General features: G+C 49.0%; 7 protein-coding genes and 1 long non-coding RNA gene across 22 annotated transcripts; 4 read left to right on the plus strand and 4 right to left on the minus strand.

Annotated features, from left to right (window-relative positions):
- Positions 1 to 5,707: 5,707 nt before the first annotated feature.
- THNSL2 (threonine synthase like 2) lies at positions 5,708 to 15,083 on the minus strand. 5 transcript variants are annotated; one of them, XM_084517788.1, is made up of 10 exons: positions 14,895 to 15,083; positions 14,326 to 14,412; positions 12,483 to 12,710; positions 11,611 to 11,805; positions 11,192 to 11,344; positions 10,429 to 10,659; positions 9,403 to 9,551; positions 7,134 to 7,259; positions 6,344 to 6,495; positions 5,708 to 6,210 (listed from the first exon to the last, which is right to left on the minus strand). In XM_084517788.1, exons 3-10 carry the CDS (start codon positions 12,703 to 12,705, stop codon positions 5,943 to 5,945), a joined length of 1,497 nt encoding a protein of 498 aa, XP_084373914.1. In that variant the 5' UTR covers positions 12,706 to 12,710; positions 14,326 to 14,412; positions 14,895 to 15,083; the 3' UTR covers positions 5,708 to 5,942. The 5 variants fall into 5 exon arrangements, with proteins under 5 accessions (XP_084373914.1, XP_084373916.1, XP_084373915.1 ...); XM_084517790.1 differs by lacking the exon at positions 14,895 to 15,083 and having other exon boundaries at positions 10,429 to 10,507; positions 10,631 to 10,659; positions 14,326 to 14,439; XM_084517789.1 differs by lacking the exons at positions 14,326 to 14,412; positions 14,895 to 15,083 and adding an exon at positions 13,356 to 13,496 and having other exon boundaries at positions 10,429 to 10,507; positions 10,631 to 10,659.
- A 6,837-nt stretch (positions 15,084 to 21,920) lies between these two features.
- Positions 21,921 to 25,307, plus strand: FABP1 (fatty acid binding protein 1). Its single transcript, XM_084519024.1, has 4 exons — positions 21,921 to 22,072; positions 22,852 to 23,024; positions 24,626 to 24,718; positions 25,173 to 25,307. The coding sequence occupies exons 1-4, from the start codon at positions 22,006 to 22,008 to the stop codon at positions 25,221 to 25,223; spliced, it is 384 nt and encodes a 127-aa protein (XP_084375150.1). The 5' UTR covers positions 21,921 to 22,005; the 3' UTR covers positions 25,224 to 25,307.
- Positions 25,308 to 26,106: 799 nt separating this feature from the next.
- SMYD1 (SET and MYND domain containing 1) lies at positions 26,107 to 48,515 on the minus strand. Of its 2 annotated transcripts, XM_084517617.1 has the most exons (10): positions 48,111 to 48,515; positions 39,483 to 39,659; positions 38,276 to 38,489; positions 36,634 to 36,764; positions 34,961 to 34,999; positions 32,028 to 32,220; positions 29,393 to 29,485; positions 28,751 to 28,914; positions 27,760 to 27,928; positions 26,107 to 26,547 (listed from the first exon to the last, which is right to left on the minus strand). In XM_084517617.1, the coding sequence occupies exons 1-10, from the start codon at positions 48,245 to 48,247 to the stop codon at positions 26,389 to 26,391; spliced, it is 1,476 nt and encodes a 491-aa protein (XP_084373743.1). In that variant the 5' UTR covers positions 48,248 to 48,515; the 3' UTR covers positions 26,107 to 26,388. The 2 variants fall into 2 exon arrangements, with proteins under 2 accessions (XP_084373743.1, XP_084373744.1); XM_084517618.1 differs by lacking the exon at positions 34,961 to 34,999.
- Positions 48,516 to 51,350: 2,835 nt separating this feature from the next.
- On the plus strand, positions 51,351 to 65,363 carry KRCC1 (lysine rich coiled-coil 1). Of its 10 annotated transcripts, none has more exons than XM_084517793.1 (9): positions 51,351 to 51,540; positions 53,503 to 53,559; positions 58,773 to 58,879; positions 60,444 to 60,551; positions 60,639 to 60,813; positions 61,505 to 61,747; positions 62,920 to 63,034; positions 64,018 to 64,791; positions 65,130 to 65,363. In XM_084517793.1, the coding sequence occupies exons 1-8, from the start codon at positions 51,474 to 51,476 to the stop codon at positions 64,766 to 64,768; spliced, it is 1,623 nt and encodes a 540-aa protein (XP_084373919.1). In that variant the 5' UTR covers positions 51,351 to 51,473; the 3' UTR covers positions 64,769 to 64,791; positions 65,130 to 65,363. The 10 variants fall into 10 exon arrangements, with proteins under 10 accessions (XP_084373919.1, XP_084373920.1, XP_084373917.1 ...); XM_084517794.1 differs by having other exon boundaries at positions 65,138 to 65,363; XM_084517792.1 differs by lacking the exon at positions 53,503 to 53,559 and adding an exon at positions 59,711 to 59,810 and having other exon boundaries at positions 51,471 to 51,540; positions 65,138 to 65,363.
- A 7,589-nt stretch (positions 65,364 to 72,952) lies between these two features.
- On the minus strand, positions 72,953 to 82,309 carry LOC311436069 (uncharacterized protein). The gene is made up of 2 exons (XM_084517765.1): positions 82,099 to 82,309; positions 72,953 to 76,427 (listed from the first exon to the last, which is right to left on the minus strand). The coding sequence occupies exon 2, from the start codon at positions 76,415 to 76,417 to the stop codon at positions 73,805 to 73,807; it is 2,613 nt and encodes an 870-aa protein (XP_084373891.1). The 5' UTR covers positions 76,418 to 76,427; positions 82,099 to 82,309; the 3' UTR covers positions 72,953 to 73,804.
- Positions 82,310 to 85,823: 3,514 nt separating this feature from the next.
- On the plus strand, positions 85,824 to 91,679 carry CD8B (CD8 subunit beta). The gene is made up of 5 exons (XM_084516815.1): positions 85,824 to 86,442; positions 88,323 to 88,670; positions 90,163 to 90,258; positions 90,576 to 90,665; positions 90,779 to 91,679. The coding sequence occupies exons 1-5, from the start codon at positions 86,397 to 86,399 to the stop codon at positions 90,817 to 90,819; spliced, it is 621 nt and encodes a 206-aa protein (XP_084372941.1). The 5' UTR covers positions 85,824 to 86,396; the 3' UTR covers positions 90,820 to 91,679.
- Positions 91,680 to 92,712: 1,033 nt separating this feature from the next.
- Positions 92,713 to 94,918, minus strand: LOC311435837. Its single transcript, XR_014692434.1, has 2 exons — positions 93,781 to 94,918; positions 92,713 to 93,142 (listed from the first exon to the last, which is right to left on the minus strand). It is a non-coding gene; the product is annotated as an uncharacterized lncRNA (long non-coding RNA).
- A 6,381-nt stretch (positions 94,919 to 101,299) lies between these two features.
- LOC311436079 (T-cell surface glycoprotein CD8 alpha chain-like) lies at positions 101,300 to 108,973 on the plus strand. The gene is made up of 6 exons (XM_084517805.1): positions 101,300 to 101,609; positions 102,216 to 102,581; positions 103,261 to 103,356; positions 103,956 to 104,072; positions 105,661 to 105,691; positions 108,118 to 108,973. Exons 1-6 carry the CDS (start codon positions 101,438 to 101,440, stop codon positions 108,170 to 108,172), a joined length of 837 nt encoding a protein of 278 aa, XP_084373931.1. The 5' UTR covers positions 101,300 to 101,437; the 3' UTR covers positions 108,173 to 108,973.
- The last annotated feature ends 3,283 nt before the right edge of the window (positions 108,974 to 112,256 follow it).

Below are 112,256 nucleotides of genomic sequence, written 5' to 3' on the forward strand. Positions count from 1 at the left end.
GCTGCCTCCAGCCTGTAATTATCTTAAAGGCAACAATTACAACTCCTGGACGCACGTGATGGGCCGAGGGAGCACAGCGCGGCTAATCCCCGCGAGCAGCCCGGAGGCTGGGATGGCTGCACCCCGCGGGGAGCTGGGGACGGAGCCCGAGCGGTGCCACGGGCAGCAGGAGGGATCCCCGCTGCAGCAAAGGGCCCCGTCCCCATCCCCGCTTTTGCTTAAAGCTCTGCTTTAAACATTGGTGGAGAAAATGCCATTTTTCCACGTCGAGATGAGGTTTGGCATGGTTAGGTCCTGCTCACGATAGTGCTGCGTTCACACACACGTCCTTCTGCCTCTCCTGTCCCATCCCTGAGCACAGCACCCCACTGATGCTTCGTGTTCATGTGCAAACACCTGGACATTGTTTGCCCCAGGAGCTGCAAAGCAAAAGCAAGGAGATGGAGAGTACAGAATCACATGAAATACCCTTGTCTTCCTGTGCTCACCGCTCCTGATCTATTTTTTTTTTTTTTTAATAGGTATCATTATTTCTTCATTTTCTTTCTGAAAGCATCACCTTCCCGCAGCCAGGTGATCGCAATTCTCTGTTCCACCTCCTCCCTTCACCAGCCCCCACATTTCACCCTTGATTTCCAGCAAGGCCCCACATTTCACCCCCATCACCTTTTCCCCCAGTCAGGTATTGCGGACTTGAGGAAGTAAAAAAAAAAAATCATTCAAGATGAGGTGCTGCTTTTGCTGGATGCAGTGTTTTAAAGGTTTCTAAGATTTCCAAAATTTCTAAACAACCTGCTTTGCTTCCTTTCCCAAAGATTAAACATAATTTTAGCCCTTTTGACTAAAAATGAGTAATTAGGGCTTTAAAATAGATTGTAAGGGGGAGGGAGGAAGGGAAAGCTCAGATTATTTTTTTTATTTTCTGATCAAAACCAGCTTATTTTTGGTGGAAAAAAAAAGTATTTTATCAGAACCCAAACAAATACAAATACATTTTCAATTAAATATGTAATTTCTAAATGCAAGCTAGCTTTTTTTTTTCTCCTTTCATTTTTTTTTTCCCTCTCTCCTTCCTTCCTAAAATGCAAATAATCAGGAAAAGTCCTCTCCTGAGCCCTGTCTGTGTCCCCAGATCCTGTCCTGTGCCCTGTAAATGCCCGTCTGATGGCATGAAAACCTCGGGGAAGACAAAGTTATGGGGCTGGGGACACAGAAAAGGACATGGCAAATTCAGCTTCATCCAGCTGCAAAAGTGAGTCTTGGCACCCAAAAGGGCTGTGGTGGTTTTCTGGGAAGGATGGGAGCTGTCACCATCCCAAACTGGGGACATTTTTGCAGGGAGGCAGTGTGGCTGTCAGAGATGACCTGCAGATTTGTCATATGGGCACTGCAGACCTCAGGTTATAAATGACAGAAATGCAACCTCCTGTTGCATTTCCATACAAATACACACATGCAGCTGCCATCTTCCACACTGTCAATGCTGCATTGAATTCTCTTCAGCATCCCTATTGATCCCCACAAAGCCTATTTGCCTCTAGGGGCAGCACAAACATCAGGTGGAGGTGCTGTTGAGCATCGTGGATGGCTTGAGAGCTTTATTTGGGGGTTGCCTTCTCTCCTGTGAGCATCTGACTTTTTAATTTGCTTTGCCAGAGAGTGTGTGTGCCGAGTTTCTCGCTGAGGCCAGGGAGGTGAGAGGGTGAGAGGGTTTCCCCAGCACCCCGAGCTGCCAGATCAATATTGACCACAGGAGCAGTGCCAGGATGGGGACTTACAGCACTGCTTTCACAGCAAGGGTGAAAAAAAGCTCCCGAGCGAGGAGGAGGGATGGACTCTTATCTCCAGATCTTCACATCAAGACGTTCACAAGCCAACAAGTTGCTGGGCTCGATGAACACGGCAGCGTGGTATTCAGCAGCCTGCCTCGCTCCGGAGATCAAGCAAAGCCATCTCCTCCGCCTTTAAAATGTATGAAGCTGGAAAATCTTAAGGGCATATAAACTTACTTTGATTGCAGGGCTGGTATCTTGCAAGTCGCATTCCTTTAATTTCCTTTAGCTGGTTGCTTTCCCCGTGAAGGACAAGCACAGGGTGGTGAGTTTTCAGTGGAAACTGGTTTTGCCTCATTTTCCACTTCTCTCCTGCTACAAGGAAAGAAGTGCAGAGCTCCGGAGGCCTGCCTGCCTCTTTCTATGCAGACAGAAAGGGCTGGGTGTCTGTGTTTAATTACAGCCTGAAAGAACTGCATTTAAAAGACAACAGCAAACTATTTAATTAATACTTATCATTAGCACACATAGGAATGCCTAGCAGCAAATTGCAACAACAAAGCAACCCTCTTTTTTTTTTTTTTTTTTTTCTTGCACTTGGGATAAATTAATTTAAGGGAAAAAAAAAAAAAAAAAAAAAAAAAAAGAGTAAACAAACCATTTGCACCAGATTCGAGATGACTTTTCACGGAGTGGGAGTACTGGTGTAGTAGCTATTATCCTAGGACAGCCGAGATCTATAGGAGCAGGCCTTTCAATCTCCAGCTCTCCTGGCCAAGCAGCTTATCTCCATTTATCCATCTATCTATCTTTCTATCTCGGCATTTACACCGGGCTCATCCCCATGTCTGAGCGCCTACTTGTCTTCATACCTGTCCATAAATTACACAGCGCCCCCAGGGTATTATAAATAATAATTCAAACTCCCAAACCTTCAGAATGCTGGTTTAAAGAATTGGCTTCTCGTTCACCGCGCTGCGGGCTCCTCCCTCCAGCCCATAAAGGGAACGCTGGAGGAGGACGTGACGCCCCGTTCAGCTGAGGAAATGCCCCAAAATCAGCCCCGTGTGCGGGAGGAACAGGGCAGGTGCCCATGAGCTGGTGGATGGCGATGGACAGAGGCTGGATTGCTGTTTGTGGGAAATATTATCCCCATCCTCAGCCCTTTGTGGATTTGTATATCCTCACTTGTTTTAGCGCGGCCAGCCCTGCACACAGCCTTTTGTCCCATGTCCCTGTTTAATTAATAGCACTTTTAATGGCACTATTGATGATTGGAGAGACAAAACAACTCCATCCCAACACCCTACATCTCCATCCCAACACGCTACCTTTCCCCACGAGGTACTCAGGGTTTAGGAGCAGTTGTCCCAGCCATCTCCCTTGTGCATCCCAGATTCTGGAGATCATCCCTGGTGAGACTCTTGTCCCCCCTGGAGGATGATCGCGTACCTGTGGGCATCATCACCTCCTCGGACACGTAGGTCAGCTCTGCTCGAGATGCAGGACCTGAAACCGGTGTTTTTGCTGGAGATAAGGGTGAGGGGCTGAGGTACGAGTTGAATTATTTCACAGGTCTGGCCTGGATTTGTGCACGGCTCTGGATGGCACAGAAATGATGTCTTGCCATGCCCAGAAGCACATTGAGGAGCTCTCAGCACCTCTCAAGGATGGTGAGGAGGCACCACCAAGCCAGCACCATCCATTTTTCTGCATGGTTATTCCCCGCCACTCAGCCAGAGACCGAGGAGAAGCAAAACGAGCTCCGAGCACTCATTTTGGGGCTGAAACAGGAGCAAAAGCCCCAGTATGGGAGCACCAAGTTCCCCAAGCAGCCCGTGGGACCTGCTGGGAGCTGTCCCCAGCCTGTCCCCACAGCAGGACCGCGCTGAGCGGCAGCGCATTGCCCTCTGCAGGGGTGCAGCATCCCTGCACGCTGTGCCTTCCCCCTCTGTCCTCAAGAGGAACAGGCTTTCCCAGCCTCCAGAGCCCTAAGAGAGGTTTCACAGTGTCCTGCCCTCAAAACAGCTGGAACTGTACCCCTACCTTAAAGGACATTTAGGAATTAAGCCCCCTTCCACCTCCTGCCCAGGACCAGGTCCCTAGCTGGATGTTTCAGGGGTGGGAGAGGAGCGAGGGGACACGCTCGCCTCTCGCTGTTCCGTTTCTGCTCCATTTTTGCTCCATTTCTGCTCGCCAACACACCAGATTTCGGTGGGATGCAAGCCTGGCCCCCCTCATCCCGTCCTCCCTGCCACTCCTGGCCGGCCGGATTTGCAACCTTTCGCTTGGATGCGGAGCTGCCTGCAATTTCGGGCCTCTCCCCCCTCACGGGGCGTCTAAAGCTATGATTAAGAGCTAAATTACAGCCGGGCAGCCGGCCCTGTCCGAGAACCGCAAGATTTGGGGGAGGCGACTACTCAAGGCGGTGGAGTCCGACTAGAATAACGTGCAGCAGAAGGCAAGGAGCGGCTGACCGCAGGGCTCGGGTGGGATGAGGGGGTTCTCACCTTCACCACTGTCATTTATAGGGACTTGATGGCTTGGCCTGGAGGCTGTGCAGCGTTAGGAGCAAGGCTGATGCTGTGCTGTTGCTTAAACAAGAGGCATTCTGCTGTCCTTCTTGTATTACCTTTAAATAAACTGGTTCCTGCAGCAAAAAGAAAGGACCTCGTTTTTGGGATGGGGGCAGCCTCGGTAGAAGTATGGTTCCCTTCCTTCCAGCAGGGTGTCACGGGGAAGGGAGCATCGGGCTGCACCGAGGGGCAGAGGAAAAGGCAGCCCGGGTGCCAGCACAGCAGCTCGCAGCCCAGGCAAGGCTCCCCGCACATTCTGCAAAAGCCCACACTGATTCACTTCACAGCATTCACTTTTACCCTGCTAAATGCCACTAAACCTTCAAATTAACCCTCCCATTATGGGACCTCCTTTGATGTCAAAGGGGAATTTTTTTTCTTTTTTTTTTTTTTTTTTTTTTTGATGGCAAAAGGGGATTTTTCCCCCCCGGTGTAATTATTCCCATCTTATTTTTTTTTTTTTTTCCTTTTTAGGCACACGAGATTCCTGCCAGACGCATGACTTGTGGAGGCAGCTCCCACACGAGGTATTTATATATTTATATGTGTACGATGGGAACGTGGTATTGAAAGCCCAGAAGTTTCAGTCTGAAGATAAGGGGAATTTCCCATTTCCTAGTTGTTTCAGTGGAAGTTGCCCAGGGAAGAACCTGCAGCAGGACTCGGACCCAAAGCTGTGAGATACAGCACTAAAAAGCAGCGCTGGTGGCTGACACCCCCAAAATAACCACGCCCAGGGACAACACCCACTACTTACTGCTATTATATGAAGTTTCCATGGTCAGGGATGACCCCTGAGAGCAGATCCACTCCAGCCCTGGATTCATCTTATTCAAAGATTCAAACATCTTATTCCCAAGGCCAGCACAGGGCTGCAGCTTCAAAACCTTTAAGTTTTTAAGTCTTTAAAAGACGTTTAGATGTAGAGCTTAGGGATATGGTTTAGTGGGGACTGTTAGTGTTAGGTCAGAGGTTGGACTCGATGATCTTGAGGTCTCTTCCAACCTAGAAATTCTGTGATTCTGTAACCCCATGTTTTGTAGGGCCGATGGTCCCCAGAGTGCCCAGGAGGCTCCCATGGGACATCTCTCCTTGGAGTTTGAGGTAATTAATTGATGTAATGCCCACAGCTCACCTCCAGTTTTTACTGGAACAGAAAACATGTTTGTTACTTCCACCAAGTGGCTGCTCAGGATAAAACCACGATGGCTCAGCAGTGACACCTGGCAGTACTTCTTCAGGTGGGTCTCGAACAAGATGTTCAGGGCCAGAGCCACCGAATAATGTTCAGGAAGGTGATGATCGTGGATAATTTTAAGGGAGCTTCCTGTGATGGCCGGTAATGATGGAACAAATAGGTTTCTTCGGCGTTTCAATCAGCTTTCACGAATTTATAGGAAAAAGAGGGTATAATTACAGAGCTATTTTCTGAAAATTTTGTGAAATAGTCCACATAATTCAGTGGCAAAGTATGTTCTGTGAATAATTCATTGTACAGAGAGTGTAGGCTCCTCAGCCAGTGTAACACAGGAGCAAGAATTCCTGGGAATGGAGAACGAGCCCTGGGAGGCACCACCAGCCACATCCCCAGAGCTCAGCCCTGCGTGACGACCTGCCCAGCACCTCCCTGCAGTCCTGGGGTAACAGACCCACCCCGCCGTGCCTCCCAGCACTGCACCACGGCTGCGACGCGCTCCCGGAGCACTCGTGCCCAGTCCTCCCCCCGCTGCAGGGCAGTGGAGCGGGTCTCCATCGCCGTCAGGGCGGTGATTTCGGGAGGGAGCTGGGGAACCAGGCCCGCTCGCAGCACGGCGTCCTGAAATTTGGCAGCGGAGGCTGACGCTAAGCAACACCGGGGCGTGCTGAAAAGGAAAGAGAAGCGAGAAAAGCTTTTGAAGCAAAACAGCCCCGAGCTGGAGGTACAGGAGAACACGTGGGGAAGATGCTCTCATCCCTAACACACCAGACCGTGGCTGTCCTCGTGCAAGTTCCTACCTGCTGGCACAGCTGTCCAGCTGCGAGTAGTGGTAGTGAGCAGCCACGGCTGTGTGGGGGCACAGCAGGCACTGGTTCTCCTCCCAGCAGCGCCTCATGGCTCGCACGATGTCCTCGTCAGATGCCGAGCTTGAGCGCAGAGTCTCGGAGAGCTGCAGGAAGGGAAACAAAGGTTTGCACCAGGCATCATCACTGCACGCACTTCCCTCGAGGGAGCCGATACCACGGGCACCCAGCAATGCAGGATTAGGGAGGCTGCAATTGGGGTGGGGGTTCCCTCGGGGAATAAAGAAAAGGGGCGGCTGCTGAAGGTGAGAGAGGGGCATTTTCCAGCACCGCCTTCTACCAATTTTTTTAATAATGTATTTTTACGCTATTTTGCATATAAATGTAATTGTGGACCCAGCAGACCCATTCCCCAACACCACGCTCAGTTTCTGCCAGCACCCACTGCCCAGTCCACCACGGCCTGCCTCAATGCACAGCCAACGCTGGCACTGGAGTGGCCAAAAGGAAGGGATGGTGGCTTCATATCCTACCTAAAAGGTTGCAGGTGTTTTTAATTAATTTTAAAAAGAAAATGTTTCTTTTAAAAAGAAAAAAATAAATAAAAACCACCTTTTTATTAACATCTCCATGTACGTGCACTGAAATAAAGCTCTTCCATCTTAACACTTCCACTTTAGCTTGAAAACTCTCCAACATGCCTCTTATAATTCTGAAAATGAGTCGAGAACGACTGATAACAGTAACTCCCCTTACACGCAGAGGCACGGGCACGGGGACCGACCTTCCTGTGCAGATCCTCCGGCAGCTTCAGGCTTTTCGACGCGGTGAATTGTTCCATCAACGTTTTCACCAGGTGGCCGTCACAGCCTGACAGCAGCCAAAGGATCCTCTCCACATTGCAAGGCTCCTGGGATGACAAAGGAAATACGTGAGCATGGAAACGTGTCTGTCTGTCTCAGGGAGAGGAGCTGCGTGGGTTCTCTGATGTCTGATTAGGGTTGAGGTCCTATTGCTACCTTTTTCTTGGAGAAGGCTTGCGTCTTCTCCCTGGCCTTTGCATCCTCTCCCTGCACAGCTACATCCCCAAGCCTTGTCTTTGGGAACTCGATATCCTTCAGACCTCTGACCTGTCAGAGCAGTCTGGCAGTGACCATCAGATTAAAAAAAAATAATAATAATGAGTGGACAACTAATAAACTAATGACAAGACCACATCTGTATGATCACCTTGAGGAAAGGAAGCTAATAACACACCATGCGTTCAAGAACCAGAAATATCCAGCTGTTCACTTCGTGTTGCAGATGCTGCTGTGAATCACGCAGCTCCTATGCGACTTAATGAGACACTCAGCTCCCTGCAGGGCTGCCCGATAACCTTTATGAACATGTAAGGCACATATAGGGCCTGACAGGTCTGTATGGCTATGTAGCAACCGGTGTTGCGACACGGCAGCAAGACTCAGTGCAAGGCCATTCAGGAGGGTCCCGAACAAATTTCACTGCTCCCTGTCTCATTCCCACATGCTCAACAAGCACCAAGAAACATTCATCCAAGTGGTTTTGCTGAAACATTTTGTAGGGACAGACACAAGGGACACCAGACCAAGTGCTCATCACGTTTCTGGGGTTGTTCCTACGTTGCAGCCAAGTGCTGGTTTTGGCTGAGTTCTTTACCCCTTTTAAGAGCTGACAGCACCTGTGACCTTCTGTCTCTCCATCCTGTCCTACCTTGCGAGTGATTAGGACTTACTCAGCCTTCGTGTCCTTATCTGGGTGGCTTAGGGCTCCATTCCTGTTCTTCATCTTCCCACCATTATCTCCCAGTGCCTTCAGCCTGTAATCTGCACTGCAGCCTGGGCGTAGCCTGCCCTTTGCTTTAGGCTGTCCCCTGCTTCCTGAGCTGGGTGTCCTGAGCAGGATGTGTCAGCACGCTAGGACTTTGATGACCTGCACCAGGGGTGCCTCCAGCATCTTTCTCCTGCTGTCCCTTCTTCCCTCCTTCCTTCTGCTGCTCCCACATCCAGCATGAACTACCCCTTGATGTGCTGAGCTATGGAAAGGTTTGCATGGATGCTTCAGACATGAGCTAACAATGACATCCCATGCAGCTTTGGAGAAGGGCAGGCAGAGGGATAGAGCTGTTCAGCTTTTTGGGGACCTCTGGACATCACCTCACCCAGCCACCTCCCCTTCCCACCCCAACATATGCCAAGAGAGGAGCCCAGCCACCCTTTGAGAGCTGAGGAGCCTCACAAATTCATGCCTCAGGATGAAATTCAAGCTGTAGGCCACAATAGTCCAGTGACTGGAGCACAACAACTTATTCTCTGCAAAGCATGGCAGTTCCTCCAGGCTCCCAGGTCCTCCCAGTGCATTTGAACAGCTTTTGGAAAATCCAAGTAGCTTAAGGCCACGGTGCTAAAACACCAATTATTTCAGACCTTGGTCACTTGTTTGGAAGCAGATCCAATCCCCCGGGATCACAGGGTAGGTATGAAAGAGTATTTGCTGTTATTATTTGCTGGTATTTGCTTCCAGGCATTTGCTTTCTGTCCTTCCATGACTTCTCATTTCTGATGCCTTTGCCTGCTGGGACTTGTTCTGCTCTGCACAAATTGCAGACAGCTACAGAGGAGGCATTTCTTCTGGGCTACTCTACCTTCCTTCCTTCTTCTCCTGCTCTTGGTGGAGCCTTTCAGAAGCACCAACAGAACCCTTAGAAAAGTATAAATCCTGTCACGTCCCAAGTGTCACGGAGGTTTTGAGAAGATTTCCCTCTTCCTAAGCTTACACAACAAACCCCCAGAAGCCCAGCACTGAATGAGGAAGATTACAAAGTCAAGCCCTGAAAAGTAAGGTGGTGTATCTCAGCTCTGCAGTCTGCAGCATAAAGGCTCAGCCTGAGTCACAGCTCTCAATGCATCACTGAGAGGCATTGCCAGTGGCAGAATTATAAACCATTATAAACCATGTGTAACAAAGTACAAGGAAAAAATTATGAAAATATGTAATGTTCAGTATTTTCCCATTTGTACCAATTCATGATGTACCTGAATATCCATGGCTGGTGCTAACGTAGCCTTCACGTGCTCTGACGCTGAGAAATCTCCGTGCTGAACAGCCCTGTGAATGATGTCGTTGCTGTTAACCACAGCAACCAGTTGAATTGGAAGACCCATCTTCTGGGCAATACAGCCAGCTTTAAAAGAAAAAAAAAAATAAAGTGAAAAAATGCATGCATACTTGAAAAATAAACATTCAAAGGAGATTTAGCAAAGAAGTCACTTTATAAATAGATTGGGCATCTGGTTTAGAAGTAGCCACAAACAACAAACCCTCATAAACTCCCAGACACCTATCTTAAATGTTTTGGTAGAACCCCAGAATATAAAATCCTGGGACACAAAGCTCCTAACAAACCAGTCCAGGAAAATCTCCAGATTTGAAGATGGATGAGCAGAGGACTAAGTGGTCAGGCGACTGCCATTCAAGCAAGAGAGATGAAGTTGTGGGGTTCTTGCAGCTTATTAATGCTGCCTCAGAGGGGTGGCCTGGAAATACAGTGAATGCAGTTGAATGCATCAAATCCTGCACTGCTTTCCTAATACTGTGGTGCACCTATTTCAGAGTTGAGGCAATCAAGAACTCAAATTTAGAAGGCCAGATTATGCAATTAGGAGTGGTTCTCTTGACTGTGCGCTACCATCTAAACCAGAGTAGGATCAGGTATGACTCCACACCTTTGTTAAAGTCTTACTCAAGGAATAGGACCCACAGTATTTTCCCTCTTTTCTGGACCAAACACATTCTGCTCTCTTCTAACGTGCGCATCCTCAAGATAGCTATGTCACCATCAAGGGGTGGTTTGGGATTTTCTGCACCTTGCAAATCATCAGTGACACCTGAATGAGTAATAACCATACATGAGTAATAAATGTAAGGGCTTCTGAAGAAATCCTACCAGCGAGTGGGTGTTTTAATAAACAGCAATACCCAGCATTTGCAAAACGCTTTTAGTCCATAGGTCACAGAACACTCTCTCTCTTCCCTATCTAACCCATCTTTTTTCCCTTCACCTGTGATATTTCCTCCTCCTCCTGTTGGCACAACAATTTCCACCACTGGCAGCGGGGTGGTATCCAGGGACGGGGCACACTGAAAGTAAGCGTAGAAGTGGTGAGCAATCTGCACCATAATCCTTGACCAATTGACCGAATTCAAGCTCATCAGATTGTATTTTCTGGAAAAATCGACATCAGCGAACAGCTCCTTGATCACCTCATCGATTTGATCGGAGTTCCCATGAGCTGTCAGAAAGAGAAAGGAAAGATTAGATCTACTGACATCAGCGCACCAGGCACAAAGTATTTCTGCTCAGAAATAAGACCAGAAGGCAAATTAGGAAGGCAAATGCTTGCATCTCCTGTGAGATGTCAAGGTGAGACGTGGCTGAATGAAAAAGATCATGGCGCAGCTCAAACACTCCGTGGTGATACACAGGGAGGACACCGTTCAGGGTGTGAATCACCCATGAAGGTGAAGGAAGGGGTCACCTTTGATCCCTTTAGTTCTAAGAAGTGGTGTTGAATCCAGTGCAGCTGAACACCAACTGACTGCATGGAGACAGCTCTAGTCTAAGGCTGGGAGAAAAGGAAGCCTTGAACCACTTGACCATCAAATTGGGAACATGTGCTAAGAGTTAGCCAGACATCTGGGCACAGTGACCACCACAGAAATGACCTGGCTGGCTGCAGCTACAAAAACAGCAGCCCCCAGAGACTGTCAGGGTCATGGTTTCAATACAGCAGGGCCACAACACAGTCCAACAGCAATACCAACCAGCAAAGACATGGACGTTGTCTTCAATGACAGTGGTCATCTGAAGTTCCTGTATCTGCGTGCAGAGCCCTTTGGGCAGCAGAACAAAGATATCCATGTTCTGCTGGCCTCTCACACTCTCGATGGCCGAGCTTCCTGTGTCCCCTGAAGTCCCTGTTTCAAAGCAGCAGAGAACCAAGAAAAGCAAACACTGACACATCCGTCAAACCTGCATCACCACACTTTAAGAAAAAGATGTAAAGATGCTCCATGAGATGGTTTTGGTTAGAGAAGCTTCCCTGGCATTGGCTGGAGATCGCTCACCAGCCACCCACGAGGCAGTACCACCCTGGGGCATCTATGTGGTGGGCCGTGGGATGATGGCTCTCAAGGTAAAGACCTGCCCAGAAGTTCTACCCCCCACAAAGAGGAATACTCACCCACCAGAATAGTGATGTGCTTCTGTTTTTTCTCCAAGAAGTACTGCAAAAACTGTCCAGTGCAGGACAAGGACAGATCCTTAAAAGCATAAGTAACCCCATGCCAGAGCTCCAGAACATTCAGCCCATCTTTCAGCCTGGACATATGGACAACATCCTTGTGTCTGAATCTGCTGAAGGCCCTGTCAATCAGATCTAGAAGGAAAAGGATTAAAGAGGATGTCAGGCTAGGCAGAGAACTACTTTTTTTGATCAGTGGCTTCCTGCGTCTGTGTTCTTTATGCTCCTGGGAAGCTTTCTGCGAAGCCCAAGACTCTCAGTTGCTGGAGAGGTGACAGATATCCAACAAGTTACTCTTAGCTGTTAGGAGGAATATTGACGTGTGCTGTTGCATTCAGTAGCTCTACAGTGAGTACCCCCAGGGGAAACCTGACACCATCAAAGCAAACTGTGTTAAAACATAAAATAAGGAAACCCAAATTTTATTGCAGTGCACTGTTCAGACAGAGGTTGTAGCTGCCCTCTGGTGGAAGGGATGGCTTAAAAACATTACAAAGCATGGAGCAGCAGAAAACCCTGATGGGATATCAAGTCTGGAGCCAGCACAGCAGTTTCCCAGCAGTCAGCCATGCCACAGCTACTGCAATCACCACAGTCCCCATCTGCACATAGAGAACACCTTGTACAGAAGGTAACAAGCCCCAGCAAGGCGATGGAAAAGAGGGCAGAAAACAGATCAGGCAATGGTGCAGCTGGCTCCATCCTCTGGGGGCTGCAAGAGGATGGGGCTAATGCAGGTGGCAGCATCCAAACACCCCCAAATCCTCACACATATCCCTGCAAACAGCTCCCACCACACAGTTGAGGCTCACCGTTGAGCGTGCTCCGCGGGACCAGCTCGGGGGCGATGAAGAGGGAGCACAGCTCCTTCACCAGCTCTGGGTAGGAGAGGCGGCTCCAGCGCCGCAGGGTGGTCCCATCCAGCACGGGGATGCTCCGGGGCATGAAGAGGCCACCATCAGGAGCATATCCAGAGAAGAGGGCTCCCTCGAAGTCGACAGCCCTTGAGCCTCCCCTCGTGCTGACGTACTCCATGGGTGCTGTTGGGGGACACCACAGCCACTCTCAGGACCCCAGAGCAGCCACCCCAACTAGGAACACACAAGCAGACCCCCCAGATACCTCCCCTGGGGACACATTCAGCTATAGGGCAGTGTTGTGGGGTATTTTGTGCGTGGTGGAAGCGCTGAGTGGGGTTTGCACCCAGGTTGCTGCAAGAAGCCCTCTTGTCCAGCTCCCTAAGCCCCAGCCACGTCCCCGCTGCTGCAGCAGGCACTGTGCCCGCACCTGACGTCCCCTACAGGCTATGTGCACAAGCTGGAGCTTTAAAATAAAAATAAGCAAATACGTATCTCTTTAAAAAAATAGTAAAGGAGGAAACAGGGAAGGGAGTACGAGGGAGAGAGAAAGCAGAGGAAAGGGGGGATGGATTATGCATCTAGTGCAGCCTGGTTTTATTCAAGGGGGTTAAAGCAAGGACAGGATTTAAGTCGATGCATGACAAGCACAGCAAACTTCCAGGATCCCTTTTTTTCTTTTTCATAAAGGTATCGGCAAGGTTTGGGGCTTGCAGCCTGCAGGGCTTTGTGCCCCAGCACCTTGTGCAGAACCATTTCGTTCCTTCCACATTTCCCCTCCTTGCCAAAACAAACCGTCCCCCGACACACACACACATACACAATTACCCTTCAGAGCTGCCCCGCAGGAGCGGGTAGAGGGGAAAAAATAATAAAAAATAAAAAAGCTTCCAGAGCTGGTAAACAACCAGCCTTTAACCCGGATCAGCTCGGCCACGGCTCCCTGGCCGTGAGGGGGCGGAGGCGGGAGCAGGGCCGGGAAATGGCGGCCCGGCACCGGGGGCGGAGGGGGGGTAGCATGTTTGCGGGGAAAAGCTTGGATTTCAGCAGGACAAACTCTGAGTTGGGTTTAAATTTAAGGTTAAATCTCTTGGAAGAAGGGTCAGAAAGCTCCACGAGTGGCTTCCCACTATGCAGTTCGCCCTGGGAGGCTGTGACTTGGAGCAGCCCCGTCCCTCCCTGGGGAAACTGAGGCGGGGAAGGGCTGTGCGTCCCTTTTCTTGATTTTTAATTTATTCCTTTGCCCAGTTCTCCTCGGTTAGTGCCTGTGTGGGGCCGTGCAGCATGCACAGCTGGAGCAGTCCCTTGGGACTCGAGCCCAGTGAGGCAAGGTGCAGAGGGTGCCTGGTAACTGTGAGTCAGAAAGCTCCCAGGAGAGCAAGGGACACGCTGCCTCCAAAACGCCAGAAACTGACCCAAAACACATCACCTCCCCAACCAGCCTGGCAAGTAAAGCTACTCAGTGGGACAGAGCGATGCTGGTAGCCTCCAAATTCACCACATCTCGGAAACCAGCCAGCAACAAATCCCTGAATTTATTATATAAATTATCACCCAACCTGCCCACACATCCTCCACACAAGGGTTTCATGCTATGGGCTCCCAACCCCTTGGTCAGGGTCTGTCCCCATCCTGGGGCTGGAATAAACCTTTGGCAGGGCAGGATCTTGCTCTTCAGGGACAGCTCAGGCTTTAGCCAGTTGTGAAACCTCCCCAGGGCCATCCCTGGTGCTTCCCGGAGTCACCAAAAGCCCTGGGGTCACCCAAGGACCCTGTTTTTGGGACATGGGCCACTTACCTCAAGCTGGCCCTGACATGCAGGGCAAATCCCTCAGTGCCACAACGGTGTCAGTAGATGTTCTCAGTCCCATAAGTTTTTAATGCCCTGTGTATTTTCAGAAGGTAAGCGATCTATTAATACATGCTCCAGTTAGTTATTAATCCCTTGTTTACCAGCTCTGGAAGGGTTTTTTTTTCCTCCGTTATGTTTCAGCAGCAGCTCACACACACACATGAAATAAATAAATAATGAATAACTTCTCTGGACAGGACAGCAAAATAATAGAAATGAAGAAAACACTGAGCTGCAGGATATGTGGTTTGCCTCCTCTGCCCTGACCTCTCCCTTCTGCCACGACAGCATGCTGAATCTGGGGTTCGTGCAGAGGCAGAGCACAGCTTGAGCAGAACAAGGAAAGGATCAAATCCCTAGGAAAACCCACACAAGCTGATATTTTTTATTACTAACATAATTTAATATTATCAACGTGTATATGATCATCTTCACAAGTGGCATGGCCCTACAGGGTCACCTCACCTCTCCCACCACTGGTGCCTCCAGGCATTTACCCCATATATATCTAAGACTTCTCATGTATGAATTAGCTGCATAAGATTATTTCACTGCTTCACCTAAAAGTATTTTTTTTTCAAGTGAAAAGCTTGCAATGTAGCACATACAGGACCCCTGAAAAAAAAAATATATATATATATATATATAAATAATAATAATAATAAAAGAAACAGGATAGCTGCTGCTCTGTGCTTGCAAACAAATAGCCTCAAGGCTGCTGATGCAGCTTTATCTATGCCCTGTGCCTGTCAGTGGTGATAGCTCTCACTAACGAGGTCATGGGTTAATGCCATGGTGGATGTCAGCATTTGCTACTGCTGCAGCTGGGGACGAGTTACCTGCTGCTTATGTGGCGGCCAGAGGTGAGCACGAGGAGCACCTGGGCAGTGACATTTCTTGGGAGAGCTTTTCCCATGCTCTGCCCTGCAATCTCTGTGCTTTCATTTTTGAAATTATCATTTCCTTGTCAGCTGCAGTAGCAGACCCAAGATCTGAAGATGTAACAGCCTTTGATTAACCTTTGATTAAAGGCCCAGTGCCTCCGTGTTTCTGCTTGGATGTGCACTTCCACTTTGGACCTTGTGTATTCCTGAGGGGTTCATGGGTGCTCAGTTGCTCTTTGGACTTGTCTATCAGAAATCAGCTGTGTTTGCAAACATGAGCTAGAGCTACTGTGTCACTTTTCCAGCTTTTTTTAACGTTGCATCAGTTTCCATCCCTCTAGATCGGACTTCCTCAGCCTCTCTGCCCACGAAAGGCATCCTGAAGTGTAGCAAGGAGCAAGAAAACAGAAAGGCACAGTGAGCAGTGAGAAGCTGGGTTTGGGCGCTCTTTCTATACCTCCATCAAAGCATCCCCAGGCCCGGGAGAGCTGCAGACCCCAGGTTCGGAGAGAGCCACCGATGAATCCTGTATCACTAGATGGCGGCAGCGCCTTGCATCCAGGGAGGAGATGCACAAACGCAGCCTTGCCCTGGTTGCACCCTCTCTCACACAACCTCACACAGGCTATTTCGCCTTCACTGCATTCAGGCTATGTGTGCTCAGCCCTAATTTCAGACAGCAGCAAGAAACACGACTCCAAAGAGCCCTATTTTGTAGAGCTGAGGAAGAGGAGGCACTGGAGATGTCCTGCTGGGTGGCCTGAGCGAATGCAACTCATCGCAGTTTTTAGTTGGATTTGATGATCTTAGAGGTCTTTTCTGTCCTAAATGATTCTATGGTGGGAAAGATGTTCTTCATCTTCACCCCATCTTCTCTCTGGGGATCCTGGGGGGTTACCACTTTGTCAAATACGATTCTATGCTCACCCTTCTTCCAGCACAGTCTCTCCTCCAGGTGTCTCTGCAGCCTACAGCCTGGCAGAAACTCAGAAAGGGGCACATAGACAGACCCCAGCTCACAACCAGGATTAGAAGGTGCCACATTTAATCATAAAACACAAAGACAGCCTCAATGGCACAAAAATCCCTTTCTCTCCTAGTCCTGTCTCTGCCCGTGAGCTGGCTGATGTCTGCAAACTGTACACACACAAAAAAAAAAAAAAAGCTTTCAGATCTATAAACAGCCCAAGCAATGCAGGGCAGATCCAGCAAATGGCTGATAAGGATGTTTGAGGTTTTGCAATGCCATTTCCTACCGGAGCACATCCCTGTAAGGAAAAAATGTATAAGCCTGTCACTGGAGGTAGGTGAAGAAGCCGTGCATCCCCTCCCCTCTCAGGCACAGAAGTTTGAATTTTCACAGACGAAACATGGAATTTTGGGGTAGAACATGTAAGGTTTGGGCCAGAAATCAAAATATTTAATTTTTGCTTTTCTCAGAGGTGGCGGGCCTGAACCTCACATATTGGTGAGCTTTGGGATCCATCTTCCCTCTTTCCAAATCCAATATAAATTGTAGGCATCTCATCTGACATGGGGTAGGACTTCCACGTGGGCCACCCGTCCCTGCACACAACCTTGCACACACACACGCAGTTTTCCACCCCTACCCATGGAGATTTTGCAGTGCAAAGAGCAGCCAGCACGTCGGCCCTTTCTCCACGGTGAGGTGTGACTCTTTCCTGCTGCGAGGTGTTTCACAACGGGCCCAAGGGCATCTGTGTTGTGGTTTGGGTCTTAAGAGACCAAAGTGCAGGACCCACTGGTAACAACGGAGCAGAAAGGGAGCGTGAGGATGGGATTGTGCAATGCTCACTCCTGGTGAGACACGGAAGACACTCTTGCCTTTCTCCAGGAGGTTGTGCAATCCGGTCCTGCTCTGCCAAAGGTTGCATTAAACAATAGGGCCAAATTTTATCTCCAGATCTGGAGTCACACAGGATGTGGGTTCTGTCACTGCCAACCAGGCAGGAAGATGAACAAGGAAGAGGATGAAGAAGATGCTGCAGTAGCCGCACAGTTACAGCAGGTTTTCTTTATCAGCTTTCCTTTGGGAAAGCCACTCAGCCTCTGGGTACTTCGTCATGCACAAAGCAGGGAAACCTGTGCTTATGGAGGGTCTTTGAGTATTGTAAATGGGGCTGAAGCACCAAGAAGGACGTGCATGGTGGTGATTCTGGACTTTGTCCACAGCCCTGGGCTCGCTGGCACCGTGGTCATTTCCCATGGAGTGCCTCCCTGGCCGTGAACCTGCTGCACACTTGGATGCTCTCAGACCACGCTCAGCCTCTCGCTCTGCCCTCCTCACAGCAGCGTGGTGCCTGTATGGGCCTGAGAAGCTCTCCTTGATTAATTGCTGCCATCCACTGTGTCATCCGCTTATCCCCGCTGTGTCTCAGGGGCTCTTTGTGCACCCAGACCATGCGGAGATACCTGCACTGCAGGTGTGTGATGGGCTGAGATGAAATGCATTTGCATGGGTTGAATATTCACTGCTCTGAGGGGCTCTTCCAGACCATCCTCACTCAGACCCATAATGGTGAATGGTTCCATCTCTCTCCCAACATTTTCTTTCCCTGCCCTCGCACAAACTATCTCCATGAGCAATGACACCATTTTCAGACCCCGTTCTTCGTCTCTCTAAACTGGGTGGTGGGATGAAGGACAGCCTCGTCCCACCATGGGTACCAACAACAGCAACAGCCAGCTCTTCTGGGAGCCCTAATACCCAGGGGATCATTGGCAGTGACAGGTTTCGTGTTATCATGAAGATCTCCGCCTTGTCCCTGGAGAAGCAATGCTGGGACTTTGCTCCCTTTGGGACCTTTGTCCTAAAGTGACACTGCTGATGACAAGGGCTGCCCTTCACTGAATTTCGGCATTAAGGGGAAGTGTTATCAAGCGGCAGCGCTCTGTACAAGCTGCTGCTTTCAGCAGTCTTATCGAGGCTCTGATACTGCCATATCTAATCTAAAGCAATTCGAACTGGCGCTTGCATGTCTACGCTTTGGAAGCTTGGAGCCGGCCAGCCTGATGTTGATTCCAGGAGCCCATCAAGACCATTAAAAAGGAAAAAAAGTAAAATAAAGAAAAAGCTGGGAAAGGTGCCATATTTCATCTTAGTGCCGTCTTGGGAATGCAGCCCAATGAAAACCTGGCGAAGACCAAGAAGGACGGGGAGTTTATTGCAGCAGAAGCATCTTTCCCCATCCTGTCCAGCCTTTTGAAGCAACGCAGCCATGTGGACAGCTTGAAGAAACCTTTGTTCCTCAAGGTTAGAGATAACCAAACCTAAGATGTGAAAAGCGGGCAGCAGGCCAAGTTGCCAGGTACAAGCACAGCAGAAATAGAGATGACCGAAGGAATAATATGGCTTAAGATAGAAGGAAACCCGCATAGGAGTGGGTGATTGTGACAAGCTTGTGACCAAACTCTTCAAAAAATGGTTTTGGGGTACCCTACTGGGCTTGCATTAAAGGAATCCATGACTGAATTGGCAACAGCCGGCTTGCAGCCTGACACATTTTGGCTAAGAAAATCCTAGCGTAGTGCCCAGCCCCAGCTTCCCAAAGCACTGAGGAGAAAGAAAAGGCTTCAGAAAGTCTGGGAGTCACTGGTGGGGCAGACAAGAAGAGGAGCTGGAGGTGCATGAATACTGTCCAAGACTCCCTCAAGGCTGCCAAGTGCCCCATCCTGGACTGGATCAAAGCACCTGTGTTCACACAGCACTCTGTGAAGTCCTTTTTGGAGTTCAAAGCTTCAATTAGAGCTATGGCTCAAACCAGGGGAGGCAGAGAAGGATTTTTCCTTACCACAATGTCCAAGTCACCAAGAAGCAGTGCATGGAAGAGGGTGGTTTCCCACTGCCCTGGCAGACAAGAAGTGTTTAAATCATGGGAGCCGAGACCAAAAATCCCAGGAAAGGTTTGAGGGAAGGTGATAGGAGCCCACCACTGCTCCAAGGGCAGCTACAGAGACAACGGGACCAAACTCGTCTTGGTTATGGCAGATGAAATGAGAGGCACTGGCCACAAATTGCTCATTGGGAAGTTGGGGCTGAGCACCTCTTCTTTGAGAGACAGCTGGTGCAGGTCCAGGGTGGGTAACCAGAGAGGCAGAGAACATTTTTGAGACGTGGCCAAAACCATGGCTGACCTTCGCTGGTGTTGGTGATGTTACTGCTCCAAGCAAGAGGTCAAACCAGAGACCTTCATTGTTCCCTCCCAGCCAGCATTTCTGTGATTCATCACCTCGGGACACAGAGAATTCGGATACCTCCGTGGCTAGGAAGGAGCTGAGACGTTTTGCATACCCATATCTTTGGTTCAGGTGCAAAAAGGAGAAATGAGACACTTGTCTTCTTTTTTTCAGACAAGCTCCTAAGCATTATTTTCAAGGCAACTTAAACAGCTAAGTACCTGCTGGCCTTCCACAAGACAGCCTCCTCAATAATTCTTTGAAAATAATCCTCGTCTTTTCTCTTTTACAAACCATGTCCAAGTTTTAGGCTGTGGATTTAGATTTAATTACATGGCCAATTGACTTGGCCTTCTGCTAGCGCAAACCAGGTGCATTTTCATGGCCCTGGAAAGTTAAAGTGACTCTCACGTTTTAAAAGATCCTGTATTCTGGTGGAGGGGTTTACAGGCATTCTGAACTTTGCTATTGAGATTAAGTTTATCTCACCTACCGTTTGCTCAGCCAGCTTGGCTAGATAATAATTACCCTGGCCAAATTTCATTCACTAAGGGTTTCTTCCTTTTTTTTCTTCTTCTTCTTTTTAATAGGAACTTTACCATTTCTTTATTAGAGGAAACAAAAGTAGACAAGCCCAACAGAATCCTTGCAGACAAAACAAGCTTTAGTTTTGGTCATTTATATTCCTGCCCCCTACCAGGAGTGTCCTGAACACTTATGTTCTCCTTTTGCCATCTGGTGGGGGACATCCAGGCTGTATGACAGTTCCCAGAGGTTGACTAATTAATTCAGCTACCCTAATTAGGCACAACGGCCATTTATAGGTCTGTGGGACAAAACCTGGTGGGCTTTTCTGGATCCTTTCTCAGGCTCAGGCCCCATTAGCTGTTTTAGGCGTGGTGGTTGAGCTTCATTTCCAGCTGGAAAGAGGCTCCTAGGGTCAGCATGGCCCTGGGGTGTCCGAACTGGAAATGGGTGAGGACTGGGAATCTGCCCTGGTGGCAGGATGTGGCCAGACATGGCTAGTCCGAGAGCAATCCCACTGAAAAATGAATGAACAACTCCAGGATGCTCCAGTCAGTGAGACTGGGTGGAAAAATGAACCGTGCAGGGCTGGAGCCCAAATTCTCTGTGTGTTGGGGGTGCTGGGCTCCAAAATGAGTTGGATAGAAGAATATTGCAGTGTTTTTTTCAAGTCTGAACATCTCTCCCCGTTATGTAAGTGTGGGGATGTGGACGATTTGGAGGAGCAGCTGGAGGTTTAGGGCATGGATGCCCTAAATCAACCCCCCATGAGTGCTCTCCGGTCCTAGAGGGGATGGGTGCTCTCCCTGCTCTTTGCAAAGCTTTCTTGGGCTTATTTTGAGAGGGAGAAGAAGGAGAAAGTTGGGGTTTGTGTTTTTGTTTTATGGTAGCATCTCTGAATTAGAGGGAAACTTTTTTTTTTTCCATTCTTATCCGTGATTCCACTAAAATGAGGCCAAAGATGCTGAGAGAAGGCAGAACAAAAGAATCACAAAGAGGAGAAAGCACGGGAGTGAAAAGGGGGAAAACCTGACAACTTTGGGACAGAGGAGGAACCCATCAGGGACAGAGGAAGAGATGGGAGGAAGAAGCCCAGACCCAGAGGATGGGTGCTGGGGACGATGCCAGGAGAGGAGCCCAAGCCCCCAGTCCTGCCCTGGAGGGAAGAATTGGGCTCAGCATTGAGGCTACCACCATCCCTGCTTCTTATGCAGGATTTGGGAGAAATGCAGCTCAAAAGGCCAGGATGCTTCTTCAGGACACATGGGACTGTGGCTCCTCTGGGGAAAGTAGAGGAAAGGTGGTTTTTTTTTGCAGTGGCTCCTGGCAATAGCCTTGATTGATCACTACTGGCACCCGCGTGAGGACGAGGTCACAGTGGTGCAGGCTGAGTTTCAGGCTGGGCTGCACGAAACCCAGGATTTCAATTTGAGGCATGTTCTGGTTCCTTCAGGGACAATGATTTTGTGCCTAGTGCTGCACCTGGATGACACCAAAACCCCACGAGGCATCTGCAGGAGGGAGCTGGCTGCTCCCTGCCAGCACACAGCCTCTGCTCCTCCTGCCCATGCCGAAGACCTGGGACACACACCAGAAACCCCATTGCTGTCAGCCCCAGGGGACACCATCATCCATCATCTCTCCTCGCCTTCTCCTCTTCCAGACGTGCACTTCCAGTCTGTGAGCTAATTAGGTGATTTGGCTCGTTACCCTGATAATTACTCTTTTTGCACAATATTTTTTTTTTATTTCGTTTGTTTATAGATGCCACGTTGCCACCTCCATAAAACCCATTTATGGGACTTTCTCTGCCCCCACGCTGTAAATCGAGGTCCGTAGGATGTTGAGAAGTTTATCACTGACCATTGCCCGCTTTTATGTTAATGTTTGAACATGGCAATAAAAGAATTACGTCATCTTACCTCTGACCAACTTTAGGGCAAAAGGTCCTTATAAAACCAAGCTCTGCTCACCAGCAAGGCATCTTCTCTTGCTTTGGGAGCACAGAGAGCCTTTCACCATGAGCTTCACTGGAAAGTACGAGCTCCAGTCCCAGGAAAACTTTGAGCCTTTCATGAAAGCCCTTGGTAAGTGCCTGCACGCATCGGGTGCTGCTTTGCTTCCTCACTTTGCGCTGATATTTGGGATACCCCATCCGTGATGATGCTCTGGCAATGTGCATTGAAAATTTTCTTATATTTCTCGTCTTGGAATTGTTGGTTTTTAAATGTGTGCATGGAGGTGTGACCCCAAAATAGAAGGGGAAGCATCTCTCTTGCTGATGAGATCAAGAGACACAGGGTGAAATTACACAGCTGGCACGAAAATGGTGCTGGCAGCTCAGGGCAGCTGTAGGCAGCCCACTGTGATGCTGCAAAGCTCAGGGTCCGCTGTTCATCAGAAAAAATAGTCAGGCTGTTTAAATATTTCATGATGAATGTGGCTGGGGATGTCTCCATCGGGGATGTGCTCCTGCAGAGACTAAGGAGAGGTTGCACTACTTCTGCATCACCACGTGCAGGAGGGGCTCTACCTCCCAGGTCAGCTCCAGGGCTTGGGAAAAGACTTTGATGAGGAAGGTTTTTGGGAAAAAAAAAAAAAAAAAAAAAAAAAAACAAAAAAAAAACACTTGGTTCCCTCCTTCTGCTTTGATTTATTCTGTTTTCTCTGCTTGCTTCTCTGCAAGGGAAGGAGAATTGGCCCTGAGCAGACTCAGGGCCATGTTGCCCTTGGGGAACTGTCATCCTTGTGGGACTTCTCAACACGGGATCCTCCCTGCTGTGGAGATCCCAAATCCCACCGGGTTTGTTAGGCAGCAGCAACCTGCCCACCCGTGGCTCCTCCTAACGTCCCTGTTCCCGTGCAGGGCTTCCCGATGACCAGATCCAGAAGGGCAAGGACATGAAGAGCATTTCGGAAATCGTGCAGGACGGGAATAAGTTCAAGGTTACCGTCACCACTGGCTCCAAAGTGCTGAGCAATGAGTTCACCATCGGGGAGGAGTGCGAGATGGAGCTGCTGACAGGAGAGAAAGCCAAGGTGAGTGACCAGCTCCTCCTCTCCAGGGCTACAGGAGCTCAGAGCATTGCATTTCCATGTAAACCATCCCTCCTGTGCCTGGGATAAAGGGAACGACCATATCGTGGGTATTAAATTTGACACTGGGCAAAGACCTGGGTAAATTCGTCAGCCTGGTCCCCTCTCAGGCAGTTTGATTGTGGGATTTAAGGTAACGGGAAGGGGCTGATTGCTGAAACCACACCTTGCGGGTCCTCAGCAAGTCCCCTAGGGACACATTTCAGAAAATGACAGTGTGTTTCTGTCCGATCTTCCTGAGAATCCCAGAGCCTGAGACTCTGAGGTTTCGCCTCCCCTCTGCTTTTACAAGACACCGTACAAGCTCCCCTCTCAGCACCTCTGCGGATGAAGCTTTGCATTTCTAAAGCAATCTTATTGGAAAACACTGGAAGTCAGTGTTTTAATAGCCGGGTTGTAAAAGGGGAATAGAGAGGCTTCGGTAAATCCTTCTGACAACAAAAGATCTGAAAGACTTAAGGTGGAAAAGGGCTGACTTTTTGTCACGCTCCAATGCGAGACATACCCCCCCCTCTCCATTTTGTTGACTCAAAGGTAGCACAGGAAAGCCAGCCAATGAATCATAAACCAATAAAACTGTCCTTTTAAGTCCCAGAGGCTCTTAGCTTGTCTGCTAGCCTTTTCCACTGCTTCTGTTTACGCTGGGTGAGATGATTTGGCAAGGTGAGGATTTATCGCTTTTAAAATTGGGTCAGCTCCAGTTCCTGGGCGATAGTTTGCAATGGTTCATAAAATGTCAGGGTGGCACTGCTGGCAAACATTGCCTCTCACCTCTACCTTGGGAGAAGATGATATTGCAGGGACTTTGGGGCCCAGGAGGAATGATCACCAAGGAAATGCCCCACTCTGAGACTGGTACTTGCCCTAGCATCACCGAGGTGCCTTGCTCAGAAACGAGGGGCTATTTGATGAGTTCTGCCTTGCCTAAATCAGCAGCTTGAGGGCAGAGGGAGATGACTCGGATCTGGACAGACAGATGAACAGAAACGGGTTTTGCTGTCTGAGTAATTTCAATGATCAATGACAGCTGCCCTGGGGTGCCCGTGCTGTCTGAAGCCCTTTTAGATGTACAGCTCCAGGGGGCAGAGACTCAACAGACATGCCCCTGAGACCCTCCCAGTCATGCCTGTGTTTCCAGAAGCTCTTGAAGTTGTTTCCCAGCTTGACTGAGACCCACCCCAGCCCCATACCTGAGCTCCCCAGCTCTCCACCCCAAAAGGAGGGTCCTGCAGCGCTGTGGACCCAGTTTGGATGGGGGGTGTGGTAGGTGCAGCAGCAAAATGGCACCTCTGTCAAGGAGGCCTGCAGAGCCCCAAGTAAACAGCCATCCCCTTGAGGTGTTGTAGCCATCACCAGCACAACTCTTCCTCCTCCTCCTCCTGGGAAAGCCAAAATCGCTGGGGGAGCAGCTTGGTCAAAGCTTACACAAAGGATGATGGCAACTTGGTACAAAAGGGGGAGGACAAAATGTGGGGGGTGATGCGGTGGGTGCGCAGTGCCAACGTGAGCTCTCATCCCTTCTCTGTCTCACCCCTTCTCGACAGACTGTTGTTCACATGGAGGGCAACAACAAGCTGGTTGCGACCCTGAAGGGGCTGAAATCCGTCACCGAGCTCAACGGAGACACCATCACCCACGTGAGTGCAGTGGCAGCGCGCACCGCTGCCGGCAGGGCTCCCGCTGGGGCCAGGCCCTACAAAGCCTCCAGTGGTGCTGGGGGCCAAAGCTGATCGGTCAGCCAGGCAATTAAGGCATTTTTGGGGTGCAGTGTGATGCACAAAGTACCCTTCGAGACCCGGGTAGGCATTGCTGATCAAATTTATGTGTAATGAGGGCATGTTGTAAGCCAGAGGCATGGGTTTATGGCAGGGCCTGGTGTTTTTAAAGAAGAGGGGTGTAACAGAGTGATCCCAGCCAATATCAGATTATCCCTATCTGCTTTGGAGTAGTCATGTCTATATCCAAAGCTTTAGTAATTTGATTTATGGGTGATGGACTGGGGGCCAGTCCTTTTTGGCAAGACCAGAGCCTTTCTAAATAGAGTTTGGAGCCAAGTGCCATGCGAAGTTAACCATTTCCATTATTTTTCAGACAATGACCATGGGAGACCTCACCATGAAGAGAATCAGCAAGAGAATCTAGAGACCCTCTGCACGCCTATCATTTTACTGTGTAAAATGTGTCCATTAAAGTAAAATTTATATTAAAACCTCTCCGTTATTATCATCAACCTCGTCACTGTTGTTTTAAAGAGGTGCAAGCCTCCAAAACTCACACAAACCCTGGTAGAAACTGGGCAACGGGCTGAGCTGAGGCCGTGATGATGGTGGTGAATTGAGCAGGGCCAGACTCAGAGCCAGCATGAGACCCTCTGTGTTGTTCCCTCGTTGTCACAGATGTCCTCCACCCCAACAAGTGCTCTGCCAGCCCCTTTCTGGCACCAGCATCCTTCCTGGGGCATCCTGGCAGGTTGTACCCACAGAGCTGGGTGGATGGAGTAGCACCGGGGCCATCAAAAGGGTTATCTCCCCTTTTTCTTAAAGATTTGGCCAAAGTGACCACAAGGTGATTGGTAGGGCCAAAAGATGGGGTGGTGGAGGGTGGCAGATGCCTGGGGACAAGGAAATGTGGGTGATCCTGCCTGGAAAACCGCCCTGGGATAGGGACTGGCACTGGGGGAGTTCAGGAATCCCAACTATCCTCTTCCCCCAAGAACTCCCAGCCCTACCGGCTCTGGCCACCCCATTACCACCCACCCCATCCCTTCCCACCAGCAGGAGGGCCTCAGATGGTAAATTGGGTTACTGGCACTGAACTCCTTCTTCTGGGCTTAAATTTGGGGTTTTCTCTGCTGGCGGGAGAGGAAATGGTTGCCCAAGACTCTTCTTGGAACCAGCTTCCTACTTCTACCATCCCTTGGTCAACCACCCATAGGCATCAGTGGGAAGAAGTGATGTCATCACAGGGAAGTGATGGAAAAAATATTTCAAAATAAACAATTTTAAAAATAACCAAGGACTTCAGGTTCAGAGCGAAACAGGCTTTCAATAAGAATGTAAATAATTTTAAAACAGGTTTCTTGCTTGGATTTGTAATGCTAGTGGTAGAAAAAGGATGTTGCTTCTGCCAAGAGCTCCTCTGCTTTGAGCCCTCAAAAGATTTTTCAGGCCTCTCCCCCAGCAGGTCCATGCTCTCAGACTGGTGCCACTGGAAACAATCCTTATGGATGTGTCTAGTTCATAGATCACGTTCCCCAGGTGCCACAGGCGACGACGCCCCACAGGCATGATTGTTTCAAGCTCAGGGTCTATTCCTTCTTGTGGAAGAGGCTGGGGGCAGTCTCGTTGCTGGGTTCAGGCATGACTTGAATCTTTTGGTTTTTGAGGGCAGCTTCCCTCATCTTGTAGTACATGAACTCGTTCTGCTTGAACATGCGCAGCTCCATCTCCGTCTGGACACGCATGACCTGAGGGACACAACAGGTTCAAGACCTGTGACATGGGGGATCTCAAATCAAGTGAAAAACCCTTTCAAGTGACAAACCCTTTCCTAAAAGTGGGGACCAGCCATCAGGTGTGTCCTAGAGCATTTAATGATTGCTGCACCCTGCTCCAGGTGTCCCAAAAGCAGGACCAAGGCTGGCTGGGCACAGACAGAATTTACTTTCTCAGTCCTGGTTGCCTGTGAGCCATGAAGGTGAAGAAGGCACCAGCTGGGAAACCTCACTCTCCCGAAAGTCCCTGGATTCACCATGAACAGTCATTCATGGTGCTGCATTGTGGCATAGGTTCAGAAGGGACTTTAGGAAATGTTTTTACACCTGTCTGTGAGTTTCTTCAACCTTCTTTAGGAGCACAGAAGTAAGCATGTGTCATATATTCACTATTTTCATCCTGAAGAAACTGGAAAGGGAAATGGAGGTGCTGGAGCCTCACGCCCTGATATATAGGCAAACAGCCAGCAGATCGTTTGGCTTCAGGCCTAAGATAATTATTTTCCTGATGACATAAAATTAAGATTATAGCACTAAGATTATAGCTCTGCTGTAATGGGGACTAAGACATCAGTGAAAGATTTCATTTGGTGTTGTGTAATTTTTTTTGGCTAATAAAGGAGAATTCTGTAAAGCCAGCAGGTCACACTGGGTGAGTTAAAGGTTAAAGAAACGATCAATCCCCAGATGCAATTGTAAGGAGTTCATCACAGCTGAGCAGATACAATTCCCCTGGGATCTGCACATCTTGGCCCTAAGCTAAGGTATAGATCTATTGGTCATTTGAGAATAAAAATGCATTGCAGCCCAGAAGGACTGGGGAGGGGTAAATAAAGAAGAATGGTCACCAATATAAGATGGAGAATATTGGTTGGTAAGCTGGGAACAGGCCCCCATACGTAATCTGATATAGTCAAACTGTAACGCCATCCATCTGGGAGCAATGCAATCAGGCTGTTTGAAGAATGGGAGCCTCTGTCCTTGGGCACAGCAGTTTCAAAAAAAGATTCAGGGGCTCACTGGCTATTTTTAATGCATGTCCTGGTGCTGGGTAAAAGCTGTTTTTCAGGGATGAAAATTTCCGCTAGGAAGGAACGTGCATTTTCCAGCAGACTGTAACATGATTATGAATGGAACTGTACCGGGGCAGATAGCAGAGACAAGAAGGGAGATCCTGACACCTACCTCCAGGTCTTTGGTAATGGGGTGGGAAGGTCCGTGGGTTATCAGGAGGATGGCATAGGCTTTACAGATCATGCCATGCCCGGCTTCGATGAGGCCAGCGTGCCAGTGGGTCACTCCTGCCCGCATCACAGCCATGCCCAGCTGCGCGTTGTTGGGATGGTATATTTTCCTGGAAAAGCATTGAGTAATTTTAGTTCAGGAGAGATCTGAGTTCCTAAATGTTTGCCAACGATGTGACACGTTTTCCAAAGAGCAGGCTGTGTATTCAGGTGAAGACCCTATTGAATTTGGTGCCAGTGAAACGTGCAGCCCCGCTTAAAAAGGGTCAGGAGGACATGAGTTACACAGGGACATGAGATGTTGTGAAAGAGGGTGAACAACCTGCAGACAGTGTGAGCTGGACATCTAGACTGGAGAATAGCAAGGTTTATCACTCCACAGGATTTTGGCACAGACAAAACCCAGACCTGACCCTACAGCCCAGATGGCACAAAACATAAAATCAGAGATTTAATGAAGGCCTAAATTAAGAATGCAATAGTCATCAGATTTTCATTAGCCAAGGCCCAAATCCACATATTCAAGGGGCGTCTTGAGTGACACTCATTTGACACAGTTTCTCTTTTCTCTATGACTTCTCCTTCTTGCAGGTTGCAGGGAAACAGACCGTGCCCTGAAGCAATGGTCTCTTTATCCTGCACCCAGGCTCTGTGCTTTGCTACCAGGGCAGCCCTGAGATGCTTCTGAACACATCAAAAAGGCTAATGGAAGATGACCCAAACCACCTGGCAGATACAATTCAGTAAACTGAGGTATTTGGGAGCTTTCGTGCATTTAGGAAGGGGCTCTCTATCTGCTGATATAATCAGGACCAAATCCAAATGTCACTGCTGCTGCCCTGGTGGGAGCAGACTAAGAAAATAATTTCTGTAACACGCTGCCTAACATTGCACAACCACAGAGAGCTGCTGAAAGCAGGGCAATGCCATACATGTAGCCGTCCACCATCCTCTTGGCGTAGTCAGCTGCTTCCTCAAACATCTGGAGGTAGGAGAGCACCTCGGAGGCGATGCTGAGGATCCTCAGGAGGTAGAGGTTTGTGTCCCCCAGCACAGGCTCCTGTTTCTTCAGGCAGTCACGGCACAATTTCACAACCTACATCCAGGGGAAGCAGGGAAATAAAGCCAGAGCACCACCAGCCTGAATCTGACCCCCAGAGCCCTGTGTGTTGTGTGGTCCACACCAGCCCTAGAGGCCAAGTCAGGCTCTGTGAAGGCTGGGGAAGATAGGATATGCTTTTATCTGTCCAGAAACATCAGTCTAACAAAATGATTGGGGCTCAGATCATGCCCTCGTGAGGAAGATGTGATTATACCTCTCATGCCATCCACCCAACCTCCTACCACGCTTGATGCAAGGAATGCTCCCGATCGCCCCATGGGGCTGCAGACACGCACTGCCCCATGTCCATCTCTCCTCTGTGTTGTGATTCCAACTACCAAGAGGGCAAGAGGCAGCTGGGGGTGTTCAGATTACAGAAATGGGGCTTTGTTTCCCCCCATAAATCATTGACTCAAAGAGGGACGAGATCTGCTGTCCCTAGCACCACGCGTACAAAAGCACGGGGACTCACCTCGTGGTAAACTCCCTCCAGGCGGGCCTTGTTGATCTTCTCCAGCGTGTCCTTGGAGAACTGGATAACCTCCTTCACCGTCTCTGCAGAGGGCTGGGGACAAAATTAGGAAAGCCAGTGAGGAAAACCCACCATTCCTGCTGCTGGCTGGATTTGCTGGGTGCCTCCTCAGGTCTGGCCTGGCCTGAAACTACCCCATAACCAAACTCAGAGGTGAAGATCCTACTGGCTTCAGCAAGAGCACAGCTGGGCCACCAATCAGGGCAGAAGCCATAGATATCTGGCATGGATCCTCAATTCTTTCCTCTGCTTCTCTCCTCTGGAGAAAGGACAGAACCAGCCCTGCTACCAGGAGGCCTCACGAGACACCAGAGAGGCTGTGAAAATGGGAGAAGGTGAACAGCCACCGGTCAGTGTGTACCAGGCACTCCTAATGCCTGGAATAAATGAGATGGAACGAGGTGGAATAAGGATAGGAAAGCTTATATTACTAATTTTTACCTATTCTGCTCTCTTTAGATCTAAATGCCCCAAGACAGTTTACCTCGGATTTCAGTCACATCCAGGGGGTGAAATGTGTTTCCCCATATACCTCAGAGACGTTTGGATTTCACCGTGGATTGGAAGACATCCAGGCCTGATGCACATCCAGGCATGCCAGACCAAACACTAACCAGCCCCTAATTAGCTGCCCTCCATTTCATGCTGAAATATAAAATACCTTTATCCAGCACCATCAGGTATCCTCTGCTTTTCTGAGCTGTTCAAAGCTGCATTTTCAAACTTCTGAAAATTTAGTGCAGAAGAAAACCAGTAACTTTTCAGAGCTATAGGCCCCATATGTTCATGGACGTGTATGTATGTGTTATGATTTATTATTCTATATTACTAGACAGGAACTATCACGGCTAATCAGATCATAGCAGCTGTTTGAGCAGTACACGGGGTGTCCTAGTGGCAAGAGCACTTTCAAAGGCAATGTTAATGTCAGTGCAGATCTGCTGTGCTGTCTGAGCACAGACTCCCAGAATAGGCACTTTAACAGCACTTCCACAGCAACTTTATCTATTAAAACCCCTCTCCTGCATTTCCTAGCCCCCTAATCCTGTTGCCATCATAAACAATGCTGCTCTTTGGAAGGGGTGACGGACCGGAGGCCGGAGCGGCTGCTGAGGATGCGAGGTGTCAATCCTGCAGACATTCAGGGAGCTTTTTCCACACAGCTGTGAGCGCTGCCGCTGTCAGGAGAGAGAGCCTGGGTTCGGGGAATGCGATACAGCCGGCGTGCTCTGCGGGTGAGCTCAGTCTGGATACTTATTGTTCAGGAGGGTATTTTTAATAGCTGAAATCACGCACCTGGCATAGTTACAAGTTGTTTTGTTTTGTTTTGTTTTGTTTTTATGCCAGCTTTAGATGGTGGAGCACACGTATCAGAAAGTGCGTGTGTTCCTGCTGCACTGCAGGGCACCTGGAAGGATCACGAAAAGGGGACTCTGCCTCTCAGTGCTCCACAGGAGATGTTGAGATCTTCCTGAGAGCAGGGCTGGGATTCTTTTATGCAACCCATCGCAGGAGCTGTTTGAAAATACTTCTAGGGGAAGTCAGATGAAAGGGCTTCTACCTCTGCGACAGCTTTACATTAGATGTGGGGAGTTTCAGTAGCCAGAATTAGCTCTGAAATGAAGCTTGATAATTTGGAAAAGGGATTATATATCGATGTCTTTTGCAATAGCTTGCTTTTTGTAAAGCTTCCAGGAGTAGAAATCCCCTAAACTAAAACTGTCACAGATTAAAAATAATAATAATAATGATAATAATAATGCACTTATATCCTTGGGCAGAGGAGCCAAAAAGGAGATCTTACAGCTACCAGCATGCTCAGAAACTGGAGCTGCTGGCCAAGCAACATATCCTAATGCTGACAGCAAGACACAGCCCTCCCACTCAGTGACTTGCCAGGCCTCCAGAGAAAACACAGGTGACTGGAAAATGAATGGGCCAACACACTAATTCTTCCCAGTAAGTCTGCCCAAAGCAGCCATGCACAGAGGAATGCCAGGGGAAAGATCAAATTCGCTGTGACCGGCTGGTGCGATGAGGGCTGGAGGGTCAGATTCCCACCTTCCCAGAGCCAGCTTGATGGTACATCTTTTACAAATACCACAGCTTCAGCAGGGCCAGTTAGTCCTGTCATCATGAATTATAGATATACATATAATACATATATATATCAGAATAATATGTTATCCCCTGTTCTGCTGTTCAAAACTTCAATTCCATTCAGCTCCTCACAAAAAGCCCAATCTAAATGTCAGCATTTTTCTCCACTCTAGACCTCATTTTCCAAGATTTTAGCATGCTGCCTGTTGCTGGACTGTTAGGTTAGAGTTAAAGGCAACTTTTGTGGGCTTTTTAAAACTGAAAAGCTGCAGGCACGTTGCACAGTAGGGACTAAACCAACCTTGCACGGTGTGTTTGAGTTGGCATTGCGCTCAATAATGTTTCAGTTCTGACCTCATTTTTCACATTAGCACTCTTCGGGCTTCTGCCAAAACCTGCCTCTGCTGCTCCTGGGTGTCCCCAGGCTGTGGAGGAGACGGAACCACCTCTGGGTTTGGGCACCGCAGGGCCATACCTTGTTGTCCCCCTCCTTCACCGCCAGCATCAGGTCGTCCTTGATCTGTTTCTTGCAGTGCTCGCAGGTGCAGTCGAAGTAATACTGCTTCTTCAGCTGCCTCCGCCGCTCCTCGCTCACGTTGAGGAAATCCACGTAGGACACGGTCAGCTCGTCCCCGGGGGAGATCTTGCTCAGTGCCCGCAGCTCGATCCTGGGTGTGAAGAAGGCAAGAAAAGGACTTGGAGAAGTGAATGCAGCCATTGAGGCACCAGGGACAAATCCTGCTAACAACCCTTGCCCTAAGGTACTGCTTTAGCAATGCAGGGATGTGCAGCAGTCTGTTAACTGAATAGGGAGTGAAAACACAGCCACACCAGTTTCTCCTGCCCCTCTGTCAGTCCCTGTCTGGGATACACTGGAAAGCAGAAAGTGCTCCACTCAGGGTGAATGTAGGGGTAAATTTAGGCATAAAATCATATTATGATTCAAGGGATCTTGCCAGAAGTGAACCTTAAGATCAGAAGTACACGACGAGCCTTGCAAAATGCTGAGTTTGGACTTTGGGGCTTTTTTGAGCGCCGCTTGTGTTCTGCTCGCACATCCCTGGCCAGACTCCCAGATCCCGAGCCGGGCTGCTTTCGGTATCATTTTCACTCGGAAAAGCTCAGAGATGTTCCCGCTGGGCGCTGGAAAAGCCCTAACCCTTTTCGTGCATCTCTACATAGACCCTTAGGAACAGTTCACTGGGAATGGTTTATTTTCTATTATAGCCCATTTGATCCGATGCCTAGTGCCAATATCAAACACAAGGAAATCACCGGTCTGTTACCAAACCAAAATCCACAGCAAACCCTTGCAAATTGACAGGACTTTGGAAGGTCAGATCTTTGCATCTGCCTTTATTTCAACTCTTTTCCTGTAAAACATCTCAAGTGCCCTTGCTGTTCATCTCCAGAAAGAGATATGTCTCAGTTACTCTGGGCCACCTCTCCACCTCGGGGTCTGGATAAGCACGGAGAGCTGAAGAATTAACCTAGAAGCACCCCCTGTGAGTGGTGTTTCTGTATCCATCTGCTTCCTCATCTTCTAGTGCCTCGCTCTAGGGCTCATCCAGAAGCCAGGACGTTTGTATCAGCTCAGTTCCCTGTTTTAGGAGAAGGCTCTAGGGGATGCCCAGCTGCCTAACCAGGACGAGGAGCTGCTTGGACTGAGCACCACGGCAAGGCTGGTGGCTAAAAGCAGGGCAGTGGCACATCAGAGTTTGAGGACAGTGAGGCCACCAGGATGGGAGTCACCCAGGGGTCTCCCACCATTGGTGGCCTGATCCTGCTGCACCCTGTGGTATGTTTTATGCAACCAAGGGGGTTTGCTGGCTCCCACCTGAACACAAGGTCCTTTAGGACCAGTGTAGGTCCAAAGTGAAGGTCCAAAGACATACCCAGGTGCATCTTCTGGGATGGATGGGGGGAACTTCTCCTGCATGATCATATTTCTGTAAAGGCACTGTCATTCCCATTAGGAAACCCTCAAGGGGCATACCTCTAAGTCTGTCTGCTGTGCTAAACTGCTGTGAAAACTACTCTTTGAGGATGGTCTTGACCTTCTCTGGGCGTTAGGTCACATCAACAGCATATTCTGTACTGTAAATTTATCACCAAACATGCCATCATCACGACAGGCAGCTATCAGTTCTGCCCTAACCACGGGAAAATGCCCCCGGGAGAAAGGTGCGACCCACTTCTCCTGGAGAAAGTGCACAAATCAGAGCAATTTCCATCCGAAAGTTACATGCAGAAACGTTCCCCTTCACACTTAATGGGATCCTCGTTAACGTGAGTCATGCAACCAGAGAAGCAGAAGCAAGCCTTGACTTTTATGATGCCCCTGGTAGCCTAAGCACCGTAGGTGTATTTTAAGCTGTGATCCCTTGGGTCGAGGGGATTGATAGCGTTTCGGACAAGCCTGGACACAGATGGTATATTTTAAATGCTACAGTTAAAGAGACACTGTCGGCCGAGATAGCTCCTCAAACCTTGAAAGGTGTGGGCACGGGCACCGCGAGCTCAGGGAACTCAAAGCTCAGGAATAGGAACATTAATCAGAAGTAAAACTCATCTGCCCATTTTTATGGTCCTCTTTGTAATGCTCTGAGTCAATGGTGAGGAAAGGCACTGCAAAAGTGTTTCGCCTCTGATTTGAGGAAATTGCCTGCTTGTTTGAAATTGAAGTTTAAAGACAACAGTGTCCCTTTAACTGGACTGACTATAACATACCAGGTGAAGGGAGATAAGCAGAAAATTTGTGGGTTTTTTTGTTTGTTTGTTTGTTTGCACATGTTTTAGTGAATTCTTCATGAAAAGAGAAATGCTCGGATCAGGTAACAGTGGCATCATTAAAGGTAAAACATTAATCAGGCATTATCATAAAAAAAGAGGGATGAAGCCTACACCTCATGGTATTGCTATTGTAGTCAGTGCATTCAAAGGGCACTGTCTGTTGCACAAGAAACGTGGGCTGTTTAGTATGTCAGTAATGCAGCTGTTTCCCATCTCGTAGTACGCAAGGTTTTATTTTGGGCCGTGTAAGATTAGCGAGACCTTGCTCTGACTTTCATGCTCTCGCTGCGGTCGCTGGGGGGTGAAATGAGAAGTGGAGGGGAAATACTGAAAGGGAGGGAGCCACGGAAAAGGTTGGAAGGGAAGGGAGGGAATTTGCAGTGGGGGAGGCATTACTGCTGTTGTTTTAATTTACCACAAAATGCAGAGTTAAGTGAGGTTTGGGTTTAGTGGGGCTTTACACAGGGGAGGAATAGAAGTTTGGAAAAAGGAGAAGGTGAAATTGTCCGCAAACAGAGGGCTTTTGGAGCCGTTCGGTGCTGTTTGCAGCTTCATTAACACAGGGCATGAGGGTACGGGGCGAGGGGAAGGACGATGCTCTCAGGAGTGACCCACCTCATCTGTGTGTGGAACATTGATCTTACAGCCTCATGACTGAAAGACAAAACAGACATCTGAAGTTTACACGGGTGCAAGTACAATGAAAGGAACTGGGCGAACTGGGATCGTCTGGGCTGGGGGTGATGGGGCTCCCGGCGCTTGGCTCGTGTCTTGCTGCATGAGGGCACAAAGAGCTCTGCTCTTTCTGTACAGCTGTTGTAACCCTATCACAGCAGATTCGGGGGACAGCTGTCCTGCACTGTGATTTTAGGAGTGCTGTCAGCCAGAGGATGAGCAAAACCCGCTCCTGACATTTGCTATTTGGGGCTAGTTCTCCTGCACAGACCAGAAACGTCACCACCACCATCAGTACTCATGCTCTACAAAGCATAGTGTGAAATGGAAATTAGACTGGGATATCAGCAACGAGGGCTGTGCAGTGTGATGAGTTTAGTGGCTCCCCAAACCTGGGGCTGTGCCCTGAGCGCTGATCGAGAGCTCAGTTCCTGCAGCAGTAGCTGCTCTTATCACCAGGTTTCAACAGAAGGGCAAGAAACCTGGCCAGTTGCACAACCCAACCAGAGCGCTGAGGTTTATTCAAGTCAGCAACAGGCCACATGTGGGAGCTTAGAGGGTTTTTTGGCCATGAGAACTGGAGTGCACAAGCAATACGCTAATTAAAGAAGAGGAGGCTGCGGAGTCACCTTTTAGGCTCAGCATTGAAGCTTGCTGAACACGGAAATTTATAAAATCTTAAGACAGAGCAGAAAATGTTGATGAAATGCTGTGGCTGTGGAGTTTTTGGCAATCAGCTAATGTCTCGCACACGATGCACTTGCTGGATCAGCAATGGTTTATGCCCATTCTGGCCTGGGAGGAGGCTGCAGAGGGCAGAGCATCCCTCCCATCCCTGCCCTGAGCCCTGAGAGCAGCAGCCTCTGCTCCCAGCTCTGCCAGGGCTTCCCTGCATTCCCCACCGTGCTCTCACCCTCTTCCCATCTCACACGTCTTGCAGATGTTTCCTTACAGGGTTTGGGTGGCAATGGGGAATGCACGGCGCCTTGGGGTATCCTGCACTCGCACGTGACTCAGTTTGCAGATAACAGTCACATTTTCCATTAAGAACCCGTTGCTAAATAGTTAATCAGTAATTAATAGAGATTGTACGCTCTCACAAGGATGAGGACTTGTGTTAGAAATGGCTATAAGCACATCAGTAACAGTGATATAGCTGACTGCTAGCTTCGGTTATGAAAAACTCTTGGACTGTGGACTCAATATAATCTTTAATAATTCATTAACCAAAACTGTTCCTGAACTGTTTATAAATAAAACTTCCATTAAAGTGATCTAGTCAGCTACTTACCAGTTTATCTGTCTATTTTGAGTCTGATTTCAAGACACACGGGGAAAATTATTTGCTGGTTTGCTGGATTTGAGGTCAAGCCCTGCTGATAAGTTGTGTGCATTTGCTTGGTGCATCAATTTTTTAAATAACAAGGAGAGAAGAGAACAGCTCCTCTTTAGAAAGAAAATCCTGTGGGTTTTTTGGTTCTGGACTACAAAAGGAAATGAGAATGAATAGATTTTCTGGGGCAGGGATCTGGTGCTCTGGGGTTAGCAGTCTGTTATGTGAGTTGCCTGTTAGGATGCATCCCCGCTGCGCCCAAGGGAAGAAACCCACTCACTTGCCGTTGTTGAAGATGACGGTACAGTTGGGCCAGCAGTCGTGGTTGGCTTGGCAGAGGTTGGGGAAGATTCCTACACCAACAGCTTGAAGTCCTCTTTGGTCGCTGAGGGTGAAGGCGTTGCAGTTGATCTAGTCCCAAAACACAGGCAGGAAGAAGCATTAAAGGAGAAAAAGTTGAGCTCAGCTACACTCAGGATGTCTCAGCTCCTGCTGATGGTTAGGAGAGGTACATCTCCAGCATCCCCAAACTTTAGGGAGAAAGAAGTATTGCCTACAAGATTGCTGTAGGAGGTAACTGCAGAAATGACATCTTTACTTGGGATAAAGCATCAGAAGAAGAGATGCGAGGCAGGACTCCAGCAGATGGACCAGCTCAGAGCAGGGCTGAGTAATGCTGCAGAATATTGCCTGTTAATATTCATTCAGGATGCTTAAGATATATTTTGTCTGACCATGCTTTGCTTTCCTTATATTGGCTTTCTGCAGATAATTCAGGAAAAGGCCATAGGAGAATGAATTTGAGGCAGAGCATTCGCAGAAAGCAAAGTTCACGCTTAAAAACCAGGAGTCAGTGTCGGAAATTAACTTTGCATTCAGCCTGGGCACACATCTGCTGGGTGGCCCCCAGAGCTGACAAAAACCAATTGCAGCAGTTTGGTATGAGTCCCAGGCAATGAATTTTCAAAATGATTACTTTGGGGTGACATATATACCAAGAATGAGTGATTCTGACTTTCTGTACCATACATTATCACATACCAACTGTTTAGGGAAGAGTTTTGAGCCACAAACATAAACAAGCAAAGAATTTGCAAAAAGCAAGTACAATAGGATATACCAAAGGAAATCATTAACTCCGCTGCTAATTGCTTTAATCCCTTAATAGTTTTATTTCCTTTCTTATCTAAAGCTGTGCTTCATCCAAACTGCCTTACTGCTACGTGGGCAAGCTGTGCCTGTCGCTAGCACGTGGCTCTCCCTGTGCCCAGTGGGCTCGATTTGCTCTTTGGGGTGGGTACCAGAGGATGCTCTGTGTCCCCCCCAGGGGAAAACGATGTCCCATGGGGTTAGCAAAGCCCGGGATGTGCCAGCCTGTGCCAGGGCTGCAGGCAGAGCTGCTCAGCCTGAACTGGCCTCGGGGAATTTCCCTCTCTGCTACATTTAAGACGAAAATGTGTAGTTAACATGTTAGGAAAGGACATTATGAAGTATATTTTGTATATTTTATCTACTTATATATATAGATATGCAAAAATGTAATGTATACGATATATAATAGACTAATGCATATACTAAAATGGATCTGCTATATACTAATTAAGTATACATATTCAAAATATATATTTAAATAGATTTTCTTAGTTCTTAGGTGCAGAGAGGTGCTTAGTGGGACTTGTGATGCTGGTGCAGCACCTGCAGCTGAGATAGCCACTTGCCTGGATGTTTAGACAGATGAAAAATCCAGACCTTGAACTTGCTGTGCTTCAGTTTCCCCACGTGAGTGCAAATGGGGAGTGTGGCAGTATTCATTAATTAAGTCAGATATCATCAAGGGTTGGTATGAGACTTCCTCTGAGCACCTGGCACAGCCCATGGCACTAAAAGCAGCCCCCCTTTGCCCTCCCAGCCCTCGGACATACCACTCCAAATATGTGGGAGATGTACTGCATGCCGAACTGCTGGCTCTGGGGCGGCCAGAACTCCAGGAAGCTCTCCACGTCAACACGGAGGTCCTTTTTCTCCTCCTCGCCGAAGTTTTCCACGTGGTTCTGCAGGTCATCAATGGAGACCAGGCAGCCCTCCGACAGCCCGCTGCCTTCCCTCTCCATCTTCCACATGATGCGAGCTGCCAACCTGGCCAGGAGAGAGCCCCGAGCACCGTGCACCAGCAGAGCCAGCTACGTGCTCCTCCAGAACAAGGACAGGGATGGAGGGACACCGAAATTTATTTTAGGGGTGGGAACAGGACAGGTCCAGCATCAGCTGGCTGGTGGCTGGCCTCATCTGGGAGTTTTAAAGGAAAGGAAGGTGTGGGGTTTTTCAGTGGTGTCTCTGTTCTCATCTGGAGAGGTGTTACAGGCCCCATTTCCCTGGGGATTCCTGTTATTTTCCTACCAGTATGTGAATCTAAATCAGTGTATCCTGGAGGCAAGCTGGGGACCAGCCCAGCTCCTCTCAGCCTCTCCTGGATTTTCCCCACTTCCTAAACTGCCCAAGGTGGCTTCGCCTCATCACATTCAGCTGCAGTAGAGTTTTTGGGGCCCAGCACCAAAAAAAAAAAAAAAGTCACAACCCTGTCACACCACAGATCATCCTCCAGATCCCCAGCCTGTGAGCTCAGGGACACTTCTGGCCTTCCCCAAAGCAGCTCCTGCCTCCAGCCTACCCAAGGCAGGACACCCAGCTCTTCCTTGCCACCTTTCTTATCAATATTTAGAAATACCTGAAGTGTGGGAGACCGAGGGATTTGGCCAACCTCTTTTTGGTGGTTTGTGGGGACAGGACAAGGGGCAATGGCCACAAAATGGAGCCCAGGCAGTTCCGCACCAACACGCGAAAGAACTTCTTCACGGTGAGGGTGACGGAGCGCTGGGACAGGCTGCCCAGGGAGGCTGTGGGGTCTCCTTCTCTGGAGATATTCAAGGCCCGTCTGGACGCCTACCTGGGCAGCCTGCTCTAGGGAACCTGCTTTGGCAGGGGGGTTGGACCTGATGGTCTCTTGGGGTCCCTTCCAACCCCTACAATCCTGCGACTCTGTGGTTCTGTGATTCTCCCAAGGGACGCCCCATCCTCTCCCACCACCCCCAAGGCCTGTTGGTGAGCCCCAGCCCTGGGTCCAGCTCCCACCTGATGTTTTCAGTGGGTGCCTTGCCGTGCCTCTTGATGGCGGAGCACTCATTCTTGTGGTTCAGCCAGGCGGCCCTCTGGCAGGTGCGGTCGCAGTAGTAGGCGAACTTGCACTGGCCGCAGCGGTGGAGCCTCTCCTGGCGTTTGAAGCAGGTGTGGCAGACGACGTGTGTCAGGCTGGAAGGACAGAAGGACACAGGGGATCATTTCTTGGAGATATGTGCAGCTCCACAAACAAGGGTTCTGCCCATGGGGACCTCCCACCCCCCCAGGATGGACCCCCAGCCATTTTGGGAGGACACAGAAACACCCCATGTCATTTAATCCTTGTCCACTTGCACACTGAGGTTGCTTTGCTGCTTGGCTATGCCAAAGAGGCAAACATTTTGTTTAAAGGAGGAACGCAATAAAGCTCTCAGCCCTTCTGTCTGCAGCTCGTCTGCTCCTTCTCAGCACCGCCGCTGTGAGGAGGGTTCTCGGCCTGCTTTTCTTTTCTGTCTGGCCCGTGCTGAAGCCTCAGCCACCCATGTGCTGGGCAGAAAGCAGATGCCTAATGAATCTCTTGCTCAGGCGAACGTGAAGAACAATGTGAAGGCAGCGAGCCAGCCTGAGAGCTTCATCTGTCTGCAGAGCCTCCAGATTTGGCTGAGCTGGAACCCATCCCAGGCCCTGCATCCCACATCCTGCAGGGGCCAGGGCTCAAAACAGAGCAGCGACCATACAAATACACATCCAAAACAGCAGGACACAGCAGCACACAGCTCCAGGATGGGTGGGTTTGGGGCTCTCCTGGCCCCGGTGACTCCAGAAAGATGCTTAGCATGGGTCTGCAGATCCCAGGCAGGCTCCTGGAGGTTCAGTAGCCCCCAAGCACGACTCCTAAGGGTCGAGTGGATTTTTAGCTGCCCCAGGATGGACAAGCAGCACCAAACAGCTGAATACAGAGGAAAGATGAATTCTCAATAGCTCACGGGAGCACTGGCTGGGGTAGGACCTGGGGCGGACTGAAATACTGAGTTTAAGGAGCCATACTTGCATTTATGGCCGCCATAAGATTTTATTAATACATCCAAAGGATCTTTCAGCTTCACAAGGCTAGTGCTGAGCTGAGAACATCAGTGATTTAGTGCTGGTTGGTGGCCCAGCATACACCACCCATAAACAGCAAGGTGACAAGTACAGAGCCTGTGAGGATGTGCTCTGCTCTCAGGGCATGAAGTACACCTCCCTGATTAGTCTGGCATTAGCTTTAGCACTGTGCTCTTCAGGCCACTTCAAGCTGTCCTGCAGATGGGCTGGTGAAGCACATTTCTCCTTCAAATCCCAAAGCTTGATGTGTCTTTCTCTGGCCAGCAGCAAGTGCTGCTCTCTGGCTACTCCAGCTCCTGTGGTTTATTGTGAGTTAGATGGCCATGGAGCAGCCGGAAAACAGCTTTCAAAACGAGCAGGTTTCTTCTTTGGGGGTGTCAAAACAGGATTTCCAAGAAGCATCCTACAATTGTATGTATGTAACTATAACCAAGGGGGAGGAATATATCAGAGGGCACAGATGAAAGCTTACCCAACATCCTCCCTCCAAGACTGCCCAGGGTACTGGATCAAGGGGAAACTTTCCCTGTGTGCTCCATTTCACATGCCCAGATGCTTTATCTTGGCACTTGCTTTTTTGGGAAGGAGGAGGAGACCCTTTGGGACTTTCCCCCTGCTGCTACAGCAGGCTTTTCCCTTCCTGATCCACTGCCCCCTCAAAATTAGCTTCTCCAGCAACTGCACGCTTCATTTCTGCCTCCAGCCAGGCTCAACAGTAGGGGAGAATTCAAATTCCTATTGCTTAGACACTGCCAGCCCCAGAAGGAAAGCTCTCCTCATTGCAGAAAGACCACTGAACACTGGGACTTCATTGCCAGGGGAACATTATTGCCCACCACAGGGAAACTGAGGCACGAGGAAACAAAAACTGTGTTGGGATTCACACGAGAACACTTTGTCACAGGGGGGAATCAGCCCCAGAGCCCCAGAGTCCCAGTCACAAGACCGTCCTGCCTCTCCACTCTATATACATATATATAAACATATGTATGCATGTTTATATCTATCCCAGCACGCTTAAAATGCATTTTCATTCCTCTGGCACTATTGCACGAGCTGCTGACACAACCCACCCCGTGTGCTGGCTCTTGCAAGACGAAGAGGGCCATTGATTTAAAGCAGGATGACCTGCAGCAGGCAGCACCACGTGTAAAAATGAGGTTTGGGAAATGATAGGAGACGTGCTGGTGCACGGAGAGAGACCGATGCAAGGCAAGCAGTCGGCATGGGGCAGGGGGGTGTGCGTGTCCAGGGAGGGGGATGCAGCCTGCTCCGTTAAGTCAAATGGAAGAGCTGGGAGGTGGTGAAAAATGCAAGGCTGGGCTCTGTCAGCTGTCAAGTCAGGGGGGCAGAGAGGTGCAAGAGAGATTACGCTCCTTGTAAGGCAAAGGAGAGGCAGGGAGCTGATAAAACCCGCAGGGTTGAGCTGTGCCGGGAAGCACGGGGAGATATGTCCTGCGGGGAGCGGGGCTCCCTCCTGCCACTCACATGTTTTGGGGACAGTCAGCAAGTGAGCAGGCAGCTAAAGGATTCTCCCTGCAGGAGGAGAATATGGTGCAGCAGAACCCCTGACCACAAACAGGGGCTTATCTCCCCCTGGTCCCCTCTCTCAAAATGAAAAAATGCCAAAATATTGGCTCTGCATTTTGCTATTTATTGTATAAGGTGTCCAGCGTTTCCAAAGCTTTCCTAACTGGGGGAGCTTATTGCCAGCCCTGGAAAGCTCTCGTTTCTGAAGAGATGAAGAAATGCACCCCCCAAAAAAAATGTTATACAAGATTTCCTGAGGAAGCAAAAGAACTGCTCTTACGGCAGTGACACTGCAGATACGATTATTCATAGTAATCTGCGTAGGCTGGCAGGTATAAAAAATACCCCATTTCTCACAAAACTCTCATGAGATCCTCAGCTTTCAGGAATGGTTTAAAAAAAAGAATGGATGTATTGGTGATGTGCCAGGCCTCCAGGGGCCTGGCTTAGTGCTGAAATAAAGAAATAAATCGGGAGACACAAGTACTGGAGCCCCCTTGCCTAAATCTTCAACAAACGTTGCTCAGTCACTGCCTGACCCTGTAAGCACCTAAATCACCCAGGTGGAGTCCTGCAAGCCCCTGCCGTGCCAGAGGTGCTCAGAGACAATGCCCTGAAGGCAGATGGCAAAATGGGACTCTCCTTTGGTCCCAGGGCTTGACCTTATGACAGGTTCTGATGCCATCTGTCCTGGAGGCAGACAACACCAAAGGCTTGCAGTGGTCCACATCTTCCTCTGGCATCCCCTCTGCAATAGTTAAGGTACCCCAAGGGCGTGGGGAACCTTAACTGAGGTTAAATCCAATCTCTCCTTGGTCTATAAAAGCTTTTCTGGCTGGCTTAGGAAGTGTTTAATACAACCAAACACTGGGGTTATAGCAGCCTTTATGTGTCCAAAGAGGGCCATTCCTTCATGGCCAGGATGCTGCACAGCCAGGCAGCTCTGAAGGTTCCTGAAGGGATGTGTGGCACCTGCCCAGGAGCTCTGGAGGTCTGAACCTTTAAAGACCGAGTGTTCTGCTCCTTTGCTTTAACACAGGTACAATCAGACTGCTTTTTGCTGTGCCAGTGTACGTCGTGGCCTGTAGGGTGACCGCTGGCCATTCATTCACTGCCTCACTGCGCTCATGTACTGCAGATGGTGAGAACATCTTTATTTTATCCTGGCCAAAAGCAGGATCTTCCTTAGCACCGTGATTTCTCCAGCCCATCCTGGCCTTGCCAGGTCAGGGATTTAGGATGGACTTGGAGGGCAGATGCCACTGGCTGACTCACCAAATGACTTTCTGGGGAGCCTCAGATTTCCTTGGCCTCTCGTCCCAGTGTCAGCAGAGCTGAGCTCTGCAGGGCTCGTGAGCTCTGGTGTTACACAGATGAGACACACAGCTACTCCTGTCACAAAAGCAGCAATTCAATAAGCAAGCCAACTAATGCAAGAGGTGACAGAGCACTGCTAGCTACACCACGGCTCCCCCAGGCACGGTTCTCAGAGCAGAAGCAGCAACCAGCTCCAGCGACTGCCTGGATTGGATTCAGATGCATTCAGATCCCTCGGACCTGCCAGGTCAAAGGGCTGAGCACGGCCGGCCGTAGGAAATATATTCACCTCGCCTTTGAAACATGCCCGAGGCAGCTATCTGCCAGCCGTTTCACACCCAGCCCCCAGGGCACCTCATCTGCTGGTGTGGAAAGGCACAGTGAGATGGCTGCAGTGCAAAGGGACAGAGGAGGAGCTCGCAGAATAGCTGCTGGCCATGCTGAGGAGCTCACAAACTATTCAAAGTGAGTTTGTTCTATTCTGTACACAATAGATGACACACACAGATGACATAAATTACACCTAAGTCCACCTGCTTTGTATTTATTATTGGCTGGCTAAGCATCCCTCTCCTCAACAGCTTGAAGAGGACAGCAGAAAAATTGCCAAAGGTGTAGGCAAAGTCCACTTAGCTTTCAAGGCAAGGTCTTAACACATTAAACCCAGCAGTCTAAGGAAATCCACCTACCCCTTCAGCAGGGAAAGAAGAAGGGAGCTATTCAATAATCAGCTTCTCCTGGAGATACTTGAAATGGTGAATTATCAGTGCAAGAAGAGTTTTGCTCCTTTAAAAGTTGGGGGTTGGAGCTCAGTACTTTTATCTTCAAAATGCCACGGATGACACATCATAGTTTATCTGATTTGAGTGAATGATTTGTTTTAGAGCTGTTTTAGACTTTCTTATTTTTAGCCTTTCATTGCAAGCTTTCTCAGCCTCACTTTAAAGAGGTGTGGCTGTGGTTTTCTTTCAAAAAGCTGAGTTTTCTCCCCAGTTTTACTTAAGCTTTTGAACCTTCAGAGTCATATTATTATGGAAAATTTCGCATTCCTTATATCCCTAGGTCATCCCAGCTACATTAACAGAGCTCCCCACATTTCCCTTGGAAAATGTCTGCTTCATACATCACTCATCAAGCAGATCTCCGAGTGATCTTGGCTTTTTACCACGTGACACTGTTTACCTTGACTACTCTCTCTCAAATCCCACTGGGTAAAAAGCAAACCCCTCACGAGAAGGTTGACAGAAATATATCGGGCCTCCCCCTGCCTGTGGGAAATGTAAACTCTTACAGGTTTGAGAGCCAACGTGCATGCTAGAGGAGAAGGTCACATACTGTACATTGAGGCCAGGCAATGGGAATGTCACCGTCCTGAGGGGAGCTGTGAGGAAAGGAGACCTTTCAAAGAGAGAGGGAAGAGGGAGGGAAGGATTAAAGCTCAGCACATAAGCAGAGCACGAGAACAAGCTTCAGTTGGAGGTAATGGCCAACCAGGGAACCATGGTGTTAAGCAAAATGTTAGCCTTGAGATGAGCTGGCAGATGTCTGTAGGAACCTTCTTTACCTTCACTGTGAGCTTGCTGTACTTTTGGACCAGAAGTCTCAGGCACTGACGCTCAGATGACTACAACTGGGTTGAAAAGGACACGTCCCCATAAGCCTCAATGGCTGAGGTCCCTGGGACCTTCAGGGGTTTCCATGGTGGGATGCAGTTTGCATGTTTAGACACCACATCTGTGCCCTAGCTAAGCAGAGATCCGGTCAAAACACTCAGTGGGGTCTGGAGAGCCATTTGGCTCAGCAAGGTAGGTGAGCCTGTCTTCGTAGGAGAGCTGCTCCAGCCCTTTGACCACCTTAGTGGAATCATTTTCCATAGTATGGCCACACCAAGAAAACAATGCTGTACCTCTGAAGAGCTGCTCCCACTAATCCAGAAAAGATGCCTTCACTTCGCTTGCTGCGTTGCCACACTGCATGCAGTCACACAGAAGATTGCAGTGTGGTCATTATAGGATTACGGCCATCAACAAAAATAACAGTCAGAACTTGCTTTTCACCAGCATAAACCGGGGCTCACCATCCACCCTGTGACCAGACTTCCCATAGAACTGAGCTCCAAAAATAGCTGCAAAGTACAGACCAAATTTTCAAAGCGCTCGGCACTCTTGTGCTTCCCTTACATGCAAGAGAAAGCTGAGCTCTGTGGAAAATCGAGTCTCCTATTTGGTAGGACCTCAGCCAAAAAACTGAACCTACCAGCCACTCATATTTGAATTCCCTTTCCATAACTCACAAACACGCCGCTTTCAGCAAGAGACTGAGATGCTGATGGTAATTAGGATGACAGACTGACTTTGGGTGTCCCAGTGCAGGTTGAGCACCTTTTTAACAGTGTAGGCTCGATACCAATTTAGGACCTGGAAAAAACACGTGGAAAAACACATGCCTCTTCATTGGACTCTTCACCAATGCAAGGGTGACAGCAGTTCTCTCAGGGCAAAACCACCATGGCTAGCGGGAATTTATTCTTGCTGGTGCCAGAAGGATCCAGGCTGCCCTTCTATTTATTATTTCCAATTCAATTGGAGTTATACGCAATTGAACACCCTGGGGCAGTGGTGTAAGGTACCTTCAAAACCAAAGCCCTGTGTGCGTGTGAAAAAACATCAGAATAGTTTTCTTGAGAAAAAATGAACGCTCCCTTTATATCTCAGGCCCAGGATATCCCCTGCTGAGTGCTAACTGAGAAGTATTCAGCTGGCAATGCCCGCTTCAGAGATTTGGGGAATGGATTTCACCACTGACACATACAAAGTGCCCTGGGATGAAACGTGCCACAGGAGGGTGAGAGCCCGCTGCTATTGCAGGGCAGCATGAAGAAGCAGCAGAGAGAAGAATGACTGAAACCATCCCCATCCTCTGCAGTCGCAGAGAAGAGATGTGTTCACCTCCTTGCTGCTCTGGTAGTTAAAAAAACACAGCCTGGCTAAGGAGGGAAGCACATCTCTCCCCTTCTGATGTTTTCTGTTGGAAATCTAAGCCTGGGCTGCTCTGTGTGCGTCATGCTCACAACATTTCAGGTAGAAGAACAGAAATTGTCAACCAGCAATCAAAAGGCAAAATGTTTTCATTGATTTAATTAGTATTTTTAATAAGGAATATGAGAGAAATCATCATTCATAGGAGCTTCTGAAACAATATCACAGCAAGATCCCAGCTAGTGACACAATGAAAGTATGAGAGCTAGAAGGACATCTCAAGGAGAGATGCTTTTGTCAGTAACTACTGTAATTGAACTCAGGGTTAAGAATTTAAGAACTTAATATTAAAAAAAAAAAAAAAAAAAAAAAAAAAAAGCATTTTAATTGTGAGCTCTTGTAAAGACATTAAAATAAAAATTGAAAACAGTGTAATTGTTGCTGTGGTATAGATTCACAAATATGTTCATCCACTGACAGTATAAGGGCAAGGAAAAAGTGAATGAAAGACAGAAAAAAATCAATTATTTCCTCCTATTTGATCCCTAATTCTCTGCTATTGCCAGATCACACAGTAGCACATACCAGCTGTAGCTGCAGCACTTCACTTAAACGCTCCAAGATGACCAGCGTTAAAACAAAAGTATGAGCTCTGCTTGAATTGCAGACTCCATTAGCAGAACTGATTCAGCCAGGGAAAGCCCAGCTGGGCAGGATCATCTACTGCCCTAGTTAGTGTGCAGAACATTTGCTAAAGGCACTGGCAATTTGGGAAAAAAAAAATAAAAAAAAAAATGGGACAAATTCTGTTCTTGGTTACTGCATTATAAGGCTGAACAAATTCCATTCATGTCGGAGGCTCTAAACTAAATTTATTTAGGAGATTAACATAGAAATTGTCTCTTCGTGTCGTTTAGCTTTCAGGCTAATTAAGTGAATTTTCCATTGATTTGAACGGCAGAAGTGGGCACCTACCAGCCACTGCCACTCCAGCAGTGCGGGTTGGCTGAATGCTGCTCATCCTTAAAATGAGCAGCAGAGAAGAAAAATGCACCTGCACCAAAATTTAGCTTCAGGCTATATCAACATGTACGAAAGGTTAAAACTAGTCTCATGCAAGAGTGAACATAGAAACCCGCCTCCAGTTAACTTAGCAAGTCAGAAATATAAAATTACTTGAAGAGAAGCAACACCACTTGCAGATCCCCAGGAGCCTCTAGTTTGAAGATAGCTGGCTATGAATTTGTACGTAGGGATGGGGGGGATAACACACGTGAGCACAGCACAGTGTAACTCACTCTTATCACACATTTTACATTGGAGGCTTCAGCAAAGCCTGTCTGAGGCTGCTGGAACTGAATTACACGCGCTCCTGGCAGCTCACTGCGGTGTAACGTGGGTCCAGTTTCGTGAGGCACCAAGCACATGCAGCTTGCACTGCCTTTGGTAAAAGCTGACAGCACTGAGCACCTTGCAAGGTCACATCCTGGAAGAAAATTGTGTTTTATTTAAATTTAAAAAAGCAGGTCTGAGCCCCAGGAAGGATATTCACTGCAAGCTATGGATGTGACTTTACAGAAGTGCTTCTGACTTCCCTTCACGCCCCTCTCTGATGCTATCCAGACACTTTCAAGCTTCCACCCGCCCAGCCAGATGACATTTTGCATCAAGACAACTTTCGATCTCAGTTTTTACGAGTACTTTTCCCTCTTACCTATCAAAAACCACGGCAGCGTAGGCTGGCTCCGCAAAGATGACATCCCCAGGCAGGAATTCCTTCTGTGCTTTCAAGCCCCTGCCTTTGCCTTCAGACGTGAACACTTCGACTGACTCCATTCCCCCTTTAGTCATCCCCGGGACCCCCAGGGTATCTCAGGGCGAGCCAAATCTCCCGTCACTCCTGTCAACTTCGTCTGGCCGCAGGACCACGCTTATAAAAGGGCTGGCCTACCCCCACCCCCGGCCGCACCGTTTCCCATAGGAGGGCGAAGGGGTGGGAGCAGGAAAAGCAGGAGGAGAAGATCTCCCATGCGATATTGGCAGCCTAGGCAGGGAAGAAGGTGCAGGGCTGGGTCTTCTGCTGCATTAGGAAACCCCTCTCCAAAACCCACGTTTGGAATTGTTGCTCCCAGCCACGAGCGGTTGTGTATGTTAGGACTCGGGTTAATTTATCCGCTCCCATTGGGGAGGGAATGTATTCTCTTTGCAGGGTGTATTTTTAGCAACCACATGTTTCTGTCTCTCAGGAAGCAACAGCTGAGACAGTGGGACGGGGAGGGCTGGTATGCATATTTCTGACCCCTTCCACTGTCGTCTGGCTTTTTCCAGAAATTAAACAATGCTGCTTTATTTTTACCCTCCAGGAGATGGACGGCGTATTTAGAGGCAGGGAGAGCAGAGGAACTTGCGCCCTGAAATTCTCTGCCTCCTCCATCACCACTGGAGCCTGGAAAAAAGGACATCGCTTCCCAAATGCCGGCGGTGAGCACGCAAAGCAGCGAGGAAGGAGCTGGAAGGGCAGCAGCGGTTTGGCACGGGCTGCAGAAGCAAGCAGAACATCTTAGATATTTGCACAATTTTGGATGCATTAATCTCAGAAATGGCAGCACATTTGAGGGCTGTCCTCACCTCCAGTACTCAACCTTGAGAAGAGAAGGAGGAATTTGACCCACCATAGGGTAAAGGAGGGTGAAGAGACAACCAGAGAGATCAAGCCCATGAGAACCCAGTCCCCTATTTGCCCCCTGTCTCCAGCAGCTAGAGCGTGTTCAAGGTGATGCAAAGGAAGGCCTCCATGTATAACAGTGAGCCTTGCTATAGAAACTCAACTCAGCCTAGGTTGTCATTCAGCATTTATTTTATCCTTTAACAGCATTTTGTGTGGCTGGTTCTCTACCATCTCAGCCTCCCACTGCTAGGAAACCTGATTCTGTTTCCTCGTGGATCTCTAAGCACCATACAGACATCACTGTTTGCAAACCTCTTCCCACACCTCCTTGCTGCACAGAAAAACCTATCTGATTAATAGATATGGAAAACAAGGTGCAGAGATGTAAGGAGGATAATTCCTGTGCATCCCTAGACTTGTTTTGTCAGAGGACTTGCTTTACCTAACCAAGGCGGAGGGAAGTATTGTCCTCTTCAAGACAGTCTCAGAACTGCTCAGCATCTTCTGCTGAAAGCTTCTGGCAATTTTCCTTTCCTGCAGATGAAGTATGGTATCGCGCTGCAGCTCAAATACCCTCTGTTATAGTTTGCCCGAGTGTGCCAAGCACAAACGATATCAATCCAGAGCTCCATAAAGTCAGGGTGATCTGGGTGCTCATGTGGTTATTAGCACTGTTCCCCAAACAACCAGCCTGTTCCACTCCTACTGAGGATGGCCAGAGCTGTCGCAGAGCTGTCAGCACAAACCTCTTAGCATTTATGCTGTACAGAAAAGTCACTAGTGGCAATCAGCCACTAAAAGCAATTAGAATTTTAATTGCAATCATTTTCTGTTGTAACACATTGTGTGATGTCAGGATGCGCTGGCCTCACCTGTAACGCATGTTGAATTCTCCTGAGCATTCAGTGCCTTTTAGATACATATATTCATCAGTAGTGCTTTTGCACCTCAAAATTAGGTGCAAAATTGATTAGGAATGTGGCTGTGCTGAAGCCAGTCATTAAGCATAGTAAACACACACTGTTTCTGAATCTCAGAAAACAATATATATATATATAATTATATCTTTACACAGTAGTAAACTAAAACCAGGAGACCAAATTCTTCCTAGGACAGACTTACAATAGAGCAGGTCTCTGCATGGACAGCCACCATTGCATTCAGTACAATGTACCCTCACTCCTTCACACTGCCAAAAAACATGTAATTGAGCAAAAATCTCATTTCTCTCCTTGCAGCCTGGTGAATGCCATGGTGGTGTGCCCTCAGCTGGGTCACAGGGGAGATCAGACATCCAACTGCACATCACATCTGCCTGGGATGAGCATCGAAATACCACTAGGCCACAGTTTCATGCACAGCTGTGTGCTAAATAGAGTGGTAAAACCATCCATACAAAGAAAAATCACTGGGAAAGATGGAGAGGGCCAAGAGAAGTTGTGAAATGGGGTGTCCCATTTAAACACCTCTTTGGAGCGGTAGCTCTACTTTCAGCCCCTGGGAAACACGACATTTCAAAACCAGCTGGAAAGCCAGGCCGATTTTGGAGTACTGAGAAACACAGATCCTTAAACTGTGAATTATTCTCTGTTTTGGATATATCCCTGGCTGGTGCAGGTGGAGGGATGAGCACCCTGTCCTACCAGGAGAACAAACAGCACCATCTACTGCCCTCTGAGCATTTATCCAAATCAAACCGTTATCAAATTTAGTCCCTGCTGAACCCTCTGCCTTGCAGCCTCCGCTCAGTGCAGAGCTGAACACAGCCCTCAGACAAGTTGTGAATTCGAAGGAAAAAGAGAAATAATAATAATAAAAAAGAAGAAATAAAAATACTGTCCTAGGCTGGTTGTGCTTGCACTCATCCTGCCAGCTAATTGCTGGGCTGCAATTATAATTCTGCTTTAACATTGATGCCCTGCAGGGTGAGGGTGGCCTCACAGTACCCACACTGTTGTCCCCATGAAACAACCCCTTTTTGGGGCAAAAGCAGGGAATATTTGGAGGGAAATGTGGTTGTCATTTCCTCTTGGGACACACACCAACATGGCAGGCTTGCTAAACGGAGGGGATTTAAACCCTGAAGAGGAGGGATCGGTGTTTTGGGGGGTGATTGAAGACAAAGAGAGGGCTGGCTGCGTTTGGGGATGTTTTTGGGAGGTTTTTTGGGGGGTGTTTTGGGTACAGGTGTGGGATGGAGACCCCGGGACGAAGCCTGCAGTCGCCGTTCAGGCTGATGGCCCTGAGGGGAGGCGGAGGCCGGGGCAGGCTGGGCCGGGCCCCGCGGGGGATGAGGATGAAGCCGGGCTGGGTCAAAGGAGGAGCCCGCTGAGGTGTCCCGGCCCTCGGGGCTCGGTCAAGGCGGCCCTGGCGGTGGTGCCGTGGCCGTGAAGGGGGCTCTGAGGGGAGATGGCGGCTGAGGGGGGCCGGGAGCGGCAGCAGGAGGCGGCCCCGCAGCCCCAGCACGACCGCGGAGGTGAGTGGCCCCTGGGAGAGGGAGGAGGGTTTATAATAAGTTTGAATTTAAATAATTGGATGGTTTTAGTACATTTACACTGTTATTATGGTGGAGGTGGCTGGGACACTGTTGTGCTGTCCTCTCCTTCCCAGATATAAGCCATCCTGTGGAATTACATCCTGCTAAAAAGCTAGCAAATGGCTAAAAACAGCGGTGAACTTCCAGGAATGCCAAACCATGCATAATGGGTGTACAATATTCACGCGTTGGAAGGCTTTGGTTCATGTTTTTATAGTCATTGACTGGGCTGGTTTATGGATTTTTGTTCAGTTGGTATTTTTTGGTTGGTTTTGTTTATGTATTGTATTTTTTTTAAGCTAGCCACAAACTTAGCAATGCATAAACATGGTCTTTTGTTAAATATGTAAAACATCTACTAAGAGCGGATTTCCCCATTGTCGGTTAAATTTAGTAGTGCTCTGGTAAACAGAAATAACTCCAGAGGAATTAATCACCCTTGGCTGTTTGGCTGTGAGAGAAACTGGCAGCTATTGCAAGCAGGCACCTTGCTGGGGGAGAAAAAAGCGGCAGAATGAGGTACACTCCTCAAAAGAATATACCTGGGGCAAGTTATGAATACACCCGTGTTTTGTTTAGGCTTGAATTCCATTTTCGAGGAATTTCAAGGGATTTTAAGGGTCCTGAGGGTAGTGTTTCTGAGCTCCTCGCTGGGTAGAGGCAGCTCGCTCCCTGACTTTTAGTGCTCAAAAGGTATGAGGCTGGTGGTTAGCCACACTGCAGGGATTGCTGGGCACACAGTTGGTTCATGTCTGGGCTAAGCAGGGCTATATAAGTGGACATCACTGACAATTTCTGTTTTTAAAGCTTGGTAAGGGAGAGAGGGCAGGTATCCTTGTCTTAAGTACAAGCTTAGCAATAAGTTTTGGCCTTGGAAACTTTCTGTGGCAACAGTTCTTGCTGATTTCTTCACAAATCTACACATTTTTAAATATGTAGTTTTGGTTTGGTGGTTTGTTTATCTTCAGGGGTTTCTTTGGGTTCAGTAGCAACAAGATAATAACACTTGGTACCTGCAAGAGTGTGGTTAATCTGTAGGTTACAAACACATTTCCTTTTTCAAGACTCAGTATGCAGCACGTGCTTGCGTTCTACATTACTAATTTTCCCATCTCCATCCTCCACCTACCAGAGAAGAAATAAAACGAATTGGGTACCAATTCACAGCTCGTGTTTCTCACCCAGCATTCCACAATTCCTCTTACATAACACTGAGACTAGGCTGAGAAATAGCACTGCACGAACTGCTACGTGTTGTACAATCTTATGGGAGCACTTATCTGTCAGGAGAGAACCTGGCTGAAGGGTAGGTAACTTGTCTTAACCCACCTCAGAGCATTTACGAAGTGGGGAGTCAGGGCTGTGTTTCTTATGTGTTCTTAAGACCCAAGGAGTGGATAGGGAAACAGTTCTGTTATCCTAAGGAAATAAGTTAATGACTGGCAAGGGAACTAGCAACTTATCCTGCAGTATTTAACAAATCTAATGCATTAGGTCTGTTTTTAAAAGGAACCAGCCTCCCACTATAGACTTTAATAAGCTTTCTGTTGCACCCTATTAATGTTTTGACTGTCTCAAAAAAGTGCACCTGGATTTAAATATGTCCATAGAGACTTAAAAATAGCATATCTTTGATTTATTTTTCCTGAAATCCTGAGCAACTTACTGTAGTAAAAGTCAGTTGATACTTAACACTAGAAAGTTACCTTTTTATAAAAATAAAGGCAGAATAGCTGATTTCAATGTGTTTCAAGCTGTGGGATGCTGATCTGCCTCCCCTGGGTCTGATAGGAGACAGGGAGCAGGGGTCAGAGACAGGGTGGTGGATGGAAGTGGGCCAAGAGGGAGAAAAATTCATGTATTTCCACCTTAATGCTTTAAAACATTTTCCGTTTCCTTCAGAGAGCTGCCGAAGAGAGCTGACAAAGTGTCTTGTTACCATTTACCCTGGGCAAAAGGGTGAGCGTTGTGTTTCCCATCAGTTGTAAGCTCCTTCTGTTGTGTGTCAGGGCAGATCATGGATCCATCTGGCCGTAAAAGGCTTTAGAACTGTTTTGATTTAGTTTCAGAAAGTTTGGGCAATGCTGACTTTAACCCCTGGTTTGGTGGTGGTGTTGTATGCTCCAAAGGCCTGTGCTTATGTACAGGCTTAGGGATGTGTCAAGCAAATCTGTGATAGCATGTAGATATGAAATATAGAAATCTGCAATAACATATTTGAAGATGTGTGTAAATGTTTGGAGGTTGTCTTGTTATGGTATTCTGTGGAAATAAAAAGTCAGTCTTGCATTTTGGGTGATGAATCCAGTTTATGAAATGTGCTGGAAGTTCAGTTTTACAGCTCTCATTTTCAAACAGCAGAATCCAGTCTGGTATTTGTTAGTTTTACAATCACCTGAGCTTTGAAAGGGGACACAAGTCATACAAAACAATATTCAGGGACTAAACTCACTAGAGAAAATTAACATCTATTCCTACAGTATTGCTTCCTTGGAGAAATGCCTTTACCTAGCTGCAGAAATAGAAATCAGTTTGGTTCAGCCTCCCCTTCTCATCCAGGAATCCAGTTCTGTAATACCACACCTGAGTGTGTTTGATAAGGGTTTTAAAGTCTGTTATCTTCGCCTGCCCTTTCTGAGTTGGGTGTCTGTGGATGTCTGTTCCGGGTAATTTCTAAGATTGCTTTCTGATCCCCACCGTACAGTGGCCACGTCTGCCTGCTGTACCGTGACCAAAAGCGGCTGGATGTCAGTGATGCTGTCTGCCTGCAGGTTTGGACAGCTGCTGCTCCCAGTAGTCAAGCTTTTGTTCACCTTTCATCCTGTTACTTAGGAGGAATACGATCACCTAATAACAAGCAGCAGAGTTTGCACATCACATGAAGATGCTGCCAGCACGGAGCATACCCTGGAGCCAGCCCTGTGAAAGGGTTTGTAAAACAAGAAAACAACGCCCGTCAATATTTCCTCTCTTGAGGGCATGCTACTGTTGGACTTGATTCGTGTATATCTGCTTATTTCTCATAAAGATGCTATGTTTGCTGCTGGCATTTGAGGGCAGAACTCGGCTGTGTCATTTTCCAGGCTGAATACCTTGAAATTGAAACTTGGTGCCTTTGCCTTTAGGGATTTGTCTAGCTTGTACTTTTTCCTTCCTACATTATTCTTCCTGCTGTCTTCTCTACCCTCAAGAACTGAGGAAGAAAAATTAATGTTAGTCTGAGGCTGAGTTGTGTTTCCTTTTTAATCAAGTGGTAGAAAATCTTAGGTTGAACAGTCTATCTTTTAAATTACCTGGCTTCTGATATTTTAATTAGTTTTAGTATTACCAACTTCATATTGCCCAGAGGGATGGCATTATTTCCCCTGCCTTTCCTACATGGCATACCACAAAAACTCTAAAATTTACCTAGCAAGAGCAAGAAAACAGCAAAGGTTTAAAGTTGGAAAAAGACAAACATCTTGGAACTTCTTCCAAGTAGTACAAATAGACAAGTACAATCGTGTTAAAACTGTTCCCGAGCCTTCTCACATCGGTGTTTTAATACATTTCTTCAATAGCACAGCAATTCAATAAAAATAAAAACTAAAAAAAAAAATGCTGAATGTGCTTCTAAGCTGGTAAATGGGAATTGAGAAGCAGTAAGCAAATATTGGGCTTTCAGTTCAGACAGTGGCTCAGTCTGATTCCTTATTATTAGCCACTTCTATTTATTTATTTGAATTGATACTGAGTACCTGCTCTCCCGTTGCCTTCTCAGTACTGATATTTCAGTGTTTTGAATACTGAGACAGTCATGTTGAGCGTGTTTTAGGAACATGTTCCTCATTGCCTACTGATTTAGGCTGGGTTTATTCCCTACATTTAAAAAACAGCATGAAATAGATCTCTGGAGGTTTCTGGATGCCAATTAACAGCTCAGTCCTCCCTTCTGTAGATAACCAGATTTGATGTTTGCTTTCTTGATCTCATCCTCAGGTCTCAAATGAGCTGTTTGTGCTGCAGCCATGCAGCGTGGTTTCAGACAGTCATCCAGAAGTATCAATACCTGTAAGCATTTTTAAATCCGTGCTATTAAGAAAGCGATTTGGGTGGATGGGGAAATAGCAGTGGGATAAGAAGCAGCCTTAGAATTCGTTTGGTGCATGGTGGTGTTTAGGTCAGAGCTGCAGGCATTTGGGAGCCCAGGAAGGGAATGGTTTGGATATTTTGTGGAGGTTCCACCTACCTGAGGTAACCTTCAGGGTGCCTGGAAAAGAATCTAGACCTGAAACAGGCTGGAATTCCTGCTGTGGTGGTAAAATTATTAACGTTTATGATTTGAGAGGTCTGGCTAAGAAGGTTATGCTAACTAAAAGAACATTCCTTCTGACTTACAGCTGGAAATGGCTGTGATTTCTTCCAGCTCCCACTTCTGGGCTAAGATAATGCTGGGTGCACCACTCCTCCAGGCTCTACCAGGAGCCATCTCTCCGTGTCCTCAGCTGTGGCAGCTAACAAGCTGCTGAAGGAGCCCATCCCCAGAGATGGGTACCTGATTTTGTTAACATTAGAATGATTTTTTTTTTCTTTTCTCACTTTTCTTTGCTCTGAAACAGGGTGTAAGTCAGGTCCCAGCCATCAGGTGGGAGAAATCCTCATCTGAATGTTTTCTTGCTATGGTAGTAGTTAATAAAGCTTCTGTGTGACCCATGTTAAATTGTACTCATGTTATTGTGTGCTTGGTGTCCCTATTTTCTGTGAAAATACGCACTAAAAAGGGGTCTAATCCTGCCTAGACACCTGCAAACCAAGAACTGCACGCTGGTTTCCAGCCCTGTGGAGTGCTCCACGCTTTGCAGGAGCACTGCATTACATCTGTGGGGGTTTGGGGGGATCTTTGTGCTGGCATTACCGGGAGCTGGCAAGCATATGAGGTTATTTGGTAGTGTTAAAGTCACTTGCAAGGCTCTTCTTGGTGTTTCGGTGGGATCAGATTTATCCCCTGATTGCCAGAAACTCCTGTACATGAATCCTCATGTTGTGCATCCTCTTAGCTACACCAGCTGCTGTTCACGTTTGCTGTTGCTGTAGCATGTTGTCTCTGAGATGCCAGTGAACTTCACAAAACATGAAGTCTGTGGCAGGAGTGTGTGCCACAGGTCTCATCACAGAGCTGAGAAAAATGGGGCAAGGACAGGCCGTGAGACCCACAGAGAACGACATGAACCAATAATGCCATTAAAATGAAAATAAGAGGGGAAAAAATACCCTAGAAATTACATTATTACTGCTGGTTGTCTCTATCATGTGGCATGACAGTCTATAGCTTGCATTTTAAAAAACGTCATCTATTTCTAAAACCTTTTTCCATATCCCTTTATTAAGGAGCTGTCCCTTTGTGACAAACAGCAGTTGGTCTGCTTGGCAGCAGAGCCATCTTTTTTTAATAGCCAGAAGCTTGTTCAAAGAATTACTCTGAATTCAGGATACCAGTAAACGTTTCAGGGGCACCAAAATGAGGAGGTCAAACAGCAGCCCTGCAAGGCTGCTGCTTTTGATTAAATCTCTGAAAAGTTTCTGATAGTGTGGTTGCAAGCTGTAAGGTAAGCCGTGTTGGTTGTTTTTTTTTTTTTTAAGTTTCTCTTCATTGCCAGGAAAGACGTCTTCTGAATCCGAAGGCTGAAGACCTCAAGTTTGTGAGAAAGATCTCAAACAATTTTCTTCAGACAGGATCTTCTGTGAAGCTGTTTTATTCGTGATTGCAACAGCAGGCGTCCTGCCAATTAGGAGTGCATTGTATTAAACAAATCCTAACCTTTTATTCCCTATTTCCCGACACCTGATCACCTCCCCTGTTTCCTCATGGCTGAGTACTACAGGTTCACAAGCTACTCATTGCTCCTCTATACCATATATGTGCAATTTTTCTTTTTTTGCAACCCTTTAATTTCTCCCTTTTCCCTTTTTTTTTTTTTTTTTTTTTTTGCCTTTTCTTATGTTTTGAGAACCTGTGATCTTTGTTTTACTGTTCTCACACTGCCCATCCTGTTTTTCTCAAGCTCCTACCTTATTTTTGGAACAGTGAGGCCTCCAACTGTCCCCTTATCTACTTGAGAGGGCTGCTGATGTGTGAGATCCCTGCTGGGAAGGGGACTGCAGCTGCCCAGGTCAGACTGAAGACCTTTTTCGTCTCCCAGCCTGCTTGGGGTTTCAGTGGGAGCGATGCTGATTTATTCCTGAATTAATTTGCCTCCGTGCCGTTTGTTACAAGACAGTTAGGACGTGGTGGTACTTTCCACAATATTTCCCCTTTGTATTGGCAAGGGTTTGGGGGTTAGGGGTGGCCTCTGTGAGCAGCTGCCCCTGTGTCAGAGCAGAGCCAGCTCCAGCTGCTCCAAAAGTGTTTTAATGCTCTTGATTGATGTGATCCCTGCTTTTAAGTGCTGATGAGGGTGTCCCCCCAGATCAAATGTGCCTTCACATAATATTATTCAGAATTACCTCGAAGTCTGGGCCAATCTCAGTAAGAATTGAAGTGTGTCCATGCCATGAGTTAAGGGGGAACAGGGCAAGAAAATCGAAACAAACCGTTGGAGCAGTTTTTCTCCATTTAACTTTAAAAAAATAAAATAAAATAAAATAAAATAAAATAAAATAAAATAAAATAAAATAAAATGGTTTCTCTGACAACCTTTGGAAGCTTCTGAAGCTACCTCTTGGCCTTTCTCATCTACTGAGCTACTCCCAGACTTTCTTTATATCTTTTTTTTTAAACGGTATCCCTGTATTTAACTAACTGTGTGACCCAGTCCAGCTAAAAACCTTTTCTTAAGCCATTAATCTAGTATTTCCAACATTTCCCTATTTGAAGTGAGCTGAAAACCCTATGAAGAGGCTCTATCTTCCTTCTTTTTCAAGTCCAGGTACACTTACAGTAATACTTAAGGCCGTGAGAGCAATACCTCTGTAAGGAGGAAGGTTTGGGTGGCTCTGCAGCATTGCCTTGAAGCCACAACAGGGCATGGTGTGATTGAGGGGATGAAAATTGGTTCCCTCGTCTTCTGCTGCACGTGAATATTCAAGTGTCTTCTGCTGCAAGTGAATATTCATATTTTGAGTAAGCAAAGACATACAAATATACTTTGTCCTGTCTACTGACCGACGTTTTTTGTTTTTTTCTCTGTGTTTAGAAGACATTTTAGATGAGGCAACGAGGAAGGACCTGTTCACCGACGCTTTCTGTAAGGTTTGCACTGCAGTGCTGCAGTCTGAGTCCCAAAGGATGTCCCACTACGAGGTAGGCTGGAAGGGAGGACTTCTCCTAGCATGCACTGGGGTTTGGGTTTTGTTTGGGGTTTCTGTGTGGTGTTATAAAAAGCTCCTCAAGGCTTTTCATAGTCTTTCTTAAAGCTTAGCCATTAAACCAGGTTTAAATGTTGTGATATTGAAGGGCGATCACCTACGTGTTGCAGGGCAATTATAGAAGGAATTGAGCAGGTTCAGGCAATGCTGTGTATGGGATTGAAGCAGATCTACCCAGAACATACGGACAGCATGGAGCAATGCAAACTACAGAGGAGTTCATTTCTCTTCACCCAGAGACACACACGTGCTGCTCTGTCTGCAGGTGTCTGCGTGAGGCAGGTTGTATGAATTGTGCTGAAGGAGTTTCCTGGAACAAGTGTGTGCCTTGGGATATTGCTGTCAACACAGGAAACTGAGCTTTATTTTGAAACTTGATATTGATGGTTTGCATGCACAGACATTTCTATCTTCTTGCCAGAGTTACTTCACAATGCCAGTTGCTCTCTGGTGTCTTTCTTGTTATTCACGTTATTAATTAAGATTCAGGTCTTGCAAGCTGTCCTATTTCCTTACTTTGATTTATGTTCAGCAGCACTTGTCCTGTCAAACTGAGAGTCCAGACTCTCAATTTGATTTTCTCTTTCTTGGATCCAAATCCAGCTGAGGATAAAAGATGCAATTGCAAAGTTATCTGACTTCACCATTGCAAAATGAATTGAGATGGAAGTAACTGACTCTTTCTTCTCAGTTCTCTTTGTGTTGTCTAGCCAGGTGTGATAGGACCTCTTTGTCTTTGGTAATAGCGATATGATATCCTCTGTAGCTCCTCAGAATCCTTAACAGCCACTTGGAAAGCATCGGATTAGAAAAGACAAGCCACTTGTTTGACTTTCTGTGTTACCAGTGTATAGTGTGGCATGTGGGTAAGTATGTTAGAAGTGCAGGTGTGATGCACTGAGAAAGCATCTAAGAATTAATAAATAATCACAGATGAGGAAAGTATACATAATATGGGATTTGAGGTCACTGGACTAATGAATGCACAGTAGAAATCTCCACAGACTTGCTCAAAGCTGGAGATTGTCACCTTCTCCAGGGAGACCAGGCTTCTTTAAGAAGGTAAATCAGGTCGTGCTGCCTGTCAGTCCTCTGTGCCACCACTCAGGGTGGCCTTGGTGTCAAACCCACCAGGTTTAGCATTAAAGGAGCTCAGTGGACCTGCTCTGTGGCATGGACACGTTCCCTTCCATACCTGCTTTAGTGTCTGTGTTTGTAGGAGGGTGTGTAAGGATTTTTGGTTCCCCAGGGTGTTGAGAGTAGGTGACTCTTAGGGCTGCCTGAGGCAAAATGTTAGGAGTAGTGCTAAATACTGTATTACTGATTAAAGAATGGTGTTGTCACATGAGCTGGCCTTTGTCTGGTTGTGGCTCTGCCTTATACAAATGCAGTTTGGCATGTGTAGAAGGCAATTTTGGATGAATGAAGTCCCAGTCGCTGGTTATACCACTGCTTGGTCCCGTGTTAATGAAACAGGAATAATTCCAATCTCTTCTCAGAGCAAAAAGCATACTCGGAAAGTTTGCCTTTACACCCAAATGCACGCTGAGAAAGAAGAGAGGCAGGAGCATGGCAAAAAGAAGAAGACAAACTATATTAATTTTCAGGTGACTATTCGTCTTTGTCGCTAACTAAACTGTTTTCTTGTCTTTCAGTAAGTGCTTATGACTGAGCTTGCTCTTGCCTGTTTTCAGGTACATGGGAGTGGTGAAGCAGATAAAAACAAATACTGCAGTCTCTGCAACATGTTTTTTTCCTGCCCAATTACTGCATTGTCTCACTACCTGGGAAAGATCCACGCTAAAAACCTGAAACAAGCATCAAGAGACAAAGTCCTGATGGCAGTACAGAGCACACAGCCTGTTCCTGGTAAGAACTGAATAATCTGCATTGCATGTGCTTTCCTGTTACTCTCTGAAACAAATACAGAGGTGTCTTCCTACACCTGCATGTCTCTCGGCCTTCTGTTCTGCCGAAGTTATGGAGCTGTGGCATGGTAACTCCTTGGGTGGATAAACAAAGATACAAAATACCCAGTGAAACTCTGAAGCTGGGGAGCCTTTCTTTCAAACTCTCTATCTTTCTAGCTAAAGGCAAATATTTCTGATTTTTTTATTGATGAAAGATGCTTACAGTTGCTCAAAATATTCACTGCAGTCCTACAAGATGTTACTCTGATAAATTGTTAAATTAAAAAATAAAAAGTCTTCAAGCAACACTGAACTGGTGTTAGTTCAGTACAAGTTGCTGAACTCTCCCTCTGCAGGGTAAGTCTCTTCTTGGACTGTTTAAAGCCCTTAGAGTGAGCAGCCATCAAACAGAGTTGATTGATATGGTTTCTAATGGTGGGGTTTCTGAATATTCCATGTGTTCCTTATCACATCGTGCTCTTGTATCTTTGTAAGGACTAAGGGACTTGATAGGCTCAGTTCAGCCCCCAGCAGGCTGTTCTCCCTTCCAGCTCCATCGTTCCGTAATTACCTATTTTGCCCATGGAATTGGTTTAGCCCTTCCTTTGCTGTGCCATCAGCAGGTTTATCCTCTGCTTCCATCTCTCCAGCTTTACAGAAGCCGTCAGCTGAGAAGCCCTTGCTGCCTTTGAAAGCTGAGGAGTTTGCAACCTCCAGCACGAGTTTGGAGTTTAACGATACAAAGTACTGCCGGCTCTGCTGTGCTCCCTTCGATAATCTGTTCTCCGCCCAGCAGCATTATGTTGGGAAGAAACACAGAAGAAACATAGCACGGAAAAAAATAATGGAGGAGCTGGGAGACGAAGCTCTGCTTGCAGAAGTCAGAATAAATGGTAAGCAGAACGTGAGCAAGTGGGGACAGCTTGAGTAGTTAGCTCTGATTTGGGCAAGGAAATGAGAGACTTCTCCTTTGCTGCAGAACAAGTTCATTTCTTCCTTTCTGTTCAGTCAGTGAAATGCTGGAGTTCTATGTCTCTGACAACTTTTAATTCTTATAATGTCTTCCATTAATCTTTTGTTCACCACACTGATTGCTGTAATTCCTTCAGTCTTCCCACATAAGGAAATTTGTTTCCTAAATGGTCATCATTCTCCAGCCTCCCATCAGGACAGTCTCCAGCTCTAGCACTGTGTCCAAGGCCCTGGTGTTGTACCAGTGCAACTTGCATTTATTTTAGTGGGTCTTCTGTAACAGAACTGTTGATCATCTGGGCTTGTGCAACAGAAGAGGTGATCCTCCCTTTAGTAAAGAATTCAAAATTCTACTTGATACTCAGAAGTTGTTGTTTCAAGTCATTGTTATTCAATAAGTTATGCTATGATTTAAAGAAAATTGTGCATTTTGATGCAAAGCAGCAGCCCATTGGAATTAACACTGCGCTTTGCTCTTGGGTTTGCATGGGGAAAACAATGACTTGGTGTTTTTTTTTTTAATTATTTTATATACTTATGTCTATGAGTAACACAGCTTGTAAGAGAAGAGAGCGTGACAACCTCGAAAATACAAGGACCTTAACTTGTATTTGGCTGTCTCTGCATCCTGTATTCGTAATGTAGTGTTTGACAGTTCTCTCAACATCTTCTTGTCAGAGTTGAGCCAATGTTTTGTGAATGTTTGAGCACTTAACGTTTAAATTCAGACAAGATCAGTGTGAATCTGGACTGACTGGTGTCTGTTGGTGCCTGCTTTGTGTCAGGTGCTTACAGTACTATTTAATTTTTCAGTACAGTTCTTTCTTATCAGCACATGGTAACAGTTCACTAGAATTACCTTAAATCATTGCCGTCATCAGAAGTACGCTTTGTTAATACTTGAAAATGGTTAAACTGCAGCTGTACAGCTCTCTTCATGAATACTGTTCTAGTGTAAAATTGAGATGTTGCAGCAGGGACGTTGTATATGTCTGTAGGAGCTGATTATGGGAACATCATGTTAGGACTCTTGCATGGAGGGGGAGGATTGTGATGAGTTTTGCATTTCATTTGCAGTCTTTCTAACCTACAGATTCCTTATTCTCTGTGGCTTGGCGTGGTCCTTACACGTGCCGTGTTTGTGATGTCATGTTTTCATCTATAGAAATGTACCAGTCCCACGTGCAAGGGAAAAAACACCAGATGAGGTAAGTCACTAAGTCTTTTGTTACTCTTCCTCTGTAGCTTCTACTTTCAAGTTTCTACTAAAGACTTTGCTTTCTTCGGTAGCCCAGCTGTCTGTTGTTAAGGGACTTTGACCAGTTATTGTGGTTTTTTGGTTTTGTTGTTCTTGTGGGATTTTTTTTTTACTGTTTTTGTTTTAATTTGGTTTTGTTTTGGTTTATTGCCTTTAAGGGTCACTGTCTGTTTTAAGCATCATACTTATGACTGATGTTCACTCTTGGAGTTCCTACAGCTGCAGCTTCGATGGCAGCCCACAAAAAAGGTCCTGAACCTTGTGGTTTTCCCACTTCTTTTACTATCCCCAAATATTTGCTTCTCTGGGGACAGCAGCATTTTGGCACTCAGTGCGTAGTCAGCCTAGAAGGAAATGGTCTGAAATCTAAGATTCCTGTTGACAGAGCAAATAGACCTTAATCCTGAAAAGTGCCAGGTCTCCACTGACTGTTCAGTGAACTTAAAGGTTCATCAGCATGCATCTTACCTTTGGCATAAGATGATTTGTGGGATAGATGATAGTTCTTACTTTCCCTTTAACCCAGAACAGGCACCGTAGCCTGTGTTAATTGCAGAATGGATATTGTGGTGATTTAAGATCTATCTTTTTTGAGATTGCTGTGCAAGTAGGCCAAATATCAAAATTGCTTTCATGTTAGACATATTGATAAGACATTTTAAGTGAAGGTGCAATAATAATATAACCACACTAGTGGGACTGCATCTGTTCCCTGTCATTTCAGCTGATTTGGAAATATGATCATGTATAAGAGGTTTCATGTAGGTACAGAGAGCAACACACTTGGAATATGTTCTTTTTGTAACTCTGGAAATATAAATAATTTTATTATGCATGTCTTTCTGCCCTCCTGACTTTTTTTTTTTAACTCAACAAATCCTAAGCAAATTGATCAATATTAATAACTGTGATTTTTCTATCCAATTTATGCAGAGCAACAAAGGTTGTCGAAATTACAGAGAATTCAAGGAAAACTAATGAATTAACAGATTGCATTCAAGTTCCGAAAGCTACAGGTCTAGAGCAGAGAACATATTTGAGAACAGCAGAAGAGGAAGAGTTTCAAGATAAAGATGCCAAAGGAGGAATTGACCTTGGTGGGGTTGCATCTTCTACCTTTAAGTGTGAACAAGGCTGGCACTCCAGCGTTTTCTCAGAAACCCAGTCACCTCGAAATACTGGGGAAAAGAGATCACCCAGTTGGCCATCAGCTTGTGAGCATGCACTGGAAAAGACACCTAATTGTAACGTGGGACTCTGTGCAGGAGAGCAAGCATCTGAGGTGGCCACCATCAGAGATAAAGGCTTTAGCCAGTCAGTTGCAGAATCTAAAGACTACTGCAAACTTGAGGTTGATGAAACTTTTACCAGCTGCTACAGTGAACGGAAACTTCAGATAAAACATAGCGAGGAGGAAAAATACATTAGTGAAGAGCTGAAGTGTAAGAAAGAAGCCACAACACCAAAAAGGAAGGAAAGTAGTGAATATGCAGATTTTGGAAAAGAAAACGAGAGGCAAAAGCGAATTAAATTTGACATAGACTTAGTAAATGAGAAGAAATCAAAGCCTTATAAAGGCGAAAGACTTGAACAAAACCCTGCTGAGAAAGAGAGCACTAAGCACGGAAACGATGAGAAGCCACAGACAGATGGCAAAACAGAAGAAGAGCTACTTTGGGATTAATTCATCTTTGGATACTGGTACAGGTTTTGTTTAGCTTTAAGAAGCTGATTCTGGTTGTAGTTTCTCTAAAGCACTCTGTAAAGTGCAGTGGCTGTTTTGCTGTTGTTGTCTGCTAAAAAAAAAAAAAGGTTTTGTTCCAATCTGGAAGTAAGGAGAAGCCAGTCTTATGACAGGCTTTTGGATAGTAGGTATGAATCAATTGTTCGTTGTTACATGTACACCAGCCATTGCAGTGATGTGACCTTGAAAGTCTGTAATCTCTTCTGGAATATTCCTCAGATAAGGGACAGTAGCTTACAGAATATTCATGGAAATTCATGTATAGCTTTTTTGTCCTAATACTAATAGAGATTTCTTTTAGTTTTGCAGGAAAGTACATGAGGTTGGCATGATAAGTAAGGGCATCACGGTGTTCCTGGCTACATCTGTAACGTTTCACAGACAACTCTTAAAGAAGACCATGAAAGACTTTTGATTCCAGATCTTATTTGCTACTGTTATTTTATTCCACATGTTTCTGAGAGTTAAAAAGGTTTATTAAATATGCAACTGGTTGTCAGATTTACATCTAATAAATTAATTTTTCTGATTGTAATCCTGATTCTTAGTTTAATTTTGAAAACCCAGAAAAGGTGCAATACGCAAAAGTAATAGCTAACATGAGGCTCTTTTCTGCTTCACTCACTCAAAGTAATTTACAGGAGGGACGTTAGAATGAAGCTAGATCTGTGACCCAAATAATACTCTGAAGAATCAGTAACACCTTTTATTTGTTTTAAATAGTGTCATCAGACCTTCATTCATAATACGGTGCCCTTATAATATGTGCCTTTATTGTGGCACATGAACTGATGTCCTGCGTTTGTCTTATGTATTTAAAAGCAATGTTGTGACACCATTTCATTTCTCGCAGTGCCTTCAGGCTGCAAGAAAGCTTTTTCTTAGCCTTGATGTGGGATCTGAAAGCCCCACGTTGTCAAGTTGCACCATTGGGTAGTCTGTTTGTAGGGGCACCTGTGCTGAGCTGCTGCTTTCGGTGTATCTGCCCAACTGAATCTTCTTGTTGTGGGTGGTTGTGGGGTGGGGTGGCGTAGAGACCAGGGCCCTCAAGCCTTGAATTCTGGCTGGTTTGTTTTGGTTTTGCAGGAAGAAGTAGGTTGAAAAGCCTTGTGAATAAAGTACTGTGTTTTTCTTAAGTATCTGTGTAGTTGTAGGTTGCAGTCCTGGGTTTAGGGTTGCTGTTTGCTAATGTAATAAATCTGAGCAGTTGGCATCTGAGCTGTCAGGTAACGTGGTCCATCCTCTAGCAGTCAAGCTTAACTAGAGTCATGCACAGCCATACAAAGTTGAGCAGGAACACGAAGGTGCCAGTAACAATTCACTGCTCAGAAGTTTGTCCTAGCAGTCTCAGGAACCTGGTGACAGAGGTCCATGAGGTTTCAGCTTTAAGGTGGATGTAGAGTCCTTGCTCTGGTCCCCGTTTCTAACCTTCTTTGAGGCTGATAATGCCTTTTCTTTCCCCGGTAGCTATTTTTCGTCACTCGGTAATTGCGTGCCTTTCTGTGTCTTTCAAAGGATTCCTTCTTGGCTTTCCTTAACCCCTGCTCTTCTGATGAGGGAGCCTCAGGTCACACGATAATAACTGCTTTCCTCATTATTTATTTGGGAAGAGAGCAGGGTCAATCATAAGTTACGTTAACTGTTGGCAATAGCTGTGAGCAGTTGAAAACTGCAAATTGCAGGCTGCTTGCAGTGGCCTGCAGTGCATCTGAGGACATTTTTAAGCACTCTGTCTTTATAGGCTCTGAGAATAACATGGCTCTGGGAGTAACCTGAGCAGTGCTGTAGCTTGCTTCCCATGTAAGACAAATAATGACTTGTTCTCCCAGGACACCCATTTCAGCTTTGGGGCACTGCAAGATCTTTGATATTTCTGCTACTCTGACAGATGGGACTGTACAAATATGGCCTGTGTCTTAGTAGGAAACACTTTTTCTGTATGGTCATGCACTCTTCCTTTCCTTAGGAAGTCAGTCTAAGGAAACAATTGGACCTCCAGCAGGTGGTAAGGCCGTGATGGGGTACTCTGCATGTACACGAGGAGCAGATTTGTTGAAGGGATGTAAGTGCCAGAGAGCTAGAGATCAACAGCTCTGAAAATACAGGAAAAGCATGATTTGGGACTTTCTTCTGTTCTTTCAGGGATCGTTCCCAAATTTGTATTTGGGCTCTGTACCTTCCTGCCCCACCCACTGGAAAGTAGTTCCACAAGCAAGGTACAATAGCACTAAACAAAGCTTCTTAGCATCAAACATGAGAGATAAGATCCTGAAAGAAGTGCTCTTGCCATATTTTAATGAAACAAAGATCAATCTATGATGTAAATGCTGCAAATGAGACATAGCAGGTTGTCTCATCTAGCACAAGTGACATACAGCTCTGTATTAGATAACGTATGTCCAATCTTCTAAAGTCATGAATAATTATTGTTCGTGTGTTTCTTGGTTGCCTTGTTCCTAGCCTGTCACACTTGTGCCATCATCTATCTACATGCTAGGCATTTTAAAACACTAGGCAAAGACTGATGGCTTTATTTACCCTTTATTGTAAATAAGTCTTTTTTTTTACTTCTTGGTAGCAAATGAATACAATTCTGCATAGTGAAAGCTAATTCTGTTCATTTTGTTCTCATTAAAGCTGTCAAAGCATTTCAGTTCAATGATCTTTGTGGGTCCCCTCCGACAACTACCTCAAACAAGCAAACTTCAGCTTGAACCCCAGTAAGGGCAGCGAGCATCAGGGGGAGGCCAGGCAGCCTTCTGCATGAGCAGGGGTAACAAGAAACGCCTCAAGCCGTTGGAGTCTTGTTCAATGAAACGTGTGGAGCCTCAGTGCTCACCTCTGAAAGCAGCTGTCAGCTTCAGTGTCCTGTGCAGAGCGGTATGAATGTGCTCTTCTGCAAGATGCTGTCACTTTTTAATTGTTTGGTTTCCCTTTTATGACTTTTTTTTTTTTTTTTACAGTTTTTTTCCTCTTTATGACTGGCAGCAGCACGTGAAAACATTCATAGTGAGATCCTAGTGCTAGGTACATTTGAGAAAGACCACAACTGAAACAGGACATCTCCTTCTGCGTCCCGTAAAGTGAGCAAGAAGTTGGTTTTACCGGGGAAGGATCTTGTTTCAGGTCTTGAGATAAAAGGGAGAACCACCGCAGTCACCCTGCACACCCTGAACTCTGGCTGTGGTTTCAGCTAGGCACGCTGAGAGCGCTGCCGCCTCCCGAGCTAACCCTACCCCTGGGGCATCCCCCAGCTGCGAGCTGGTCCGAGGGCATTTTTCTAAAGCCTGAGAGCGTTTCAGCTGAAAACCAGGTGCAGCACTCGAGTGCGGTGCCTGTAGCCACATCTCCAATTCAGCACTTTTCTCTGCAATCAGATTGCAGCGTGCAACCAGCGTTTGAGCTCGCTGGAGGTACTATTAGCAGTTTAACTGAATTAAGGTGTGTTTTTCAGAGCAGAGCTGCTGGCCAGAAGCTGACAGCATGCTTAATGGCTCTGCTCACCGGCCAGAGCACAGAGATTAAAGCACCAGGCTGGGGACTGAGGGATTTGGGTTTTCTCTTCCACGAGCTTCTGGTGGGACTAACGACTCGCTGAGCGCTTGGTGCCAGATGAGCTCGTCCAGCTGCAGCTTTTTGAGCCTTAGCATCTTAAATCTTCTCATCCACCAGCGGGAACAGCCCGAGGGAGGAGGCTTCAGCCCTGCCAGCTGTGCTCGTGTCCTTCCAGCCATACCCATTCCCTATCCCGCTGGTGTTTTGAGGTGAGGAGCAGCTAGGATCAGGGTCCTTTTTAACCCAGACGACTATACAGCTGAACTGGTGCAGCATGCAGGTAGCACAAAAACGAGTCACAAAAGAAAAAAAATATATAAATATATAAGAAAACAAAAGTAAGTACAGTGCCATAAATCTTTCAGCAGGAAAGCTATAAAAGAAAAAAAAAAAAAAAAAAAAAAGAAAAAGCAACACTATTCTGTATTTTATTTCAGAGAGATCAATTTCCAGCTGAAAGCAATGAAGTGCTATTCCAGCAGTTATTTCTCATGAAGATTTAGGCATTAACTCCTATTGAATAGTTTTCTCGGAGCTACAGCAAAATGCCTGCCCAGGATTGCTGCTGTGTGTGTGTTGAAATCCCTGCTGTTTGGGTAGAAGTCTCAATTTCCACAAGTGAATGACGTTTTGGGTTCTAAGCCCTAAACACCTGCAGGAGCCTACTTTGCTCTGCTTAAGACATGAAAGCTTGAAATAAAATTAAAATATCGAGGGCAGAAAGGGGGAAGAAGTGGTGCGTTGTGTTTTTTTTTCCTCCAAGATCTGTGGGGAAGACTGAAAGTCCGGGCGTGGGCAGGAGGGGTGATTCAAAGGAGAACTTTAAAAGGAAATAGGATTTCTTAGAATTTAGAATGATGCTGGTTAAAGGTGTGTTCTGGGCACTGCTGGTGCTGCTGCACTTCTGGCACTTAGCAAACAGTTTAAATAAAGTTGTTCTCCCCAAAGCTTAGTGCTAGGCACCTCCAAACCACCCGCACTATAAACTCTAGCTCCACAGGGTGAAGAACATTTACTGTTAGTAGGGTGCTGTATGAGAAATAGTATCTTAAATGTGGTACTTGTTCAGAACTAAGCTTTTTCCCTTGAAATATTTCTTCTCTCGTTGCATTACACCAGCCTCTTGATGCTCTTGCTGAGCTGCAGTGGCAACACCTTCCCTTTGTGTACAAGTTGGCAGAAATCATGATTTCTATTTGTGTTCACTCCCTTGTGTTGGTAACGTCGGCAGGAAATAACACACCGAAGGACCACAGCACATATACACACTTTCCTCAGTGCTAATCAATTCTGTGAAGTCTGTATCCTTATATTTGTTCGGCTTCAGGTGCAAACTAAATTATATTTGGTACATTCTCATAAAGTCGGCTTTGGATAAGCAAATAGCTTGTGCAAACAGAGCAGCTTTTCCCTGCATTGGTGAAAAGGAGAGGAGGGAAAGAGGACACAAATGCAGCGTGCTTGTCCTGCTCCCAAGTGATGCTGAACTGTAGCGTTTGTCTGTGGGGCTGTCTGGGGGCCTGGAAGTCCCAGCCTCGAGTCTTTTGCTTTGTGCAGCTTCAAGTCTCTCACTTTGTGCTTTGTGCTGCCCCACCTTCTGCAGGGCAGGAGGCCGGAGCCGCCTGGGCAAGGCATTGGGTGACCATTGAGATGTCAAACTGCTCAGCTCCCTGGAAGATCTGGCTCTTTTACCTCGTAGAAGTCAGCAGAGGTGTTGTTGCTGCAGCTGTGTGCAAGTCCAGGTCAAGGGACCGTGCAGGATGCCCTCAATGCACGTGGGTTTTGTCTTGGACAACGCCTTGGCTGCAACATCTGCACGCACCCTGAAGTTCCTGGGCCAGATAACTCATGTTGGTGCTTGTGATCCGTGACTCTCAGGATGAGTGTCCCTTCCCTGCCCTTCCGTGTCTCTCTGTGAGTCTCTCTGCCCTCGCAGCCCAGAGCAAGCTTCCTTAGAGTCCCCCTCACAATTACAGGATTGTGCAGAGAGGGCTTTGCTCTAAGAAAAACACCTCTCACACCTGCCACAGGAGGTCATGCCAGATGCTTGGCTGCCTGCCTCCTGCTTTGTTTACAGCTTTTTCTTCTTCTTTTTTTCTAGCTTGGCAAAAGAAGACCTCAGACCACACTCATCTAAGAGAGTGCCACCCGTGCACGATGCCTGCAGCAGAGCTGAGCATCGCCGGCTGCCTGCAGCACATCTGAGAGCAGGGGGCTCGCCGGGCACAGCCTTTCATCTTCCCTCTGTGCTCAACACAACGAGAAGCACCACTTAGCAGAGAAAAGAAGGCTGAGACCATACCCAAGAGCTGGTGGCCACCCCAGCCTCCACGGTGCAGGCTCACCCACCTCCAGGCTCACCTTGTTTGTTTGTTTATTTTTTTCCATTTATTTTTCTGCTTTAATAATATCTGTAGGGTGCTCTGGCGCTGTTTGGGTAGGCAAACACAAGCAATCAGGTGTAGCATTATCACAACATTTGCTAGCAGGGTGAGGCTAAAGCACTGGGAGCCCCCCAGCGTGATGGATTTGTTGCATTTATGCTTCAGAAATAACATGGATAAGACAAGAGCCTTCAGAGGGGATCAGCAAATGTAAGCCTAGGCCAGCACCATCCAAACAGCCTTGAAATTGCTAATAAATAAGCACCCGTATCCCCATTAGGCACCTCTGGCTACAGGCACTAAAAATCACAGGCAGGCGAATGAGTTGTCTAAAAGGAGGTTTGGGTGCCTCGTGTTAGGCATCCAGGTTTGAAACTCCTGGCCTTTAATCAATGTAAGGGTGGCTGTGGAAACATGGCAGTCATTAAACAACCTGATGGCGTGTTCTGTTTGTTTATGTCCTCGGGAAATCTGCAAAGGTTGAGCTGCTGAGAGTGGCTGTGGGACAAGGACATTTTGATTGCCCCACGCTGTAGAAGGCCTACACCTTAATTACACAGCCCTGTGTTAATTTTGCCGTACTCAAGTTGTGCCCATGACAGCTCTCTCTCAAAACTGGAAATCGTTTCCATCGTGTTTTATTTTTCAAGTGCAAACCCCCATGAATTGCCTTCATTCCCCTCCGCAAGGTATAACCTCAGTCCTTGCACCGCTCCTACGAGTAAACGAACTCCCCACGGGGTTATTTATGGTCCCTTCTCGGGCAGGCTGATATATAGCCCATCACTTCCCGAGGCTGCTGTGGGACATAAATCCAGCATCTTCCTTCATGCTGAGTGCCAGCACATCACAGCATTTCTCTGGGACTCTGCAAAGCAGGAAAAAATCGCACGACCCAGAACCTGCCCCACATTCCAGTGTTTTGGCTCTCCAACAGCTCTCCTCACCGGGTCTCTGAATCCTGATGTCCTTTATTCCACCTCCTAAAATTAATTTATTCCATCAGGTCCCCCCAAAAAACCAATACAGACAGTACCTAATAAATGGTGACCAGCCATTCATTGCAGCACGCTGCAGTACATCACTGCCTGGTTGTGTCTGTCCCTGGGGCTTTCTCCTCCCTTCTTACTGCTCCGTTACGCTGGGTCACCTCTGCAGTAAATTTACAGGTTGGAAATACGAGGGGCCAGTGTCTGGCAGGCATTAGGGAAGGTGGAAAGCACACGGTGAAGGAAAAGGGTGAAATTTACAGGTGGAAAAGATGGGCGAGAGAAAGGGAAAGGGTGGGAGGAGAGCCATGGCTAAGCCATGAGTCCGAGAGGCAAAGCTGGTGCAGGAGGGCGACGCTGGTGGGCTTGGGAGAGCAGCTCTGGCAGACGGACAGAAATCGGCCAGCTTCTGCCTGGCCCTGCCTGAGGAGGTATAAAATGAGCTTCAGCAGCCCTGACAGTCCTCGGGGCTTCAGCAGGGAGAATAAAATTAATAATAATAATTCCAAGATCTATCAAATGGTTTCGTTTGGTGGGTTGGTTTTGTTCGGTTGGTTCTCACGGGTCAGGCTCAGGGGCTGAAAAGTCTCCGATGATCTTCAGAAGCTGTGTGATCTGCATGGATCCCCCTCTGCTCCAGATGACGGGGGCAAAACCAGCAGGGGATGTACATGACTGTCTCTAGCCCAGTAGTTGCCTGTTGGCTTACAGGGCAGTGTTTTAATCTTGTGCTTTCCATCTGGATTGCAAAGGGCTTTTTGTCCGCTCAGTGCACTGCAGCAGCACCTCTGATGGATTATTTTATTTTTATTTTTTGAATTGCTGGTGTTTTAAAGTAACCTGAGCCCCCTCCCCCCTGTATATTTGAAGGCTTTTTCTAATTCAGAGGCAGGGGTTGCAGGACAGGAGAGGCAGAACGAAGGGGGCACTGTGTTTGTGTGGATGTGAGCTGTAAGCCAGCTCAGGGCCCTTCAAGGCAGAAATCCTTGTGTTTCAGTGAATATGCTGCAGGCAAAAAGCAAAGGAGTCATTTTGGCCTGGTAATGGAAAAAAAAAAAAAAAAAAAAAAAAAAAAAAAAAAAAAAAAAAAAAAAAAAAAAAAAGCACATCACATCCTTTGTTTTTAACCAGAATTTCTCTTTACCAGTGTAGCTAAAGTTACAAACCTGGGAAGTGAACACGCAGAGACTGAACAGTTGTTCCTCTACCAGACAATTTTATTGGGTACATGCACTACTAAGCAAAGCAAAACTAAGCAAAGCAAAGCGGTGAAGTCCAGGCTCCAAACCCAAAATCTCACCAATCCGTTGGCCAGACGTCCTGGGAGTCTTGGGAGCCCAGAGAGGGTCGCTGCAAAGGTCCATGTGGATTCTGCTCCTTTGAGTCCAAAGTGATTACAGGGTCTTTGGTTCTGCTCAGTTCTTATCGTCAGCTTTCCAAGTCTCTGAGGCTGGTAACACTTCTGCCATCTTCAGTGGCTGCTTTTCTGCACTCAGGCATTACATTCCCTTCAGTTTCCTTCCAAAGACACTGTCCTTGGTTTTCCCTAACCCCTTCTTCTCTGCTTAAGGAGTCTTAAATCACACACAAGAGCAGCTTCTTCTCATTAGCATTTGGAGCTGGGACATTCAAAGGAAAGTTTCTTAAGCTAACTCTTACTTTTTTTACTGGGAGGGTAATCAAGCACTGGAACAGGTTGCCCAGAGAGGTTGTGGAGGCTCCATCTGCAGAAATAGTCAGAAACCCAACTGGACACAGTCCTAGGCAATCTGCTCTGGGTGGCCCCGCTTGAGCAGGGGGGTTGGACCAGATCATCTCAAGAGGTCCCTTCCAACCTCTACCATTCTGTGATCCAAGCCAACCGCAGGCTGCTTGGCCCGCTCGCCGCTCCCGGGAGGCCCTCTTATAACAGAGGAGGCCACCCCTCACGTCAAGGTCTGGTATGGCGTGTGTCCCCACCGCTCAACGCCTGCTGGGTTGCAGCCAACAGCGGAGCAAAGGGTTCTTCTTGGTGGCAAACACAGAGGCCAACCCAGTCTTGCCCTTGACTATGGTAGGAGGCGCTTGGCCAGCCCCAGTTGGTTCAGCTGGCTGTCGATGCAGAGCCTCACCTGCCTTATCCAGTAACAAGTGGCCACCATGGCAAAGCACACGCAGGCCTGCATGAGCAGGATGATCACAACGGGATGCAGGAGAGCATTGAAGATGCCCGTGGCGGTGGGGGACCAGCCAAAGAACATTTCCCACCAGTGGTGCTCTCCCACCCTCTTAATCCGCTCTATTACCTGCTTTATAACATTGCCATCGTGGTGTACAGTTATTAGGATTTTTTTAGCTTCTGCCTTAGCGTTTTCTAAAAGCTGCTGTAAATTTGCATGCTCTAACATTTCTTTGACTAGCGACAAATCCATACCGATCGGGGTCGGGGTTATACTACGATACAGGGTATAGTTTCTGATTAGCAATTGACTAGTGAACACGGGCGGCTTATAGACAAAATCACAGCCTCTAATGATAGCTACATTGCAAGCACACATATTTGAATCATTGAATACGGTCTGATTGTAAATGTCATTGATTTGCACGTATTTACACATCGTTCTAAAACACACGCACCCTTTCCCTACGTAAACTAACACGGTTTTGTTATTGCTCTGCGGGTTGATCTCAAAATGGCACACCCCCTCGCTGGTATCAAAGCAAACATCGCTCGCCTTAAGGGCGTCATCTTCGCAAATAAAACCCAGCCCCCGCTCCAAAATGCAGGCTTCCAGGTCAACCGACTGCCACTTTTTGTCTGACACCCGCGCCCACATGCGGTGGTCCAGCGGGTAGACCACGGACCCGTTAGTGTTAACCCCCAGGGCCACGATGGGGTAAACCTTTTCGATGCGGGCCTCCGCCACGGTCAGGACGTAGGCGATGACTGCATCGAGGACCTGGTCGTGGGTGAAGTTCACCAGCCTCCACCAGGCTTGGAGCTGCCGCTCCTTGTCCGTGGCCGCGTCCCACACGATCTTGCGGATCTCGGTGGGGAGGACACCGTTGTCACCGTCCCTCAGGATACCTGCAACGACACTCTGCACCCACATCTGGGCCTGGATGCAGCTGAGAGCAAGGGAGACGTTATTTTGCTCGATTCCCAGCGCCTGCAACAGCACCTGGTGGTCTTTCTCACTTATTTTTTCCCAAGTGGGCAACACCTCCGACACAAGCCACTGCCCCATCCCCAGGCTGGCCAGGGATGAGTTCAGGGGGCTGAGGAGGCCCTGAACGCCCGATGTGACAGCCTCCAGCTTGTTGGCCAGGACCTCAACGTTCATGCTGTTGAGAACTCCCAGCCCGGCGCCTCCTCCTCCCAGCGCTGTGGCCAGAAGGTCTCTCCTGGCCCGGGCCCCCTGGATGGAGCGGCTGTGAAGCCACGCGAGCCAGCCGGTGTAGAGGGTGGACAGGAAGGGGGTGCAGTGTGGTCTGACGGAGGAAATATTAACCGTAGACAGGGACAGCACCACCTTCTTCAATGACCGGACGGGGCTGGTCAACAGCTCTTGGATGTGGTTTTGCTTGACTACATACGGGCCTATTTTTGAAACAAAGGGACGCTGGACAGCAAAGATGGGGAACTCTTTCTGAAATCCTTCAGGGCCTCCTATCAACCACTTTCCTCCAAGCTCAGGGGACATTTCTACGCTCAGGTTTCCTCGACACCACACCTGGAGGTTTACGAGCAGGTGTGGGCAGTATCCATAATCCTGGCTATACCACGAGGCCTCTGACTTTAATTCAGATCTATTGAGAATTTCGTTGTCCTGGGGGCAATTTAATAACACAACCCACTTACGGCCATTAGGGGCAGTGATAGTCACAGTGGTGCCGTTAATTTTCCTCGGGTCAGTTATACTTCCTTGAGAGTATCTAATTTCCAATTTTACTTGGTTCCCCACTTCAGCATATCGGGCTGCACGCCAAGCCAAAAAATGGCACCTTGGGACCTTAAGGGCAGAAAACGAAGGCATCGTAGTGCTAATCTTAAATTTAAATGACAGTCCCACGCTGTTTTGGGCCCAGAGACAGACCACAAATACAGGCTGGACTAGAGTAAAGTTGCACCAACAATCCAATTTTTCCATGGCACAGTTTTTTTTCTGACTCTTCTTGGTTTTTATTTCAGTTATGGAGATTTGAGTTACCCGCTGATGAGTGGAACCATTAACTACCCTGCACCCTACTTTTATTTCTTGGCCCACCTTCCCCAGCAGCTGTGGAAGTCTGCTTGTACTGTCCCAGCTCCATTCGTTTTCCAGATACACCTCAGCCCCGTGCATAACTACTGTTGACAAATTTAAGCCTTTGTTAGAACTTAATCCCATGCTTCCCGTATATTTTATGTGAGCTTGAGACCAGGGCCAATCCGTGCCAATTTTTGCGTATCGTCTAACCCTGTGCTGGCTAAGTGGGTGTCTGGCTAAGTGAGAATGACTGACTTGTTCTTGGAGGTGCTGGTGGGTTGGTTGGGCATGATGCACGCTCAGCGCTATACACATACCAGAAATCAAAGCAAATCCTGCAACCACAAATTTGAAAGCATTTTCCCCGCAGCACAAACAGGGCTGGTGATGCCGCGAAGCTCGCCCTTCCCGCTGGTCAGAATCGCCTTCCATTTTCCTTCATCTGCAAAACATAAGCAAAGCGGGCTCTCCAGCCCCGTTAATTTCCCTTCCATGCTTTTAATTGTGAAGAGTGGAACCACTTTTCCTGCCTTTTCGCCCCCTTTCTGATTTCTACCTGGTACATGGAGGGGCTGGCCTTGTTCACAATCCTAACTGGCCCCATCCACTGGGGTCCCAGCACCTGGTTCTTCTCTCTAACTCCCCGATACGTTACCAGGTCCCCCATGTTCCACTCCACGGGGCGCAGCAGCGCTCCCAGCTGCTTATCAATCTTGTGGATGTTGGCCTCCTGCACTGAGGCAAGCTGGTGGTACATAGCTGACACCGTCCTCAGCGTGTCCTGAACCCACCTGTCTGTCAGCACGCGGGGCTGCAGCTCGTCTGGAGGCTCCCCTCTTTGCCACCAGTGGTCCAGCAGCTTTGGGTCTCTTGCAGGAGGCAGCTTTTGGGGAGAAGGCGCATGTGATGCCATTGCTCCCCGCAACGCCATCAGGACCAAAGGGAGTTTCTGATCCCAGTCCTTCCTTTGATGGTTTACGAGCTTCCGCAGTGCAGTCTTCAGTGTTTGGTTGGGCCCCTCCATCGAGTCGGGCTTCTGGAAATGCCCCGTGATGTGAAGCTTTTGCTTAATGCCCAAGGCCTGGCACACCCCTTTGGAGACTTCCCCGACGAAGCGTTGGCCGTGGTCCGAGTTGATCTCCTTTGGGACGCCCCACCGTGAGAAGACGTGCTCTACCAGGATCTTGGCAGTCGCGCTGGCTGTGTTGTTTCGAGCTGGAAACGCTTCCACCCACTTGGTGAAGGTGTCGCTGATCACCAGGCAATACTTGTTCCCTTGGGCTGTTTGGGGCAAAGGGCCGATAAACTCCATCTGCAACTTGCTCCAGGGCCCAGAAATCCTCTGGTGGCCCAGCAGGGCTTTTGTTGTTTTCACATCAGGATTATTGGCCGCGCAGGTGAGGCAGTTGCTGACGTACCTCTCCACATCCTCTCTCATCTCAGGCCACCACCCTGTACCCTGCAGCCTCGCCAAGGTCTTGTCTGTCCCCAAATGCCCCTGCTCATGAGCCAGGGCCACCAGCTCTGTCCGGACAAGCTCAGGCACCACCCATACCGGGAAGTCTGCCCCATCTCTCCGCGCCAGGACCAGCCCTGACACATCCTTCCAGACCTTGCAGCCTTTGTACTCCCTGCCCTGTGCTAGCTCCCGGACACCTGGGTCTTGCGCCTGCAAGCCCTGCAGGTCCACGCTCTCCCTGTTCCTGCCTGCAGCCACCAACAAGGGGCCGTTTTCTGAGATCTTACTGGCCTTCCACATCTGCCCTTCCTTAGCCCCTTGTTTGGCTTTGGCATCCGCCTCCTTGTTCCACTTGGCCTCCTCCGTCCCCTTCTTGTGGGCCTTGACCTTAATTATCTGGGCTGGCTGTGCCCTCTGCTCTGCCAGTTTGGCGAGGTACAGCAGCTTTTTGGCATAGGTGACGGGCTTGCCATCGGCAGACTGCATGCCCCTCTCCCTCCAGAGCGGCAGCCACTCCAGGGCCGCCCTCACCACCCAGCCCGAGTCAGAAAATATGGCCAGCGGCTGGTCTGCCGGCGTGTTTTCGAGGGCGACCGTGACGGCCACCAGCTCAGCGGCCTGGATGGAGTGGGGCAGGCACTTCCCCTTGACCACCTCCCCAGTGCTGCGGTTGACGGCAGCGTAGCCGGTGTAGGACACCCCCTCCTCTTGGTAGTTGGAGCCGTCTACGAACCACACCACGTAGCCTCTGTCCTTGGCCTCCACCAGGCTGATGCTGCTCTCAAATAGGGGCACCCTCCGTGGCTTCATCTCCTGCACCACCTCCCCGTCCCTGTCACCGCTGATCACCACCCCGTAGGAGCCAGCTGAGGGCTCGGGGGCATCCCCGGGGGTGTCTTTGTGGGGCAGCGCCAGCACCCAGTTGGCCATCCTGGGGCAGCGCGTGGGACCGTTCCCCTCCTTCGCTGACAAGAGGTACCTCACGGGGGCACGGGAGGTCCTCAGCAGCACCGGGGCTGACCCCACCAGATACTCCCAGTGCTGCAGGGCCCAGGTTAAGGCCAAAACCTCCCTCTCGTACGCGGTGAATTGCTGCTCAGCTGGTGTCAAGAGCCGCGAGGCGTGGGCGATGGGCTGGAGGTGGGCACCGTGTTGTTGTGCAAGGGTGGCCCGCAGCCCCATCCCCACACTGGCCAGCTGCAGCACGTAGGGTCTGTCCCCACGGGGCCTTGCCAGCACGGGGGCTCTCGCCACGCTCTCCTTTAGGGTTTTAACTGCCTCATCCTGCTCTGGACCCCACTCCCAGGGGGTGTCCTTCTTGAGGAGTTTGCAGAGCGGAGCAGCTTTCTCTGCATAGCCCTCAACGAACTCCCGGGAGAACCTCACAAGAGCCAAAAAGGACCGTAGGGTGGTGACGTCGGCCGGTGCCGACACTTTCTGTATCAACTCGACCCGCTGCTTCTCCAGAGAGCGCCCTTCCTCTCCCAGAGTCACCCCTAAGTACGACACCTCCTTCCAGCACAGCTGGGCCTTTGTTGGGCTGACCCTGAACCCCGTCTTCTGGATGGCCTCCAGCACCTCTGCCAGGACCTCCAGGTTCTCCTCCTTGGTCCGGGTGTGGATGAGGATGTCGCCGGCACAGGACAGCACGCTCTCCTTGTGGCTGATCTTCTCCCACATCCTCGTCACGTGCGTGTGGCAGATGGCGGGGGTGTTGTGAAACCCTGGGGGGACCCTGGCAAAGGTGAACTGCCGGCCCCGGAGGGTGAAGGCAAACTTGTGCCAGGATTCGGGGTGCAAGGGGATAGCAAAGGACGCGCTGGTCAGGCTGAGCACCGAGAACCACTTGGATCCCCGTGAGATGGCTGCCATGACATCGGGGTATTTGGCCACCACGGCCGTCCTCAGCGGGGTAACCTGGTTAAGGGCACTGTAGTTGACTGTCAGCCTCCAGGTTTTCCCATCAGCTTTCCTCAGGGGCCACACCGGGGCGTTGCTGGTGCTCTGCTGCTCCACCAGCACCCCCTGCTCTAGCAGGGTTTTGACCGTGTCCCACAGGCCCTCCTCAGCCTCAGCCGGGTACTGGGGCTGCTGCTGAGGAGGGGGGTCTGGCCCTTTGACCACCACTACAGTGTCGATCAGCCCACAGTCCAGCTTGTTCTTTGCCCAGACCTGTGGGAACTGCTCCGTCACCCGTTTCACTCGGGGCTCCCATTCAGGGTGGATCAGGAGCTCGGGAGCTTTGACCGACATGACCCTGTGGCTCGCCGGGATGACCGGTGCATCACTTTGGGGGCAGTGTAATAGTTTTTGGTTTGCCAGGTCCACCACCACCCCCATCTTTGTAAGTGTAGAGATGGCCAAAATTCCTGGCTTTCCATTCATTTCCATTTTCCCAAATTTTTCAGACCCCTTGGCAGTTCCAATTTCAAAGGGTACAGGCCCTGTGAAGGGCACTGAGGATTTTTGGCCATTTGGCCCAGTTATTTCAATAATTTCACATGTTTGAAAGAGCCCACTTTCACCAGGGGTCATATTCAGAATTGAATAAGAGGCACCAGTATCAATTAACATCACTTGTCCAAGCACCCCTCCTCCAATAGTTATATCAACTATCAGGCGCCCCCACAAATCGGTCTTAATCGGTGCCACAAAAAGGGGCGATGCAGGTGCCTGGCAGCCCTATTGCTGAGCCTTAGACCCCGGGTCGATGGGGTTGGAGCTGCTGTGCTTCTTGGCCTCGTGCAGTGCCAGCTTTCGGAAAAGCTCAGCGTCTGGCAAGCCATCGATGTCCTCCTGCTTCTCGTATTTGATCAAGCGCTTCCTCAGCTCAGCCCGCCAAGGGTTGGACTTCTGAAACCTCGGCCCTTGCTGGTTTTCTTTCCCCAGGCCATTCTTGCCATCGGGATCTTTCCGATTGTCCCCTTGCATTTTCCTCACCCCCGCGTTTTGGAAGGACATGGCTGAGGTTTTTCCCTTCTTCCCCCCCAGCATGTACCCAGGGAAGGCCTGCTTCTGCAGCTCGAAATTCTGGGTCAGGATCTGCTCTAGCTCCGACAGCGGCTTCCTCGCCGCGTCCCCACCCGCAATCACCCGCAGCGGGGGGGTCAGCCCCACCACCAGCGGCTCCTTGAATTCAGGCCTGTCAAAATCGAGGGGGGTCTCCTTGGAGCCGGGCAGCCCGGCCATCTGGTAGAGCATCTTCTTACGGTTGACGTAGGCATCGGGCCGCTCCTCGGGGTTCTGCTTCTCCTGGTGGAACAGCACCAAGGGGTTGACCTCGGGGAAAAACACCTTCAGCACGGCTGACTGGACATCCCCGATGTCCTGGACGTTGCCCATCTGCACGTCCCCTGGCAGGGCTGCGAAATCATCGGGTTTCATGCATTTTCTCACCACGTCTATCAGGTCACTGACGGCGCTGCCGCTCTGGCACCTGGGCAGCCTCTGGGCCCGTGACAGCCAGTTGACGGCCGTCTCCTTGGTCAGCGGCCCCAGCATCTTCCCCACCGTCTTGAGCTGCTCGGGGGTGAACCAGAGCATGGCCCTGTTGGTGTCGATGGCCTGCAGCGGGCTGTGGCTGGCCGGCTCCTCAGGGGGGCTCTTTTTAATTTTAGCAGCCTCAGCCTCAGAGCTCTGCATCTGGCACATCTCCTCCCGCAGGGGAGCGTATGGGGATGGCCTGGTGGGGCCGTTAGCCCCCCACACATCATCCTCATAGTCATAGTGGGGCGGGTGCGGGTCCAGGCAGTCGTCCCCCTCCCCGTTCCCGAACCGGCTCCTCTTGCCCTGGATGGCGGCCACGATGCCCCGAGACACCCCCAACTCGGCCTGCAGCTCCTGGATCTTGGCATGGCACACCTTGTGATCGGGGCCGGTGCCCCGGTCCCGCTGGACGTCCTGCAGGACGGCCCGCACCGCACTTTGGGCGTCATGGGTCTCCCCAATCCACTTGCCCACCTCCTTCTCCAGCTCCTCCGTCTTCAGCTTCTCATAGCCCAGCTTGTTCTCCAGCCGGGTTATCTCCACCGCGCTCCTTAGCGAGTCCCCGCACAAGCCCTGCACCTCCGCCCGCAGGTTGTCCACCTGCATCTTGAGCTCGCCCTTGGCCTGCTCCAGCGTCTGCACGCTCTCAAGAGCCTCCTTCAGCAGCTTCGACAGCTCCCTGCCCACCATCAGCAAACCCTGCAAGGCCGCTCTTTTCTTGCACTTGTTGGTGGGTTTGGGTTTTTTGGTCTCCTCGGACCAGCTCTCCCACTGCTGACACAACTGCTGGTACGCCTCCGGGCCCTGGAAGGCCCCCGGGGACCACACTGGAGGGAGGCACTTCTGGAGCACAAACTGCTCCAGCTTCCAGTTGCTAACGATATCGGTCATCATAGCGAGAGGAGAAAAGGGGGGCGACCTGAGAGACGGCTCCGTCTCACAGCCAAGCTACCATAACACCAGCACCCCCGTCACACCCGGCTCCACCAGCCACCCCTCCCAAAAACCCCTCGCTGCTTGGCCAGCCGCACTCACCCAGGGACGCCGAGGGAAGGGGACAGCGGGGACAGGTAGCCGCGGCCCTAGCGGGCGGCCGCCGCGACCCACCCGCTCCCGGGGGACGGGAGAAGCGGAGCAGAGGCGGAGGACCCCGATAATAAGATCTCACCAATCCTCGGCTGGACGCGCTGCGAGTCCCGGCGATCTGGAGACGACGGCTGCCGCAGAGCTCTGTTGAATTCAGCACCTTTAAGGTCAAGGTGTTTGCGGGGTCCCGGATCCGGTGGCTTTTTATAGGGATGTCAGGTCGTTGTTTGGGGCTGAAAATGCCTCTGTTTACTTCCTCGGTGGCTTTCCCTCCCTTCAGGTGCCGCATCTCTGCGCTATCTTCCCAAGGACGCTTTCCTTGCCTTCCCCTATCCTCCCCGGCACTGATAAGGATGGCTGAAATCACGCGGCAGCAGGTGCTGGTTGTTTTTCTGGGGGGGAGCAGGAGCAGTCACCACATTTTTATGGTAATTTCTGCTCGCACCGAGTGTCCTCAAGAGGGAGATCTGGAGGCGCTCACTGCTGCCTGTCCTCTAAGCACCAGCACCCCCAAATTCCCCTCGCGGCCTGCTTGCTTTCTGCATGCTTCTGCCAGCACCTGCTGGGGGATCACACCTGAACCTGCAAAATGAGGGACCCCACATCCCTCCTCAAGCCCAAATCTGCTTGCAGAGGGAGGCAAGACGTCCATTTGGGCTTCTGGACTCGAAAAGCAGCATTGCCACACCACCACCCGGCCTGCTGCACACCGGCACACACCTGAGGGGGTGCAAACCTGTGCCCCAAAACTGTGACGGGAGAGCAAACCCTGCCCCTGCCTCAGCTGCACGGCAGCTGCAGGGCTGCACCTGCAGAGGCGAGCAAACCTCCAACCCCGGCCTCACAAACCACACCGCAGCTCGGAGCCATGTAGCAAACCCGACCCGCTTCGACGTTTTGTTTTTTTTTTTCCTGCCATTGCACAGAAAAGGGCATTGCTCACCCCCCGAAGCGAAGGTGCCGTCGTTCTCACCGCTGCTTATCCCCTCCTGACATACTCCAGGAGCCAAACTTTTCACCAGAATGAGCTAATTAAAGAAAAAATGCTCAGCTGCTGCTACTTGAGCCCTGGGGAGTTTCCACGGGGCCCCACCAGCCTGCTATCCTGGATTTCCAGTAACTCCATTCTCGCTTTTGGAGCCGTGTTTGACTAAGAAACCCTCCCCAATCCCAAAAGCCACCCTTTGTAGGCTGAAATAAAGGGAGAGTATGTCTTTTTCTTTATTTTATGGCAAATGTTTGCATTTGTGGCTACTGAAGAGCTCCGACCATCCCCACAGACTGAGCCCAGCAGGCAGCGTGTGCTGGATCCTCTCATCCCTTACAGCCCAGCCTGGCCCATGCCTCTGCTGCTAAATGGGATTTTAACAGAGCTGGAAATCCCATGGGGTCCTGCTTCTTGTCTGTAGACCCCTTTCTTCTTTCCCAAGGGGAAAGTTTGAGTAGGTTTTGCTCCTACCCCTCAAAAGCAAACACTTGGCTGGGAAAAAAAGAATAAAAAATCATAGGGGGAAATAGAGAGTAAAAATTGTAACAAAGCTGGCAAAGGAGCAGGGAATTGGTGCTGGCAGGGTGAGGTGCAGAGGCTGCAGTCTGAGAAGAAGCAGAGGGGATGGGCAAGGAGCAGATCTGGAGGGAGAGCACTGAGACAGGGCAGGGAGACGGCTGGGCAGGGGACTGGGATTAATGTATTTAATTTCAGAAATTTAAGAATTAAATCGTGCTAGGAACTGTGCAGCCACATTGCACAAATGCACAAAAATACAAAAATCCCCCCCATCTTGCCCCAGCCATGAGCCTACTGCTCGTGACTATGGTCTCACGGGAGCCGCTGTGCCCTGGCAAGGTCACCCACACATCTTGTTGTGTTACCAGACCAGTTCAGATCACCAACTCTCTCCCTCCTCTATTTTCTTCCCAGGACAGCAGCCCCAAACAACGTGGGGCTGGGATAAACAGCAGCTGGCCACCGGCACGCTCCCACAGTGCTCGTGATGTTGTTAGTCATGGGCTGTGAGACACGGGCATCCCCCCGCCAGCACCTGCGTGTAGGAGCAGCACCCGGGCCTGAGAACTGCTTGGTAAATAGCTAAACAGCATTTTTTGGGGAAAAAAAAAAAATATTATTCCAACACTTTCTTTAAGCTTTTGCATTGCAAGTATTCCTTTTTCGTTCCATTGGGGACATTTAGGTTGAATTTCTGCAGGGAAGGGTCTGTAAAGGTGCTGTAAGTCCTGGGGAACCCTCCCAAATCGAGTAGCTGCTTGGGGAAGCCAGGGTCACCAGCCTCCTGGCAGCATTTGCTGCTCGGTGAGACGTGCCACATGCCCAAGGCTGTACAGGTGACAAAAGCCACCTTTGAGACCACTTTGGTCTGGGTTTCAGCAGTGAGATTGGTGGGATGGGGTGACATAGCTATTGCAGCAGCCCCAAACATCAGCTCGCCAGCTTTAGCGTGGGGTTAAAAGGAAAATGTTCCCTGCGGTGGCATTTCTTAAAGGAAGCCCCTTGGTAAAAAGAAGTCCCCACGGGCAGTTTTGGGAGTGGTGTGAAAGAAGGGGAAAGCAGAGCAGGCAGTGATGAGGGGAATCGGCCCCATCTGAAGCTGCCCCTTTGGTTTCACTGCAGCTTTAATCAGAATACTGCACATGGAATAAATGCAATAAAAAGCTCTCTGCCTCCTCTAAATTACTGCACTGGGGTTCCCTCTCCTCTCCCCACCAGCCCCATGCTGTCCCTTCCTTTCATTTGCAGCTTTGGACCGGGGTCACTTCAGCTTGGGGCCACCACAAACCTGCTAATGCCACCCCAAAACATCCCCCAAAACCTCCAGGTGCCCTCCTTGCCATCTCACCATGTCCACCCAGGCGAAGGCACCGGTCAGAAACCATGGCTGGAGCAGGGGCTGCAGTAAGCACAGCTCTGCCCTGCTGGCAGCACCCTGCGCCCAGGGCTTAGCACCAAAAACGACGTCTTGAAAGCACAGAAGCGAGCCCAAAAGCACCGAAATGACCTCCGGATTGCTCCTGCCGGGAAGGAGTTAGGGGATGATTCAGCTAACCCTAAATGTTACCAGCTGAGCCCTTCGCCACAAGCCCTGGGGTGGTTAGAGCAGCCCGCTCCGAGCAGGAAATCGTATCGAACAGGGTGGAGGGGGTGGGGGCAGTGTCAGAGCCACCAAGAAAAATCTGGTGAAAAACTGAAAGGCAAAACTGCACTAAGAATCATTTTTTCCTGTTCGTCGGCCAGCTCAAAGCACTGGGGGGGTCCCCGTGCCCCTATGTGAGACCCCCAGGAGCAGGGGAACCCCCGGAGCCATCCCGGGGGCTCTGCAAACACCACGATTCGGGGTGCGAGGGGGCAGAAACCGAAAGGGAACCCCAGCAAAGAGAGTGAAGAAAATTACACCAAATGCCACGTGTTGTTTTTTTTTTCCCAAACATGGAAATATCGAAGGGTTTTGCCACCCACCCGCCCCTTCTCCCCTGCAATTTCACACCATGTGTTTCACCGTCCAGACCCCAAACCCTGCATGCTTCAAACCTCACAGCACCCAGGGCCTTTCAAAGCAGCTCTGATATTTCGCTTATGACTTAAATATTTCTGCGTATGAGACGCTCGGTGTCGAAGCTCGGGGCCAGGTGGGGAGCCCGAGCAGAATTTCCTTACTTTTGTGGTTTGTCAGCCGCTAACAAACAGCCTTTGTTTGAGGTTTCGTGCTGTCGGCTTCAAAGCTTTCTGCGATGCCTCTCACGTGTGCTTCATGGAGAGCCAGGGGTGCTCTCGGCGTTTTCCAGGGCCGGGACAAAACACCTCCTGCAGAAGGATGGCTCCTCACCTGCTGCTTGCCAGCACCAGCGGCTGCTGCCAATTTCGCTGCCTTCTGCTGAAGAAAAGGGCCGCACGCCTCCTTTTGAAAGCGATTTGGTTTTAAGAGAGAAGAAAGCAGCCTGAGTTCATCGCTTCCTTCTTGTCTTTTAATGCCAAGCCCTCCGAATTAGCTGGCTGCGCTTTAATTGCTAGGGGCTAGGTTTGGAAAGAGAAGGAAAAGCCACGTGGGGAAATACGGAGAAATAACGAAAAAGCCAGCCCTGAATGACTTTGGGGTCTTCTCTTCCCAAGGGCGCTGCGAGGCAGCCCCGTGCGGTGCAGGGGGCCTGACGCACACCTGATTTTGGGGCTGGGCACGGAAGAAGCCTCCGCTCCTCGCCAGACGTCACCGGTGGCATCTGCACGCAGCCGGGGGACAGCCAGACACACCGCCACCGTCACATCCATCCCACCAGGGGAACGGGATCCCGAGGGTCACCCCCGGAGCGTGGGGTCCCTCAGGGTCCCCTAGGGTCTCCCAGCTTCTGGGGACGTTGGGCATCGCCACCATGGCACGGCTGTGGCTCTGCCTCTGGCTCTGCCTGCAGCTCCCAGGTAAGAGAGAGGCCTCTGGGTGAGGGGAACTGAAATATCCAGGCTCAGGATGGAGCTATGGGACATTATTACCTCCCCACTCGATAATTTAGAATGTAATATTTAATGGTGTAGACACCGCAGGGCTTGGTTTTACTGCACCCTCTTTGCTCAGGCATTCAGTGGGAAGGTGCTGACCCCCGGGTGCCTCATTTTGCTGATGGATATTCAGTAATTGGGCAAAGCAGCCCCCAGAGTAGCGTCAGGAGGAGGACCATCCAGGCAGATTTCCTCCCGAGTGTTTCCAAAGGGCTTCTGCGAGAAGTCGTGTGGCATAAAAACGTGCTTGCTGGTGGATCGCAGGGGGCTGGAGAGAAAATGTAGCTGCTGTATATGGGCTGTAGGTGATGTATATGTGCTATAGGTGAGGTATATGTGCTATAGGTGATGTATATGTGCTGTAGTTGGTGTGTATGTATAGCATACATACATGTCCTGTACAAAAAGTAAATATAGAGTTGACCCCATACGGCGGTGGGGTCCCCCTGTGACACTATGAGCCTGCTGGTCACAGCAAGGAGCTGGATTGTGAAGATTAAACAACTTCTAAGAAAAAGAAATAGCGCATTTGGGGAGAAAAGCACCACATTACGAACCAAATTGGCTGTCTCCCCTCCAGAGAAAACCCCAATAAAGCAGAATGTGCCCCGTATGGGCAACCTGCAAGGGAAACGGGGCCGTTCCTGAGCTGAGCCCACATGGGGAACAAACCCAGCCCCAGCCCCTACTCCCAGCCAGAACCGGCACCGGGATGGGGCTGTAAGTGCCAAGTGATTTCTGTGCAGCTGTCTCCACGGGGTTTTGAAGGAATGGAGACATTTTAAGGCAAAAAGGGGAAAAAGGGGGCTCATTCTGCATGGCTTTAAAGCATGCCTGGGAAACTAGTGGGGGAAAAGAGTGCAGCCTTATCTCCTGAGGGTGTTTTTCGCTCGGTCTCTGCAGCTGTGTGGGCTGTTTGCTGAACACGAAGGACTGCACAAAGCTCCTTTTTCGCTCCCCAAGGCCGCACTGCCTCGCTCCTCGCTCGCACACAAACACCGCTCGTGTCTGCCCGGGCGAAGCCCGGCCGAGATAATTGTTCCCCAAAACTTGCTCAGCCCAAACAAGGCGCTGCGGTGCCAGATGGAAGCTTTTGAACCCCTCCGCTACCCTTGAGCCGTTCTCCTTCCCCAGATCACAAAACCCCTGTGAACAAGAGGAATAAATAGAAAATGAAATGGGCTCACTTTGAAATGCCGTTACCTTTACAGTAATTTTCTCACCCCTTTACATTAATTTTTCCATTCCTTCCAGAGTTTTTCCTGCCACTCCTGGAGATGCATTTTTTTAGGAGGAGGCTGACACATATCCCACACCTCCACCACCTTCTTAACATGCTTTAAGGAGCTCAAAAGGATCTGTAGATTCCAAAAAATGAGGGAATGCCAACCAATACAGCCCTTAGCACACCCTTAAAAGCATCCCTCCATCCTTTCCTTTGCCACTGAGCTCCGTCTCTACAGGAGCAGTTATGGAGCAAAATGCAGTTGTATATGGTTTTGCCAAAATATCTTGGTTTTGCCGAAAAATAGCTGGGGACCCACACAGGCCTCTGAAGGAGCACGGGCTGGTGTTTCTGCCAGAGGTGCTCTGGTTCGGTGTTACTGAGCCCCCGAAGGAGTTCTTAGCATGGAAGGGAAGTGAGGGAGGTATTTATGAGATATTTGAGTGTGGACGTGGCAGCGAGGGACATGGTTTGGTGCTGGGACTCGGTGATCCTGGAGGTTTTTTCCAACCGAGGCGATTCCACAGCTCTAACGAAACTGAAATACACAGCTACGTATTCCTCGCTCTTTCTGTAGGTTTCTGCACCAATCTACATTTGACCCAGACTCCAGACCATATTTTAGCCCAAACTAACAGCAGCACGGACATCCTCTGCCAGACGAGGAGGGAGCACACCGGGGTGTACTGGTACCGCTGGAGCCCGGAGCGGCAGCAGTTCGAGTTCCTGCTCTTCTCCAACTCGCTGGGCAAAAGCACCTACGGCAGCAACGTCAGCCAGAAGAAGTTCAGCGTCCGTGGGTCGAGCTCCCAGTCCTACAGCCTGCACATCGGCCAGCTGCATGCCTCAGACACCGGCATGTATTACTGCTCCATCTCCCAGTCCTCCGAGCTCGTCCTGGGCAGCGGCACCAGGCTCGGCGTGGGTGAGCATCGCCCCCGGGGCGCCCAAAGGTGCCGGCGGTGGGCTGCGATGAGGGGATGTGTGGTGGTAGATGGTTTGTCCAGGTTTGGGATACAAGGTTCAGGCTCTGGGGGGGTTCACAAATTGATCTGTGAAGGGGATAAACAGAAAATGCAGCAGATAGCTGCACTGCAGGGCAGCAGCATGGGCAGGCCTTCTGCTACCACTGCTGTGGTCGTGCTGTGAGCTCTGGCTTGGTTTTAGGATTTCCCTGGGGAGCCATTCAGCCCCGGTATTGGCATGCCCTGCATCTTGCTACCCCCCACAGCACTTTAGGTGAGAGTTTGGGTTTGTGCCCTGCTCATCTCCCGGGTCCGTCCACGCTCTGGCTCTCTGTACCCTTCTCCAGGTGACAAGGACAGCTCAAAGCCAGGGGACGTCGCCCCTGGGGTTGGGTCTGGCGGCAGGTTTTGAGCCCGCCCTTCACACAGGGGATTTATTTGGGATTTATTCCACCCTGCAGGTCGCCTGGGGAGCACCGCTGGGCAGAGCCCCGGTCCCACAGCAGCTCCCCTCAGCCCAGTTCTCCCCCAGCACGGAGCAGGGGTGGCACAGGAACATTTGTGTGTTCGAAGCAGGCCCCAGCCCTTTCCCTGGGGGCTTTTAGGGACACAAATACTTTATTTCACCAAGCTGCAGCTGTGGTTGCTGGCTCTAAAACTTGCCTTTCCTTCTTTTTACACGTACGCCCTGCACCTCTCATTCACTGAGCTGCCTCAGAAATCCCTTTTGGACCCTTGCTGGCTAGAGGGAAAGCTGCTTTAAGATAACAGAGAGCTGTTTTTTAACCAGCTATGCGCTTATCTATGTCCCAAAAGCAAGGCATGAAAAATACGACTGAAATTTGGCACGCTCAGAGCCGCTCCAACGTAAAACTAAACCCCAGCAGGTGGCTGGGGAGGGCTCGGACCCCCCGGGACTTGTTCTTTTTTCCCTTCAGTACCCACAATAAAATAAATCCCCCTTAAGCCCCTTCAGGTCTAAATTTTATGAGGAGAAATACACAGTTTTGAGCAACAACGATGTGAATACGGGAAGGATTCAGGGACCCCTTAAAACCTCCCTGCTGAGATCCCATTCCCCGTGCTCGCGGGTAAAGAGCACGGGGTTAGCGCCCGACGGGCAGCAACACAGAACTTGAAAATAAATAACGGGTGCTTATTTCTGGCTTTGGGGCCGTGCTGGTGGGGCTGTGCCTGGCAGCAAGTGAAGCTTGGGGAAATTTCCCTCTTGGATGTGCCCAGGGCCAGGCTGGATGGGGCTTTGGGCAGCCTGGGCTGCTGGGAGGGGGCACTGCCCATGGCAGGGGGCTGGAGTCGGATGGGTTTTAGGGTCCCTTCCAACCCGAACCCTTCTGTGACTGCACAAAGGATTTAGGGTTAAAAGCCCCAGTTTCCAGCCCCAGCTGCTGCTGTGCTCGGTGTGATGCTCACGATCTTCTCCCTCTTTCCCAGTCGATGTTTTGCCCCTGCCTTCCACGTCCAGGCCAGCCCCGCTCACCAGGAGACCCTCCCGGTGCAAACCCAAAAGCAAAGCCGCGGGCAGCAAAGGTAACAGAAACACCTCGGCTCCAGCCGCCTCGGGGAGGGTTGTGAGCAGAGCTGTCCCCTGGGTTAGAGGGGGGTTTAGGGCCAAGACGGATTCCCAGTTAGCTCTGGTGCCCTCTGGGTGTGCGGCCTTTTCTCAGGTGGGGGAAAACCAGCAAGGGTGCCACAAAAAAGGTTTCCATGGCTCAGTTCCCCCCTATGCCTTTGGCTTAACGCATCCCCTCCCGAGGTCCTGAGCTGCTTTGCTCCCTGCCCATCCCACGCTCCATCACCTGGGCAGACAGTGCCCAGCTCCACACCGTGTCCCCCCCTATTTCCAGGTGCCTGCAGCCCCCTGGTCTGGGTCCCGCTGGCCGCCGGCGCCCTGATCCTGCTGCTGAGCGTGGTGCCCACCGCCCTCCGCTTCCACCGTAAGCACCGCGCACCCCGGGGTCATCCTGGGAGAGGGAATTGGGGAGAATAACCAATTTCAGGGTTGGGGGCACCCCACGCTGACCCTGACCGGCCCCCTCTCTCTCCTCAGGGCTGCGGAGGAGGCTGTGGCGTCGCATCCACCGGCAGTAAATCCTGCTGGGAAAAGGAGCAGCCCCCGCCCGGTGCTGAGCCCTGCCTGGATGTGAGCCGGCACGGATGTTCGAGAGAGAGGACTTGGGGACTCGCACGCTTCCATCCTGCCATGGATGACGATTTTCAGCTTTTTTCCTTGACACAGCAGCTGATAATTAGGCTGGGCCGGATCCTGCAAGGTGCTGAGCCTGTCTCAAGGAGCTTTACAGGAGCAGGGCGAGCCCCTGCACCAGGGCTGGGGCACCAAAAGGACGCAGCCGGATTGGAAAGATGCTTTGAGAGCGCCTGGGCTCCCTGTGCTCAGCACCTCAGGGCTTTGGGCTTCCTCCTGCTAGCACTGGTTGATGACTTTGGAGCAGGGAGCAGGGCCAGGGAGGCTCAGCTCCCACGGGAGCCTGCAAACAGGCAGGAGTGGGAGAGGAAGGCAGACACAGCCACGTCCCAAGGCCGAGCACCTGGCAAAACAGACGCTGATAACAGGCGGAGGAGCCCAACGGCACGGCCAGGGATGATCCTGCCCTGGCTGCGGGGATGCTGAGCCCCTTGGTTCCCCCGGAGGTGCCAAGCACATGGCTCTGCCACGCTCACTGCTGAGGAAAAGCCCTTTTTGCTTGATTTCCAGGAGGAAAATCAGCCTGCTGTGGCAGTGCCATGTCCGTGGGGCACAGTGGCTGGGGCACAGCAGCATCCCTGCTGCCGATGAGCCAGGCACATACATGGCCCTGGCTGTGTGCTGGGTGTGCTGAGCAGGTGATTTTTACAACATCTCATTCTTATGCAGTAGCTAAAAGGAAACCCCTTTGAAGCTGTCCCTGTGCAAAGGTTGATTCTGGCAAAAATAAATGTTTTGCATCGGTGTTTCTCTCTCGGCTCCCTGCCCACAGGTGAATAATGGGAACAGGCAGTGAGGAATTTGCTTAATTTCTGAGTGCCCCAGTTTGGTTTTGCTGCTCCATTACAGCTGGTAAAAAAAAAAAACACCCTAACCTGCACCCCAGCTGTGTGCAATGAGAACAGAGAGGACAGCAGCAGCTGAGGTTGCACCTCCTTTCGAAAGGCAGCTTCACGCACTTCATCAATGGAAACTCTGAATAAAAAGTAATCTGGTGATGCCTCTGATCACCAATAGAGTATTTCCAGGCAGCAAACCTCTGTCGCGCTCAGAGACCTGAGCAGCAGGTTTCACAAACGTGAGAGCCGGTGGAAAGATCACCCCCTTTCACAGATTTTTTTTTTCCAGAGCACACGCACGAAAGAAATGGAAACACTAATGAGAAGAGGCTTCCACATCTGAGAAAACGAGCCCCTGATGTTTGCTGCTTTTTTTTTTTTCCTACCCTCCTCACTATGGAAAGCACAACGACAAGAGCAGCCAAAGCTCAGGGTGCTGCGAGGCCAGCAGGGACGGGGGCATTTTGGTGGTGAAACCCCACGGAAAAACACCACGGGGCCACTGCTGATGGCAGTGAGCCCGAGCCAGCCGCAAAGCCAGGTCCGTGGGGAGGAGGAAGAGGGAAGAGACACAGAGATGGTATCAGAGTGTGTATGGTACCCCAGGGTGATGTCCTCCCTCATTTCTTCCTCCTTCTGTATTTCCTCCCAAGGAGCTGCCAGCCTTCTGCCCCCTCCTCCTGCCAGGAGAAGGGAAAAATAACGGGATTTTATACAGAGAGCCCCAAGCCCTCGATCAGCAGCTGAACAATGTCACACAAACGACACCAGGAGACACAGCACGAGGTCTTACAATGACAAAGCGCCTTCAAGCAGGACAAGGAGACTGGTAGATCTGTGGGTTTTGATACAGGGTTCCCTACCTTGAGCCCACACCCATCAATCACTGGGCAAGGCATAGTGAAAGAGATCAGAAATGACACACTGCAAGGATCCGTCACAGACTGAATATGTTTTATTCCTTGTTATACTAGAAAAAAAAAAAAAAAAAGAAAAAAAAAATAGAGTTATTATTTCACTAAATATGCAGCCATTTAATCTTGCAGCCATTAAATAAGAGCAGAAACGCAGGTTAGGCATCGCAGGGAATACCGTTACTGCTTCTGTAAAACTTTTGTCAATTAATTAAAAATATATTGTCGATCTTTCCAGAATATCTCAGCTGCTCATCGAATATTGGCAGTGCTGGGTTTGTCGTTATGATTTTAAGGTGTGGGGGTCGCTGGTGATTGCACATCTCCTCACTGCAGGGACAACAGGTTCACAGCAGGACTTCTGAGCATCCAGAGCCATTCAGTGTCCACTGTACGTGTAGTTCTACACGTGTGGTTTTATATACATTGATAGTTAAATATGTTTTGACAGACCTCTAGAAAAACCAGGAGAAAAATTTGGCTGTGACAGTGAATTCAGGAATGAGAGGGACCAGTAGCAGCGCTGCAGAATGGAACAGGACACCTGAGAAATGCTTTTTGGGGAAAATGCTGGTGTCTGGCGAGGCTGCAGCTCTCTGCCTCCTTATCTCAGCTGCCTCCTTAATGCAAACACAGAGCCCAGGGGAGAGCTGTTCTCAGGAGCAGAGATGGGGGTGCTGGGTCACGTTCCCTCCTCCTCTGCCATTCTCTTTCCCGTTCTTCTGTAGCTGGTCTGCACTGTCAGCACTTCAGCACTCCCAAAACGAGCAAATCCCAAGCACCGCCGCAGACACAAATGTTATAGCTGCAGGAACATAAAAACCTGCTCCAAGCAGCCTGAGTACTCGTGGCCTGTATTTACCTGGACCTTACAACGCTTCCTTCAGTACACCAGAATGCTGAGGTCGCACAGAAGCTGCAGATATTACTGAGTACATTGATACATGCAGACTCGGTGTCTCAGCAGTCATTTAAGCAGAGTACAGATCAGATTTAGTTAAAAATGAGTGTATAAAATACGCATTTTGCATATTTTGCTTATTTACATATTTTGCATTTTGCATATACTCTGCCAACAGGAGAGATTACTTACCTCTGCGTGACACACATCCGTCCCAGGGGTTCTTCACATGCAACAAAACTCTCCCCATGCTGTAAATATTTGCAACAGGACAGGAAAACCACCCTCCAGCCAAGGGCCGGTGCTCACCTCCACGATATGTCCGACACAAAGTGTTGGGGACCCTTGGAGCATCCTCAGAGAAGCCAGGGGCTCTTCTGCATCATCTTCTGCATCCTCATCTTGCTGCCCATGGCAGGTCTCACCATATCTGATGTCTCTCCAGGTACCACTGCTGGAGCAGATGCTGGGGTGGGGGTGTCCTGTCCCCTCACTCAGCCCTGTGGGTCCCAGGGGGAACCAGCACCCATCCTCAGCAGAGCTCAGGGTGCAATCTCCGCCTGCTGCAAGCACGAGGTGACCTCGCTGGCTGAGGTCTCGGGGAAAGATGCTGGGCTGGGCTTACACCCAGCTAGAGGGCTTTAAAATATCGTGCCTTAACACCAGCACCGAATGCAGAATTCAAGTTGGGATATTTCCTAGAGGTCTCTCCAAAAATAAAAATAAAAAAAAGGGCAACATATTCCTGGGGTCTGGGATTGCATATTCCTGCCCTGAGCAATCAGCAGATGACCGTGCTGTTATTAAAATATGTCTCGAGTCATCTTGGTGCAAGAGGAAATGAGTCTGAGCAGCAGTGGAAAAGCCATTTCTGCAACACACCCCCTCCCTCAGGTCGGTCTACTGGCGTCTGACTCACCCATCGCTGCCATGCCCAGGGCAGCTCGGGTGTAATTCAGACGTGCCTCTCTTTGGGAACGCACTCACTCCATTTCCCCAGCCTGCAGGGCTGAAGGCTGATGCCCTGCATGGCAGGAGCTGTGGGCCACGTGAAGCTTTAGCCATCCCCAACCCGTTCTCTGCCACCTCACCCAGCTGGAGACACGGGTTGGGAAGGCACAGGCAGTGCATGTTCATGCCCTATACACCAAACACAAACACACTCAGAAGATGGTTTCTTCCTCTGTGCACCCGTAACCACATGAAGGAGTTGGACCCTGCCCTGCTCCTTCACTGCCAGGGGTTCAGAGATGCTGGGAGAGGGATGCAGCACTGGTTCCTCCCCGGGGATACACGTCCTTGTGCCAGGCCAGCAGCTCAGGAAGGTTTAACTGTGCTGCCCTGAAGGATAAGATAATTAATTGGAGAAATAACAGTGGTTCAGAGGAGAAAAAAAAAAAAAAAAAAAAAAAAAAAAAAAAAAAGTGGAGCTTGGTAGCAATAGGCTTCCCTAAAATTACACACTTTCATGAGGTCTCGTGTTTCAGAGCATAAAAATGACGGGTTTGGGGTAGAGCAAAGGTACAAAGGTAGCAAAGACTACTGTGCCTCCACGCAGACAGCTAATAAAGAGGCAGGGAGCAATCAGCCCCTCCCTGCTCCCTCCTGCCGCTCACGATTCTGGAGACCTCTACTGAATGTTCACTTAAATCAGCTATTTTCGGGCCAAGGAGGCCCAGCCTGCCCACACAACATCCCCCTCAGGTGCCTGACCCTCCTTTTTGCCCTTTTCTGGCCCTATTACTACTTCGAGTCCCCTCTTTGAGACAGACTGAGGCCAGCCCACAGCGTTCCAGGATTTATTCAGTGCATTGGACCACGGATTGGACCACAGCTTTGTTGTTTTATACCCAATTCCTTTCCTACCTGCTACCATCTGATTTGGTTTTGCTGCCGAGCATTGAATTGATGTTTATCAGTCTTAACCCAAATTTCCACTCCCGAATGGAAATGGTTCTGCATTTACAAGGCATAAATACAAGTAAATTAACATGCAGAGAAGTAATATTTGCAGTTTGTGTCTTAAATGTGAATTGTTACAGGGCTATCATAGCCCTACATCACAAACACAGCGAGAGCAGCACTTTTAGGAGAGCAGGCGTGCAAAACCAGCAATAAAACACTTCTCTTCACAGCTGTGGTGGGCTTCAGGCTGTCAAAAGTGAAACTTAGCACCGAATTCAGCTTGTTTTGATGATGGCAAGGGGCACATTAACCCAGCTGCTGTTTCTTGATACACCGACCTCTTCGCACCCCCCTGTTTCTTTTGAGTAAGATATCCTGTCTGAGGGTTGTGTCTTCACAGCTTTAATTCTACAGTGAGGGGTTTTGTGTGTGTGTGTGTGTGTGCTGCTGTTTTTTGTTTTTTCCAAGTAAATGCAAAAATCTAGAAGAAATACCAAGAGGTACAAGCCAGCCAACACTAGTAATAGGATCACAGAATAGATGAAGCAAGTCGACCCAGCCATGGGTTTCCATACAGCCAGCACTGCCAGCAGGAGGGGTGGACAATCAGAAATGGGACCAACTCCATTCCCCTAGCTGTAACCAGCCCCCGAAATTAAAGTTCCCTCTCTAAGATGTTGACAGGGAAGATGCACAGCAACACCAGATACGTGTACCAGCAGTATTTTCCCAGAGCAGTCTGTGAAAGTCCTCCCACAGTGGACAAACAGCCCCAGAAGCTCCTTGGGATATCTCCACCAGGCATTCCTGCCCAAGGTCTTCAGGAAAAATAATCAGCATGCACCGAGGAAGCAGACAAGACTCTGAACTGATGGAGACGGGAGAAGGCAGGCTGTGGGGATAACATCAAGGCTATGAGAGCTGGGGGGGTAAGAGGGGGCTGAACTAGAAGCCCAAAGCCACACAGTGCCTCAAAAACAACAGAAATGTGGTTGTGGGGATGGGGACTGCAACAGAAAATGTGAATTGGAAGTGGGATCATGAGCCCAGTTCACCAGTTAAAGGCTGGGACTGCTCTTCAGACAAAATCTGGTGCATTGAAGCAATATTGATCATCAGCTTTTCTTCTAAGGAGAGGTGCTAGGAGACGTGAAGCCTTTCTGCAGTTCTGGACTGAACCTCAGGTTGCTGTGCTATGCAAGGAATCAGAGCTGCAGAAAACCAACCTTTCTCCCCAAAATCCAGCTGCAGCAAAATCGCTCTGCTTTCTGTAGCAGTGAATTGTCACCGGTCCCCAAAAGATGGCGTCGTTGGTTGCTGATTTACCAAGTGTCTGCACGCCCCAGCTCTGCAGCAGGTGCAGGATGCCTGTGCAAAGCAAAGCAGGTGCCCAGAGCAAAGCCTGAACACATTCTGGTCTCATATCAAGCTCTCAGTTCAGGTACCAATGAGCATTGGGGTTATGGAGATTTCTGACCGAGTGATCAGGTTAAAGGGCTGCACCTGGAGAGATGAGCATGTAGGAGCGGCTGTGGTTTGCAAACTGTATTTTGAGGAAAATCTATTTTAAGGCGTGTGATGTTTACACGAGGAGTATCCAGAATAGAGTGCAGTATTGGCCACTGCACTGGAAACATGCAGCTACAGTGGAAAGATGGTGTGTGAGCATCTGGCACGACTGTTGCACTTGACATTCTCCAGAGCCCTTCAGTGCTGCAGCTTTGCAAAGAAAAGGGTGCAGCAAGCTGCTTGTAAACCACAGCTTCATTTCTCACCGGAAAAGTTGTATGTTTAAGTCTCAACTTTTTTTTTTTTTTTTTCCCTGCATCTGAAACAAAAGTTTGTGATTTGAGACTAAATTCTGAAATCTTAATTAAAACTTTCCATTCCTCCTTACCAAAGAGCTCAAGAGTTCTAATTTTAACAACAGGAAGAATCAGCAATGGCTAAACACGACCAGCCATCACACTCTGAGTTACCACAAGCTGATTGCTTGCAGGGACCAAGCAGCACCTACTTGTCATAAGCCAGCCACGTTGCATCCTTGCTTTGCAGGCTGCACAGAGATGTCCTCCTGAAGCACTGTGGTGAGATATCATGAGCAGCAGAAACAGCAGACCTGGTGGAGCACGGTCATTCTGATGCTCCTTTTGTGCCTACCTTCCTCACAGCACAGCTCCCGTGCCCCGAGACGTGCTCCAGCTACACAGTGCTGTTAGAGATCAGTACCATGTGGAATATTACTGATCCAAAGCAGCTGAAGAGTTTCTTATCACTATGAAAAAGTCACTGATGTGCTGGAGAAATGATCCTTCCACAGGATGACTAAGAAATCAGTCATATCCAAAACTCAGTACCTGCTCCAGCTCTGATGCCCCGAGCTCCCTCTCACTCACAATCCCTTCTCTGTAATTTTAAACTGTTTCAGATTACCATTTCATTTAATTTACAAATTCCATAAGGACAGGGAGACTTAACATGCAACAACCTACCCCACTAATGTTTTCAAAAAGCACAAAAAGTTCCCCATTTAAAAGCCCTTTCCAAAATCCACTGAGATAAATTTGTGTCTGACCAGAGGCTGTGGTAGGAAATCTCTCCTAGCTTTTCCAGCTGAAATATCCTCAGCAAGCACAGAGAAAATTAATGCTAAACTAGCCTCCTGATGAACCCCATTCCAAAAATGCAGGTCCTCATCAGTCTGTCTCTTCCCTGCATGATTGTCTCCTCTCTCTTTGTTCACATCTTCTATTTAATTGTTTGACATAAATAAAATACGGACCAATTTTCTTCCCAGTCCCTACACACATTTACTCTTGCGATTTCTGAAGGGAGGAAGGACCTGCATATCTGAAAGTTCATTTCTGTTTTCCAGCTCTACTAGTTGCTCTAACCAAAATTGCACCTCTTCCAGTGAATCCAGTCTCTCACTGAAAACGAGGGCAAGGCAAACAGCTTCTGCTTCACAAACTGAATCCTGAGGGAACAACCCTATCAGATATGAAGATCCCCTACACTGATAAAGCTGGTTTCCTCTTTCACTATCCCCATGCTTTCTCTGCATGGAGGTGTCTGTGTCTGGATTCAGGCTGTGTTATGCCATGGGGTGCCAGACCCCTTGCACCTGGTTTGGCAGGTAAGGACCCAGCAGGGCTTAGTGGATCTGAAACAACAACATTTAATCTAGGCTGATCTTAGTATTTAAACATAAGCAGCTTAGGCTGGAGCTCACCAGCAATCAGAGCCCTGCAACTTTAGCTATAAGTAAACTGAAACTTACTGGGAGGTATGGGAGAAAAAAAAAAAAAAAATCTGCTTTCTACTGCCTAACCAACCTGGTCTGGTCTCCTCACATCTCTTATACAACGTTTTGCAGAAGTAACTGGCTGTCTGATATTTCTTCTTCCTCAGGCATATCATAAGCGTGGCACTACAACAGAAATTATTAATAAAGCACATTAGTAATGCTGGTACTTCACTGATTGGACTGCTGTCCTCAATCCAACAAGCCCATTGCAAAATATCCTCCAGAGGACAAACTGTCAAACCTGAGCATGCTAACGCCCCAGGGATTCCCTAATTAATGTCATTAACCACCTCACCCCCACTTTCAGAATAGGTCAGAGTGTAAAACACAGGTATACTTTCTGCTTAGTTCAAGCTGCTTGATTAAATTTGCTGCCTTTTGCCCGACTGCACCCATGGGCGTTCAGTGCTGATCTCAGGAGGTCTGCAAGCCTCAGCATCCCAGCAGACACTTCAACACGGCTGAGATCTGAGCATGCCACCACGCTGCAGACCTAAATTCTTTATACACGTGCTTGTTTTTAAATAACAGCTTTTCCTGGAGGTCCTGTTTGTGTGCCTGGAGTGTTTCATACTGAAGTAATTGCCACTGCAACTGTTTTAGTTGTTCTTATTCGTTATTGTAGAAAGGAGAAATTGCTTTGTGCCAGGGTATATGTAAACACAGGACCCAGAAAAAGATGATCCCTGCCCCCGGGTAATTTGTTATTGAGGAGATGTGAGATGGAGGCACAAAAGAGGGGTGGCTTCATCTGATCACACACAGATGTCTCCTTCAGAGCTACGCTTCCCTGTGTACCCCTGTGGCTGATGAAGGGTGTCCCAGCTGGGAAAGGACTCGTGACAGCCTGCTGACATCTCTCTCCCCACTGACAATAAGCTTTTGTCTTGCATTAAAGGAATATACTCGCTAGCAGCTTAATGAAGGCAGCAGAAAGGACTAGCTCCCCTAAAACCATCTCCTGTTACTCAGCACTGCAGCCTTCATCCCGTGCTGCACAATGGGCAACATCAGAAGAGGCAGGGCTGGTGGTACATTTTGTGTAGGGGTGAATCACAAAGAGCCTCAGCAAATAAAAATATGAGGAGGAAAAGGAGTCCTCTGGGTGGTGACACAGGGCCCAGGGCCTGAACACGATGCAGGAAGAGGTGGCCTCGTGTGGAAACCACCTCAGTCTGTCAGCCACGAGGACCAAGCTGAAGGTCCTAAGCTGTCTTTATGAGAGGAAACCAGGCTCCTGTTTGGTATCTGGGACTGACTCGTAATAAAATAACACTTTTAAGTGGAGAAGTGGAGTTCCTAGCCCCTGAAGTGGAGAAGTGGAGTTCCTGGCCTAGGCTCCTCCATTAGGCGGTGAAGCCAGGCACCTCCCAAATGCAGCTTATCCCATTATAAAGGCAGCACGGATTCCCCTTAGGTTAAGGAGAATAACTTAAGGAGAAAGGAGAATAACTTAATGAGGTTAAGGAGAAAAGTGTCCCCCAAAACAGAAAGGGCCTACACAGCATAACTTGGAAGTCACATCCAGAGATGGCCAGAGTCCTAAGAGATTTCTTTACCTCAGGCCTGATGTTCACATTTGCTTGATGGGATTTCGAGATTCAGATCCTTGTAATGTTATTTAATTGACGAAACCTGTTTTATTTTTGTTTTGAAAAAAGAACCTGGCTGCTCTTTTTGAGAAGAAATGTCTCCTCATTTCCAACCTGAACTTCCCCTGGCCCAACTTGAGGCCCTCTAGTCCCATCACATGTGAGATATAATAACTTAAAAAAAAAACAAAAAAACAAAAAAAAAAACGTAGGAAGGCCAGGAAATACCCGTAAATAACACCAGCAGCCTGGTGAAGCTGTTGCTAGTCTATGTGCAAATACCAGGAAGCCCAACCCCTCCCAATATGCAAGTGGTCACCTGGAGGCAAAAACAAGGGCCCTGAATGCTAAAGCGTGTAAAGTTTTTTTTGGTAGTACGGAAGTCCCTGTGGTTGGAGTTGAAAACCACAAGATGCTCAAAAAAAAAAAAAAAAAAGAATGCATGCCACTGGGGCACAGGGCTTTCTTGATGGGTTTTGCATCCGCGACCACCTGCCTTGCACAAAGCAGCTTTTTCAGAGCAAAGAACAGTTGCAGAGAACAATGGGGCTGAAGGACTCAGCTACATGTCAGCAATGCATGGGCTTGGACATAGATATATATAGATATATAGATATATAGATATATAGATATATATACACAGACCTGTAAATGAATATATGATGAAAAACATTCCAGCATCTTGTTCGCCCTGTAATAAAAAAGCTCTTCCACCTACACCAGGCTGCTTGAGCACACACAGGTGAAGGCAGCAGAACCTCTGCCAAGAAATGCAGCGTGGGGCCTGTGTCCATGGCATGGCACTCACCCACGTTTTCTGCAGAGCTGGACCTGATGTGAGTGACCCAAACGGCTGGGAGACAGCAGTCTGCGGTGGCTGATCCTATTTCAAGCCCACAAGTTGTGAGTCTGAATCTCTGGTGAAGTTGCCACAGCAAAATCCTCAAGGCACCATTGAAATAAATTCCATAATGACAGATGAGCCCAACTTCTAGAACAGAAATGAATTTCTTCAGAAATCATTGCTTGTTTCATTTCACCTCAGATGCTGAACACCGGCTCTTCGCTTAAGAGGGTCCTGGTGACATCACATCCTCTCCAAAAAGCTGCACAGCCTCCGAAGGCAAGCGAGAAAGATCATCTGTGCTCCGCTGCCTCGTCCCCGAGGATGACGGACGCATCTCCTGCGCTGCTCCTCCTGCTCAGCCTGGGGCTCTGTGAGTATGGGACTGGGATTCTTGGCGACCTTTTCCATGGGGAGCGAGTAAAAGGGGTTAAGGCGTTCCCCTTTCACCGAATCCAAGGAATTGGGGAAAATGATCAATGGGGAAAATGAAGAGCAAGCCCAAAAGACAAATGATCAGGGCTACTCAGTGAATGAGGAGGGAAGGAAAGCAGGAGCGGTGTGACTGCAGCGTGACGCAGTGGGAACACAGCCCGCTCAGACAGGCATTGCTGGAGGGGACAGGGAATGGCAAAAATAAAAGGGGGAAGGGGAAAAATAAATAGCAGTTGTTATTAGGGAATCACTTCAGAATAACAGGGAAATGTTACCACCCCCGAGAACGCAGCTGAAAGCTATTCTGAAGGGCAGCATCTGTCTCAAAGCCCGGGTGGCTGAATGCTGAGTCCCCTAGGGACTCAACCAAGCCACCCAAGCGTGCCCGATGGTGTGCTCCTCCCTTTGTGTCCTCCTTCAGGACAGGGGTGCCAGCCCTGGGGCTGCCCAAAGACCCCCAGGAGCAGCCCCTGAGCTTGCCTGCAGTGAAGCTGCTCTTCCTGAGCAGGCTGTGAAGGGCGATGATGGACTTGTCCCCCCGCAGGCTGCCCTGGAGCCCAGGGCCAGAGGATCACGGTGACGGCCAAGTTCTACAACAGCAAGACCACGCACCCCCAGAGCGGAAAGTCCCTGGAACTGGAGTGTGTGAGTTCTGTAGACAGCGGCGTCTCCTGGATCCGCCAGGACAAGTCTGGGACCCTTCACTTCATCGTCTATATTTCTGCCTTGCCCAAGACAATCTTTAAGGGGAACCAGATGACATCTTCACGTTTTGAGGCGTCAAAGATTGGCAAATCCTATCGGCTGGTGGTGAAGTCCTTCGAGGCTCAGGATGAGGGGACCTATTTCTGCACTGTCAACTACAACCAAGCGCTGTACTTCAGCTCTGGCCTACGCGCCTTCTTCCCAGGTCAGCAATATCCTCACCTGCCTCACTTACACCCAGCACCCCTGCCCATGCCTCTTTTCTTGCTGTATTGCCCCCAGTCCCCATCTCCCTCCTGGTTTGCCCAAGGCATCTTGTGCCCAAAGCCCTGGTCCTCCCGCTGGAGGCTCCCTGCTCACCATCTCTGCTTGCTCGTCCCTGCCCAAAGATGAAGGTGGTCGAGCAGACCCAGCAGCACCTCCCCATCCCACTGGTGGCTGAGGGGATGAGAGTAAAAAAAGTCCACAACCACCCCCTCCTTCCTCACTTCGCCTCAGCCCTAAAAGTCCTTCCAACCTCTGAGCACTTACAGCACCTCAAACGGAAACTCACGGGCGAGGCTGGAGGTTGGACTGAGGAAAGAAAAAAAAACAACAGGTCAGTCAGGACATGTGTCCTAAGAGCTACAGATGAGGTAAGATAAGAGCTCAGAAATTGAGAAGTGGTGGCAGAAAGCAAGAAATGAGGAGCCCACAGCTATCAGCCTGCAGCTCGGCAACACAAGCTCACCCCAGGGCAACACGTCGGGGCTGCACAGTCCCAAAACGGGCCCTACAAAGACCTCCCAAGCTGGCAACAGGAGCAGCCGTTCCCCAGCAGGGCTGGGGGTGAGCTATTTCGTTCTGTCTCGCTGTGTGCTCCATTCATCCCCTGTCACTTACAGTCACGACGACAGCGGCGCCCGTCACAACCGTGTCCCCCACCACCCAGGGCAGCCAGGTCACCAAGAGGGACGTCTGCCTGCAGAGCCACGAGGCAGGTAACCCAGGGGAGGCAGAGGGAAGGAGGGGGGCTCTGCCACAGGGGTTGCTGTTGGTCCGAAGAGCTCGGCTGGATGCCTGTAGTGACAGCTGGCGTTTTGGGATAGGCAGGGATCCTTTGAGCTCTGTCAGAATCGGGGAGCTGCATCCCTGGGTGGGGGTGAAAGAGATTTGTGGATGTGGCACCAAGGGACATGGTTTGGTGCTGGGACTTGGTGTGTCAGGCTGATGGTTGGACTTGGTGATCCTGAGGGTCTTTTCCAACCTAGAGGACTGCATGGTTCAGGGACTCCAAGCACTGATTTCACCCCACCTGGGATGACTTACAAAGCATGAGCCTGTCTGATGGCTGGGCACTCCAAACAGAGGGCAAGTCCTATGGGCTAGCACTGGTTTTAGCCTCAGCAGGAGACACGAGAAGCCTTTTGGCTCCCTCAGCTCCCTCTCCTCACCTACAGCTCCTGCCAGCCTCGCTCAGAGCCAGACGGGTCCCTTTGCTTGCTGGGCCCCCAGGTGGCTCCACCAGGACCGGCAGTAACCCCAGCTCTGAGCGCCTGCAGGACCTTTCCTCTCTCTTGTCTCTCTTTTATTCCTGCAGAGACAAGCAAGGAGAAAGAGCTGAATTTCTTCTGTGAGATTTTCATCTGGGTTCCTCTGGCTGCCGCCTGCTTGCTGCTTCTCATTGCCCTGGTCATCACCATCGTGCTGTGCCAAAGTAAGTCGCACCCCGAGTCCCTGCACATGTTTCGAAGAGCAGAGCCCGGTCCTCCAGCAGAATGGGCTTTCTGGCTCTTCCCCTCACGTAGCTATCGAGTAACCAGGACACAGTGAGTGCAAAAGGGCCACTCTTAAAATTCATTTCCGCATTTTCCTCACCCGTAGGTTTAGCTTGAGAAACAAGCATCAAATCCTACACTGTAAGATGACAGAATACAAAGAGGAAACTTACCCTACCAAACTGTATTGGTCCTACCACCCTTAAATCAGTGTATGAGGGGCAAAAGTTCCAGAACACTTTGACAAAACAGGATAAAGGTGCTTCAGCATGAGCCTTGCAAATCCAAATGACTCTGATCGGCAGCTGGAGCTACAGCCAGCTGAGCTACTGCATGCCCAGCTCCAGAGGCTGGTGCAGGTCAGGCAGTAATGCGAGGTCTCTGGGAAGGCAGAAGTCCCATAGCTGAATTTCATGTCTGAAATGTCTTTAACTTACCCTCAGCAAGCAGTGGGAGCAAATGGATTGAAATCAGTTTAATGCCAGCTGAAATCAATTTAGCTTTCCTTTGGGGAAGGGCCCAGACACCCCCAGCACCTGCACCCATTTCATTACATGGCTCAGCTCGTTAGTGTGGGTCACTGCCAGGCTCTGCTGCTGAATTAACCTCACCACATCCTCACTGACCCTACAGCCCAGAGTTGATGTGAGATTCATTTACCAGTTTAACAGGTACAATTTTTCAGCACCTGTTAACCCCGAAAAACACTAATAAAAACACTAATCTCCACTACCCACAGCAAGAGGAAGGAATACACAAAGAAACACTGATAAACCCCAGCCAATTAGCTGCATTAATTTCTGCAGCAGGCAGCACAAACCCCTCAAGGAGGACTTTTACATCCAGGCATCTCCCTTTTGTGCTAAAATGAATGGTTTACCATTGTATTTTCCTGAAATAATGACATAGATGCTAAAACGGGGAAGAGCATCGTTCAGGGGGATGGATCCTGAGCTGATCTAAGTCAGGTTAGAGCCACAAAGCAGCAGTGTATTTAACAAATGCTGGCTAAAGGCAGAGCCCTGTGTCTCTCTGCATCCCTCTGCACATTTGTAACAGCAGTGAAGAAGCCCAGAGGGTGAAACCAAGCCCAGTGAAACCCTCGTGGTGTGTGCAGACAGATCACAGCCACCTGGAGAGAAACTTGGGATCTGTGCCACTCGCCTGCTGCTGAAATAACTGCTGCCAATGGAGTTTCAGCAGCGTGCCAGAAAGTCACTGCAGAGAGCAAAAACTAATTCCCCAGTAGTGTTGGCAGGATGACCCTGCTGCTGCTGCTGCTGCTTCCAGGAAAACACCCTATGGTTTGGGATGATCCTGGAGCTGAGAGTCGGGGGGACGTGCAGCACTGCTCACTTGTTTTGGGGGGAAAGCCACACAAGCTTTATCTGCTGACAGCCTTCAAGGAAGCAGAAGGCTGGCAGGGTGCTAGGGAACGCCAGCTCAATGCCACTGCTGCATTTCTTCACAAAGCTGTGCCTTGCTGTCTCTCAACTAAAACATTTTTTATTTATTTTTTCATTTTAGAAACCAGGCGACGCAGATGCAGGTGTAAGAGGTTAGTACTTGACAGCTGGTGACACTTTGCAATTTGTTGGCACCTCACCCTGAAGTGACACAGCAAGCAGGTGTCAAAAAGCACCTAAAAAGCCTTCATTCAGGGCAGGGTGGTTGGGAGGGGGCTGTGTAACTGGGGGGGAAGGGTGGAGGTAAAAGGAGAGAAGATTCCCATCTGCTGCTTGCTTTTTAAGTGATTCAAACCCCTGAGAGCTGATGCTGCAGTAGATATTAAACAGAGAGACAGGAGGCATTTGCAGCAGTCTAAAACCTTTGCACATCTCCCAGAAATTAGCACTACCTTTGTGTATTTCTAAGGCACTGCTCCAACCTGAGCCCAGGGGTGACTATTTCATTCCTTCCCATCCCCAAACAGTGAGGTTGAATTCCTCACTGGGTCTTACAGCTGTGGTGCTAGCAGAACGCCCTCTGCACCATTTTGGAGCAGCAGCACCACAGCCATACGCTTCTATGTCCCCAACAGGCACCAGGTAACAGCAAGGAAAAGGCTCACGCAGCCTGAGATGACTTTCCTAAGAAACAGCAACTTAGATGTGTGTAGATTGAGACTTAAGTTGTATTCTAAGGCAGACAGGAATCCTTTTCTCTGCCTTCTCCTACCTCTACCCGTTCCACTCATCGCCCTGAGCCCCCAGGACCAGACTGTAACAATATTGCACTGAGCAATTTCCCAGTTAGAAGCAAGAAATTCTCCTGCCCGCACGCACCGCACGGTTTGCTTCTGCAAACTGCCCTCCCTGCAGCTGGTTTCTTCACCCAGCCCACGCTGCAGAAAACCACCCGTGTGCTTCTGCAAGCCCCGTGCTGAGGGTGCACCCTAGGGCTCGCACAAAGAGCAGAGCTCGAGCACGGGATCCCTGCTGCTGCCCCAGCCACGCCAGCACCGGGCTAGCGGTAGAAAAACTGGGTTGCAAGAAAGGCTGGGGCAGTAATTTCACACTACCACAGCCTCGTTCTTTGCAAATCAAGCATCCTGCAACCAAGGTAAATGCAGGTTCCTTATTACACAGCCGTAGGTTTCACAGTAAGAGAACAACTACGTTTTTATTACACAATTAAATTAAAACAATCACTGAAAAAGCTACTACTAAGAGGGAAAAATAAACCTCCCTCCCCTTGCATTTACAGAAAATGGAATCCTTCAGTTTTATTTAATTTTTAAATGCATGCACCTCAGAGAAAGCATCAGAAATCAGTGCCTGAATAACAAGAACATGTTATACCAATAACATCACAAGAACATGTTATGGAGCTGGCACGGAGTGGCAGTGCCTCCTGATCTCTGGGTGCAATTTTCTGCACGTACCCCGTGACCACACAGGACATCACACCTCCAGAGCTGCTTTCTCTCTGGCCAGGCTGAAACACCAAGGGAAGGGCCCCTGGCTTTTACAAAGCCTATTTTCCACACCCAGCCCGGCACAGTTCTCATCTTTGCCTGCTTTCCAAGGGCTAAATCGTAACGAAGACTCTTCTCCTAACGTTTAGGCCAGTGCCTGCATTCCTTGCTTCTCTCTATTCCTGCTGCCAGCCCTGTGCAGAGATGTTTTCTCCCTCAGGAAAATCATCCTGCACGACTGTAGAGCTCTTCATGTTCCCACTGATGGAGTGCTTGGGTTCCAAGTGCCTCAGGAAATCACCTCATCGAGGACAGCTTTCCTTTGGCACTGCTAACATGACAGGGTTATGTTTTAAGCAACCGCAGCGTATTCCAGCTTTTATTTAGAGAGGAAATCCCTGCTGCTGTTAGCAGTTGCCACTTATTGAAATGAAGCTCCCTGGAAGGTCACAGCACAGTTCATTCAATTAAAGAGCACCTCAGGATCTGGCCTGGGATTCCTTCTGGCACCTGAAGCGTTTGTTTTCCACCACAAATCAGTCTTCAGTGAAAACAGATGCTAAATCTTCAACTCACTAAATCATAAAACCATCAGTTGCTGGGGACCAGTAACATCTGTCACGTTGGGAGCACGCGTGGAGCCTGTAAAGCCTCCTAACAAGCAACCAGAGCAGTCCTCATGAACTGGCAACAGCTCCCCTGCCTCCCCAAAGCCCTCAGCCTTGCTTTCAGGGCAGCGTTGTGTTAGCAGAGGGAGGAGGACAAGGCTCCTCGCCTTTCTGACTGTGCAGAGGCTTGGTGAGAGCATGGAAATGTGCAAAGGTTAAAGGTAATTTTTTAAAGGACCCAAAATAAAGTTTGTTTAAAAAATAATAATTAAAAACAAAAACAATTGCTGAGCAGTTTATCTCAAGCCCTGCTACTGAAGGGGCTGTGGGAACACTTCCCAGCCTGCTCTTTGAGATCCCAGCTGCAGACCAAGGCCAAGGGAGCTGATCAGCAGCGTTACAGCAATTCCCTTCTTGTTTGTTTCACGTCAAATAAATCACAAACGTTTCTCTCTCTAGACCTGCAAACGGGAAGCCCAAAATGAAGCCCAAGGTGCCAAGCCAACAGATATGAGCACCTGCACCTCTTGGCTTCTGGATCCCCTTCTGGGAGCAAATGCCCATCACCTACACGATCCGTATGGCTACTACTCCTCATGCACTCTATCCTGAGAAATTTGAAGAGACAAGCGTCCAGATGGAGCAGGGACACGTGGAAGGCAAGCAGGCACTTCCTCTGCGAACTGCGTGCCAAAGCACAGCTCCTTCCACACCCTGAGGTTTGCAAAGTGATTCCCAAGGCCAAACGTCGCCTTTAATCCCAGTGACAGAGCTCTGGTTCAGGCAGAAGAAACAGGTCAGTCCTGATGCCAACAACAGCCAAAACACAGCAAAATTTGAATTTGTTTTATTTGGAAATCACTCTGGAACAATCTCACTTCCTATACCCTCTTTTTGGGGTGCCGTGCATCTCCAGTCTCCATCTAATACAACACAAGGTCACACTGAGAAAGTAAATACGAATTAAAGGGCCTTGCTCTTCAGGGTATTACAGTCCCGTAAGCTAAAGCTTACTGTTTCCCTCTTGCTGTCCTTGTTCTGCTGCTAGCCCCACTTCCATGGATTTCAGCAGTTTTGCCTGAGCACGGAATGGGAGCTTTTCTTTCTTTCTGGAATAAATGGTTGAGTAGGTAAAAAATAAAAGTCTTTGTTACTGGTTTTGGTTAAGCAGGGTTTTTATCATAACAACCTGGGACATATCGACCGATCTAAATGAGAGTTCTGGGTTTTTCTAGCTGTACACTTGGTGTAAATATTTCCTTATGACGCTGGGAAAACAACAACTGGGGTAAAAAATAAATCAGTATTTCCAGTCGGACTTACTAATGCTTCTTTCTTTCTTCACTTTCTAACTTTTTAGCTTCTGAAAAGCTAAAAATCGATGTGCAAATATAAACGAGAGTTTGAGGCAAGGGGTAAGGGAAAAGGCAGTGACTTACACACCAGCCTGGGCTTTAGGATGCCAGACTTTAGCTTGCAGTTTGCCACAGCCTTGAAACAAGCTCTCTCAAATTATTTTCCCTGGGACTCACAGGATGGGCCCAGTAACACTCCCCCGTGCTAGGAAGCTGGATGAGATAAAGGCTCTGAAGGTGCTCTGGTGTCCTTGCCAGGGGACTGATAAAAGCCTGGAGAGAAAAAAATAAAATAAAATGGAGAATGAAAAACTCTTTGCTAAGCTGCAAACAAGCTGGGAACGAGAGAATTGAGAGAAAAACTGCTCTTAGTTCCTTGTAATAATTAACGGGGAAAAAAGAGAGACTAAGGAAGTGTATCTAAACAACAGAAGAGAAATACTGAGTGACAGAACTACAGGAACACACACTGTAAGGAAAAAAAAAAAGGAGTCTCAAGGTGAGCTGCTGCTTCCAGGCACATCGGGTCCAGCCTTTACCCCCACTTCACCAGGCTGTGCTTAGCCAAAGCAATCTGAGCTCGCCTGACGGTCAGCTCTAACCACGCAGATGAAAGGCTCAGGCCTCTCGTCTCCCCTGGGAGCACCCCTTGCATTATCAGCTTGGAGTTGCTGCCTGAATTTGAGATGAATGTTTGCTCTATAGAGCCTCAACTCCGTTCCTGCAAAGCTGTTTTACAAAACCCACAAAACTGCTGCCTCCCCAGGAGCATCCCTCACTGTGTCCTCACTGCTCTGACATTTTATCCTCGCACACAAGCCCTTTGCACAGCTTTGGCCAACGTGATGTGCCCCAAGCTGCCACAATCCTGTAGCCCGGGCTGTCAGGCAGTGCTCCGCCTGTCTGGGGCTAGCCCCAAAACCTAAAGTCTCTCCCATGGAGCCTCTCTTGGCACAGCTGCAGTCCCACAGGGATTGAGATGAGAGGGTTTGAGCACTGCTGGTGCTGAGACAAAGTTGGCACGGGGGTGGGAGGCTGCTGGAGATCCCCGTTTGAACGCAGAGAGCTCACTGGGGCTGCAGGAGAACCGATCAGGAAAGCAACGCAACAACTGCAGTTAATTAACCAGGGACAGGAATTGGGGCTTAACGATGTCAGTGCCACATCTGGCTGCTCTAGGAACCAAGAGATCCAAGGGTTACACAGTACAAAATGTGCTGAGAACAAACTGAGAGGGCAACAAGAGAGGCTGGGATGCCCAGTAGGGACACTGTGAACGGTTTAAAGAAGTTTCTGATTCCCTGCTTCTGAGCTAAGTGACCTGTCCTCTCCTTTAAACATCTGCAGATTTGAAGGACCCTGAGCAGAGCTTGTAGGACAAGCTGCTAACTAAAGACCCTCAAAAAGCTCTTCCTCCCCTGCGCCTCCTCAAACAAAGGAGCAGGTGTTATTTGAGTGAGCTGTAAAGCCTTCAGAAAAGAAAGTGCAAGCAGCTCACGCAGTCACTGAGGAAAAGATTAAGCTCTACAGCTGACACATCTCGTGAGCCAGCCCTTACCACGGGATTCGTACAATGCCAAACAGCAAAATCCCTCCTGCAGAAGGTCAGGAGAGTCACAGAATCACAGAATTTCCTAACACTAACAGTCTTCCACTAAACCTCCTGCACCTCCTTTCTCCAAAGCCATCGGAAAGCCCAAGCAGCAGGGGGAGGTGACGGGGAAGAACCAGCAACGATGAAGGCTGAGGGGGAAAAACGATGAGTCCTTGAAGTGGCCATGTGCAAGACCCTCCTGCAGGCAGCGAGGGTGGGCTTTTGTCGCCATCACCAGTGCAAAAGAGGCACGTTTGGGCTCCTTCAGTTGATTTTGGAGAGGGAGAGGTGTCTCCAGTCATCTCCCCTCCCTAAGAGGAGCCTCTCTGGATTGACAGAGTGAGTGTGAGCAGCCAGGTATCAGCAATCGAGGGGGAGTCGAGGCAGATGGATCACATCCCTTCTCATTTTAAGCCTTGTGCTTCAGGACGGAGCCGAGTTCAGCAGCAGTGACTCTGTAACATCAGAGGCCGTGACGAGAGCCAGGAAGGCACAGGGGGTGCAGGTGGATGCAGAGCTGCAGCTCATGGCATCGTACGAATCCCGTGGCAGGGGCTGGCTCATGAGATGTGTCAGCTGTAGAGCTTAATCTTTTCCTCAGTGACTGCGTGAGCTGCTTGCACTTTCTTTTCTGAAGGCTTTACAGCTCACTCAAATAACACCTGCTCCTTTGTTTGAGGAGGCGCAGGGGAGGAAGAGCTTTTTGAGGGTCTTTAGTTAGCAGCTTGTCCTACAAGCTCTGCTCAGGGTCCTTCAAATCTGCAGATGCTTAAAGGAGAGGACAGCTCACTTAGCTCAGAAGCAGGGAATCAGAAACTTCTTTAAACCGTTCACAGTGTCCCTACTGGGCATCCCAGCCTCTCTTGTTGCCCTCTCAGTTTGTTCTCAGCACATTTTGTACTGTGTAACCCTTGGATCTCTTGGTTCCTAGAGCAGCCAGATGTGGCACTGACATCGTTAAGCCCCAATTCCTGTCCCTGGTTAATTAACTGCAGTTGTTGCGTTGCTTTCCTGATCGGTTCTCCTGCAGCCCCAGTGAGCTCTCTGCGTTCAAACGGGGATCTCCAGCAGCCTCCCACCCCCGTGCCAACTTTGTCTCAGCACCAGCAGTGCTCAAACCCTCTCATCTCAATCCCTGTGGGACTGCAGCTGTGCCAAGAGAGGCTCCATGGGAGAGACTTTAGGTTTTGGGGCTAGCCCCAGACAGGCGGAGCACTGCCTGACAGCCCGGGCTACAGGATTGTGGCAGCTTGGGGCACATCACGTTGGCCAAAGCTGTGCAAAGGGCTTGTGTGCGAGGATAAAATGTCAGAGCAGTGAGGACACAGTGAGGGATGCTCCTGGGGAGGCAGCAGTTTTGTGGGTTTTGTAAAACAGCTTTGCAGGAACGGAGTTGAGGCTCTATAGAGCAAACATTCATCTCAAATTCAGGCAGCAACTCCAAGCTGATAATGCAAGGGGTGCTCCCAGGGGAGACGAGAGGCCTGAGCCTTTCATCTGCGTGGTTAGAGCTGACCGTCAGGCGAGCTCAGATTGCTTTGGCTAAGCACAGCCTGGTGAAGTGGGGGTAAAGGCTGGACCCGATGTGCCTGGAAGCAGCAGCTCACCTTGAGACTCCTTTTTTTTTCTTTACAGTGTGTGTTCCTGTA

Source organism: Aythya ferina, assembly GCF_964211825.1.
Source record: "Aythya ferina genome assembly, chromosome: 4".
NCBI lineage: Eukaryota > Metazoa > Chordata > Aves > Anseriformes > Anatidae > Aythya > Aythya ferina.

Excerpts from the sequence above, each read along its gene's own strand:
- FABP1 (XM_084519024.1), top strand. The coding sequence starts at position 22,006 with ATGAGCTTCACTGGAAAGTACGAGCTCCAGTCCCAGGAAAACTTTGAG. Across the intron at positions 22,073-22,851 it reads GCCTTTCATGAAAGCCCTTG|GGCTTCCCGATGACCAGATC; the intron begins GTAAGTGCCTGC and ends GTTCCCGTGCAG. Across the intron at positions 23,025-24,625 it reads TGACAGGAGAGAAAGCCAAG|ACTGTTGTTCACATGGAGGG; the intron begins GTGAGTGACCAG and ends CCTTCTCGACAG.
- SMYD1 (XM_084517617.1), bottom strand. The coding sequence starts at position 48,247 with ATGACTAAAGGGGGAATGGAGTCAGTCGAAGTGTTCACGTCTGAAGGC. Across the intron at positions 32,221-34,960 it reads ATGTTCCACACACAGATGAG|GATCGAGCTGCGGGCACTGA; the intron begins GTGGGTCACTCC and ends CTTCACACCCAG. Across the intron at positions 27,929-28,750 it reads AGGATGGTGGACGGCTACAT|GAAAATATACCATCCCAACA; the intron begins GTATGGCATTGC and ends ATGCTTTTCCAG.
- LOC311436079 (XM_084517805.1), top strand. The coding sequence starts at position 101,438 with ATGCTGAACACCGGCTCTTCGCTTAAGAGGGTCCTGGTGACATCACAT. Across the intron at positions 101,610-102,215 it reads CCTGCTCAGCCTGGGGCTCT|GCTGCCCTGGAGCCCAGGGC; the intron begins GTGAGTATGGGA and ends GTCCCCCCGCAG. Across the intron at positions 102,582-103,260 it reads CCTACGCGCCTTCTTCCCAG|TCACGACGACAGCGGCGCCC; the intron begins GTCAGCAATATC and ends TGTCACTTACAG.
- KRCC1 (XM_084517793.1), top strand. The coding sequence starts at position 51,474 with ATGGCGGCTGAGGGGGGCCGGGAGCGGCAGCAGGAGGCGGCCCCGCAG. Across the intron at positions 58,880-60,443 it reads AAAGGATGTCCCACTACGAG|AGCAAAAAGCATACTCGGAA; the intron begins GTAGGCTGGAAG and ends ATCTCTTCTCAG. Across the intron at positions 60,552-60,638 it reads CAAACTATATTAATTTTCAG|GTACATGGGAGTGGTGAAGC; the intron begins GTGACTATTCGT and ends GCCTGTTTTCAG.
- CD8B (XM_084516815.1), top strand. The coding sequence starts at position 86,397 with ATGGCACGGCTGTGGCTCTGCCTCTGGCTCTGCCTGCAGCTCCCAG. Across the intron at positions 88,671-90,162 it reads CGGCACCAGGCTCGGCGTGG|TCGATGTTTTGCCCCTGCCT; the intron begins GTGAGCATCGCC and ends CCTCTTTCCCAG. Across the intron at positions 90,666-90,778 it reads CACCGCCCTCCGCTTCCACC|GGCTGCGGAGGAGGCTGTGG; the intron begins GTAAGCACCGCG and ends CTCTCTCCTCAG.
- THNSL2 (XM_084517788.1), bottom strand. The coding sequence starts at position 12,705 with ATGGAGTACGTCAGCACGAGGGGAGGCTCAAGGGCTGTCGACTTCGAG. Across the intron at positions 11,806-12,482 it reads CCCGCGGAGCACGCTCAACG|ATCTGATTGACAGGGCCTTC; the intron begins GTGAGCCTCAAC and ends TTTTCCTTCTAG. Across the intron at positions 6,211-6,343 it reads CTGGACAGCTGTGCCAGCAG|CACGCCCCGGTGTTGCTTAG; the intron begins GTAGGAACTTGC and ends TTTCCTTTTCAG.
- LOC311436069 (XM_084517765.1), bottom strand. The coding sequence starts at position 76,417 with ATGGAAGGCGATTCTGACCAGCGGGAAGGGCGAGCTTCGCGGCATCAC.